At 41.1% G+C, this 144,179-nt stretch overlaps 5 protein-coding genes across 8 annotated transcripts; 2 read left to right on the top strand and 3 right to left on the bottom strand.

The window, feature by feature from the left end:
* Positions 1-68,903: 68,903 nt before the first annotated feature.
* On the bottom strand, positions 68,904-76,468 carry e2f3 (E2F transcription factor 3). 2 transcript variants are annotated; one of them, XM_056398837.1, is made up of 7 exons: positions 75,955-76,468; positions 74,359-74,469; positions 73,304-73,544; positions 72,977-73,108; positions 72,227-72,341; positions 71,930-72,116; positions 68,904-71,645 (listed from the first exon to the last, which is right to left on the bottom strand). In XM_056398837.1, the coding sequence occupies exons 2-7, from the start codon at positions 74,387-74,389 to the stop codon at positions 71,368-71,370; spliced, it is 984 nt and encodes a 327-aa protein (XP_056254812.1). In that variant the 5' UTR covers positions 74,390-74,469; positions 75,955-76,468; the 3' UTR covers positions 68,904-71,367. The 2 variants fall into 2 exon arrangements, with proteins under 2 accessions (XP_056254812.1, XP_056254811.1); XM_056398836.1 differs by lacking the exon at positions 75,955-76,468 and adding an exon at positions 74,882-75,920.
* A 149-nt stretch (positions 76,469-76,617) lies between these two features.
* On the bottom strand, positions 76,618-79,621 carry srfbp1 (serum response factor binding protein 1). The gene is made up of 3 exons (XM_056398833.1): positions 79,506-79,621; positions 78,556-79,011; positions 76,618-78,392 (listed from the first exon to the last, which is right to left on the bottom strand). Exons 2-3 carry the CDS (start codon positions 79,009-79,011, stop codon positions 77,130-77,132), a joined length of 1,719 nt encoding a protein of 572 aa, XP_056254808.1. The 5' UTR covers positions 79,506-79,621; the 3' UTR covers positions 76,618-77,129.
* A 44-nt stretch (positions 79,622-79,665) lies between these two features.
* On the top strand, positions 79,666-92,028 carry maco1a (macoilin 1a). The gene is made up of 11 exons (XM_056398832.1): positions 79,666-79,881; positions 80,899-81,040; positions 81,411-81,537; positions 81,711-81,834; positions 81,980-82,158; positions 83,563-84,106; positions 84,457-84,615; positions 86,456-86,638; positions 86,776-86,896; positions 87,023-87,197; positions 89,741-92,028. The coding sequence occupies exons 1-11, from the start codon at positions 79,802-79,804 to the stop codon at positions 89,941-89,943; spliced, it is 2,037 nt and encodes a 678-aa protein (XP_056254807.1). The 5' UTR covers positions 79,666-79,801; the 3' UTR covers positions 89,944-92,028.
* A 985-nt stretch (positions 92,029-93,013) lies between these two features.
* On the top strand, positions 93,014-107,949 carry ldlrap1a (low density lipoprotein receptor adaptor protein 1a). Of its 2 annotated transcripts, XM_056400255.1 has the most exons (10): positions 93,014-93,207; positions 99,083-99,225; positions 100,328-100,440; positions 100,587-100,701; positions 101,920-101,992; positions 102,253-102,348; positions 103,785-103,912; positions 104,810-104,844; positions 105,187-105,218; positions 106,957-107,949. In XM_056400255.1, the coding sequence occupies exons 1-10, from the start codon at positions 93,123-93,125 to the stop codon at positions 107,001-107,003; spliced, it is 867 nt and encodes a 288-aa protein (XP_056256230.1). In that variant the 5' UTR covers positions 93,014-93,122; the 3' UTR covers positions 107,004-107,949. The 2 variants fall into 2 exon arrangements, with proteins under 2 accessions (XP_056256230.1, XP_056256229.1); XM_056400254.1 differs by lacking the exon at positions 105,187-105,218 and having other exon boundaries at positions 93,022-93,207.
* Positions 107,950-112,995: 5,046 nt separating this feature from the next.
* Positions 112,996-137,567, bottom strand: fndc5b (fibronectin type III domain containing 5b). Of its 2 annotated transcripts, XM_056399181.1 has the most exons (6): positions 137,155-137,377; positions 133,737-133,855; positions 131,567-131,765; positions 126,466-126,555; positions 121,833-122,025; positions 112,996-120,874 (listed from the first exon to the last, which is right to left on the bottom strand). In XM_056399181.1, exons 1-5 carry the CDS (start codon positions 137,228-137,230, stop codon positions 121,886-121,888), a joined length of 624 nt encoding a protein of 207 aa, XP_056255156.1. In that variant the 5' UTR covers positions 137,231-137,377; the 3' UTR covers positions 112,996-120,874; positions 121,833-121,885. The 2 variants fall into 2 exon arrangements, with proteins under 2 accessions (XP_056255156.1, XP_056255155.1); XM_056399180.1 differs by lacking the exons at positions 112,996-120,874; positions 121,833-122,025; positions 126,466-126,555 and adding exons at positions 128,320-130,922; positions 137,470-137,567 and having other exon boundaries at positions 137,155-137,372.
* Between the last annotated feature and the right edge of the window lie 6,612 nt (positions 137,568-144,179).

The raw sequence follows: 144,179 nt of genomic DNA, 5'->3' as shown, positions 1-144,179 counted from the left end.
TGTTTCCAACGGGGAGGCTGTCGCCATGGTAACATAGCTTTTTGGCTTTGCTGGGTGATAACAAGGTGGAGATGTGCTTAAAGGGGGGGGGGGGGCGGGTTTGAGGGAAGATAGGAATGGGTGTGCACAGGGGGAGGGAGGGAAATAAACTCAAAATGCTGCTCCCAAAGTATTTTAAATCCCAGAGAGCCTCCGCCTCGGACAAAGGAGGAAATGCATGGAGGAATCGCGCGCACACACAAGTTTATAATGTTACATCTGTGAGGTCCTTACATTGAATTCTTTTATTCGCTAATGCCTTTAACCACACCATAACTGAATTCTGTTTTTGCCCCCCCCCGAGTATTAATAATGGTTAAACTGTATTGTTTGCTACAGGAGTTTTATACACCTTCAATGGAAGGTTGATTATATTCCAAGGCAATGATTTTCACTGCCTTGAGCTGCCACCACTGATGGATTCTTACTCTACAAATTTGTGACACAAAGCAAAAATAATTCACCTAGCAACAAGTCAATGCACGGTAAAAGATAAAATACTAATAATATGCTTGTTAATTTACACAAGCCTCGGGCTTGTTGATGATTCAGTCAGGTTCCATCACAGTGTTGATGTTATTGTGCTGAAAGATGAGCTTTTAATAAGTTTTGCTTTAAATGGTTTAATTGTACTCAGCAGTGTTATGGTGAACTACAGCTACTGAAAGTAATTCTCAGAAAAACCATTATGATGGCAAAAAACTAAAATGTAAAACAAAGATTGTTACCATAATTGTCAAGTTGATAATTAACCTTTTTGGTTTTTGTGTGTCAGTGCTAAAGCTGCAATGATCAATATAATATACCGACAATGGAAACAATCACTACATGTAAAGTTGAAGAAGGTGCTCATTGTGACTAATCCAGAGAATTATAACCCCACTGAGAATTTTAGCATCTTTCAGCTCATTGTTTCCATTTCACAACCTGCAACTTTGCTCGCTCACCATGGTCTCCGGTTTCCATCAACCCCTCCCCCATGACACAACTATACACATGAGCTGCTCAGTGGCAAATGGCAGACGTACAAAATGAGTGACCTGCTGGTGAACACAGAGGAGCAACTGAAGACGAGTTGAAGAGGGTCAGAAGACTGAATATTAAAAATAGAACTCTAATTGACATGTGATGTTGCACTGTTTCTGCAATCTGTAAAGATCTGTAAAAAGGCAACAGTTTAATCATGTTAGTTATATCAAATTTATAAAGCTATAATAAATCAAAAACATGATGTTTGGCCTGTTATGGACGTCTCCTCCAAAGTTGCCAAAACAGACAAATGCTGCTTTAACCATGTGATGTGTGTCACATTTAAACAAGTGCCCCTAGCCCATCCGTATTGTTACTGTTTCAAAAATAAAATCACTTTTCCCATAAAGCCAGTGACTTTTTGAGGATAAAATCTGACAGGTTTCTTCATGAACCAGAGAGGGCACAAAATATAAAACACTCAACACTAACTTACTCTTTCATTCGATCTTTACTATAAATTCAAGCCTTAACCCTAAACCAGCCCTGTGGAGACGTCTGGACAAATGCCCAGACGACCCACGTCTTTCTATCATTGTCAGGACATTTGGTCTTCATTATGATAAAACCACACACGCACATAGCTCATCTCCGATTGGAGGCAGATACCATCTCTGTCGTGTCTCAGTAATCAACTCATCAGCTCAGCAGCAGCAAGGCTACCAGTGAGCTCATGAACTCTGTCTCTCTCTCTCTCTCTCTCTTTCACACACACACACACACATGCCAGCTAATCAAGAGGGTGGCTGGGACAGCATCCATGAAAAGTGGGCGACAGGAAGTTACAGCCATGTCACAGGAAATAGGATGTGTCTTTTGCCGGGGCTGCAGTATCCCTGCGATTAGAGGGAGCAGATTGAGCTGTCTCTTTGCATTACACACACACACACACACATAGAAAACACATGTGCACAGACATAGACACACACATACACATATCCAGACAGACTGAAAAGGAAACAGACAGGAGATGGAGGTACGACATGAAGCCAAGCACGCATATGCACACACGCACGCACGCACGCACACACACACACACACACACACACACACACACACACACACACACACACACACACACACTCACACACACACACACACACACTCACACACACACACACACACACACACACACACACACACACACAACTACACAAATAAACATGTTGTCTCTTATTTTCATCAGTGGAGGGGACTTCCTCTTCTTAGTTTGTTTAGAGCAACATTGAAGGAAAAGGCTGGGAGAGAGTTGGTGAACATTTCCTTCTGTTATGACTATCACTGGTGCACACCAGCTGAGTGACACTGACACACACACACACACACACACACACACACACAGACACGTACACACATGGCTGATGCTGTAAAGTGACACACAGAAGTTGACATGACGTTGTGTGTGACATTTCTACAGTGTCTCCACTTATTCCCATGAACAGCAGCATTTACATCAGACTGCACCGTTGCCACTGTTTTTCTAAACCATGTTACTCCAAAGATCCAAAGAAAGACTTTTACTTCATTTTTCTGGAGGTGACTTTGTTAAGTAGGATTTTGACCTTTTGAGCTGAAACTGCGTGGGTAGCAAGCATTACACGTTTAATCACAAAAAGACAGATTTTCCGATAAATACATTTTTATTTTTCATCATTCTATTTTAAACTCATCCATTAATTGCTGACATTAAAAACTTTCATGCCACGTCTTTCATATTTTAGTGCTTTGTGAATGTTTGATATTCTTCCATATTGACTTTCCAAACTTGCACAAGCACCTACGCTCAAAGGAAACTCTGCATTGAAAACCTGAAAAATGTTCTTCTTCTGGCATACTTGTATGTCAAAAGACCAAAAATGTTGTGCAATAGAGTCACCTCAGGTTAAAATGAGTGCAGTAGCAATGAATCAGTAAATGATCGATCTGCATAATCATTCCAATATCTGGTTCTGGTTTGGATCCTGTTCCAGGTTGAGTCCAGTTTTTCTTCTTTTTCCTCTCGTCTTTGTAACGTATGAAGAGCAGCACTTCAGCTTTAGCATAACTTCAATTTTTTGCATCTTAGCCTCAGTTTGCACTGCCCGGAGCGAATCGGTGACTATTTGCACCGACTCCAGTCTGTCTATTGGCTTTATAGGCCGTCGTTCGCTGTCTGAACTCCACTTCAGACACACTCCTGGATCACGGGTGAAAAATGTTTTTGCAGTTCAATAAGACCAAAAAAGTGTTGAATCATCTCCAAAGAAACAATTTAGCCGATGTCCCGCCAGCTTTAGTCGTCAGTATCTCGTAGTTAAACCTTCTTTCATATCAATCTTATCAAGCTAATTCAAATGATCTGGATCAGGGCCTCAAAGGAGCGTTTTGGTATTGCTACATACCCAACGTTAGCATGGGCAGGTGTTTACTTATCTGTCTAGAAGAAACATTGTCAGTGCAGCATCAAACTTCATTCCTCTACTCGCCAAGAGCTGTCTCTACCATGTCTTTTCTTCTACTGAAGATGGCACACTAACCAGCCAGCCCCGGCCCGACTCACCGCAATCTCCAATCTGCGCTGCTCAGAGGGCGTATTATAACCTCTTGTGTTATGACCATGATGGTCAAAGCGACAATCACCGCACCACCTGCCCCCCAGCAAGAAAATACATTTGGCAGCAGAGAAAACTTATAAATATCCCCTTTAAATATTTGGATTAAGTTGTACATGTAAAAACAAGTTGTGCAATAGTGCACCACACCTGTCATTTCAATGTGACACATATTTAATCATCATATCTGCTGCTCATCGCATTTTCAGGTTCAGCTAAAGAAACTGACAAAGAAGGTGATTACAGATCTCATCTGAATCACTGAGTTTTAGTCGTTTAACTCTACCTAAATGGATTTTGAAAAAGATTCAAAAGGATTTTGATCCAATGAGCAGATTCAATACTGGATTAATATTTAATAAAATGGTATTGAACTCCAACCCTAATAATATCAAAGGTGGATGTCTCAGATTGACAAATCCACAAACCAATCTATCAGTCTATGCCTACCTCAAACACAAACAGCCATGATAGATATTCCCTTAAGAGGCATTTAATAGCATAAGCCGGAATCTGATTAGCATTTATCACATTAGTATGTCAAAGAGAGTACTGTGTAATCGTATAAAACAGAGTGAGAAGTAGGACAGTAGCTGCAGTAGGTGCTTCACATGAGGCTCCAGATCAGATGATGGTGTGAGATAGAAATCTCTGGCTCAGAAAAGGGGAAAGGATACAGGAATGTCAAGGTAACAATGTGCAAAGAGAGAGAGAGAGAGAGAGACAGGAAGACAGAGAGAAAGAGAGATGACAATGAGCGACCTAGAGAGAGAAAGTGATGTAGTGTTGGTGAGCAACGTCCTGTTGATGTCCTGCCACACTGCAGTGCTTTACCTCATCCACCTTATTTAGATTCAAAGCAGGCCTTTCCTGTGTCCCCAAGTGACCTCGACCCGCTCGTAATTATTACAAGATGTTTTCAAAGCAAAGAGTGTGAGAAAGAGACACAGACAAGTGGGAGCGATGACAAGACACACACAGAGATACAGTGTATGGTAATCTTTTGATGGAATATGATAATGTGATCTGATTTCCAGTCAGGTTTCAAGCAAAGGAATGTCTTCTTCACCTGCGGTTTGAGTCGATAACAGATCATATTGCGCCGCTTGCAGTGTTTGCGGTCTCGCACCAGACGCTGTTGTTTAAAGCGTATCAACAACACCCAGACAACATCCTTTGTTTGTATGTGTCACTGTTCACAGACAGAAGGCCTTCTGTCGCCTGCGTGCCGACTGATAAGGGCTTTCCAACGCAGCTACTAATACAGATATTTTGAGATTAAAGCCACTGATAGGTGACACTTTGATTCATCTGGTAAATCGTGTTAAGGAAGGAAAAATAGGTGCAGCTTATTGGCTGACTTCAGTCCGACAGGAATGTCCATCCCAACAGTGGTGAAAGACGTAAAACACAAAGCCATTCTTTAATAATTGACCGACATCATTCCGATACATTGACCGACCCAGTGATCAGTCCCCAACTCCACCACCGCCCTCATGTAATTAGCGTGGTGTTATGTGGCCGTAGCTGTCTGATAATGAAGAGAGCTTGTTACACGGTTGGAGGGACACTTAAGAGGTGCTAGGGCTTTCATTAGGCTTTGGTTACAGGGATTGTTAGCCATGCCGGCAGCTGTTAATTGGTACTCAGGAGCCTTAAGTCTATAGTGTAAAGCTACATGTGCACGTGTGGTGAGGTACGAGAGGTATTCAGGTTGAACTCATTGTCAAAAGGCGAAACAAGGTCACGGCCTTAGTTGTTCTTAGATTCATACAGCAGTAGGTCAGGGCTAAAAACATGTGTAGTACTGTTGTCTAGGGTTTTGTAATGATCTAATAAACCCCTATTTTAAATGCAGAAATAGCTTAGAATGTATGAATTAATATTTGAGAATCTAGATTTGCACACAGGCTGCTGTAGTTCACTATTATCATTGTTTAGGTTTCATGTGTGTTTATATGGTCTTTAGCTTACGAAGCAACATCAAACCATAGTGGTGGAAGGATCACTGTATAAACTATAACTGTAGCAAATGGATTGTGAACATGCCGCAGACTATTTTTTATCTTTTCTTTTTTTTTTTTTTAAACACGCACAGATTACAGATTGTGCCATAATCATCTATGCACATATTCAGAGTGACTCCCTGTTGCTATCAGTCAGGTGCATTCTCAGTTCTGGGAGGATGATGAATTGAGGGGTGAGAGGTTATGTCGTAGGCTTTCACAATAAAAAAAATAATAATAATGGCTGCTAATTAGGCTGATAAAAATTGTGCTGGTTTATGTTTAAAAAAAAAAGAAAAAAAACCTTTGCCTTTATTTTCATTTCTTTAAAAAAAAAAAAAAATTAATTCTCATGTTCATTTCACCTTCTGCCCGCCTGCATTTAATTCATTTTTCCTCTCGCCTGTATCTGTGAAATAAAAAAATACAATTACCTGTTATAATATTTGTGTACCCGAACCTGTGCAGGACTCTGGCCACACAGTCCTCTTGATTGTCCAAATCCGTTTGGTTGAAGGTTAATGGAAAAGTATAAAACTTTATATTTGAACGATTTAACTATTATTTATTGATTATATTCAATTATATTTCGATTTGTCTGTTAACTTTTTATACGTTTTTTCAGGTACTCTCATTATATCTGTACCTCTTCATTGAGACTTTTACCCCTCAGGCTTATCAATGTAATAGGTGCACACACACACACACACACACACACACACACACACACAAATGTACATATTTATGTCTATAAATGCAGACGTCTGGTGACCTAACATTTCTCCCTGTTTAGACAACTTAAGTGGATCACACTTCTGCACTTTAAATAAAAATAGTAAGTAAGTCATACTGAACACAGCACAGACATTCTGAAGCAGATGCACAGTGGAACACAAATAACTCTCACTCTCTCACACACACACACACACACACACACACACACACACAGTGACGGTTAATCCAATAAGCCATGGGAGATCAAGTCAGGCTCAGGGAAGCTGGGTTCACTTACCTAGCTTCTCTCTGTCAGTGCGGATGTTACCTAGAAATGTAATTCAGCACGTAATTCAGAGTCATGAGAGCAACCGGCCTAAAGATAGATCTACCACCCTGTTTTATTCTACTAGTCTTTTCTTTACTGGTCCAAGTATTGTAGGAGTGTAATACAACCCTGCATTAGAGGGGGCTTGACACTGATTATGTGTCCATTGTAGGCGTTGTTTCATTCATAAAATGTCCCATTACAAAGATTCACCCAAATGCAGTATTGCTTTGCCTAAACTAAATTCCATTATTCAGAAACTCATTGCTCATTATTCATCTCTTTGAGGGTCAGATGTACAGACACTTTCCTAACAAGCCTGGAGGAGAGTTCCAGTCAACGTTTAACACGAGACTCAACTTGAATGTGTCATAACTGTCACATGGCTGCAGGGTCCAAAACCATTCCGACAAAAACAGACCAGGAGCATTAAAAAAAATCAGACTTAAGACACTCCACTCAGTGGACACCGACTCACTGGATGGCTGCAAACTACACGGAAATGCCGGGGGAAAACTTACTGCAGCCTGCAAGAGTTGTGCAACGTGGGAGAAGATTAATTTTCCAGCATGACAGTGACCCCAAACATAAAGCCAAGGCTACACAGGAATGGCCTCAAAACAACAATGCTAATATCCTGGAGTGGAGTCCAGACCTCAATCTTGTAGCAACTTGAGAAAGCTAGAGCAGCTTCGCGGAGAGGAATGGGGAAAACTTTAGGGTCCAGATGTACAAAACCAATACACATGTATCTACACAGGCTCAAGGCTGTAATTGTTGCCTGAGGTTCCTACATAGTAATAAATATTGATTTGAAGGGGCTGAATACATTTGTAATCCGTCATCTTGTGTTTTACATTTATAAATGTACAGACTTTTTTCTATCATTGCCAGAAAACACACTTGGAAGCTTACTAGCACAATGAAACATTAAAAAAAAGTCTGAGAGAGATGAATTATTTTCACAGGCAATACCTATAGTGAAGGAGTGCACAGTTCCAGTGGTGGAAAATAACTAAGTACATTTACTCAAGTACTGTACTTAAAGCAGCTATAATTAATCTTTTCCTATTCAATCAATATTTTGATGCTCGCTGTGGAAAAGTAACAGCGAATCATCTAATACTGCATTTTCTCTCAGCTCTATGTAGAGTTTTAGTGTCTTTCACCTCATTGTTTCAGTTTTCTGACAAACAACTTTACTGTTTTGGTTCACTCTCCTCAGCCTCATTTCCAAGCACAGCAGGCAGCTGATTTCAGAAACAACCACACTGTTGAAGCTGAAAACGATGCCATGCGAGTGATGAGACCAGAGCTCATTTTCTGATTGTGCCCGAACAGGACAGGACTTTCTGCCCCTTAATGCAGCAATTCACAGACGGAAGTGAAACGACAGGTAAGGGAAGGGATAGTCAACAAGAGAGAGACAGACAGAGAGAGAGAGAGAGAGAGAGAGAGAAAGAGAGAGAGAGAGACGCAAACCATAAATAGCTGTTTCTACACGCCTCTCCCTGCTGATTTTGAGTGATTAAATTGAATGCTCTAATTGTTGTCCAGACACAGAGTTGGACTGGCCATCTGGAGCACAGGGAAAAATCCAATTTGGCCATTACATAGGGGGGTCGTTGGCTCACAAAATATCCCCAAAAGTCTTTACTGACCCTCTACATGCGCCTGTCATTCGGGGTGCACAGAGTGTGCTGCGTGCGTGTTCCGGGCTAAATACTTATTTTACTCCTGCTCAGTGCTTTTGTAGGTATTTGTAAATATGCAGATACACAACTTCTATCGTCTCTACAGTATCTTTTGTTTGATACAGCTTTGTGGTGACTGCACATCTCCACTTTCTTTTCCTCATTATACGCGCATGTTGTTATTGTGACAATAAATCATAAAACCTTCCTCTGGTTTCAAAACCCCTGAGATGTATGTAAATAAACTGTGAAACACAGGCAAAGTTATTCACAGCATAAAGAAAGACACACAATCAAAGACATGCAGGCATACATAATGTAATATAAATACATATGCACTAAGGCGGAGACAAACACACGCAAACACAGACACTGTTGTTCATGTAAAATGATGTAAATTTGCTGAGTGTGCAGACGAGCCTTGACCCAGTGTCTGTGACTCATAATGACTTCAAACACCAGTGCAAGTGCAGCGCCGCCAGGCATGCATAAAGAGGAGCACACACTCCCTCGGACACAAACATACAAATTCTGAGAGTTGATGCAGGGAAGATTGTGATAAGGGTTCGTGTGTTTGTACAGTTTCATCAGCCACTTAATCCCTATCGGTCAGAGAGCGAGAGAGAGAGTCTGATGAGAGAAATGAAAGATATAAAAATTAGAGACAGAGGGCTCACTGATGATATTAGCAGGAGCCTTATCGCACCAGGTTTTGTTTTGGACGCAAACAGTTTATCAGCACTAAACATTCAGGAAAAGGAGCAAGGCAGAGAAAAAACAGCCTTGGTCATCCTCCAGGGAGTTGCTCAGAGTGGATCCAGACTGTGCTCCTGCAAAGTGCGAGTGGAAACTATTTCTATTCCTCCCCCACTTCTATTCCTCCTCTCTCTCTCTCTCTCTCTCTCTCTTTCTCGCACACACATACAGTTCATTTAGTGTTTCTCACCCTGATTACCCTTTCCCTCCCTTGTTTTCTAGCCCCATCTCTCCCCTTCCATTCCCTATGTTTCACCTCAGTTCACCTCGAGCTCTGCCCTCCTTACCTAAAGTAAACTCTGATGTTGGAGGCACGAGGAGGAAAAGCAACAAGGGGAGAGAAGGAGTTAGAAGAGACAGGAGGAAGAAGGGAGGATAAGGCGGGGGGTGATGAAGGGGGATGAAAAATGGAGTAGGATGAAAGAAGGAGACAAGAGGGAGGAGGAGGAGGAGGAGAGAAGATGAGGGTAGCTGAGGTGGGATGATGTGAAGGGAGGAGGAGGAGGGAAGAGGAAGGGAGGGCGAAAAAAGGGAAACAGGGACAGTAGAGTTCAAATCAGTCCAGAGCAAAAGAAGAGAAAGGAAAATAAAAAAATATGATGCAGACAGAGATAAAGAAATGTTTACACAGAGATGCCACGGTCAAACAAGATTAATCAAGAGGCGCACACACACACACACACACACACACACACACACACACACACATACACATTGAGAAAGATACATCTAGTTTTTGTTGGTCTTATTCAATTGTGTTGAGATTTTTTTTCTTGATACTGTTCATCTAACATATAAACAAAGCAGGCTGAACAGAAAATTAAAAGAAAAAGAGAGAATGTACACACGGTCTACAGTCTACAGACAGGTATTTGTAAACAGACTCAATGTGGAGCTGCAGGGGCTTATCTAAAGTGGCTGTAACTAAGTTATTGAGAGGTGACCTGAGGACACTGTAGAAACGTGGCTCTCTCAGCTGCCGCAGAACCAAGCTGTTCTATATGCGGTAGACGCCTGTGGTAGACACTGCAGTATGGATGAGGAGCGGTGCCTCTGAACTCGATTCACCTCACATGCTCTTACCCTGGGAATGCATGACACAGATTTTTAACCCGATTGCGGCCACAACTATTTTATTATGACTGATTCTGACACCATGAGTCCATGGTTATTTTTGCTCAGTTGTGTTGTTTTGGATCATCACATGCCATTACTGCACATTTCCATCCAGTCGTCGGTGGAGTCAATTCTTGAGTTGGTGCCATTCAAGCATTGCAAAAGAAAAGGGTGCAACAAGATGACATCATTAAAAGAGCAGCAGTCGTTTGACTGTATGTCTGCATGTCAAAAAATGGGACATTTATGTTTGTTTGATCTATTAATTTCATTGCTCCACACAAATCTGATGTTTTCGTCTCTTCAGTGAACTAAAGGCTTCAGGTGCCATTGAAGTCACATGCTTTATGTACGTCATGATTTATTCACAGAGGCTGTTTCCATTTTGAGACTGTCCAATGAAAACAAGCCCATAGGTCGCCTGTGCAAGCAGCTTCTTCCAACCCACAGTTAGGCTTTATTATAGCTGCTGCAGTAATCATGATGGGAGCAAAGGAAGTTAGGTGACATACGTTGTGTCTCAATTTGCATTCTTCCATAATAACGCTTGCTATTTTAAGTGTGTACATGTGTTCATGTTGACAAGTACGGAAACATGCAGTGCACTACTTGAGTGTAAAATGATGGACACTTCCCACCCTCAACAGTCGCCATCTTGGCTACGTAGCAGAAGGGGAGGGATCAGCAATGTATTTTCAAACTTGTGAAAACAGACAGAGGACAGGTCATTAGTGCCGATGGTGGTGTAATTTCCAAAAGAAAGAGAAGATTTTGAGTTGTGAAAAGGAGTTAACAAAAAAAAAGGAAAAGGGAAAGTCAAGCTACACTTTTTTTCCCCTAATGTTTAGCACTTAAGATACATATTTAAGATACACATTACTCAAAAGCTCTCTGTTATGTAGTTATAACAGCCCTTAGTTTCCTTGAAATGAGAAAATAACATAGGACTATTATTAACGTCACAGACCTTTGCCAAATGTCATGTCTGTGTATTAAGTGCAGAGCAAAACTTGAGCCTGGACTTCTTCACAAAAACTTAACATAATGACTGGAAAGAACTAGCCTGTGCTATATATGATGTTGTCTCAATCAGCAGATGACAACATACACAGAGTAACACATTCCCACATCTGTGTAAACAGGAAACTAAAAGACAAAATATAGCAGCAGAGTGTTTCCTTGTTGCTTGGAAACATAAGGTGTTTATGTACAGGGTAAACAGACATGATACTTTTTAACTGGTGGCCTTAAGAGGTGCCAGTAAGCATAATTGTATTATTTTGGACAGAGCCAGGATTGCAGTTTCTCCTTCATGCTAAGTGTTTAACTGTTTCCTTGATTAAATATATCTTAGACTTGGGTTTATATGACGTTGGGAGTTTTTTTTAGTGTTTGTTCCTCAATGTCAACTCATACACAAGCAAGTTTACCATGTTCAAAAAGATGTGAAGTGTGTGTACACCCCCAAGAAGAAAGGTGAAAAATGTCCGTAGGAGTCGTTAACACCACTTTCACACACAAACCTTGTGTTTGACACATCATAATGAACAACGTGTTTAACTTGTGTCTGACCACTCGCACCTGACTGCCATCACGGGTTAATCACTGGTTGTTATCATTCACACAAGCCCAGCATTTACTGCTCCACACATATCAGTGTTAAACCACAAAACTTCACCAGGCCTTGCCAGATATATGAGTAAAAGAGAGTTGTTTCAGTTCATTAGAAATGGTCTCTGCAACATTTCTGAGGCAGATTCAACATGATGGTGCAGGCAAAATGTTCTGACTTTATAGGATTCCTTTTTCTTTATTTAGCCTCCTTATGAAATGTTGATGCAACAACTCACATTCCCGGGTACGTGAGCGGCGAAGAGTGGGGGTGGTGTGATTTGGCCTGCAGCGCTGAGTGGCTTTAATGAAAGTCACAGCGTCATCAGTGTTCTCTCTCGCTCCAAGAAATCCCTGCATCTCACAAGAACAACACATGCTAACAGCACATAAGGCAACTGTAGGGCAACTCCACTGTTATTATGATGCTGAGACAAAGAGTGGCTGGAAGAGGAAAAACTAAATGTAGACTTGGTGCATTTCCATTAACCAGGTTTAAAATGTAAACAAGGAAAGCCTATCGAATGTCCAGTGGCATGAGAAACATCTAAAAGGCTCCATCAGGAGTTCATTTGTTGGCCACATTTCATGCTTTTCAAAGACAAAGACAAAGAGGTTCACTTCGCAACGCACAGCAATGGTCACACAACCACAAACGAGTGCTTTATAAATGGGAGCAACAGATGGTGTGACATTTCTGGGAGGTTGCTGAGGACACATTTTACAGACATGGCAGCAAGTTCAAAGCCATTTTTGGACAATAGTGCAGTAGGAGTGAAGCTTTGCTATCCTATTTATTTGACAAATGTTTTTCCTCTATTGTTGATTGTAGGTATTTCTTCGACACCAACCACAAATGCCAGAAATATGCATGTAAAACTGAAATATATCAATAACTATTGGATGGATTGCAACAAAATTATGTTCATATTCCCCCGAGGATGACTCCTACTGACTTTTGTGATCTCCAGAATATAATTTTCACTGACACTAGCAGGTCAAACTCATCTCCTATACTGAAATATGTCAACATCTACTGGATGGATGGGGACAAAATGTTGTACAGACGTTCATGGTTCCTAGAGGATGTTTCCTAATGACTTTGGTGAATCTCAGACTTTTGCTCTTGCACCAACATGATATTCTCTGGCAGCAGGTCACATCAGCTGTCAATGACACACCTAAATCAAACTTGTTGTTGTCCGGTTTGTGTGCTCCCTTAAAGCCGGTGTCTGTACTCTGCCAAAGACTTGCGGAGGCAAAAGAGGCATCACTCTAATATAATTGCACAACCATGAGTGTTTTTGTAGTCCCAACAAATCCACCACAGCGGTATGCCTTCTCCGTAGCAGATCAGTTTCAGAGTCGCATTCTCCCAATTAAAGTTTTATTCGTATCATATCAATAATTAATTCTCATAAACTGAATATTTTTGAACCTCCAGTATTTGGAAAAAAGTAAATCATGAAAAATAAGGTGCCGGATTCAATAGGCTACAGCTGTTAATTCAGTGTGTCAGGTACATATTAAATCAATATTTAGGTAAATATACATATTAGATTGGACAATACTGAAGGACTATGTAGTAGAAATTTATATGGAGATAGGAATATGGACTCCTAGCATCTGTCATTTCCCTCTTTCTCTCTTATGCTCTCTACAGAATCTAAAAGCTTTTGAACCTACATTTTTTAAATCAAACGCACCCCTTTCTCATCTCTTCTTTTTTCTTCTGCAAAAACAGCAGTTTTTAAGTGCAGTACAGTAGAGCAGATAACTGTGTGTGTGTGTGTGTGTGTGTGTGTGTGTGTGTGTGTGTGTGTGTGGGCGTGGTCGCTACCGTCTCATACCCACATACCCCTTTCATATTCACACACTCAGCAGTCAGCCCCCCATGTGCCTGTCTGTCTGTCTGGAAAAAGGGCTGTTTCCACGGCGACTTGTCTCCATGACAACAGCCACCCCATCCTCATTTCCACTTCTGTTAAATCTCTTGCCTCCATAATCCACCCCCAATTCCTGACTCCAGTCTGTCAGCTCACCCCATTTACACCCCACCAAGCCCCATCATCTCTTTCTCTCTCTCCCTCTTTCACACTCTCTATGTCTCTCTCTCAATCCTCATGAGAGAAAGAGTGAGGGAGCTGAAGGGGGGACCACTCCCGACATTATCCTCTCTCTCTTGGACCCCTGAAAGTAATGAGAGTTGCCAGGAGCAACCAGAGGGGGCAGAGGTGGATAGCAGAGGGTAGAAAGATGGAGGTAGGGATGGGTGGCGGCTGCAATCCTCTGCACACCACTGTAACGGTGACCCTGTTTCCTTATCCTCTGAACAGCCTGGAAAAGGTGGGTTTTGTGCCAGAAACCACACACACACACACACACACACACACACACACACACACACACACACACACACACACACAACACACACACACACACACACACACACACACAGTGAGAGATGGCAGTGTGACTGTAGCTGCAGGGCATACATCTGGTGGAACTGTGGGCCAGTGGATACGTGTTGGAGAGGGGAAGATGAATCAGGTCGCACAACACCGCCTAATGATCTCAGAGGGAATGGGAGGTCGCAAATATCCTTCATGTCAGTGTCATTAACCTGGGGATTTGCTGTGTGTGCGTGTGTGTGTCTGTGTCTGTGTGTGTGTGGTGTGTGTGTGTGTGTGTGTGTCTGGGGAGGGGGTTACTGCAACTAATCATCAGGCTCAGGTGTGACACCCCACATCCCCACCCATCACTTACACACACAGGGAACCATGGGATTTTCCTCCCCTCAGCCAGATGATGAGATCAGATAGAGAGAAAGTAGGCCAAACAAACAGCCGTCGCTGCTGACTACCGTTACATCACAGAAAGAAAAAAAAACAACATAAAACACAGAGGCACATGCGTTCACATGCAAAAACATATCAGAGAGACAGGATGGGATATCCTGTTTTTGTTGTGCTTGCAAATGGAAATCACTGAAAAAGCTAACTTAAAGGGGAAGGAATAACAAATTAAGACAACTCTTTGGCTCTGAAAGCAACTTTCCATTAAGTCGTGAAAAGGGAGCATTTTTAAAAAGTTTCTCTTGACCGTCATCCTCTGCCATCCCAGTCCCCATCTGTCTGCTTCACATATTTTCATCCAAGGACAACAGAGTGTTTTCCAAGAAACAACAGAATGTGAGAGCGACCGAACAGGGAGTCATGGAAAGAACAACATTGGATTGTGCATTTAAACTATCAGGAATTATTAGCCTCGGGGAATGGCTGGCCTGTGTGTATGTGTGTGTGAAATGATTTTGCCTGCACATACTCAAGCGTGTGTTGAGCAATACTGAGTGCACATACTGAAGTGTGTGTTGATGTCTATGGCTGGATAGGCTGTTAGGGGGGCCTGGGGCAAAAATTTACTGTTGGGCTATCAATTAACACCCCCCCCCCCCCCCTCCCCCCACACAACCACACCATTTGTGCTTTTTGTACACAGCAGACTATAGAGGACAGCTTTATTGTGAGAGACTACCAGTCTGGTTACAGAGCTCTGAACTGCCCGCATCTCAAATTTTTCAGCAATTTAAAAAGGTCTGGTGTTCAGCTCATTGAAGTCAATGAGCCCTTTGTAGGCGGGATTAAGAATGGGGACGTCTTCCTTCTAAGGTAAAATAGCGACAGAAAAATTGCAATAAGGTAACAAGCTTGGATGAGATTTACTATGCCTTAATCCGTATATTGCTTTGGCCGATATAAAAGAAACCTTAAAAAGCAACTTAAAACCCTATTTTAGCTTGGACATACCTCCCACCACTCCAAGCCCTCCTCCAGCTTACCCAGTTAAAGCTGACACTCCCACCCAGCGTCACAGCTCTGTCAGACCATTAACTATACCGACACATTTTAATGCCAACATAACATCTAAAGAGACATCCAGAAGTCATGGAACTGTAGTTACATATGTATGTATGTATGTGTTGGGAGCAGGTGGTGGTGACTGCTGCTTGACAAGAGCTTCGGTCATTGTTGAGTTCACAAGACAAGAGGTTATAATACGCCCTCTGAGCAGTGCTATGTCTTCAGGGCAGAATTTATGACTACAGTGAGTCGCTATCAGAAAGTGACGAGACGGGCCGGGGCTAGCCGGTTAGCGTGCTAACTTCGGTAAAAGAAAAGACATGACAGAGATGAGAGTTAACACTGGCGTTGCTTTCTACAGCTGGAGACAGCTCTTGAGTAAAGGAATGAAGTTCAATGCTGAATAGCTCCTTTGACAGTGACTTCAGTCCCCAGACACAGGTTCAGAGCCATTTGACCTGCTAGCTTAACTTAATAAGACTTCAGCAGATGCAGCAGATGTGCAGGATGACTTAACAGGCAATGACTGGTAGGGATAATATCAGCAATTTAAACTACAAGCTAACAAGTGGTAGTAGTAACGGAGCATTGTGTTATCTCAGGTAGAGCACTGACGTCGGGTTTACAATTGCTGATTGGCATCAGTTGCTTCATGCATGCTTTAACATCAGTGGCTCATTCATTACCTGCTTAGCTATCAGCTGACTAATAACATCCATAGTCACGCAGGATCATATCTGATCATACACTCATGCCAGTTCACCCACCTCAACCTCCCCCATATATATGACTTTACTAAGATATAATATTCTGATCTTAGTTTTATTAGTTCAGTCCTATTATAATTCTCTATAGTGGACCGAGCTACAACAGAATGCATTTCACTGCCATTATTTGTGTGTTGCATTGAGTTTAGTTGATGTGTGGGCGACCAAGAGCAAGGCCTTAGTTGCTTTGTCATCTACTAGATGATGTCAATTCTTTGACATAACTGCCTCTGACTGAAACATGATAAAGAATCTGAAACTTGTTTTTGACACCCGACCCCTCTACAAGACAGGGCTGCAAGAGAAGTTCAAAATGCAGAACCTGCCTTAGTTGATATTATTCTTCAATCATACTGGGCCCTCGGGCGGTTACATGTTTTGCCCATTTAGTAATCCAGCCTTGGGTTACCTGTACATTGCTACATGCCTGGGAGACTATTGTTTGTCCTTGTATGCACGTGTTATGAATATACATGTGAGTGCAAACCCCAAAGTATATGTGTTGTGGGTCTATAACTTTTGAGTGCAGCTCCTCTGGTGTGTTTCTGTGCAGTGTGTTCTTTCCTGCACATTCCTGTGAACATCTATGTAAACTTGTGTGTGTGTGTGTGTGTGTGTGTGTGTATTCCCACCAGGTCACCTAAGGTAGCAGACAGAGCAGTCTGCAAGTGTCTGCGGTGTGAATCATCCTCAGGCCTGTTCTCTGTAATCTCTTCTGCTCATGTCCAGGCAATAGCTCTGTTTACATAATTACTTCCCTGAATGCATTAATGCCAGCCTCTTATTCCCATTCTGTGCAGTCATCCAGGCCCTTTCTCACCTCACGCTACCTACAGAGTCTGCTAATGATGGACTGAAGTTGCTTATTAATGCAACCAGGTATGATTATCATATGAATTAGCAATGAGAGGAATATGATTACAACACTTTGTCAACAACCCAGAGTTTTTGTAATGTGCATTTATGAAAATGATTAGCAATTTCTCACAGCACTTAACACTCACAAACTACCTCACACACACACACAAACTACCTCACACACACACACACACAAACTACCTCACACACACACACACACACACAAACTAACACACACACACACACACACACACACACAAACTACCTCACACACACACACACACACACACACAAACTACCTCACACACACACACACACACACACAAACTACCTCACACACACACACACACACACACACACACACACACACACACACACACACACACACACACACACACACACAATGAGCCTGCCCTTGTTCTGTCTGACTCGGCAGTGACAAAGTACCGGGCGGGAAGGGTTTAAGTTTCCTGTCTCTGAGGTTGGTGGCAGTGCTTCGCCAACATCCTGGAATTCACATGCACAGTGACAGATGTAAACAGTTTTGCATGCGCTTAACAGCTGGTCTCGTAACCCCTAGTGACTTGGCAGCTATAAAAACTTCAAAAGAGCAAACATACTTTGCTTTAAGCATGGCTCAAGTGCCGGTGGGTTGGTAGTTAAATTCCAGGCTGTTTGTGGAAGGGAAATTGCTGTTTTTTCCCCCCTTTATGTTCCCTTCTGATGCAGCGGTCACTGGCCAATCACAAACCAAGAGACAACAACGCCAGGGTGCTAGGGTGGGGGAGTGCAGAGCATGCTGGGAGGGAAATGAGGGGCATTGTGGGATGGATGTTCTGGCAGGGCGGAGAGTTGTACAGACCCTGTACCCTGCTGAGGAATCGTAGGTTAGGGATTAGGACTGATGGATGGGTGTTGAAGGAGGGGGGTTGGGGGAGCCCTGCTGAGCCAGAGAGAGGGAGGATAGAGGAAACAGCTGGGACAAGCGAGGTGGAGGTGGGGGAGGAAAGACAGGCTTGCCAGCATTTTGTTCGAACTTCCTGGAGAGGCAAACACAAACAAACAGCATCGGAGTGGGGAGCAAGGGAGGGAAAAGAGGAGAGAGGTGAGGTGGAGAGGCAAAGCATGATCTGATCCAGGAAAAACACTGAGAAAGTGAAAAAGAGGAGACAGACAACAGAGTAAGAGATACTTTTATGTAGATATGAGGACAAAAGTTGTCAAAAAAAAAGACTTCATGTTGGTTAAAAGTTCAGCTTGTATGGTCGAAAGCTCCAGAACAAGTGAGTAAATTGAGATGTTATGTGAAATGTCAAAGCAGTTGACTCATGGCCCACCCACACAGGTGTGGAACAGGTGTGTACAAAATGAGACTGACTGACATATGCCTCCCTCCAGTTGCTCTTGTTAAGACAGGACAACCTCTGCTTCTATCATTCTTACTGCTATGATGAGATCAGTGACCTCACACAGTTCCCAGCACAGAGTAGCACCCAACATCAACCTGAGCAGGTTTAATCAGTGAGGCTAACTGAGAACACCTGGTGCCAATACAAAACCCTTTTCCCCCAGTCAACAAATGAAGCCACACTTCTTAAATGTTACTGTAACTGTACAACACAAGCTGTTGTTATATGCAGGCACATTTTAGTCAGCACATAAAAAAAATACCCAGCCCTGAACCTGAAACATTCCCACATTAATATGAATCAACCTGTTTGAAGTAGAATCATAAAATGTCATAAAATAATGGACTTCAGCCACTAGTTCCCTAGGCTTAAATGGATCCATGGTGACATCTTTAAAGAGCTTAAGCTTATTAAGTTTACAATTATATAAAAATCAGATAATCGACAAATCCAGAAATTTGATAAGTTGGCTAATAGCTAATATTAGCCATTTCTGCCATATAAATGACATCAAGGTGGCACAGTGGTACAGTGGTTAGCACTGTTGCCTTACAGCAAGACGGTTCTGTTCAACCGTGGCCTTTAAGCGTTAAGTTTGCATGTGAGGTTAAAAGGTAACGCTAAATTGCCTGTTGGTTTGAATGTTATGAATATTTGTTTGTCTATATATGTCTATATGTCAACCCTGTGAGAGACTGGCGACAGGGTGTACCCACCCCACCCTCGCCTAACGTCAGCTGGGATTGGCAGCGGTATAGCTAATAGATGGATGGACGACATCAAAGGGGTAATCCAGTGATTTAATGTTGTTCTTCCATAAAGTAGGGAGACTCACAAGAGACAGATCAAAGATATTCTGACTTTTAATCGATAGTATGTGTCAAGCTCCAAAAACACTGGATGCTACATTTCCCATAAAGCAGCTGGATGATTATCTTCAACCTCCAGTTTATGATGCAGACTTTCTTTTGTTCCTTTAATTGATCAATCACCATAATTGCTTGTTGATAAAGTTTTTGTCAGTCTATGAGTTGATTAACCAAGTCATTATTTCTTCACTAGTACCTTTAAAGTATATATGAGGTGAATCACAACGGAGGCAAAGAGAGGAGGAAATGAAATATGAGGGATGACAGAGTCACAGGGGGTTGTGCGGGTCAGGGAGTTTGTTTAAGGCTGTGGTGGTGTTATAACACACAGAATCCTTTAATGTTAAACAGAGGCAGATTGAATTAGAAAGAATCAAGTTAGCACACTTCCTTTACCTCCTCCCTGCACATTAAGATCAACTAATAACCTCTGCTTCTCTGAAAACCAGCTCCTTCACAGAGGTCATGAAGCCTCAATTTACCTACTGTATTATCCACAAAAGTGCCAGTGGGAAGGTTTAGATGCGGCTGAATGCTTGTTTCCATCATGGTTTATTGTTTTGTTTTTTTTCCCTCCATGCTGATGAGGCTGCATTTTACTTGATTAACTCCCTCTCTCCTGGTTCTCATGTGTGTGCCGGTTCACTTGTGCAGATTAAACTCACATCGTGTCAACAGGGTTAGGCTGCATGCTTATATATTCATTTAACTACTAGCCACCGGCTGAATAACAGTGACTCATCCACAGATACCCTCCATCACTCCCTCCCTCTCGCACCAAAGCCAGACTGATCAGGCTAAATCCAAGACTCATCAGTTGGATGCCCCGGATTCATCCTCTAGGATAAATATATACAATGTGTTTAACGGCTTAAGAGGCATGTGTGCGCGTGTATACACACACAAACACACACACACACACACACAAACACACGCTCATGGCTGTCTGTGTATACATTTAGCAATGCTGGCTGGAGACAGTGAGAGATGGTAAACAAGGCAAAGAGAACAAACTGACCTCCATCCGTGCTTTCCCTTTCTGTCGTCCTCTTTTACTGCTCGTGCCCTGACCCCAATTAGTAATATAAAAGCCCATAAATCAGGTAAAACCACAGTGGCCCAGTACTGAAAAACAGTGTTCATACGATCGCAGGGCATTTGTTTAAGCTTGTATGGTAACATAAATGAGACTGCTTGTCTGACAGCAGTAGCTATATTAAGATATGACAGTTTTTGTCGGGAACAAATATAAATTATGGAGCACAAAGTCAGTCTGGCGTTGGGTTATGTCCATTTTCCTGGCTCCTATAGCACTGTATCAGTGTTAATGCTCTATTCCTGCTCTCCTATAGGCTTGTATTTGTGTTAAAGCTGAAGCCGAGACCCCCTGCTGCAAAACCTTATATCAGTGTTAAGATCCCCGACAGTCTTGTAAAACTTCTACAGAAAAATTGTGCAACACAACAGTTTAACACTATTAAAAGTCTCAGCAGCTGCACATTTTCTGACAGAGACACAAGATATATTACAGCTGTTTGGCAAATGCAAAATTAACTGCTCAGTGGTCCAGGGCCGTCACACGTTAGCAGCCAGGTGGTTTGTCAATCAGACCAGTGCTAAAAAGAAAATATTCTGAAGCTACAATTTTGACTTTAATCAGCATTGACACAATGCTAATTCAGCTGTGCATTTCCATCATAATTTCAATGCCAAAGAGAGAATGTGTTTGGAAGAGAAACATGATGCAGTAAACTATGACCTAAAATGTCAAAAACAATAGCTCATGACAAAATTACTCATATCATAAACTGTGTGTAACTGCATGTTTTTTAGATTTTAAAGCAGGTCTAGGTTCTATATTAATACTGTGAAAGTATCAAAGCGCTCAGTCCACAGAGCCTGTATTCAGAAACTGAGCCTTAAAACGAGCCGTCAGGACTTCTGTAACTTTGCGATGTCACAACTACACAGTCACTCTCAGCCGTGCCTCAAGCCCCGCCCACCTGTACCCACCATCCAGCCTTGCAGGATTTGGTTTCTCTGAGTGTTTACCTGAAATTTGCTATATTTTTATTTTTCGATCACTCAGAAAACAGTCAGCCAATGATCGTCTCACCGACCTGTTGTCGCTGGAGCCCCAGAGAGAAACCTCAGAGAGGAGATGTAAAACTACATTGAGATGGTTTTTGGTACTTAAAGCCACATATATGTTTTTCTTGTAGATATCAACACTTCAAATAGAACACAGGAAAAGTTTAAAATATGGGACCTTTAATAAAGCTGGTAACATATGCTAAGCCACAGAATTAACCTAAATCACCTGAGGGGTTCGCAAGGTTTTCACAGCAAGGCCCCACTTGATGAGATTTTCTAAGAATTTAGTTGAAGGATATGACTGACGAAGAAACTCAGCTCAGCTACTGAGAAATAACTCTGATAACTCAGTGTAACTGATAAAGCGGCCTTTAATCAAAACAGCTATGGAAGTCTTTTGGCTAGCTAACAACAGAAAGTAGAATTTAATCTTCTAAGAATTTTGTAAGTTATTTGAGTATTAAACAAAGCTAATTAGCTTGTTAGCATGACGACAAAGCAAAAAACATTTTTATTTTAAAATCTTAAACATACTATTGTGTCATTCGACACGAGCCACATCATTTGACTTAAACACACTGAAGCCGTCATTCAGACATATTGTTGGTGTAGCTGGGATGTGCCAGTCAGACGAGACACTTGATAAAAACCGATGCTTTTCTGGAGATAGGAAATAGGGAATGGTTTTGTCTCGATGTAGAAATGTGTTTTCTGATGGCAGTGTGTGCTGCCTTCAAGATTAGCCCTAGCATAAATCAGGAAACAAAATGTAATCTAATCAAGACCCTACATGGCCACAAACTTCCCACCATCCTTCCATAACCGCTGCTCTGCTCTGAATCAGATGCCCAGTCGATACATCCCATCAGGGAACTGGGGGCCATTTGTGGCCCTACAAAAAGCCCCGGCCTATTCTCAACAGGCATCAACAGCAGCAGGCCTGTTTGGAGCGAGACAGCGGCTATTGTCGTAGAACCACAGTAGAATAGACAGCCGATAATGACAGGGGAAATGGAACCAAGCACACTAAATGTCACACTCAGTCTCTGGGGCGTTGCACAATGCTTAGCCTGTTGGTGGACCTGTTTAGAGCCAAGACAGGCCGATACAGATGGAAAGAGAAAGAGGGAAATAAGGGAGGTAGATGGAAGGACGGAGAAAATAAGTGAGCAAGTGACTATGTGTATGTATGTGCGTGTCTGTATTGTCTGCGTGTGTGTGTCTCGCCTACTTCCATCTCCCAAATCTCTGCGTGCCTCTAATTCATAGTGACCTCTCCATTGTTAGGGAGCAGATGAGCTGGGTCCAGCGCCACACTGATTGAATGGAGTCCACCGGAGCTGTCTCTCTGTTTTCTACACTATTCCCCTGGCTGTCTCCCTTCATTCTCATCCCAGTGCATTGTTAGAGCAGAGGTGCCCGGGTAACACACACGCACTTGCACACATACATACATACTATATAGAGCCTAGGGCAAAGAAAAGGGGCAGTGAGAGGGGTCTCTCTTTATTGCTCTGATCAAAACATTCATCCATCCTCTCCGTCCCTCTCTCCCTCCCTCTATTACACTCTTCTTATTAAATCATTCCCCTCCTATTTCAGTTGGATTTATCCATGGGTATTACCTTGCCCCCAGACTGACTATGAAGCACACACCAGCACACACAGACTCACACACACACACACACACACGTCTCAACTTCAAGCAAATTTGCGCATATACTCCTTTTTTTCACCCTTTTTTCTTCTGGATCAATTAGATGGAAGTAGGAATGTGAAGAGGTTGTATGAAACAAGAGCTGACCTTGACACACGCTACACGACACAGTCAAATGAAACACACACATCTCACCGCTCTCCTCATACAGTAGGTCAGTCCATGCTGATGCAATCAGACCCAGCAAAGAGTTAGAAGGGGAAGCAGGAGACGATGGGAGGAGATTCTCAGCTTTTTTTTCTTCTTTTTTTTTTCTGAGGAAATGGGTCAGAGAACTAGAATTAGACTCCTCCGCGCTGCCACAGCTACTTGTCAGCGCTTCTGGATGTTTCTTGCAAATCGACAGGGTCTCTATTGTGAATGTCTTGGGGAAAGTTAAAATGAGAGCAAAGGATGAAGGAGGGAGCAGCGAGGGTGCTGAGGAGGCATAAAATAGTACTCGGGGGTCTCAGGCTTTGTGTTTGAGGAATTCAGTAATCCAATTACCCAGCAGAGAACATATACTACTTTAGGGTACAGCCTGCACACATGTTTGTGAACACACACACACCAACACACTTCAAAGACACTTGTTCCCAATGCAAGATAATAGTACACATGCTCCCTTTGCTGTTTTAAATGCATACATTATCCAAGTTCAAATGCAGACACAGAGACATAAGGAATTCAGTGTTTCATCCAAGGTCGTCTTGGATGGGGTCAAATGAGCCAATTAGTACTTTTCTAAGGGGATGATTGCTCCAACCAAAGAGGGCAATGAACAAATCTATGTAAACCGTACATGCACCAAGTACTACAAAATGATATGAAGTGGGAATGAGAACTGATGTTAGACAATCTATCTATAAATATCAAATCTAATCTCAACTAGAAATATCTATCTATATATTCATGTATTTTCCAATTACATTAAAGAAATCAGAACTCGAAATTATAGAATATTCTGCAGGAAAATAGAGTCAGAAAAAGTAGTTATTCCCATTTATTTCAACAATTATGCCTCTTAGTATCATAATTGGAAGTAAGAAGTCAATTGCAAAGAATTTCAAAGTTCATCTGTAGCTAAAAGCAGCAGTTAACTGTAGCTCTCATTTTGCAGCATGAGCTACATTCCTGTGACACAAAAGTTTACTTAATCCATAAAATTAATAATAATAAAGTGTGGTGATACTGATTGACGACAGCTATATATATATTAGTTTATTTAAGATAATAATGTGATACTGTTTACAGCTCAGTGTTACTTAAGACGCTGAGCTATTATTAGCTAATGTTGTGGTTAGCTAACTAACATTACTTAATCACTAAAAATAGTTGTAATATTTGGTGATCACAACTATTCATTTGTCTATTCATTGCAATAGCGACTAACTGCTGCTAAGTCACATCTCACAATTACAACCACATTATCCGACAGTCCCTAAATGTTGGCTGCATGAGATGCTAGTATTTTGTAAAATATGAAACTATGTAATAGTTTAAACAGACTAGCAGTCTGGTAACGCAAGATCATTTTTCTACCAGTACAACTCTTTCTCAACGGCGAAAACAACGCACTATATTTCCAAATATCAAAATGATACACGATGCATTCTAAATAAATCTTTGGCCAAGCATATATACACATTAGCTTTTAATTTACCAGACAACAGCTATAATTTAGATTTTCTAGTTTTTTTTTTTTAACTTCCACAATTAACAATAATTGATTACAGCTGACAAAATGTGGAAATGAGAAGGTTCGCAACAGCACTGTTTTCTATGGAGGACGACTGGGTTCAGGGAGGTCAAGGTGACTTGTCGTTTTATGTTTTCAGGAGGTCGCAATGGTGCTGCCTGGATCAAACCCTAGAAATTGCAAAATGATACAATGGCCATCACATTAGAAGACAAAGCACTCCATCTATCCAATAATCATCATTATATATCAGACCTAATCATCATTATTGACTGTCAGTAATTTGAGGTCAACATCATGTTATATAAACACACTGCCAACCTGACCAGATGCTCTATAGGCTGAAGCACAGCTGCTCACTGGGATTATCTCACTGCCCACACAGACACACACACACACACACACAGACACACACCTTGACCAACACATGCTGCTCTCAACTCAAATCACACACATGCAGAATTAACAGAGGTGTCCAATGTGAATAATCTTATCACACGGGACTGATCAGTATATAGTAGACGCATCTGTCACACCTAAATAAATCACACCCACACAATTTCCCTGAGTCATACACAGAGTGATATTGACTCTGTGTGTGTGTGCGTGTGTGTGTGTGTGCGTGTGCGTGTGTGCGTGCGTGCGTGCGCGCGCGCCCACGCGTAGAAAAGAAGGCGGTCAATAAAAAATGTCATTGATTGATCTCTTTAACATATGCTTCTGAATCACTAAGGACCAAACATATGCAGACACACACACAAAATATATACACAAGCAGATTTAAGAGTCAATAGGTTTTGACCGTATGATGAAATCAAACCATTTACTCTAATCCCGGCCTAGTCATCACATTACCGCTGATGAGGGCCTTGTTGTTTCTGTACATCCTCTAACGCCCGGGGACTCAGCTCAGTCTTTATCCATGTGCATGGCAGAATTATCCGCCACGTTTCCTAAGTGTTAGCCTACATTACAGCTACATACAGTTCTCTATAAAAAAATAAATAAAACAGGGATTGAGAAAATCCTCAGCCTATATGACTCAATCCTATACATCTCAGTCAAAAACATGCTGTGTTTGGTATGTGCAATTTGTATTAGCCGCAGTGTGTACTCATATAGGAGAAGCGGGGATTTGAAAAATGGTGGTATTGAAGAGGAATAAAGTAAAGCTTTTGTAATGAGAATGGGACAATAAATATAATTATAGTGATTTATTAGGACAGTTAAACTTTGATTATGGGGCTTTTGTGAAGCAATTCTCCTGAGAGTTGACAAAATCACACCATTTCATTAACTTGGAATGAGCATCCCGATCATTTCCTGGTGACTTGTCATTATGGGATGTTATGAAGTGGGACACAGCCCACTGACTCAGGATCGGGGGGGATATCTCATTGGACGGTGTCTGGTGAATGGGGTCATGGGATCTTTAACAGATGGTGCAGATGGGGGTACCTCAACCCCTCCCAAGACCAAGCCTGTGTACCCCCTGTGACTATTCTGTCATGGCTCTCGCCCCACTGATGCTGCAATCGCACTGCGCCCTAAAATAAAACCTTGATGAGAAGCATCATGGGATATCGATCCGGAGGGTTGACCATTTCATTACAGAGGAAACTGACAGAAGAAACTGTGAAGTAGTACTTCACTTTAATTATTTCCAAATGTCTGATTGGTTTTTCTCAGACAATAAAAGGAGGAGCAGAGGTTTATATAATCGTTTATCATGGAAGAATAGATAAGAACAACAGGGGCACAAATGTATGTGATGATTTGTCAACACAGCATTTTTCTCAGAGGAGTGTGTGCCAGCACAGGAAGTAGCACTTTGCACCTGCCATCTGACAGTAAACCTCACAGTAACAGTGGCTCTCAAGCTTTTAGCAATCGGCCAAAGTGAATCAATGCCCACTTTTGCACCGATGTGCACTGTTGCAGGTGTTCAGACACAAAACAGTAAACTTTGATACCAGATGACAAGTTTTATTTTCCCTTGACACACAATTTTACTTTTCTAATTATAGGAGTGAGCCTGGAGGCTGCAAATACTCATTACTTGACAGCTAAAACTCTGTTATTACCGTGATTAAAAAAAGAAACTGAACAATTTTGCAGATCGGGGATTCATATATTTTTCCACGTTCAATAAATCATCTCATGCTTGCTAAAAATCACGCTGTGACCCCCTCCAGTAATGTATTATTTGAAATGAGTAACAAGTCCAAAAGTGTTGGCAACAGAACGTAGTTAACAACTTCTAGTAGCAATTTCTGCAGGAATTAACTTGGCAGGTTGTTAATCATGCCGAAGACTGCATCTGGGCCTGCATGCAGAGTTAGAGAAAGATGTCACTTCGACTTCTTCTCCTCATTTTAAATCTTAGCAGCATCATCGGTCACAGTCCATCACCCCTTCTTTTGCTCCTGGTCATCAACTCAAACCCAAATACCCTCCCCCCACTAAGGTACCATCTGCTAGGGTTCAACCAGAATGAGCTTTTGAGGGCTGAAACCCACACTGAAGCTCTCAATGCTTCATACACACACACACACACACACACACACAAAACTACAAAAAAGTCCAAGTACTCATTGTAGATGACAATGTCAGCATAGGAAAACAATGCAGGCACCAAGAGGCAAAAAGTCTCAGGTTGTAAAGCGTTTCATCAATGTTTCCTCAGACAGCCTCCGGAGGTTAAGCTGAGACATCTCTAGAAATGGGGGGGGGGGGGGGGGGGGGGACACGTCATAATTCCATAATTCCATCTCACCATCTTCAAGAGATGGCGATCATGATCTCCTTTAGACATGTGACCTGGCAACAGTTGCTCGTCATCGGTAGAGCTGGCTCAGTTGTCATGACACAACCTTAGTTTGGAGCTGTGGGACATCTGTATATGATTCTATATGCTGTATACAGCTTTAAGGCACTTGTGAAACAATGCTATAAAGTGAGGATGTTTTGCAGCAGTAGTGCCATTAATAGTTTTTATTCATGAATTAACTCACACAGTTTTTCAAGGTACTTGGCATGAAGGTTGCTCGCAGCATATTGGAGAACTTGCTTCAGTTCTTCTCAGGATTTATTCCGTCTCAGTGTCTCCTGTCTCTGCATGTAATCCCAGACTGACTCCATGATGTTGAGATCAGGGCTCTGGGGGGCCACACCATCTGTTGCAGGACTCCTGGTTCTTTTTATCACTGAAGATAGTTGTGACTCCAGCTGTATATTTGAGGTTGTTGTCATGCCGCAGATTGGATTTTGGGATCCCTGATCGTATTGCCTGATGGATTAGAATCTTAACATCTAAAGTGCCCAAAACTTTTTGCACAGAACTTAAAGTTTTGTGTATTTTCATCAGGTTACATTTAATGACTTTAAACTTAATGACTGGTTCATGTCTGTGTAATTATTGCTCCGTTTAGTAAGATACATCCAGATGTTTAAAGCATTCGCAAGATCTCTCCTGAATAAATTGTCTCCTGTGTTTTCCTGGGGAAAATCCAGAATAAAGAGCATGATGCCAACTAAAAACTACAAAAAGAAAAATTTAAAATTAAACTAACAAACAAATGAAGCAGAGAAAATGTGTATTCCAGAACTGTTAACCTGTACCCTTCAAAATCAAAGTCTCAACTAAAGCCACATAATAATTTATAATGTAGTGTTCATAATTTAGTAAAAACACCCACAATGCTATATTACAATTACTATATTACAGCTGTTTGGTTAAAGCATATGATATACTGTATGTCAGTATATGCAGTTTGATGCTGAGTGAGAAACGCCATGCAGCCTCATTATTGCCAGTCCAAGTCAATTTGTGTTGTTGTTGGCTCTTAGTGGCTGCATCTGTGGAAACATAAATTAAATAAAATACATTATTTTTGGTCTTTGTCGATCTGTTTGAACTGCGTCACTTCCCACTGTTTCTGTGTGAAATGTCAGGAGGGATTCAACAACTGAGCACCATAACTCAGGGCAGTATGTAAAAATGCTAATTTCACCCATTCTTATCTGGACATCTGCTCAAAATGTGTCATTAGAATTCCATTCAAGTGCTTCACATAGACAAAAAAATGACTGTGGCACTGATCAATTTCCCAATAAATATGTGATCAATCAAACGACACCATATCAATCACATCAGAGGCACTGACATGCTGATAAATGATTTTTAATAAAGGACCAATACCAGCAGACTGATACTTTGGACCAAGACGAGCTTCCACCCTCTCCTCTCTCCTCCCCCCATCCGCCCACCCAACAATAATTTCCCCCCAATTCTAAAGCTCTGCTGCCCCCTTCCATCATCTCCACCCACCACTCCATCACTCTCCTCTCCAAATCCTTTCCTCTCTCTTCACCGGTGTCGCCCAAAGCTAAACCGTTATCATTGTCACCATCATCATCCTCATTTCAGACCCCTCCTCCCCTCCCACTCCCACTCCCACTTCTATCCTTAGTGGAAAATGTTGATCTGATTATGGCATTAGGTCTGCTCCAAACAAACAAGTGCAGCAGGAGGTTCTACATACTTTTTATTTTTTCATTAAGTAAAGTGCTCTTCAAAAGCAGAATGAATAACATTTGGAGGTTGCATAAGAACCTTACCAGGAAACATAACCTTGCTAACATCAAAAGTCCATGGACTTGATGATGATAAGTCACTAATCCTCTGTTTAGGTATGTGGCTTCAATCAGGTCACAGTGGTAAGAGTGTGTTTGTGTGTGTGTGTTATGCATCTGGCAGAATTTGAGTCATGGTGCTTGACCATGATGAATATTTACAGGAAAACGCACACAAACATATACACACAAACACACACACACACAAAAATACACACATACACAAACACTCATATCCAGAAACACAAACAGGTGTCCTGATCAAAACTTTCATTGCTTGCCAAATGTGAGCGGAAAAACAAAGCAGGAAAGAAAGGAAAAAAGAAAAAGACCTCAAACACAAACAACAAACGGCCAATGCTGTTTCTGTTATAATTTGGATTGGGGACAGATTAGTGGAATATTAGGATGGGATTAACTGGCCAGGTTAAGCTATTTGATCGTCAACTAAATATGGCTTAGGAGCCGCAGACGAGCTGATGTCACATGGAATTAATCCAGCCATTATTTTGGTATGATTTAGAAACTCTTTGGTAATCCACTCATGATTTTAACATGCTGTCAGACTGGTAGGGGCTGAGCAGAGCTCTGCGTTCATGTGTGTGTAAGTGATTGATGTCTGAACATGTGTGTAAATATCACTCTGAAAACAAGTGGCTCTATGTTGAATGTTTTAAGGTTTAGGTATGGTTATTGCACCCATAAATGGTTCACTATATAACCATTTTTAAGGGTTTCTTACACTGAACCCCATTCATTTGTTATAGCTTTTCCAGTGTGAGGATTTGCTGCTCTTTTCACAGTTTATTTGACGATTGTCTCCTCGTTAAAAAGTGTACGGTTGATGGGACCCTTTGTTATTCTACTGTTAATTGTGTGAGCAAATGGTGTTTGGGGTTAAATGGTTTTAAGCAGCATTAGTCAAATAAACCGTGTTTTAATAACTTTGAGTAGCTACATATGTAACACTGGAAAAATAAAACACATAGCTTGAAGTTTTGTTAGTTGGTAAGAATTAACGTTATCCAAGCTACTTTTTTCCCAAATGAAATATCTTTAATATCTATAAGTAATGTTACTTATGATGTTGGTAAAATGGGGTTTTTTTTTAAACTGAGGGACTTATGAACTGTCTCTACATTTCTATGACCAAATATTTAGCATACCTAAACCTAAAAACATTCAATATTCAGTAACCCACCTAGTTTCTATTTTATTTCAAGTGATAGTTAACATAAGTTAGTAGGTTTAAATAATTTGCAAGCTAACAATCATAACTAACATCTACTGATATATTTTATGTAAAAATAAGATATTGAACTTTTTTGTGGTAAAAGGTTCTCTACATTCAGAGCTGGGCCCCCGGGGACCCTGATGAACCTTTTTACGGCACAATTTTTAAGAGTGTATCTGTGTTTGCAGCTAGTTTAATCAAATATGTTTGTTTTGGGTGAGATTTAAGTCTTAATCCAGCTGTGATTTTAACACTCTGGTATGGAGTTGGAAGTGTGAATCAATACATTATATTTGTATGTGTGTGTGTGTGTGTGTGTGTGTGTGTGTGTTGGGGATGTACTGTGATTGTCTATCTGCATATGATTATGTGTAGCACACGCGTGAATGCGGTGTGCGCGTGTGGGAGGTTTGTGTGTGCTGTTTTTGTTTTTCTATATTCACATCTGTGTCAAAGCTCCCTGGACTCCTCCCTCCCCCTTCATGCAAACGCACACTCACAAACACACACACACACACACACACACACGTACACACACGTAAACACATTCACAGATACCAGCTCCAAGCTCCAAAATCCCCTGAAAGCTTTTGATCCTGCAGAAATGTGGAACTCCCCCTTTTCTCTCTCTCTCTCCCTCGTTCCCCTTCTCGCTTGTTCTAACACACACGTACACACACTCTCCCTCCCTCCTTCTCCTTCTCTTTCTTTTCTCCCTCCCTCTCCTTCTCCTGCTCTCTCAGAAGTGGGATTAAAAGTTGTTCACATCCACGTTGCTCCTGATTTGGGAATCTCTCCCCATTTCCAATATCAAAAAAAAAAAAAAAAAACTTTGACAGATCCAGAATCAGGGGGAAGAAGAGTAGTTAGGATACGGATGTGTGTGTGTGTATGTATAGGTGCTGCGATGCACTATAGGTGTCTGTGTGTTTGTGACAGCTGTCTCCTCTAACACCAGCATTCCCATCTTCAAAAGGGAGCCAGCAGGAGTGTGTGGGAATGCCGGGAGATCATCGTTTCCCTGATGTTCCCCAGAGGGATTCCTTCTGCATCCCGCTCCCACATCCCACCTTGCACAGATACGCCCGCAGATGTGCGTACGACATGCCAGGGTAAAGATGATGAAAGTGAGTGAGGGGTGACCTAAAAATGTCACCACAGGAAAACGGGGAGGAAAAAAACACAGTAATGTGTGCGAGACATAAAGAAAGACGTTGTGTATAAAGGAAGGAGCGGGTAAAAAAAATAAGAGCTAAATTTGATGCCATTAAAGTTTTCTTTCCCGCAAATTATCTTCCTGCTGTGCACATGGGACACATGTTCTCCCGCTCCACTCGCACACTCATACATAAATAACACTTTTGCCGGAGCGACTTTTTCTTTTGCTGACTTTACATTTAAATGAGAGAGGGGATTATCCTAATGTCTGACGCTTAGGGCACTACACACCCCTCTGCATGTGTGGGATGGGACCGCGGTGTTCATTACGTTGCCATGGTGACAGACGGCCAATGAAAGCACAGCGGGGTAAATCTCGAGTCAAAACATTTGACGCGTGCAGAGCGAGGCAAGGAGGGTGAAAGGTTTTTTTGGATTGCAAGTTCATTGGCAGTGTGTGTTCGAGTGTGTGTGTGCAAGATTGGGGCGGGGAGGAGTGTTCTATTAGGATGTTCACACACCACCCCACACACACGCACACACACAGGCTGATACACACAGCCAAGCCTTATCTCCACCTTACTTCCCCTCCTCTTCCTTCCATCTCCCTCTTTCCATTTCTTTTCTCTTCCTCTCTCGGGCAGAGAGATGGAGCAGAAAGTGGCGTGTAATTACATCCTAATCTTTGGCTGGTATCTGTTCTGCCACAGGGGCTGTTAGTACAGGGAGCTGTCAGGGACACACTAACACACAGACACACACACACACACAACACACACACACACACACACACACACACACACACACACAGACACACACCTCCAGAGATTTTGTCCAGAAGTCTGCACATTAAATCTGTGGTTAAATGGCTGTGTATCTGTGTATGTGATTCATTGCTTGACTGATGGAGGAAGACGCTCGAGGAGACAGATGGGCGACTGATTTTACCTCAGCATATATGTGTATATTTAGTTATATAATTGTACTTTTAACATAGACCAGCTTTGCCATATTTTCAGAGACTGATAAAGTCTCGTTCTGTTAAAGCACAGGCTTGTACAGGCGTGTTATCAGCCTATTTTATAAGTCATCAAGTGCATAGCTGCCTCTTATCTGGCCCAAGTTCTAAGTCTTCTTGAGTGATGGAGATCTCAGAGCCAAAAGAGGTCATACTGCAAGGCTATATATCTTCCACACAGACGAGCAAATGTAACCAGTCACTCACAAACACACACACAAGAAGGCAGCACAGCCAGGTCTCCGGGAGCACACAGCTAAAAATATCTCAATCCCCCAAGCCTGACGATATATGGATCTATAGCTGAGGAGTCCTGCATTATACATGCAAAGCTAATTTGCTGTGCAAAACACATGCAGCATGCAGTCAGTCACACAAACACACACATGCAAACATACACTTAACTCCGTTTAAAGTGCACTGAAGTTATTAAAAGTAGGCCAGGGCTTGGTGGGGCCACAGAGTATAAACAAGTCCTGATCAGTTTGGTTCCCTTCCAGTGGAAGGACTCTGAATTAAACATAACATAGACTGGATCTGTTTATGCAGGGGCCAGGCACAGACCTGAGGCTATGTTCAATCAATCTGGCTGCAAATTAAATCAAAGGGATCACTGTGAATATATGGTACTGCTGATTATACTGCCAGGTAAAATACCATGGGAGTGTCTTATCTGGAAATGCAGCGAGATGTCAACATGTGTAAGTTTGTAATTAGCATTCTGATGCAGCACTGACATTATGGTCAACATACTGCAAAGCTGAAAGAACAGGAAATCAACAGGCCTGAGGACAAACGCAGAGACTGATTATTTGATATTTGACTTGCTAGCTAATGTACCAACGTTTCTGTTATTTTTTAACTTCAGCTCAGTATGCAACGTACTGTGCTCTAAAGTGATTCATTAACACGTTCACCTCAGGAGTTAACACAGTGTAATTAAGGCAGGTCACAGCTTATCTTTTACACAACAGGATTCACTGCGAGCCACACCGTCACCCATCAGAACTTAGAAATACAAGTAAAGAGTTGAAAATTAAGTGTTGTTAAATCATTTTGGAGTTGAAACATTACATAAAGTGTCGAGGTGCTGTGGGAATAGAGTGTTTTCAAAATGCTTCAACACACTTAAACACCCTTTGGGGAAAGTCAAGTTATTGCTCTGACAAATAATTTGAAAGCACAGCTAAAAAAATAAGAGAAAAAATGACAGTTGACAACATTAAGAGAAGAAGGAACATATTCAGCCAAGAAACTGAAATATGGTCAGTATGAAATACTGTATGCTGATATTATAACAAGAACATTGGACTGCATTTGACCGGCTAATTTTACACTGATTTTGTTTAACTGACGACGAGAGGCTGTTTAGGTGGACGTGACTTTGACATATCACAGTAGGAAAATTAGCAGATGTAAATGATAAAATTAATGATGGATGAATTCAAATGATTTGCTTCAGTTTCAGTCCTGGTCCATGTTGGCTCACTTTCACACTGTCATGGCTGACTGGGACACTTGACGAGAACAGAGCCATGTTCATGTTATCAGTAACAACTTTCTTGTGATGTTTCAAATTCCCTGCAGTGAAAAGTGTCTATTTTCAGAAGATTTGTCCTATTTACTCTGTAAGAGCTTAACTACTAACAGTTTTACATCCAAATTGCAATTTGAGACAGAGCGCTATTTTTGAATTGCAAAAAAACAGAATTTTAATTAGGGAACAGCTTCTGTTATTAACAATGTCTTAACAAGCTGTGAGGTGAACTGTGACTGGCAAATTTACTCAGCTGTTGCTAATTAACATTAACTCCAGGAGTTGACCAAACTACTAAATTAAACACTCTGCTCTTATTTTGCTAATTTGCTGTCTGATGGTTTCTTCTAGAAAAGAATCAACACTTCAAATCATTAGTAGCTAACAGCAAGTTAGCTAGCTACATGCTCGTTTGCAGTAAATAGCAGATAGAACAGAACTTTCCAGTTAAAGTTGAATAAACACCTATTATTGCTTTAAGCTTATCAATGTAGCACATTTTTTACTATAATAATGTGGGGTTTTCAAGCCGCTTGTCCTGGTTGTGAAGGATTCATTAGCTTAAGCAGCAACAAAGTAGTTGCAGTGTGATTCAAGGTCATTAGCGAGGTGTTAAAACATTCAGTTACATTGTAACTTAGCAGCAGTACGTACAGTATAATCAGAAATGGACACAGCATTAACAGCTTTTTTTTTACCAGTCTAGAAGAAGCGTTGTGAGTTAATCATCAAACTCCTGTCTCTAACATGTCTTTTCTTCTACTCAAGTTAGCACACTAACCAGCTAGCCCTGACCCGTCTTCTCACTTTCTAATAGCGACTCACTGTAGCCTCAAATCCGCCCTGAAGACGTAGCGTTGCTCACAGGATGTTTTATAACCTCTTGTCTTGCAACAAAAATGCAAATGCAACAATAGCCAAAGCTCAATCACCACCTGCTCCCGGCAAGAAACCACGATCAGCAGCAGAGAAAACTTGAAAATAGCCACTTTAAAATGAGCTACTAATACAACTTACAACAGGCTAAAGAACTCAAACAACTGTACTTTAAGATAAGTTTGTGAATGTGATTGATACAAATTTATGTTCAGTACTATACAGTCCATAAAGTAGAGGCCAAGAGTTTCCTTTATAGGTGGTAACTGCAATATAAATTGTAATGTTGGTTGTCCTCACTTAGCCTTGAAAAAAGTTATTTTTCTTGTGTCCTGCAGTTTTCTTTATATGATGATCCTCTTCCACTCATTCTCATCTCGGCTCTGCATGATGTACAAAGAACAAGTCACCTTGCTATTGGTTTTCTTCTTATTTGCTTTTCATTGTGTCTGTGTGTCTAATTCAGTGTTGTTATAGCCAAAATACTACAGTGACACATTGACCTTAAGAATGAGGATTAGAACTCACAATAGCACATTAGTTTACATACAACCTGCCAAGTTCAGCACAGAGAAGAAAACCCTCTCAGACATACATAAACACAGACACTTAAGAGCAAACACAATTTTTACTGTACAACACACACACACACTGTTTCCCTCCTGGCTATAAAACTCTTTGGTTCAACGTGAGGTCACCTGGGCTAGATCATCGACCTCTTGATGAGTGTGTATCCTGAGCCGACCTTGGCTCTGTCCCCATGCTGGTTCTGTCTCTATGTGCTCTACACTGCCCTGGGCCTAGTCCTATCTGTCTGGAATGGCAATGAGCCCAGCTATTTTGAGCTTTGTTATGCATTTGCAGGCAGACCTATAGACCCCTGCTCTTTTTCAAACAGGCTTGGACATTATTCTGCACTAAAAGAGCCAGATACCTCAGGTGGGATGAAAGCGCTTTTTATCTACTGTAAAAATGGGTGAGGAAGTCAGAGCTTTAAAACTGCATTAGTGAGCGAGGGAGAAGAGAGAATGGTAAAGTGTGTTTTCACAGCGGCTGTTCCAGTGCAAGCAGGGCCAAGTGTTGATTAAACACACAGAAATACAGTGGGAATAAGAGACAGAAAAGATAAGAGGCTTCCAAATATAACAACGCACACACACACACTCATACACAAAACACTTCACACAAGGACATGAGTGGAGCAGACAATATCTACCTCAGCAGCGCTAACAGTAATTACAAATTATATCTATTTAACTCTCAGGGCCACAAAGAGTCTTTGTGGAGCCAACAAAGTTGAACCAGAATGCAGAGAGGAACAACAGGCAAGGCTGAGCACTCACTCACAACTTTATCCCAGCAAGGACACAGTATTTCCTTTCTAGACAGCAGTGATTTAAAAAAACAAACATGAATTCCATTTGACAATGAAGTCAAGAATACACAACAAGGCAGGGAACGCATAGAAAATACAAAATTTAGTGTCAGCGGCCGAGTGTTGACTGAAGGCAGAACAAGTTTTGGGTTTAATTTTATCTCGTAAATCCTTTAATTAATTCTTACAAACAGGAATCAAACATCAACCAGGCCATGATAATGTTCGCTCCTTCCATCGGGACAGTTCCAACAATGGCTGTCTGTGTTGTGCTGATAAATACTCTTTGCTTCTCATACATACACCCTTAACGTAAACCACGTGAGAGCGCCGGCGCTGACGCTCCTAGCTGCATTCCTACAGATGGCAGTACATTCCACACGAGTCACCCGGGGTCAGTGTGCACTCTGCGTTTCTCCGTGGCCCCGTGATGAATGGGGGAATTTAGCATAGCCTAGTTTATTTATTGTTCGTGCCCGTTTGGTACCATTCCTCGTGAATTGAAGTGACGTTCAAGTGTGAAAAAAAGCTGCAAAAAAACGGTGATAGGGGTGAAATAGGGTGAATTTCTTTTTTATATGGCTGTTGGCAGTTTTGGATGATACGTAGCGCAGCATCAAGCCATCTTGTCTCCACATCGTCACGTTGAAGGTAATGAGTTTAGACAATTTGTCATTTTACACGGGGGCAGCCGAAGCCTTAGAAAGGTTAGAGAAGAGCATTTTTGACTTAACAGTTTTTGGTGACAGTATTTGGCCTCAGTGGGTTAGGGTTAATCGAGGGAACTAAAATGAAGCCATAAATACTGCTGAGCTGCTCTTTGGCAAGGCAGATGTGACACTCATAAGATCTTGTGTTTTTCTTTTACATTAACCTTCAATTTACAGATTCTGCACAGAATGCGAGGTGAATCACAGCAAGTCACATGGATCCGTTATGTGAGATCAACAGGTCGTCCAGGTCACTCACTATATGTTGATCTAAGAATAAAAAGCCAAGCACAGATAAAAGACTAATTACTGTATGATCTTGACTTTATTAACTAATTGTTAACTAATTAACCCCCGTTCTGTGTATAGCATGATATAGCACCTAAACATCTGCCTGTCTCTTTCTGCCCAGCTTCTTTGTCCACATCATTGTGCGTTTCCTTAACATCTGATCATATTTGTTGCAGTAATAATTCAATAACACACCAACTGACCCACTTGTCATACACTGTACATAGTTTTTCAAAAGCAGACAAGGCGATCATCATGACACATAAACTCCTGCTTTTAAAAGATGCATGAGTTAAACAGAAGCAGCAATGATAGAAAACTGATACTAGTGTATGTTCTGTAAATAAGATCATCATAAGACTTTGGATGAAATTCACAAAGAGAATATGAATTTGACACAGTTCACAAACAACTAGACAATTCAAGCAAATATTATCAGTGCACTGGGAAAAGTCATGGGGCCGCAGTTAAAATTCAACTGACTTTATTCAAATGTACTCATGCAAAACGTAATGTAAACGGCTAAAGGTACGTATTACGTATTAATTATGTTTTGTGACTTCTCCATCCTTCGAGAACCGTTGCCTGGTGGAGGGTGGTGCACACAGTCAGTGAGTGTCTACACTGGATCAGCACAGGCTATTAAGGCAGATTTAATGTTGAGCCCAGCAATCACCAATGACAATTTTGATTAATTAATTTGGTTTGTCTCAAACTTAATGATTGATTACACTTATCTTGTCTCAATATCATATATTTAGATTAGAATTGAGTTCATTAACTCCTACTTGCTAATATGCCCAGTTTGAGTGAGCGGCTGTGGCTCCATGCAAATACACTGATTTCAATTTGACACAGTAAATATTGTGGGCATGCCACCACAATGCACCCCACAGTTAGTGTCTGCAAGATATAGTTCACATTCTCATCCTGTGTGAACAAAGGTTTGTGGTCTAACTGTTTAAATTTTAAGGAGAGCGCAATTCACATGTGAACTAGTCAGAAAAATGTAATGAACAAATGCATTTTGCTATTTCAATTGAACCACCACCATCATTCTGTAGATTCTCTTTAATGTAGCTGTTGTGCTAGTCCAGCTAACAGTCGACAGCTGTTTTCAGTGAGGCCCTGTGCCCTCCCCAAGAGTAGGGCTGGAAAATTAATTGAAAAAGTATCAAAACCAACATCCAATACTAGCTCATGTTCAGACCTAAGAGAACGTTGTGTCTTTCCTTTGGGCAAATTTTGGCTTCACTGAAGACGACACCAAACAAAAAGAAATCAAATGCAAACACTGCAGAAATTAATCGGGTGCACTAATTGTAATCAAGGTAAAAGTTTGAAATAATCGTGATATTGATCTGAAGTTATATCACCCAGCCCTATCCAAAAGCAGCAGTAATTATCGATTCACTTTAATTCCCTAGAGACCCCCCCCCCCCCCCCCCCGAGTTTGACAACTAACAAATAACAACACTGATTCATCACAGCTCATTGATGACATAATCTTAACAAATTGGTCCAGCCTATAACATTCAATATGTCGTGTGATACTGTAGACTTGTGGGAAAGTATATAATAATGATAATAATAAATTCATTTCTGAACCAGCAGCTACAGCACTACGTCAGAAACATTTCAACACAGTAGCGCTTTGGGACAGATCTGTACTCTCTTCAGCCCTGAAACATACGCACATGCATGCACGGACAGAAACAGATTATAAACTATCCAAACAAGGGGACTGCAAACCAGAAACTGCCTCTTAATCCCAGCAACACATTGAGATGAAAAACAGTGATAACAGCACTGAGACAAATAAAAGATTAATCTAATAAGTCGGACTCGCTTAGGCCACATACAGAGGACCACTGCTGTACAAACAGGCTGAGGTAATCGGGTCTGTTTGTGTGTGTGTGTGTGTGTGTGTCATGGCCTGACAGGCAGAGATGCCGTGCAGCACCAAAGCTGCCCTTACCATCTGGCCTTGGCAAAATGAACAGAGTGTTCCTCCACAGTCTCTCCCTCTCTCCCTCTCTCTCTCTCTCTCCCTCTCCCTCTCTCTCTCTCTTTCTTTCTCTCTCTCTCTCTCTCTCTCTCTCTCTCTCTCTGCCTCGACCATCCGCTGGGGGATTTGATACTCATCCACCCAGAGAGATTAAGCGTTTCCATATTCCAGTCATATTCCACGGGTTGTTTTGCTTTCTAAAAACGGTGTTTGTATGCCAACATGTTGGCTGGGTGGGTTAGAAGCTGGGCAGAAAGAGAGAGAGAGCATGACAGAGAGAGTGGTTGGGATTGGGGTATAAACCAGAAAGAGAGGGAGAGACAGAGGACAGGAAATGACATGAAAAAACATTTCAAATTTGAGTGTTGTGCCGAAAACCGCATGATGAAGGTGAAACAGTAAGCAGACTGTGGGTCATGTTGGTATAATGAGTGTTAAGGTGAATAAATATAGTATAAATGTACACCTTCACAACTCCACAGGATACCTGCAGGGAGCCTTAAGGGGTGTTGAGGGTGTGTGTGTGTTCGTGTGTGTTTTGTGCCTTGGGGGCTGAGGTTAGAGTGAGAGTTCACAAGTTCAGGGACTTCCAACACCGTGGAATAAATGTGAAAAAACACGCTTGTCCCTGGTGTACCTGCGAGGACTTTCCATTGGCTTGCATTCAGTCCTGATCTTGTGATCCAGACTAACCAAATCTTCAACTCCAAAGCCAAGTCATAACCCTAGAAAAATATTTTACAATAACAGTCTGCACTTTAAAGCATTTCACTCATCTTTGTATCCTTGAGAGGACATTTCAAAGAAAACAAAAAAAAAAACAAAAAACACATAAAACCTCAAATCACTTGACAGGAGTGTAAACCCACTGCGCTCTAAGAGGCTTTACCAGAAAAGATCACACTTTCATGTACACCCCCACCCTCACCCCTCCACCCACACCCCTCAATCTATTTTTTTCTATTTGCTTGTTTGCTCCCTCTGTCAAATTCAGAGAAACTGATGACAGGATTAAAGGGTGCAAAGTGAGGCCAAATGAGCTTTTGGTCAATCTCACTGGACTCAGTCCAGACGCTTCTGTACGACCTCTTTTTGTAAACTGTTTGACTCATAAAGACAACGCTGCTAAGCCATATGTGTTTCTACGCTATATGAAGACATCACATTAGAAGACGTACACTCATACAAACAGTGCACTCTGCTGGTGGTCTCCTGAGATGGCTGGGGTTAGCATTCACTCATACACCCCCACCCCCCCTTCCATGTGCTAAATAATTCAGGGAAGACAACAAGAATCACCCCATCTCAGGTCTTAACCCCCTACTGTGCCTCATCCCTCAGAAACCGACTTACACACTCACACACACACACACACACACACACACACACACACACACACACACACACACTGAACTGTATTCACGCTTTCCAGCAAAAGAGAACAAACCCATCCAAGGACACATAACACTACTAAATATTCCATTGTGTGGAATTGCATGTTTTCCTTTATTCAAAAGAAAGAGAGGAGTGCTCATTACTGAAAAGCATAATGATGATGAAAAACTGATTGGGAGGCATAAGGGAAAAGATATAATTACATCAAAGGCCTCAAAAACAGAAATCCACATTTAACACACAAACACACGAACGAAGAGCAGAAGTGTCGGGTCCTTCAGTGTTTGTTTCGATGCCCACAGAGTGCTTTTCTATGTTTCTGTAAACCTGCTGCATTTAATGATTATCTGCTAAAAACTGTAATAAGCAATATAAAACAAAGATTTTTTTTCTTTCTAATTAGAAATGTAACCTGTTTCACTTCAGGGTCAGGAGGGTATCCCAGAATGCAATGGTCAAAGGAGGCGGGAACAACCTGAGACGTAGCCAGTCAATGGCAAAAATGCTGTAGCATGAAATTTAATTAAAAATAACACATTTAAACTTGCATTAACTGATGTTTTGGCAACTTGCGATGCTGGCATGCTATTAGTAATTTGACACGGCGAACTTGTTAGTAAACATCAGCGTTTACTTGGATTCATGTTTTCAGCCATGCAGCCAATGGAAAATCTGTATTCTCCCTCTGAATTTGGTCTCCACCAACTCCTGAAGGAAAGCAACATCATCGAGAGCTGTGAGACTGAATCAAAAACTGTGAAATTGTGGGAAAGAAAACCAAAACAATGAGCTGAAAGACGACAAAAGCTCCTTGGAGCTCAGCAAAACTGCAGTCGGGAAATAATTCTCCGGATTTGTTCCTGCAAGTGGTTTGATAAAAGAGTATTGATTATAAGGTCAAGTTTTGGCTGATGTCCTGTAAACAGTATCACTTCCACGCTTATTTTGGTCAGTACTAATTACAATGCCATGTGTCCAGTTTCCATCAGTACATTTTATACAGTTACTACGATGCTTAAAAGCATCGCAACCGCATTGTTTCGAAAGGTATGTAGTCCCTGACTGACATTAACATTTCATTTCATTTAACATTTTTACAGACAACAGTTACACTGACAAAAACCAATCATGTAGATGTTGGTAGTTTTAACCTGCTAACTGCACCATCAATAACAAAACCAAGCAAAACAGAATATATTTAATCCTGCAACTATTTCCTGATGGTAGATCCGACAACTGCTGTATTTCAGAAGTAGACTCTGGTACCACAGAGCTACCATTCATTACTGTTATCCATCTCATTCTTTATAACATTAGATTGCTTATGTTAGACAATGACTTTGCCAAAACGGAGAAAAGATTAAATAAATTGTTGCCATTTGAGGCAAGTTAATATCAGCTGGCAACAGATGAATAGGAAGAAACTCTATTTAGGTTGAGGCTAATTAACAACAGTGAAATCTAAAAGATAAAGTTGTTTGTTCTAAACTACTTTATTTACGGGCTTTTACACACTGCTGCATCTCTGATTGTGTGTCACTTACGTTAAATTACCATTAAACAGCCAACTTCCTCAAAATTGCAAAAGTGATTGCGTTGTGTCTGTAGTTGTGCCAGACTTCATTTAACATTTAATATTTCTTATCTTAGCATCATGTCTGGAATGAGATCCATAACTCCTGGTGCTTTCTGTACACAGGTGGCTGATCCAAGTAGTCTCACTTGTGGCTGTGCATGTTTCTCTCTGTCACACAGACAGACACAGACACAGACACACAGACACACACACACACACACACACAGACACACACACAGACACACACAGACACACACAGACACACACAGACACACACACACACACACACACACACACACCACACACACACACACAGACACACACAGACACACACAGACACACACAGACACACACAGACACACACACACACACACACACACACACACACACAGTTTTACACCCAGTCTGTGATATCTCAGCCCACACCAGATGACCAACTGTTTGGCTGCCTCTTGTCGGCCAGCCTGTGGTTCAGAGATCACCACACGGCTTCCAGACATTAACATGACTCACCCTTCACTGCATTCATGTTCATGTGCAACCACATATAGAGTACATCCGTGCGCACACGCGCACACACGTACACACACACCTCATTACATTTGTCAGGATGAAGTCAGTCTATATTGCCTGAAGTAGGATAGATAAAGGAAAAAATGGTAAAAGTTGAACTGAAATAAGAAAAAGGAACCAGGAAGTAGATGATGAAAGGAGAAAAGTCTTGGTCCTGTGCTGACCTCAAAGAATTTTTTTTTTGTTTCCTCGTCTCATTTTCTAAACTTTCCATTCCTCTATAATGGTCAGTGGTGACAGGCAAATTTTGTTCATTTCTTATTTTCTCTTTTTTTTGAATGACGTTAAACAGTTTTCCTTTAGTTTCATCACATTATAGCTTTGTAGCTGTTTTTCATAAAAGGAAAAACAAATGCTGTGTAAATACTAGGACCTACTCTCGTAAAACAAAGGCGAATTAGCAGTCATTTCATAAAATGTAGATTTAATTTCCATTTCCTTTTACGGATCGCAGCTGCCAGAAGTGTTCTGCCTTTAGTTTGCTTGTTGGCTAGACAAGCGTTTGATTCACAGATGTAATCAAAGTGAACGTGAGGTATTGGTTGAAAGATTTCCTTTGGCAAAAAGAAAGCACAGAGTGTACATGCAGTGAACCTGAAGCTTCAGCAGGAACCAGATGCTTGTCTCATCTCGGCTCAGAAACATTCAGAATCCATGCATCAAAATGAAGCGCTGAGCGGAAATGCTCGCAGAATGTAAAACACCAACACTGTGTTATAGTGATGGCGCAGCTTTGCAGTGTAAATTCTGGTGTTTGATTCACACGTTGTTAATGACTGGAAGTCAGCAGAGCTTTTTTCTGCGATTACTGAAAATGACTAAGTGAACAAGAAAGGTTCAACAAAGCTGTTTTAAAAAAAAACTATATTTCTGTGTTGCATCTGTTTTAAAATGAACAATTACATCACAACAATTCTGATCGTATTAAGAGTGACCCTGACTGTCACTGAAGTCTGACTGTGGTGGAGAGACCTCAGAGAGTTGAAGGGCATGAAGACAGATGCGGCTGCTCTGGTTCTGCTTTACAGGTGGGTAACAGTTTAGCTGTGTTTCACAGACCCAATAGGTCAGTCTTGTTTTGTCCCGTTGGCTAATGTTTATGATGGCTAATCCCAACTGGTTAGTTAGCAAGAAACTCTCAGTGCTACATTTGTGTGTTCGGCAATGTTAAATTACTAACCCGCGGACATTTGGCTTACTTTCTAGTTTGCCAACATGTGTTATTGATATGATGTTAGCTACAGTAGCAGGAGAGCTGTGAGTATTGCTGTCTGCGGCTGGTGTGCTGGCTATGGGAAACCGTCTCATTCTCTCTGCGTGTTAGCTTTGCAGCAGCAATTTTAACACACAGTATTCGTTCATAAAACATGCAAAGGGTTCTAAGCCCTAAAAACACAAGTTTGCTGGATTTATTTGGTGGGATGCATAATTCAAAATGCTATGCCAGGTAACAATACCTTGTTAGCTTAGCTACAAACCTACAGTCCTCACTTCTGTCACTGTAGATTTGTTTAGATTGGATCAACAGTCTTCAGAGTCACAGTCAGTGCAGAATAACTTACACCACCTTATCATGCTACTTAGAAAAATGTTAGCAAGCGACACTAAAGCCACACACTACAATCCAAGTATAACTGTACGTACTAATATTTTCATCATCTCATTTGGTGAAGGCTCACCCACATAAACCTCTCTGACATGACACAATCTCTTTTAATCATGTTTTACTCGTCTTTGTACTTTCACTCTTTGTTCTTCAACAAGCTGATCACACAGAAACTTCACAAAAATGAAGCTCTTATTAAAAGAAGCAACAAACTGTTAATAGTAGTATGAAATTTCTTGTCAAGAAACTCTCGTTCAGATCAGTTCACCACTACGATCACAAATGTGACACTTGACAGAAACGTCTAGAGAAATTGATTTGTTTTTGTGCTGCCAGTTGTTTCACATAGTGTCAAAGTATCAAAAAACACTGGTTTTACTAATGAATACTTCAAACAAAGGTGTTACTCTGGTTTCAGCACAGGTTGGTTAAAAAATGTCTTAAAACATTAAAAATGTTTGTATTTGTATGATGGACAAAACAACAACTGAAAAGTCTCAGAGACAGACTGTTTGCAGTGGATGAGGAAGCAGAGGAGATGGACAGAGGCCCGACATAAAGAAGGAAAGCATACACACTCGCATACACACATGTCCGAGGAATTTTGCGAAGTTAAATTGAGGGTGATTGTAATCTCGGCGTAGACTTGTCTTTGTCCCTAAGCTCTGTCTAAATATTGAAGTAGATCGTGGTGAAAAGAGCCGACTATCCAGAGGATTCAACCCAATCTGCATATTCATCACAATTAATTAGGATTCCTCTCTCCGCCATCATTTTTTATCTTTCCTGCTTTATTTCTCGAGAGGCAACTACAAGACAATGCTGGGGCAGTGATCGGAATCAGTTATTAGGGGGGGGGGGGGCAGATGCATGCAGACGTGCGCACACGCACGCACGCACACACACACACACACACACACACACACACACACACACACACACACACATCCTCTTCCTGCCGCATCTCAGACTTGAGAATGATTCTGTCTGCATCAGATATGATGATGAGTGTGTTACAGAGTGTACTCATCTGCATTCACTGATGATACAAACTTCCAGTGCTTTCTCTCACTTTGTCTTTTCTTTCCTTTGTCTGGCCCGACTGTTCATCGCACTTCTGCTGGAGTGACTGAGAGCGGCTATTGTCTGGTGAGGCATACAAACGAACTCTCGCTCAACAGCCTTCTCGCAAGGCTAACTCTTTTAATTGCTCAAAGAAAGGGAGAAGAGGCGAGAGATGGCATGAATCCTTGGGGTGAGAAAGTAGCGAAAGTTAAGTTTTATGTAGTCAGTGTTGCGCACTGAGGGAACGAAAAGTAACATGTTCAAATGCATTTATTTGCACAGTAATATTCCAGTTATGATCAGGTTATTGACATATCCTTGGCTTTTGAAAGACTTAAATATGCTAGAAACTGTGGCATGTAAACACCTTATCCAGGTTTCTGATTAATCTTTGCCAAGTGTGGAGGTGGTTCCTCAATTGAGTTACAATAGTAGTTTTTTTAATTATTATTTTTATTTACAATTTTTCAATCCGGAAGGTTCAAGTTCGCAGCAATTATGTGAACACTTCTGGCCCGAAACAAGCTTGGTGTTTCAGAATAAAAGCACCAGTGGTACCCTGCTTTATTTACCTTAGCAGTACTTTATTAAACTTTATTATAATAATACTTAATTTCACTTAATTTACCTTAACTAGAGCATTACTTTATTTAACCCCAATAAACAGGTAGAAGACTAATATATTCGCCTATGTCTGACTGACCTATTAAGTCCTATTCCTAATGACAGAGACAATGGGTTTGTAGCCAGGTTAAGATGCTGCCGATATAAAACTCAAGACTGACGGACGTGATGTGCATCGTTTTTGGAAATATGAGTTATCTGAAGCCGTTCACCTTCTTCCAGTCTAACGTAAGCTAACCACCTCCTCGCTGCTCATACGTAGTGTAGAGACATGAGACAGGTATCAATCTTCTGATCTAACTCTGCAAAGAAAGCAAATATACATCTTTCCCAAAATATCAAATGATTACTTTAAGCCTTTAGCCTTTTTAGCAACAGCAGAAAGTAAAAAAAACATGAAAAATCTTTCCAACTTTGAACATATTTTAGTTAGACTTACAAAGAAAAGCTAACATGGTGTGAGAAACAAGAATGTTACAAGCGGCACCATCTTGAGTAACAGGCAGCAGCGTAGTTTATTGGAAATGTGGTCTTGATTTTAAAGAAACGCTTGTGTTAACAAAGTTATTGTTGGGAAGAAGAGACAACTAATCAGCCACAGCAATGCGATTATCTATGTGCTGCAATTCTGTAAATGTGAAAAACATTTAAAGGGTCTTGCTGGAAGAGACATTCTTGTTTCTGAATACCGGGTTGGTGATGACTTTGCCATCTGGCATCCAAGGGTGATGAAAGTGTTGAGATATCAGACAAAAATAAGGGGAAAAAAAAGGAAAGAGTGTGAGACAGATGACAGAAGTTGTCCATTAAGCGAGCAGAGCGGTCCTGGTGTGAATATTGCATTTCCATGTTTACTGCAATTACAGGCCTGTTCACTGGTTCACCTCCTACAGAGAGTAAAAATGGAAGAGAGAGGCACTCCTGTGGGACGATGAGAATATCGCCCACCCAGTCAGGTATATGAAATATGGACACAAGGCGCACACATACACACAAGGCGCACACATACACACACACACACAAACGCACACTTTCTTGAGTTTAACGCCACTGCTGTCACATCCCCAGCATCTCGCCGGTTAGAGTGATCCTAATCTGTGTCTGTGTACTGCAGGGAACTAAAAAGTCACTTTGTCTAATGTCATCTTGAAATTTCTCTCTAAGGTGATGGAAAAATTTGCCACTGAGACCAGGACACTCAAAAATCAGCATTTTCCCCCTTGAATCAAGCGAAATTATTTTGATTATGAGTGGGAAAAATAATAAAGGTGAAGAAAATGAAATCTCTACTACTACAAAAACAGAATTTCAGATTCCAGCCTGTTGTCAGCGTGTGTGTTCATCAGATTCAGCAGACAGTCTAGCAAGGCTGACTCCCACACAAACATTGCGTGCAGAGGGTCGGCGGAGGAGAACATGATCAACATTTTTGATGCCACTGAAGAAGCGAGAAAGTTGTGGACGTGGATATGTAAGACACAACTTAAGTAAAGTCTATTTATAAAGCACCTTTCACAGATAAGAAATCACAAGGTGCTTTACAACATAAAAAAGTAGAAAAGTTCAAGATGAAGAAATAAGACAATAAAAAGCAATACAATAAATAAAAAGCATTAAAATAAAATGGAGGAGGTATTCGGACACACTAACCAAAGCCTGTCTGAATAAAAATGTTCTCAGCTGCTTCAAGAAGACGTCGCAGGAGGGGAGAACAGGGCGTGCGAAAGGAGACAAGAAGGGTAAAAGGTCAGTCAGTTGACAACTTTGAACCACAGGACAAAATAAATAACATCTCTGTTGCTGCTAATCTCACCTAATGATGTCCCTTCAGGCTGACATCCATTGAGCCAACTTTACTGTCATTATAACACTGTATTTCCCCCTTCGCTTTTGTGTAACAGAATAACAGCATCTGTTTTCCCCCCACACCTGCACACGGCGATGTTTATTTCTCATTACCACCATGGACACAGAGTATGACTTCAGATTCCATGGAAACACAAAGGCTCTGTGATATAATTACACTTCTGTTGCCTGTAGTTCAACATCCTTATCTTCATTTAAGAGTTGCTGCATATTAAGTCCAGATTAAAATCAAGGGCGTTTTGCTCTCCAACTTTAGACCGAGCTATCTGAAGAGCTGAGGGTGTTAAATGTGTACCATCATTTCAGATTAAGCCTCCGACTCATTTTTATACAGTAGCTTTCATGTAATTATCTTTTTAATTATCTTTGACCTTGCTTTCACGGCTGATTCTTTACTTTTATAAATCTTACTTTGCTGTCACTGACTTTCTGCTGTTGCTTTTTCAAGGTACTGTTCATTAGCCTAGAAAAACATTGTGCAGCTGTGAAATTTGCTGTGTTAATGTTACTGGTGTTGTTTTTGTGGCTGTGTCTTAATAAGGAATTGGGCCAACTCTCTGACTGGCTTCACTGCTCCTTGTGATAGATTCTACAAGTCTCTGAAACACTACTGGAGGGATCAAACGAGACTAAAGAACCTAGAAAAACAACAGCATCAGTTGTTTCAACAAATGCCTGGAAACAACATATGTTTACGTTGAGGTGACAAAGACCTCTGGCAGCCGTAAGAATTATGAATGAGGCTCGTTGTGACCAAAGAATGAAGTAGTGCAGCATTGTTATACAGCCACAGAGGCAGCAGAGAGAGGAGCTGCGTGGGTTGGATGGGTCAAACTAAACGTCAGGCGCTGTGACACCGTATGTTACGTAGCGATGGGGAAACCTGGTTTAATGGAGTGCAGGTGGCATGTGAGGCTGTAGTTATGACACTGAATCCCTATCAGCTGGTAAGAGGCGAAGGGGAGATGCTGTGATGAACTTAATTTGATCTCTGTAGAGCTTGTAAGCGTTGGCATAGAAACCGCAGTACCATTTCTACTTGGATTCAACCACAAAAGCCATGTGAAATACATGGGCTGCACTGCACTTTATAGCCTTTTTGTCTTGTCTCATCGACCACTCTAAGCGCTTTACAATGATCCCCCACATTCACACACACAGCACTTTCCTTCCAATCATGCACATCCACACACCGATGATACACCAGGTTCAGTATCGTGCCCAAGAACACTTTGAAATGCGGACAAGAGGAGCCGGGAATCAAACCGCTGACCTTTCGATAACTAGGCGGCCCGCTCTCCTCCGGAGCCACACACCGCCCCTCATTGGTCAAGATCATTGATGACGCTGCTTGTACACGTGGTATTTTGTTTACTTGCTTCACAGAGTCGGCGATTCAGTTCAGAGATTTTGTGTGCTAAGGGTTGGAAATGTCGTCAAACCTTAACCAACAACTTATTTTAACTCAAACATGATCTGTCCCCAAGTTGTTTTTTTGTGCCCAAACCTAACCAAACCCTGACCACAGCAGTGTGAGATCAGAACATTTTATTTCTATTTTTGCAACGGTTTTGGAAGCCACAGAAAAACGACACTGTCCTGCTGACGATACACTTATTGTTTAATTGGAAGGTCTTGCTGGATCACCAACATTCTTTCTTGGTGCATGGATGATTGTTGTGAGAGTGCTGTGTAACTCATGGTTACGTAATCTTCTCTGAGTGTTCAGTTCAGTTCAGATCCCTGATGACTGAAGGCCAGAGCATATGATTTATATTATTTTCATACTTGCACAAAGGCAAGTGCATCCTTGGTTTCCTCACTTATTTCAGGTTTTTCCTTTGATTTGCCACTTGTCTCCACACAATACTAGGTGTGAAATTATCTGCTGGACAACTGGATGAATATCTGGATACCTCAGACATCCAGCTACAGCCGCTCACTGTCCACATGCTCAAGTAAAGGATGTTTGACATCACATGTCAAAAGGAAAACGTTTGCTTTTCATGTAATTACCCCTCAGGTCTAAAAGCAGAATGTGAAGCAACAAAGTCCTAATAGTCCAGTCACAACAACACAGGCGGATGTGGCAAACTCTGAGTAGTTGTTACTGTAAAATGTTTTGAGTTTGACATGACCAAAGCTGAAACCACACTTTGCCACTGGGAGCAACAAACAGGGCTTGTGCTGCGGTGATGTAGCCTGAGCCCGACCCAAGGGTGGAAGTAATAAATTTCAATTACTCTCCTCATCTGCGACCAACTGGGCTTTTTTTCTGTACTTGCAGTTTGTAATTTTGCTTCTAGGTATGTTTTGACCAAAGTATTTTTCTTTGCCACATTTCAAATTGCTTGCAGGCTCTTCACACACGTCACTTACTGGCCAGCTGCAATCATATGAAATCGGTTGTGCTGATTCCAGTTTATGTTGTTTATCTGGTTCATTTTGAGGATTTTACTGAAGATCAGCTACTTGAAACTCTGCCCTCTTTGTCCTTGTTGTGTTGTTTGGTGAAGATCAACTACACGTTCCCAAAGTGGCATCTTTTCCTTGACTAAATTGCCATGTTTTGAGATTGATAACAATACACCTTTGTGTATGTCAGTGGCGGCTGCTGGTCTTATAAGGAGGGGAAGCTCATTTTCGGCCTACATCATAAAATGTGTCCGTTTATTTATATATGTAAATTCGCAGAGTGACAGAAGAGAGTCGCCAAACACAACGCTAGTCGTTTTTAACAAAGACAAAGTCACTGAAGATCAGTAACGTCTCCAGATCAACTCCGAACAACGAAATGAAAAACTTGAAAACTGCTCCGGTGGATGCTTATACTTCAAGATCGCTGATTCGCTTATTTCGCTGTCAATCAAAAAGGGACTCAGCCTCAGACAGATCATCCAATCATCATGCAGAAGCCGAGCGTCCGGGCCAGCCCACTGCCCCCTAGACCCCCAGAGACGCTGAGCGTCCGAAGGGCGGGACAAAGCCCAGCATTTATCCAATTACCGTCTAGTTTCTCTGCAGTGGAACAACCCACTCTCTGCTTCCCCATTGAAGTCAGGAGACGCTCGGCATCTACACTGTGTAAATGAATGAATGAGAAGAAGTCGTGTCGGTTACCTGTGATAAGTAGCTGATTCTGAACAACAGATGAACGTGTTCTAGCGCATATTTAGTCAATGAAATGTACACACAACAGCACATATTTGACCACTTATTTTGTTGACATTTTAGGGGAAGCTGAACTTCCCTTGCAGTCTTAGAGCAATCGCCACTGGTGTATGTCCTGAAGGCTGTTCAAGTGTCCTCACCCGACAGAAAAGCAAGTAATCTTTAAACGAGAGTCAAAACATAAAAAACATTTTCACACTGAACAATATCTATTTTCTGAGATGAGCACATTTAAAGGGGGGCTCCACAGATTTGCGGTCTGTTCACGGGTCTTGGTACTGCTGCATTCATGAAAAAACCTGTGCGAAGCCCTTTGTGTCTCCAGAGGCAGCTGTGAGAAGTCTGTGTTTACCCCCAAAGGATAAAGTAGCTTGTCGTCCTTTGATTGGACGATATATTTAATTAAGTGCTAATGCTATGACCTTTAAGTTGTTGATATGTACTTGTACATTCAAGTTCAGATTTATTTATTTGTGGCTTGGATAATGGATCATAAATTAATCACAAACTGTCATACACATTTGTAAATCTTGATTTTCTGGAGGTGATGAGGTGTCACCGATATTGAGCTTTACCTCTCTCCATGCTTGTGGAGTTTAGATGAGCTCACCAGACCTCTGGAGCCCATTCTTCATCTCTGCTTGAGGCAAGCAGCATTAGCCACTACTAGCATAACACACCCTAATGTCCGACCAAACTCTGTGGCTGAGTTGCATTGTGGTTAATGTGGGCGCCAGATTTTAAGAAGGACAAAGGAGGCAGAGAATAAAATATATACCCTTAATTTTATGAGAGTGCAATGATAAATCAGTGGAGTACTCTTGTGAGTATATTTTTTATTCCTACATCCCACTCTGGTACAATCTGAGGTCAATAACTTCAGTTCTAATCAAGTAATCTTTCACCCAGGCATCAAATTTACAGGAGTGGGACATTTTGGAAGTGCTGCCGTTGCGCTTTCCACCCCTGCACACCAAATAGCACTTGGATGGCTCCAGCTTCACAGTGTGCTTCCAGTAAAGGAACTGGTGGTACCAGCCGCTTTCCAGTTCACACACACACACGCACGCACGCACGCACGCACACACACACACACACACACACACACACACACAGTGTCAAACCACAACACACTCACGTTGCCAGGAAGGGGTCAAATTAATGGCTGACTTTGCAGCTCTCGGGCAGACGCTCAAATACACAAATACACACTTGCAGTCACACACACGCGTGCGCATAGAACCATTTCCATTCCACTTCTCCCCCTTCTCCGCCCTTCCGCTCACTGCCACCCTCTGCTTTTTTTCTCGTTCTCTCTCTAATTTGCATAATATACTCTCTCCTTGTGAAGCTCTGTGTGCGCACAGGCACACAGACACACAGACACACACACACACACAGCACTGACAGATGGCACCACTGGCTTCAGACACAGTGCAGAGCGGGAATGTGAGGGGAATGAAGGGAAGAGGAGAATGTTCTGGTAAAATAAACACATACACACACACACACACGCAATAATACCATAATTATCCTGGGCACTGGCCTTGGCACTAACCTGGGGAAAACCCTGATGTGCCAACTCACTGCACCCGATGACCTACCAAAACCAGCAGGGGAGGGACACACTCACACATGCACACACATACACCCATGCACAGGCTTATTTATGCAAAGACATGCATGCATACACAAAGTAAGTCAAGAAGAAAGGAAATCTTGTGTACACAGACAAAATAAACCCATCCGCCTCGCCCATGCCTCTTAATCAATCTCTTTCCTTTTCTCTCAACGCTCGTTCTATCGGTTCTTTGTTTGACGGCGTGGTGATGGTGGTTAGAGAGTGTCTGCGTTGTCGAGCTGAGTTATCCTCGTAAAGCTCTGGGCCTGATTATCCTGCGATGACTCATCCAGGGAGAGAGAGAGAGAGGTGAACTTAGTGCACAAGAACCCAACAACCAGGCCACTGGTTACATAGCTATAAACAGAGAGAGAGGAGAGAGAGAGAGAGAGAGGGAGAGAGGGAGAGAGAGAGAGAGAGAGAGGGAGAGAGAGAGAGAGAGAGAGAGAGAGAGAGAGAGAGAGAGAGAGAGAGAGAGAGAGCTAAGAGAACTGGGCCTTGAAAGGCATCAAACAGTGCAATCCCCAGCTCAGGCATGTGAGAGCTGAACTAGAATGAGGACAAATCACACACATGTTTTCATCACAGCAGCCAAACAAAAACAATAAAGCAGACAGCCATCTATCATTTAACCTGCTTCTTTTCAGCTTGTTTATCATAGCCGCACAAGATGGGCTCACTGGCTATTGACTGCCGGCGTGCCCGATGTGACTCTCACCAAGTGGTACATGTCAGGTCATATAATTAAGTTGCTAATGTAGTCGGTAATCACAGACAGAGGAAAATAACAAAAACAACAGGCTGTTGCGGAAAGATCTGCAGCCGGCAGGCTTTGTTGATGCCGCAAGAGCCGGAGTCGTCGGTATAAAGTTGCATAACATCTCCCACACTGCGCTGAGGGGGGCATGACATTTAGAATCGGTCAGACGGGGGGTCCGGAGGGGCGACAAACACATGTTGACATGCACACACATACCGTCACACACACAGTTCTGTACACACTTTTTAAAGTTCCTATAATTGATTCTATGATCAGCCACACACACACACACACACACACATATATATATATATATATATATATATATTTTCATTATGTGTGTCTGCATCAGTGGTAGTGACATTGAGATCACATAAGTCCTGTAAGTGTCTGGGTATGCAACTGGATGACAAGCTGTGTGTGTGTGTGTGTGTGTGTGTGCATCTGTGTACAGCGTGCATGTGGGTAGAGGGGTCTTAATTAAGAGTACTTAATTAAGTCTTAATTAATACATACACGTATGTACACATATGGGCTATGACCCAATAAACTTGGAAAATGGCTCCAGCAGATTTCAATGCAGTGGCTGATCGGTGCACTTGCAGTATTTATAACATTTATGGAGAATTTCCACCTTTGCACACATTCTATTTCCCATTCAAGCTCTCAGACGTCTATACTCTTGCACTTTAGTGCAGACTTTATAGCTTGAGTGGGTTTTATCTACACTTCCTACTTATGCATACAGCACATTCACAGCATTCATAGCATATATTCATAAACATATGCAAACACCCACAAGAATGTGAAACCATTTTCAACAGTCCAAGTCCCATATATTTAATTTTGAATATGTGGCGCATTTACAAACTTAAATGCTGTAACATAAATTTTTAAGTATTTTCACTTGATGAGGTTCTTATGTTTTTACTCAAATATAATTTCCCCTAGGAGCACATGCACTTCTGCTCAACTTATATTTTACCAAAGTAATATGTGCTCTATTTGAGCTGAATATTTCAGAACGCCTTCCACTTATGCACATGAACACACACATACACACACTCATATCTGTTGAGCCTGATGGAACAGGACTGGGCGGCGTTCTCACAGCACTAACTGTCACCACAGTGAGAGGTCAAACAGAAACAGTAACACAGCTTATATAAGTCACAATAACAGGAGCAGGGGGGAGAGAGGGCAAGAGAGGTGGGTGTGGGTGTGTGTGTGTGTGTGTGTGTGTGTGTGTGTGTGTGTGTGTGTGTGTGAGAATGTGGAGAGATTCTCAAAGTAACAGCTGATTTTTGAGTTCTGTTTTCCTCAATAATAACTGATAGTTAATTCATCTTTTATCGTCAAAAAGACTGAATTACTTATTTAAAACATGTGCATCTCTCTCCCATGAATGTAACTGAGGTTTGAAGCCAAAACTGAAATTTGAATTCTTTTCATTTTGTTGTAAGGAAATGCAGACATTGTGACACTGCAGTTAAACTGACAATGATATAGTAAGTATAAGTATTTGTGGGAACAGCATCTACATATCAGCTCCAAGCCTCTGGTACGCAGTAAGCACTGGCTGTCATTTGAGGGTTGGCATCCTTTTTCATGATGAACTACTGGCATTGGCCTGTGTAGCCTATGGATACTGATACAAGACGTTTGTTCTCCTTTTCCAACAAGCCCACATAGCATCGGTTATGTTTCCATAATATTCAACATTTGGAGAGACCTGTCGTGCTGTTAAGTTTATAAAGTAGAAGCTAGTTAGTTAACTGGATTCCAGTTTGATGTTACACTTTGCTTTTTATGTTTTTCATCACCTGCTGCGTTATTGTCAGCTCCCACAAGATCATCTGGGACAAACACAGTAAAACAAAGGAGGGGGCCTGGCGGCAGTTAGCTGTCTCTCTTTCATAGCTCCTGCTGCGGTGATAGCGAGTGACCATGCTGTCCAAACTCTCAACAGCGGGTAGTCCCCCTCACCACAGAACTTAATAAATAGAACTAACATTTTATCAGGGGTATAGCAGTGTGAATACCCACCTCTGTGCAGGGGGATTTACCAAAAAGCTACCTTCAAATATCCACAGATACATATCAGTGCACGTCTTGCAGTGCAGGCAATCGAGTTGCAGTCTGTCATGTAGTTTAGCCTTTAGGGCACAAAGTAAGTAGCCCTGTGAAAAAGCAGTGGTCTTGAGTGGAGCACTGTCTAAAGGACAAATTTGGGGAACAGATATTCCCCCTATTGCTGTCATTCGATAACCTGCGAGTTTCATAACTCACACGACTACACGATGAAGCAAACACGAGCCAGGGCACCTTTTAACTTTGTCAACAAGTGAAAGCTGTCTGACAACAATTACACAAATGACTGCTACAAGCCAGAGGGAGAATCCACAGTATACCCACCTACCAAGTCACCACTACTGCAGTTGATAATTACCATTTTGATCTAATATGTATACAAGTCAAATCAAGTACCGAGGATATAAATAACAATTTCTTTGCAATGAATTCTAATAGAATATCAATAACATTAAAATACTGAAATAAATCAACCCAGAGAAAATGTCCCTTTTCACCACCTATCATATAAGCTTGTAAATTAATGAGGGAAATCAATCAGCAGATTAAGTGTCTTCATAAATCACCTTCTTTCCTGCATTTAAAAAAACAACTGCAAAAAAGAGGAAAAAAATCCTTATTGGTAACATAAAATTATTTTTATTGTTACAATACTTATCACTACAAAAAGAAATTAAGCCATTGACTGAAAAGGCAGGACATACAGGATCATTCAAAATCACAGCCTCATGACTGAAGCCCAGATTTGGGTCGCAGGCAAGGTGTTATGAAAGTATAAAAAAAAAAGAATAGAGAACAGAATAAAGAAAGAGAATCTGGTGAAGTCCAAGACTGATTCAAGGAGACAGTTTACAGGGGAGGGGTAGAGGGTGTAACGTCACATCACAAGAGGACAGAAGGCCAACAGAGGGAGAGCGAGGAAGAGGTGTGGTGGAGAGAGAGAAAGAGGGCGGGAGATTTTCTATAAGCAGAAGCTAAAGAGGTCAGACTGCTAGTTTCTGGGTCAGAGCGCATTAATCAAGCAGGCGCGGTGAGCCGTTGTCCTCGGCCCTGTGGCGAAGCAGCAATGTGGACAGGCTTCTACCAACTGTGACCACACATTAGGCACTTACTGCAAGCCATACAGACACTGCTCAGGGCGTCAACACATAAAGTTGCCCTTTATTCTAATCCACAGCATATAGGGGCATACACAAACCCACATCTAAAGAAGCCAGCAGCCAGCGCAGCGGAGGGGTGTGTGTGCTGACTGGCACGAATGTTAACCTTAACTCTCATCAGTAATGGTCCCAGGATCCAGCTGAAGGCATAAACATTGGGAGGTAACACATACAGGACATGGTATGGAATGAGACGAGAGTGATTTGCAAGTCAGTAAGTTGTCAGCAGGGCATACCACATGAAGTAGTTTATTTTCATGTCACATTCCTGCGGTTGTTTGGCCTGCGACTAGTCTGAGAATCATGCTGGAACTTTGCCATTCACTCTTTGGTGGTAAAATTTAGCCCAGCTCCTGCTAATGCTCAGTGGATGACAGTCACGCAAGGACAAACGACATGTTGAAGGTTCTTATCAAATCATCCCATTTAACATGAAACAAAGTGGTGTTGAAGGTTTAAAGGGATATTCATGAAATTTTGGAAAACCAAAGCTCTGGTTGACTTCTTTAAAACTGACTTGGAATTATGGTTCTCTAAAGACACACAAACATCTTTGTGAGTCAATGCAGAGAAGTATATTAACGGTAATCTTAGGTCCTAGAGGTTTGATGCCTACGCCTACTGAATCTCAACACCACCTGATATTCATAATAACCTCATGAATTTATAATGTGGAGGTTTTTATACGTTCCTGGATAAGCAGGGAATTGCTGCTTCTGCAACAATGAAGTTAAAAGAACTACTGCCTTGTGTGATGATCTGCCAGGAGGGGCTTCTTTTCCACCTGTGTGTGTGTGTGTGTGCTAATCTGTCTCTGTTTAGGCACTCCGGATCGTTCTGTTCCACTTTCACCCCTGTGTTTCGGTATTTTTTTTTAATGGGTTACAGACGCTTGTCTATTCTAAATAGTGCATTTTAATCTTGTCGATTAAAGGTTAATGGTCGGTTAATGAGCATTGGCTATCGGTCAGAGAAAAAATTCAAAATGAGCATCCCTACTCCAAACCAGACCTGTAAAGGTTCAGATCCAGCCTTTAAGCAGCATGACAAATCTATGGATGGGAATCGAGAACCAGATACAGCTGGGAACCAATTTCAAATAGACCAAAACATCAGAATCACGTGCCTCCAAGTAAAAACACTTTTCTACGCCAACATGTGCTTCAACTCCAGGAATGCCATGTATTTGAGCTTCTACGCTTCTCCCCAACCAAGCAGCACATCCGTTACCGACAGTAACTGTCCTGTGTTATAATAACATTAATACCACGCAGGCAAACCGAAACCCTCAATGAGGATGTGCAAATATTCTCTCATTTCATAGATGATGACATACTGTTGCTACAGCTACCTCTCGGGCTACAGCCAGTTCGACTCGCCCAGCCAGCACTGAGGGAACACAATGAGCGAGGAAAGGGTGAACGAGTGTCACTGTGCAGCCACAAAATTTGTAGTGGAAGGTTTGCACTCTTTTCCCCGACAGTAGAATTTCGGGGGATTACCTGCTTTCCTAGAGGTTAGTTATGTGTCAGACGGTCTACATCTTAAGGCGGACATAGTTTATTTCTTCTGGATATCTGGATTTTATATATAAATAGATATTCAAAAAAAGTACAGTATGCATTTCTCTGAGATGGAGGCGAAAATGACATCAGAATTTTAATGTTGCATGTTGATATTCTCTTTTAATTACTTAAGTATTTCATTCACATCATCTGTAAGGAGAGAGTCTAACAAACCACCTGATCCCTGCCTGGTACCATGTTGAAAAGGACAACCTGTGCAGGCCTACTTTTTTTTCCCCGACACAGAAAATTGATTAGGAACCGTTAAGGGAATCTGTAAAGAATCTGATCAATAAGCAGAATCGATAATGCCATTGGTATCAATGCAACCTTATGAATTCCCACCTATACACACATATATCACCAGACCATTGTGATAGAAACTCTTTGAATTTTGATGATGCTCCATTACCAGGGTAGGTCTAATGTGTAATCAGTATACACTCATACCATGATGGCCACTGTGGTGCGTACTCAATAAATGTGGATACCGACGTTGAAAAGAGTTGATATTAGATTTAATAGTAATGAGTCCAGTTTTTACTTAAAATGGTATTTCAATTAGCAGAGTTTACTGAACAATTCCAAATTCCATTCCCAATTCCTAGCTTTTTCTGGAGCTTTCATCTATGTCTTCATCAGAGGATGGTGTTTTTTATCACTTGCCATGGAGATGGATCTATTGACATGCAAGCATTTTTAGGACATCTTACATGTGTCGGCGTATAGGTTCATTCATCAAGTTCATGCATCAAGTTTATTTTTGATCTTGGAAACATTGGAGGAACCAAACACTCCCAACTTAAGGTTCACTTACGAGCTTATTGGCTGATGGAGTCTGCTTAGCTGTCAAGGAGATGGATGTGTTGAGATGTGAATTTCTTAGAATTTGGCACCAACATTCACTTGGACTCAAGGATTACCTGATTAGATTTTGGCGGTCAAAGGTCAAAGGTCAAGTTCATGGCAACATCACAAAACACATTTTTCGTCCGATTTGGCGCCAACATTCACTTCATCACAAAGATAAACTGATTAGATTTTGGTGGGCAAAGGTCAAAGTTCAAGGTAATGGTGGTAAAAGTCACTGTGACCTCACAAAACGATTACACATTTTGACATAAATGTCTAATAGGATAAAATTATGAAGTGATGACAATTTATATTTTTATGTCAACTTCCCTGTGACATCAGTTCTGCAAAAAAGCTTCTGGTCATTATTCAATGCTGCAACTCAGGAAGGGAAGATAGTGACCATGTTACCTGCAACATGACTGGTTGGCTATAATTCGAGTAGCTATAATTCTCTCTTTATATATACATGGTAATGTGAGTTTTTACATTCAAGTACTGTTTACTACTCATTTAATGTGATTAATCCAAAATGTCAATAGCACACTTGCCTTTTGACTACTTCTGAATGACTGTCATTAATTTGCCATCACTGCTAGGCTAAATGTTACAGATGTTTGAATAGCAACTACTAAAGAACTGAACATGTCACTTTCACCTCATCCATAAATAAAGCTCTGAGTAAACAGCCAAAATATGACTTGGAAAATGGAGGAATAATCTTTCAAGGACAACATAGTCCCAACCGAACTGAAAGCAGCCATTAGACAAAAGAGACAAGAGAGAGCAAGAGAAAAAGGCAAATATCTTTCCAATTATCAGCTCTGGAGCATGTTCTTAAGAGCGAGCTGAAAGGACAGGTTATTAAGCTTTAATGCATCACAGCATAGGAACCATTCAAGGCCTTCTCCCTCATTAGACCTACCACCAGCCACACTGTGTGCGTGTGTGTGTATGTAGGCGCACGCATGCAAGTACGCACAGCTAAGCACCTCACACACTACTAAACACTTAAACACTGGTAATGAGAGTGTGAGTGCTGGCTAGTCCGCTTACAGACAGAATAATTGCAGATTTAGCCAACAAGGGCATTTTCATTCCTGTGTATAAATGGGATTAGTGCACATACAGAAAACAGGAGTCACATTTTCCTAATAAAACCACTCAACAGGAGCGAAAATGTTGTTGGAACCATGCCCAACGAGTGTATACAATATGTATGAAAGCATTTGATAAATCCTTGAGCAAAAGAGAAAAACACATTCAATCACATTTTTCTGGTTGTAACATTCTTTTGATGAAAAAAACAGTGGTAAAACTGGAGGTAATGGATTGTAGAAAAACACTACAGTTCAACAATTCCTCATGGAATTTGGGCCTGATTTCTGACTTCCAATCCTTGCCTTTTTTCTTTTCCAAGCAAACAAACGGCATGATGAAATTTCTGTGGATGATATATTGCCCAGGTTGATGTCTGTGTATTAGTTTGTAGTGTGGGTTGGTTCCACAAACAAAGCCAGAATTGATTCTCCTTATTGAAATCCACCACATAATATCTGAGGGATCCATCTGCCCATAAAGCTCTGTTGCCCTCTATAAATAAAGGGATCAGGAAAATACGGTGGAAGTGGAGAGTGGAGGAGGGAAGAGGAGAAACTAGAGTCTCTATGGGAAAGGAGGCAGTGATCAACCTGGGGAGGATGCAGAACCTAAATGATTTGGCCTGCGTGCGAGGCCACTTGGTGTGCTGGGACTTTCACACAGCCAGCCACTGCCATATGAACACATTAACAGGGCAAAACACCGTCTAACATCCAGTCCAAGTTCCGAGGATCAATGAAGAAGTATTGGCTGTGGAGCGTCTGCTCAGTCAGCCACTAACTCTCCTTCTGTCCATTCCTGCATCGAGTGATCATCACCATGTGTGCACACTGTTGCCCCGAGTCTGATGAGGATGATTTTCCATAGATGGGATGATTAATGTGCCTGCTCTAAGATCCTGAGTGAGATTGATGCTGCCCGCTACCCCCTCCATGCCTAATCTTTCATCCTTACAGTAAATATGACACAATGTCCATATGCACGCGAAAACAGCCTGATTACAAACAGCTTGCAAGCCCTCGTCCCTTTTAATGATTACATCCAAAGGCACTCTCTCAGTCAAATGGCTGTTTCCCTTAATGAAATTAGCTGATCGCACTATCTGCCTCCTCTGAGCGTGAGGTAAGGAGTTTCCACGGGGGTCACTCGGCTAAGTAACCCTCGTTAAGCAACTCTGATGCAAATGAGATGCAAATCTGGCTAAAACGGAACACTGGTTAATTTGGCCTCCTGACATTGCAAACAGTCACAGGGGGATCTAATGCAAATTACATGCAAATGACAACTGACGGTCTTTGTCTCGGTTGGCTAAAGGGTAGGAGCCTATGGGTTCGGGTTCACAACTGGTTTTGTCTATGCAAATATTTGACGTATCCATGTGGAACTAAAGAAAGTAAATACCCACTGGAGAGCGAGGTGGAGTGGCAGAGGACGTTCACAACAGGTCAGGAAGCTGTCATCACAACAGCTGAAGCATTATACACCCACACCGCACGGCCCGGCGCAAGAGACGGAAAAATAGAAACCTCAAACCAGAGAACATGAGGGAAGTAGACATTACATTCCAACCTCTCCACATGTACCAAAGCCAGGACCCAGCTGTGTGTGATCCAGCCAACTCCTACATCATCTGGAGCCATGCCTCACATATTCACCCCTGAGATCCAACCCTACAGTATAAAGCCGACATATAAATATGGCAATCTTTTAGTTGTATTAACACTTGACAGAGGGTGTATTTAAAGCAAAAGCCCCCTGTGAAGAGGTCAAATCTTTGTACAGACAAGCCCCTAAAGACTATGTGACAGAGGAAAATCACTTCCTCTAATGCTCAGTCCATACACCGACCTACAGTATGGATTCCTGCAGACAGGAGCAGTTAATTGATCCCTCTCCAATCCTCTCTCAACCATCTACAGAGGTGGAAAGTAAGTACTGGCAAATGCTAGTATGCACCTTTTTAGATGAGATACTGCTTTTTTGTACATTCAAATTCTGCACTAAACCCACTCAAAATAACTAGGCATTTTATTCTAAAATGTATGTTTTCAATTTCAAATGCTGCCTTTTTTTTATATCCACACTTTAACAGCAAATATGTAACAACAGGTCAACAGGATGTCCCAATCCAAATACACCTACAAACGCTGAGGCTCTCAACTGACTAAACGTGGAAGACACAAGTGTATCTTTTGCAGGTTTAAGTTGCTCAAAGCCCTTTGCAGAATAAAATCAGTGAACTGCTTCTGTGAGGCTCAGGGACAGAATATGCAGTGGTGTGATGTCGACTCCACTGTAAACTATCTCCTTTGTGGAGGAGGTGTATGAGCCTTCAATTCACTGAAGGCCACCCCTTTCAGCGGTGCAGCTAGAATGAGAAGAATGAGATGTGAATGTAACCTTAGATAAATTGCACTGGAATGAAGTTTATTAATGTGTGTACTAAAAAGGAAAAACCCACCAACACTGCCCCGATGTGACCTGAACTGTGTCTACAGAGTGTGAGAAGTAGGAAGACTTGCTTCGAGAAGAAGATACTCAAGAAAAAAGGAAATATTCTTTTCAAAGTTCTTTCAGAACCACGTATTTGACCATGTACATCGAAGGTTCTGACTTTCACTTGGAGTGGTTTGTTTCTATAGTTGATTATTTGTGGACTTTATATGTCTCAAGGCCCAATCACACCAGTATTTAAAATGATGAAAGATAGCAGCAAAACCAATTCACTTCAATGGAATCGCTACTGTCAGTGGAGGTGCTCACTGCTCAATTGTTAAGTTCAACTTTGGTGAACATAACGCAATGTTGCACCGTTGAACGAGGGCAAACCATCTCGACACTGCTGACCTTTGAAGGGACAGAGAGCCAGAGGGTCCAAAATGGAGAATGCTATTGTAGCGAATCAGCTGTGTCAACATCCACTTTTATTTGACCTTCCTCTGCCAGAGAATTAACTGCTCTAAAAAAGAGGCATAGTCTGCAGACAGTTATGAGACAAGAGCCGATGGCACAAGTATGCCTCCTAAATGAACTGTGTGACCTTATCGTCCCCTTCTTAACACTTTAGCACCGTCTATTTAAAAAAGACGCACAGATCCACTTTCAGGTGTGAGTGGTCCTTTAAAGAGCAACATTTTTTTTCAATTGTTTTTTTTTTTGACATTTTGTCCCAATTAGAGAGTCTGACAGGAAAGAGGGGCAGGAAACATGCAGAGAGAGCAAGGAGACTTACAAGCAACAAAGGTTCTCAGCTGGAAACAGTATGCGCCCTAGACCACCAGACCACAGGAACGCCCCACTTTAAGAGCAACTTTAACAGCCTGTTTTAGCTCTAACAATTCTCTTTTACATATTCAAAAACGGCATGCAAAACCAGAAACCCCACGATCACCCCACAGTGACACTCCCTCACAGCCCTGACAGATTGTTGCTCCAGCGTCCCGCCATATTTCCCTGTCTACTTGCTTCAGACACATTTTCATTGCGGATTACGCTCGTCTGAAGGAACAGAGGAACTCAAGTTTTAATTAGTACAGCTGTCTACACCAGCCATGTAGCAGATCACATTTAACTTGCGTTTAACTGCAACCCAAAGCAGTAACAGTGACTCTAGTTCCTCTGAGGCCCCCAACTTCACAGATGGCCAAGATGTTGCCCAGAACTGTGCTTTTGAGCTTGGTAACGATAGTGACGCCTCAGCAGATGCAGCCGTGGAGAGTGAAAGGACAGGGGGTCTGAGTGGTAGGCACCAAGAGGAGTAGATTCATCAACTACATGTGCAGACAAAGAGTTGGGTGAAAAACGTGCAGTCAGAGAGAGGTGAAGTGATAATCATTCAAATGGGGCACGCACTTTCTAACAGTGTCATTCATGGTGTTGAATTACATATGCAAAGTGATGGAAATAGATAAGTGATGAATTTTTTTTTTTTAAAAAAGATTTCGAGAGAGCAGTTCAAACCCTGCAGAGTTTCTCACCTCCACACAGGTGAAGGTGCTGAAAAGGTGTGTGGTGATGTGTGTGGGTTTCAGACACTGTTCGATGATCCAAAAAGAACTTTCATGTGAATCATCCTTAGTTCAATACTGTAAAGCAGCAGCTCACCACTCCCCTGTCTCTGTGAAACTGCATCTCCTGACAGAGCACTGCCCAGAGTTCATTTCTGTTTAATCTGTTTTGATATAAGCTTGCTGCCAAGATTGCGGAGAATATAACTTTACATTGTACTTCAGTAATATGGAGCACAAAGCAATGTCACCTATTTTGTTTGTTTGTTTGTTTGTTTGAGGGTGGCATTTCTCAATCTTTTTCTGGAAAAAAGCCAAGAATTGCAATTAAGACAGAAGAATAGCAACAGAATCAATTAATAGTGTAAGAAAGAATGTGCATTTAATTTACTAACTCAAAAATTCTCTAATCTGCAACTTAAGACATGAGAAAAATGAAACTGGTGAAGCAATTCTTCATCCCAGTGCATCAGCGCTCATAAAGCCACAGGTTTGCTCTGAGATATCTCATGTTGATTCTGCAGTTACTTCTTTATAAATACAGGTAGAGGTGCCTGCAGGTGCTTTTCTGCATGTACCATCATGGTCATCATCTTCTTCGCCTTCTATGTATCCAGAGGCCATCTTAGTCAGACTGCACAGCAAACAAGTGCACCTTTCACTTTAGTAGACTCTGTGCACCATGAGCTGCGGGTGATGAATCAAACTACTCCTGTCCTGCTCTCTCACTATTCATTTCATTCATAAACCCAAAATATTGCAAAGGCAGCCGATTGGCTCGGAGGGCGCTACGCAAAAAGACGGCGTGCTCGCAGTAGCCAATGACTGACGAGTAGTACACTCTCTCCCTCTCTCTCTCTCTCGCTATCATGCTCCCTCTTTAACCCTCTCTCATTTTTGTTCTCTCTCTCTCTAGGTCGCTCTCTCTCTTTCACTCACTCCCTGCCTTGGTGCATTACAGCAGTCAAAACAGCCTGACTGAAGAGAGCGCAGTGTAGAAACAAGTGCTATATTTTGGAGAGATAGGACAGCTAGAGAAGACCATCATCCTACACTTTAAGAGTAGATCTCACTTGCTCCGAGTCACTCCCAAACCCCCCCGAAGGACCGAGTCTTACGTGGCGACTTAGTCCTATCTCGCCCTTTAAACTCTGCCATCTGCGTATTTTGTTTTGCACTTTAAAACGTCCTAGGTGACAGGGCAAAGCACTCTAAAAATGAAACTTCATTGACCGATTGATCGGCTGATTGACAGCTATATTGGCTGATCTTTAACTGAGCCCCCTTGAGACGAGAGGGGGCTGACGTCAGGCCTCATTCAATATCACCCGATTCAATATTCACTTTGTTTTTTCTTTCCATGTGCAAATCTTTGTGGCACTGAGAGGACAAATAAACAACAGAAACGCACATGAATCAATAATAGCAGTGATCCAGTGACTCTCCATGAACTCAAAGTGAGTGTGCCACTGTTTATGGGGAACTGGGTTGACGGGGTTTAAGTGGAGTTTTCAGGTACAACACTGCCATCTATGGACAGGTCTGGATGCTGAAGACTACAAATAGATTACATCATCATGTTGAGGGTACTGATGTGTTTTTCTAAGATGCTATGGCTCAGACAAAGAGAGGCAGGGACGGAGACAGTTTCTAAATTGGATCGAAATAAGAGAAAGTTTCGAAGAGGTGTATGTGCACACATACAGAAAAAGGGGCAATCCTCCAAACAATGACTACCGTCCATGAACAAACCTTTTCTAAAAATCATAAAAATGTACTAATCTTCTCTTTAATGTTGTGTCAGATGTTTGTTGATGTTTGTATATGTATATTTTTATGTACTTAAGCAAATTGTAGTAGCCAAACAATTTTTCACCTCATTTGCGAGAACTAGGATGCTGAACAACAAGCCCAGCTAACAACAAAGCTCGCCCCCAATGTCTTGTTTTACGTCTTTGTCGATGGCCCTCAGGACTCCAGTCAGCTCAGCGAGTGTCAATAAGACCTAGTTTGAAACGCCCCCCCCCCCAAACAGGCCTGTTTTCAATTGTAGATAAAAAGATATCCAAATGCTTATAAAAGCATTTTTCATTCAGCACGTTGGCCTGAATTTCAAATTTGAAGGGTAATTAATAAGCTGTAATACACGTAGTTCATGCCTGAAACCCAGCATGGGCGGACTGGTGCAACTTCACTTGAATGAAGGAAAAAAACTATCACACCACCACATCAGTAAGCGTCTGTCCTGCTGAAGTGATGATGATGATGATGATGATTTACACTGTGGCCCTAACAGCACAAGGTCATGTTTTGTAGTTAAAATACAATCTTCATCATTTCATACAACCACTTTTTTTCTCCAAGTTCCTTTTAGAGTGACCAAAAAGGTTTTCTACAGCTTTCTCCTCTTATTTGAATATGTTTCGGATTTCACACAGAGCTGAAACATCTCACCTGTGGATTAGACCTGAGATCATTTCCACTGGGTGCCAAATTCTTAAAAGTCAATTCCTAGCAAGAGATGTGTAACACTTTGTCACAAAGTTTCGAAACATCACAACCTAGTGTGCGAGTGTCAATGATTCTGTGGGATCACACTGCCTCCTAGTGCCTCCACATATACTGCACTGGAGTCGTCTGGATTACACTGCAGGTAAGATGAGGTTGGCATGATGTAGAAAACTCTGAGATGTTAACAGACAGTTTACTGATGTAGTACAGGATAGTGGCCTGAGTGAACACTAAACTGAGCACATAACACATTGACTGCAACAAGGCTCGCTGTAATATCCAGTCAAATCAAATGCTTTAGATGCATTCATCTAACTGTTCTTCTGCAACTGTATGAATTTGAAAAAGATTTAGCATCAATTAGTGACTTCCTTGCAATTAAACTGTATCATGATTCATTGGATAACTTAATTAAAACCATATTTCCAGTTGTTTTAAGATTACTATATGGTGGTTAACCAATGTAAAGTTAATCATAATCATTTACAATTATCAAAGTATGAAACTATGAAAAGATTTTTTTCTCCAAGGTGTCAAAACTGTCACCATTCATTTAACAACAACTAACTGGATGCTGATTAGAGTTATTATAATGACTAACAGAGTCTTTATAATGACTTGTTAGACGGCCAACAAAACTGACTAATGAGATTAATCAAGTCAATTAATCAATTCATTGATGCAATTATACACTTGATTGGTAGAGTTAAAAGTTTCCAACTAATGATATTAGAAGAAGGAATTAATTATTTTATCGCTGCTCTTCAGACTAAGAAATTTCCCAATTTGAGTGACATTTGTCACAATACTCCTATTAAATAAAACAAAAAGCACAAGAAACCCCACAATCCTAGATGATAGGACACAGCCAATCAAAGCTGCTGAAACAATGCTGGATAAACTTTGTTACCATACACATTTTATTCATTTAAAAACAAACAAACAGCTTAATGTAGAAGGTATCTGTACCTCAAAGAGATGAAGCAGGGTCAGTGATAACTGGTCCATCAGTATTTCAATCCTGAGGTCAGTGTAGCACGGTCAAATAAGACATTAATACTGCGATGTGAGAGCAGTGGAAAATCTAGCTTAATGTAAAAAATATGTAGATAAACACTCACACCGCATCTGTAACTTCACAACGCCTTAGACAAGTGAGAACATAAATCTTTGAGGGATTATTCATGATTTCCCAAATGGATTAAAAGCAAGTCATTACCTCAAAAACTTGAACATATAAAAACTATAAAATGCCTTTGTGGGTAATTGGTAAAAAAGAAGAAGAAGAAGAAGAAGAATGATTTGCATGGATTTACAAGTCAGAGAAATGATCAAAGCACTATGGGAGTGAGCAACAGTAAGTGAACATGTAACGATATAATCGGGCATATCTCCATTTATTTTAGTTTGACACAGTAACTGAGAAACTGAGTTACATAAAAGCCATTTAGCCGTCAAGGTCTTCTAGGTACAAACATAGATAACGGCATGACTTTGGTGCATAGTACTAGTGACACGGACTGGTTGTAAAATGAGGAAAAATCCAAGGTTAAAAAATACATCATAACAAGTCTACAGTGGAGCATTGTATGTCAATGATCAAAACTGTCATGTATTGGTTTTCATAGTAATATTACTCCGAGCTATGTATAGTTCACAACCTCCATCTGTCTGGACAGACTACTCTGGTGTGCGGTTAAAAGAAAAGACCATAGTGGAGCAGAGGAAGCTATTCTTCAACCAGCTTTGATTTCAACAGCTGTTAGCACTTTAATGCGTCATAGTTGGTTAGATCTTACTAATGCTGATGACTGCAAACATGGCAGTAGGGTACCACCTAACAATTATTTTCATTATGGATTAATTTTTTTAACAAAATCTTCATTATTTTTAGAAGCTGGAACCAGCAAATATTTGACATTTTTGCTTAAATAAATAAAAAATAGATTAAAAAAAAATCAAGTTTCAAATTCATTTTCTGTTCATGATTTCAGCTCTACACCTCAGGTGTGGCTGTGTATGAACTTGGTTTTAATGATAGATACTAAGAAAAGCAACCTTGTCATTTCTGACAATTCATTAATAAAAGCTTTTCTGACACTGACTATACCCTAGTATTTTAGATTCTGTCCAAACTCTACACAGCACTCAATCTTCTGCCAACATAAGAGATGCTCGAGCAGACATGTGAGGGTTCAGTATCGAAATGAGTCGCTCCATTCATCAACAGGAGCCTTTTCACTCTCCAAGGTTGATGGCAGGCAGCCGGTTACATTTCCACACCCTTATTATACCTACCTAATTTGACACCATGAGAGCTGTATTCACCTGACATGAATTCTAACACTTTATATTTCTCTGCAATCAGGTTTTACTATGGAAAAGCTAAAGGTTTCTCAAGCGAGTCAATGCCTCTGGTGGTTCCTTGTGTCATCATTAGACAATTTCATGCCTCCAAACAGCAAAAAAGGTGAAGACAGGCTGCACTGAAACCTGAGCTAATCACTTGATGAGATGTTTGACATCAGTGAATTGAAGAGGTGTAAGATTTTTCACTGATAGGAGTGTCGCAACAACGTTCTGGACAAAGCACTGCTATCAGTTCGGAAACTTGAAAGGAATAAAATCAACCTTTGGGAAACATCATAAACATTTTGAGTGAATCAGCCTTTAATATAGAAAATTGCACCTCTAGTAGAATTTCCTAGAGTCCTGAGAAAACTATGAAGCCAAAAGTCAGACAGAGACTGAGCTATGCTGTAATTTCACTTGCACACCAGACAGAAACACACCAAACCAATACCAAATATATGAAATCTGGTGTCAGCAATGACTTTACTGATCCTCATTAGTACAGTTTGTTAGTGTCATAAAATTCAGTGTATCCAATACCGGTTACATTATTCATGCCGAGCCACCAACTCAGTTTTTAGTGCTACAGCAATCGTGCACATCATGTTATCTTAGATAAAAAATATTCCAATGCTGTGAGGTATACAGATTTTTAATCCGGGATCTCTGGCATCAGATTGGCGCTAGGTATCTGCAGATACCCTGAGTTGAGGTATGATGAGAAAAGAACAGATCAGTGATCCCTAAGTTGAGGAAGCACAAGGCATGTGGGTTCATTTCCATATCAGTGCAAAGTGATGAGGGACCAACCCTCTGAAATGAGGCACAGATGTGATTTTGTGTTAGCATCTTCAGTGGCTGAGTAACGATGGCACTCAGACACAAAACCAGGAGTTAGCAAAAAAACCACAGCATTATTAAACATACAGTTGTAGTGTGCACAAACACCATCCACAGTTGTGCCTTTGCCAGAAGTCCAACATAAGCAGCAAAGTCTCCGGGGTGGTTTTGGGCCAGCTTTAAATGCAGAAAACATCAGCTAAACAGTGTTTAAATCTTCCAAATATGTTGTGAAAGTTCCTTTGTGTTCACGATACAAACTATGACCAATGGTGTCTTTCAAGACCATCACCTCAGGGCAAACACTGGTGGGTCAAAAATAACTCCTGTGCTCTGACAGCACAGGTTGGACTTCAAAAAGAACAGATTAAAGCTCTGAAACAAAGTGTTTCGTCTGACCACATGAAAATCAGGCCATGTCCAAAATACTGAAGTATATGGTCATTCCAACAACCTGCCAATGTGATATTTTGGGGTTACATCCTCCTTCAGACACCCGTGTGTCAGTAAATCCCAGTCACATTGTCCAAGATAGGTAAATGGAATTCTATTAAAAAGCAGCGCTTCGTTCTTTTATTTGAAATCCCCATGATATCCTGTTTGTGTGATAATATCCATTCCCTCCTAAATGATAGAATTTCCAAAATGGCTGTTCAGAGGGGGGGCATATCCAGGGGCAATTGGTCCAGGTCAACAGAGAAGAGGTCAGTGATGCCCTCATCCTCAGCCAGGCTCAGGAGATAGTCCTCCCCATCAAGAGAGACAGCCAGGGGTGGAGTGAGGGTGACAAAGCTCTGTTGGTCTTCAGAGGAGGGTTGGAGGGAGGTGGGAATGGGTGAGACGGGGGTAACAGTAACTGGTGATGAATGTTGTGTTGGATCAGACCGCAGGGTGTAGATAGTATTGATTCCAGAAGTATTGTTAGCATCGTCTAGAAAGGTAATGGGAGTGTGGATAAGGAGACATGGGGTAAGGAGTGTGGATAAGGAGACATGGGGTGGGGAAGAAACATGAGCAATGAAGGTTCAAAAACCCAAAGAAAAATTGAGCCAGCAATCTAACAGTAGGCTTGGAAATAAGTACATTATCTTATAAGGTTCCTGTATGTATCCAACGCTCATGGATAGTTGCCACATTCTCTGTGGCAATAAAATACCCCTTTACATTAGTAGCCCGTCTGAAACAGACCATGGGACTTTAAAGTGTACGACTCACCTTTGACAGACACTTGCACGAAGGACGAGTAAGGCGAGAGGGGGACGGAGTCTTTCCCATTGGCAGGCGAGTTTAAGTGGCTATCATTGGCCACAGAGGCATCTGTGGCTTCCATAGGGATGGGATCATCAGAGCAGACGAACACCTCAATGGGTCCCTGGGTGCTGCTGAGGTGGACTTGGAGGCTCTAAACATAGGGCGAGTAGACAGCTGTTCAGAGATGATTTAAGAAAATGACTAACAGTAAAAACTTCTAGAAAGCAGTTTCTTGAGAGGCTGCTGTGTAGAGAGAGGTACCTCCTCTGGATGTGGGACCTCCAGTTTTGTCTCGGCAGGAGCTTTGATCACAATCACAGTCTGTTCTCTCAGACTGGGAATCCTCTGAACATCCTCATATGTCAAATAGGCAAATGTTCAATCCAAAAAGTCAAGGACAATAATCACCCGGGTGTTTGTGTACAGACAGGGATACACTCAATGACTTATTCCAACTACCAGTCTGTCTTTAACAGGCTGTCTAACATTAGAAATAACAAAACAGGATTGTTTGAGTATACAAAAAAATGCAATAGATTCATTTGTTTTATATCCACCACTTCTTTACACTGTGCAGAATGAAGCTAGAATGCTCAGTGGAAATGGGGGGCCTTGTAGAGCCAAAATGATTAGTCAATTATTGGATTAGTTAAGCAACAGGAAAACAATCGGCAACTATTTTGTGATCTTTTTAGAAGTGGTTCACAAATTAAAAACTTGTAATCTGATGTGGTATCGAAGAGATGAGGTGTGCAAGAGAATATTAAATTAGACTCTGCACGTGTAAAAACAGATGAGGGTTTGTATTTATCATTGCAGATGTGCATGTTTGATACATACACAGAAAAATGTCTGATCTGCTAACTGGAAGAATGGTGGACTGATCAAAGGCTTCACAAACACAACATGGCTAGTAATGGAAATCTTTCTTTTCCAACACCATCTACTACCCAAAAGATAAAATTGTGGCTTCCAACATGATACAGCAAATAAATTTACAGAAAAGGATATCTCTGACTGTGATGGTCCTCACACATCTGGTGAATCTGCCGTATACAGGTTTGGATCAGCTCGTCCAGCTTCTTCTCCTCCTCAATGAGAACGCTCAGCTCTGGACCTTTCTGTACATTCACTTGACCACCCCTGTGCACAAACAATCAAGCAGCAATACAGAATAAACACCAAACGTCACTGTGAAATTTGATTTTATATATACACATTGAATCATTAGAATATATATTAACCAAGACAAAAAAATCATAATGTGCATATATGCATTGTACGACAAGCTCCTTTCCGAAACACACACGCCATCTACTACGATCCACTCATACTTACAACCATTCAATGTTGTTTTTAGACTTCTTTTTCACCAGGTGAATCCCTTCAAGGACGTTGGTGACATCGTAGACACGCCTCTTAGGGGCATTGAGCTCGTGAGCGACCAAGTTTAGGTCCAACACCCCATCAGAGGAGCGGTTCACCAGCTCTGCAAACCTCCGTGTCAGGAAGCCGAGTGAGGTTTCATACCGTGCCTTCTCAAGTGGGGAAGAGTATGGCATGGGAATTTGGGCAGGAGCTGGAAACATGGATAAGAATTTAGGATAGAATTTCTGATTATTTCTTTTTACATTATTTAAAGCTGTTGTTATATGTGATATTGTGGTGCGCTTATTAAGACTACAACTCTTCAAGCCATTTTTCTCTTGCCACTTCCTCTATAATGCAATATAAACGTAACCAAGGTGGTTTCAAATTTTAACACTATATAACATTAGACATTATTTTGAGATCATAAATTCTGTTTTTTCATTTTAAACTGGATAGTGTGAGTGAGAATGTGGTGTAGTTTTGTGTAGTTTAGTTCTGTTCTATAGAATTAAGGAGAAGTTATGAAAATGAATAGCAGTCCATCAAAGTGGCCAGTGTTTCTCTTGTAATACTACTCAGAACAGGAGTGAGAAAGAAATTAATGTATAGAGAAACTAAAGGTCACGTGATGAACAAAGTCAGGTTCCCCGCAAAAAGAGAGCAAAGTAAACTTACAGACTACAAGTAATTGAAAACCAATGACAAAAGTGGAGCTGGATAGTGGTGAACATAAAGAATCAAGTGAACTTTGAGCTGCTGGATTCAGTGCTAGAACACATATCAGCACACCAGGATATTAAATCAACATGTTCTTGCGATATGCAGGAAACACCACTTATGGTCTGGTCTTGTGCCATATATTTGCTGTTTGGTTATGCCATAATTTGACAGTAAAAAAAATTAAAAAAAAACGCAGAGGTACATGCTGGTTTGTGGCAAGTTCTACCACTTCTCTTGCCAAGCAATGGTACATTAGTCTACTGAGAATCCACAATACAAGTCATTATGGTACAAAGTCTTACCGTTTTCTCCTGTGTGGGAAAGAGATGCCATTGACTTATTGGCTTTGATGGTCCTGCCACCATCCTGAAGGTCCTGGGGGTCGCTGACTTCCAGCTCCAGCCTTCTCTTTGCTTGAGAGAAAGACATTGCACATCTTGTTAAAAGCAAGTCCATTCCTAAATATATCTAAAATGCTTCGTATTTCAGTGTCACGCGACTAAAGCTTTTTGATTGCAACCATCTAATGGAATCCTGCAGCTCAAAGGAAAGCAAGTTGGAGTAAACTTGCTATAAATCCATTGCATTCACTTGTGACTTCATTTGCATTTAATAAGAAAAGAAGTGTCCTTACGTTAAATATTGCTTCAAGTTACTATTAAGTTTGTCATTACCTGAGGGTCGGAAAAGCTAGCTTCCCTCTCCAATATGTTTAGCTAGTTGGGGCAACATCTCCCCATCCCCCTCCCATGCTGACCCAAGGCCTAAACAGTAGTTTGCTTCTGGCAGCAATGAACACATTACAACTTACGGTCATCTCCTTACCTGTGTTTCCCCACGGAAAAAGGTAAAACTTAATTGTTTAAGTGCGCTGTGCACTCGTAAACTAAAGTGCGCTGAAGTATGTCCCGACAAGGCGCGGTATGATACTTCAGCCCAAGATAAAACACACGTAAAGTTACCGGAAATACACAAATGTAACCGAAGCTTCAAGAATCCACCTTCAAAATAAAAGCATGTCATACATTAGTGACACAATCATAGCTATAGCATTAAAATCAGACACAGTACAATTAACTATAGTGACCAGTGCTATAATGTGTCTTTAAACATTGACACATACGTTTCCCTGGTCTGATGGTGACAGGTTGACACCTCTTACCACTGCTATAGCTTCTTGTTTTATTTTAGGGAGCAGTTTGATATTTTTTACTGGCCAAATAAGTAACTAAGACATTTTCCCAACAAAAACGCATTAAATCACACATTATGGTGGTTACCAAATCACGGTTATTATTTATAACAAATGTTATATGCGCTTATTTATGTGTAAAGTTAACTGAAACTAGTTTTTTTTTTTTTTTTTTTTAACTTTCCAAAGCATTAAACTGCAATTGCTGTTTAAGCAAAGGCAGGAGCGTACTTTATTCCTACTCAGTTTGTTACTTTTTACCGTTTACTTTTATTTTGATAAAGGGTTTTAGGGTTTCCGGTGCTTTGGCGGGTAACCTTTCCGTGCCTGGAGCAGCAGCTGATTTCAGCTGCATTTCGAGTGAGGTGCTAATGTCACTGAACCCTCTTGAACTAGGCTAATTTAACCAATTAAACGCAGATACCTAATGCCAAACACTGAACAAAAAATAACCCTATCAGGAGAGATAGATGGTAAAACGAATACGTACAAATGTGTTACAGCCAAAGTGGCTATGCAGCACGGATGGCGTTATGTGTAAATAAACATTCACGTCAACCTAACATTAGCTAATTACAGACAGTAAAGGGTCCTGAGCTTGCGACAACCTGGTACATCACCTTCTATGTCCTTCGTAAGTTTTCAAGTCGGCATGTTAAATACAAAATTTTGCCTCTAGTTAATACATTGACTCCTTCACGCTTACGTTTCTGCCTTGTCCCTGTAGTTGAGGGTCCACACGAACCGGACTTCTCGTAGTCAGACCAAACGCAAGACGGTAAAAGGGCTGAGGGTCCGTGTGGTCGAGCTACTCTCGGAACATCACGCGTGATTATCGTCAGAGCCCTCCGGGTCGGCTCCTATTACTTATTTTATAACTTATCGTTTTTTACCGCTCGCACAATATCTAGCGAGTCGTGGCCCTCTCCATATGATTGAACCCATCTCCAATTAATCATACACATACACATCAATTTGTGACAGAGAAAAACCACTGTCCAGATCAACAGGATGTGCTACGCACTAGACCAGATTCCCCGGCACAGTTTTGAATCTGATTTGCATGTAAACTGCTATTGGCCAGCACTCTACGTAGAACCGTGTACGTCTGACGCAGCTACAGCCAACCAATGGCCGTAGAGCTCTGTAACAAGGTGGGTTATTTTTTTTAAATTAACAGTAGAATGTTATTATGATACTTCATGTGCTGCATTGCTGTTCTCAAATGTTTAAAATTACATTTTCTGTGATGTAATTAATATATGAACATATGCTGGGAATGAATATAAGGCAACAAATGACAATATATTCACTACCTGTAACTATAAACTTTATATTTTTATAACACAAATAGTGAGGAAATGCCAGAAACAAGAGTAATCATTTGGTTTATGGTCTTCCTGCCATGGATACTCATGTGTATCACCATACATCAGTTTCATATAATGTGTACACTAACTACCATGATAAGAAGACATGGTTTATGTCATATTAGTGGAACTGTGCCAGTCAAAGAACTGTGTACAAGTTAAAACTTTCATTAAAAAAAAACATCACACATCACTGCTTTCAATTTTTAGCGCAATTATATAGCACATCCTTACAAATGACTTGTTCCTCAATCCGTGGTAAAAATACAGGTAAACATACAGCATAGCAAATCAAAATATTTAACAACAAACTTCTATTGATGTTTTATAAAGAAATATCATGTCTTTTTAGTCACAGGGATAACACAACGGTTTACACCCTTTAAAACACTGTCACAGAACATAAGTGACAAGCTTTACATCTAACTAATACACCAGACAGAATGGATCACCAAAAAGAAATGTGAGTCACTCAACCCAGTATGTGCAATTACAAGCAAACAAAGTAGGATCAGTCGTCATCATCAAACTTGATTTTCTTACCCTGGAAGGCCAGGATTTGTCCTTGCTGCTCCTTTCTTTTTTTACTGGCCTCCCAGGATGGATGCAATGCCTGCTGTGTTGCCTGCTGGGAAAAGGCACCTCCACCTGTGTGAACCTTTTGCCTCATAACATCACCTCCACCTCGTCCTCGTCCCCTCCCTCTGCCTTCAGGGCAGGGCTTGCTGTACTTGGGCCCTGAATTTCTTTCTGTTCCTGTAACATGCTTCTGGAACTTGGATTGTTTACTAAAATCTCTGTTTAAACCGCTGCCACCCATTGGTTTCTTTTGGTCCCTAAATTTATCCCCACCTCTCCCTCTGCCTGCACCTCCACCTCTACTCTGCTTAGACCCAGAGAGGGAAGTACAGAAAACAGACTGAAGCGAGGTGGCTTTAGACTTCAGCCTGGACTCCAGCTCATCAAGCTCTCTCTGGACTTTGTCTGTAGCTTTCAGCTTATCTGCAGATTCCCCTTTCACTTCAGGCCCCTTATCCACCTTTCTCTCCCCTTCTATGCTATTTGGCTTCTTCTTTTTGAATTTGCTCACTTTTCCTACAAAGAAGTCGTCATCGCTCTGCTCTGACTGGGACGACTGCTTATGGAAACGTTCCTCTGTGCTGTCATCAAAGTATTCTTTCTCTTCCTCATCCGATGGCTCTAAATCACTCTCTTCCTCATCTTGCTCTTTCTGAAGCACTGCAGGGGTGAGTTTCTTTCCCGCATCTTTACTTTGATGTTCATTTTTCACAATGTTCTTTACTTCACTACTTTTTGTTGGTGCTGTTGTTACACTCTTAGACGCTGGTATTTCTTTCTTTTGAACATCAGCCACATCTGAATGAACTGCTTTACTTGTGTCCTTTTCAGGTTTAGCTAAAGTTGCATCTTTAGCGTCTTTGAGGATACAGTCTCCTTCCTCATCGTCCGACATTTCCTTAAGCTGCACTGCAATGTCCTCTTCTTCTTTCTCACTCTTTCTTTCTTCCCTTTTGTCTGGTAACTGACGGTTTACCTTTCCAGTTTTATTTTGCATCGTTTCCTTTCCTCCCTGCTTTCCACCCTTCATCCTCTCCTCTTTGAAGGCTTCAACAGCAGCTCTGATGTTCTCGATCTTCTTGTTAAACTGAGGGTGGGTGGCGATGCGTGCTATGGCCCGATCAGAAATAGTAGACTTGGGATTTTTACACACCTGTTCAAAATTGAGATTCTTCTGCAAGGCTGTCTTGGTGACCTGGCAAAGGCAAAATCAGTTATCCATTTAGACATTTTAACAAATGTTTCCCCATATTAAAAGCAGTGAGTGTTTTTTCCACTCATTCAAGTTTGTTCTGATAATATTGAGGAATAATGTATTCCAAAAATAATGACAAATCAGAAGTTATTATGAAACCTACCAGGTCTGGTGAGAGCACCTTCAAGGCATGGATCTCCTCTAGCAGTCTAGCAGCTCTTCTCTGACTCCTCTCAATTTCCATTTCTTTCCCCTTCTTCTTCTTCAGGGCACCAATCTGTCGTGTCAGCTTCCTGATGATCAAAGCTCTCACCCTCTTCACCTCCTTCCTCATCTTCACCACCTCATTGTTGAGGTTCAGGACACCAACCTGCTCTTTAGGTTGAGCAGGCAGAGGAATATTTTTCTCAGTTTTATCTGTGGCCTCCTCTTCCTTTTCTTTATCATCTCTACTTTGCTTTTCTTCATCATCTTCCTCCCTTTCTTCTTCATCATCATCTTTGTCTCCCTCTTCCGCTTCTTCTTCTTCTAGCTCCTCTTCTGCGATCTCTTCCTCCACCCTCCCTTTTTCCTCAGCAGATGACAACAGTTTCTCCATCTTGTCCTTATTATGTATCATCTGTTTAAACATATAGCCATCTTAGGTCAATAACTGTTCTCACGTGCCGTCATTAGCAACAACCAAAGTGTAAAATTTAAAGAAAATATATACACTCATACACACACCCGAGTGAAAAAGTATCATGTTTTACATGACCCAGACTACATGTCACATGTGCGTGTGAATATATATTTGTCTTTAATGTCATTAATTCTCACCAAAATACATTTGTATTACACCAGAGTGCTTTATCGAAATTATACGTAATTTTATAATGTGATGTCGCAGTTGAATAAGCTTGAGAGAAAATACTTTCTGTCAAGGGAGCAACAATATGGTTAAACATCTGACCAAGGCTGCCAAAACAAACGTGGTTGAGTAAGCATGGATAAGTTTTACCACGTATCGTTACGTGTAAATAGGTTTATTTTACGTACAATTGGTGTTAAAATAATAATCCGCCGCACATAAAGTAAAATAATATAACTGTAACCAATTATTTTGACACTTACCGTCCAGAATTGAACACTAAAACTTTAAAATTAAGAGAAACGTCTCAACTCGTTGGGAGCCGCCATGTTTGGTACGCCACTGACGGCGGCGTGACGTCAGTAAACGGTAAGAGGACGCAGCGTGTCGTGAAAAGGGGAGGGCCTTCCGCGGTCTGTTTTTATTTATTTCTTTGTTTCATGTGCATAAAACAACAACAATGGTGGATAATTGAAGAAGTGTGAACATAAGGATGAGCGAATGACATTTACAGTTACCGTTACCAGACCGATATCACAAGTGAATCAACAGGGGGAGGATGAAGCGGCGCAATGCGGACTGCAGCAAACTCCGACGGCCGTTAAAACGGAACCGAATCACCGAGGGTATATATAGCAGGTACAAAAAAGGGGCTGGAGGGACGTTATTGTATAACAATGGCGCCTCTCTGCATATGTCAAGACAGGGATGCCAGCTTCTGTTACATTCATATTTGAGCATGCCGTTGTCTTGAGCTACATATGCAGCTAAATGGACATGACCGCATATTGACAAAATTATAGGCCTAACGTTACTTGTATGGCATCTCGTATGAGAATTTGTTCCGAGCTAGGTAGTTAAATTCACATTCTGGCTAAATTCAGTTGAACGGTGGAAGTGAGACTCTGTGTGCATTCAGTATGACTCATTCTGCTCATTCCGCTTATTGTAAATGTTTTCAGCTAAGGAAAATAAATAGCATGGACTTATGAGAAAAATTATGTTCTAGCTTGAAATGACAACAGCAATGTCAGGGGCGCTCGTTTCGAAGTCTGTAGTGATGCCGACGGCGGGGCTCTCACCTGTGCTTTGTTTGGCAGAGGTCTCGATTTTACCACGCCAGTGAAACAATAGCCGCCAAACCAGTCAGGTCTAACTGGACCACGTGAAGCGCACATATCATTTGAGTAGGTTGGATATGAAAATAGAATGCCTTTTCTTATAGATTGACTGATGGCAAGCCAGATAAAAAACAGCTGTTCTATAAGTAACATGTCTAGACATGACAGTCCATACATACACTGTCGACCTCTCTCTAACCCTCTCTCACTCAGTGTGGATGTCTCTCATGAGACATTATCTATTCCAGTTTCTTTGATAACAGAAACTCATTATTGGACTTATTGGGAATATGTAGATTTGGATACAGCTTCACTGTTGAATTGGTCTTTATCTTCCTTCAAACCTTGTATGAACTTGAGATAACACTGCAAGTCACACTGCAAATGTGATTCTTATAAACACTAGACTGTTGTCTAAACCTGATGTTATGATACCATCTATAAGTCTTGTCTAGTAGCTCCTCTCTGTCACCTTCTAATGTCTCTCTTTCATATTTTCCCCCATATTTTCTCTCTCTCTTGTCTTCTCCCACAGTACATTCCTGTACCTGAAATTCCTCGTAGTGTGGGTGTTAGTTCTGCTGGCTGACTTTGTGCTGGAGTTCAGGTTCGAGTACCTGTGGCCCTTTTGGCTTTTCATTCGAAGTGTCTACGACTCCTTCAGATATCAGGGACTGGTAAGAGCTTGTGTGCATGACCCTACATCCACCCCCTTTCCACCAAACATTAATTTGCATGTGATTATTCAGGCTTGAGGTGGTCTGGAGCACATTTGAACTGATAAACAACAGAGGTTAAATGCTATGCAGCTCCAGTCCACACAGTAAAACAAAAAAAACCTATTTCCTGTAAAAGGATGTAGCAAAGAAACACTCATATGAAATATGGGACACAGGTAGCAAAGTCAAATGTGCATAATAATGGTATTGGCGAGCAAGCAAATTATCAAGTTTTTTGCAGTACACATGTTAATGTGTGTGCACATGCTTTTATCTTAGTGCACATGTGTATGTTCATGGAATATTTATTCTTTTCTTCTACACCTAGGCATTCTCTGTCTTCTTTGTATGTGTGGCGTTTACATCAGACATCATCTGCCTCCTTTTCATCCCCGTCCAATGGCTGTTTTTTGCTGCCAGCACCTACGTATGGGTCCAGTATGTCTGGCACACAGGTTAGTCCAAGTTTTCTTTAGATTCTGTTTTATCTCTTCCAGCCAAACGGCCACTTTCACCCCAAAGACTCTGTGCACAAGAAATTCATAGCTGCCAAGTTTCTTCAGCGCGAGACCTGAAAGGGCTGGTTTTTTTTTAACTTCTTTTCTCCTCTTTTTCTACTCCCATGCAGAAAGAGGAGTCTGTCTACCCACTGTATCGCTGTGGATCCTGTTTGTGTATATTGAAGCTGCCATACGGTTCAAAGATCTGAAGAACTTTCATGTAGACCTGTGTCGACCGTTTGCTGCTCACTGGTAAATGTCATAGTGTAGTCTTTTGTCCTTTTTCCAGCAATGCCCATGAGAGATGGAGGAAAAAAAACATATATATTTATATATATTTATTGCCTAAAAATATGAGGAAACTTTATCAAAAGCTGTGTTTCTCTTCACCTCCCAGTATCGGCTATCCAGTGGTGACTCTGGGCTTCGGCTTTAAGAGCTATGTGAGCTATAAGATGCGACTGAGGAAACAGAAGGAAGTGCAAAAGGAGAATGAATTCTACATGCAGCTTCTACAGCAGGCTTTACCACCAGAGCAACAGATGCTGCAGAGACAAGAGAGAGAGGCAGAGGAGGGTAAGACACACACACAAACACCCAGGAATCACAACATTTATTACTGTTCTTATAGCATATTTAACACTGCAAATATTCTGCAGACTGGAGAAGCAGTAATGACTAGAAATGATCATACCAAAAGCAAAGATACTCATAGACAAGGATTTACTGGGTTAATTAATCAACTGAGTGGACACATTTATCCAGAGCCACACAATCTGTTTTCTCAGCATTGACATTGTGTGACATTTGTTTTTATTTGTAAAATATTTTATAGCTAAGTTTTCCAAAATAATTAATCATTTTAAGGGTGTATTCTCACTCCTGTAGTTGAGTTCATTTGGTCCAAACCAAAAGAAGAAAATCTACTTTGTGGCCTTTTGTGTTCACATTTGCATTTACAAATGAATCAAGAGCTGTAAACATGAAGTCAGTCATCTGGACTGATATGTAAATATTGATTAGACAGTTAAAGCAACTGTCACCCTGCATCATCAAAATGTAGAAATGAAACTGCATTGACTTGTAGTGAGACATGCTGCACTTTACCATTCATGTGTTTATTTATCTTCTCAGGTGTTTACGATTAGTCGAGACTGCAAATAGGCTTCATTTGCCTTTAGACAGGAATGTTATGAGGTTGTTGTTGGTTTGTTGCTGCTACTTTTTTTTAATTGAAGAACTGCAACTAGTTATTATTTTCTCAATTAATCATTTAGTCTATGAAATGTTACAAAAATAGTGAAACGTTGCCTTTCACCATTGCCCAGAAGCCATGGGGTTGTTACCATTTGTTATTCTGTACAGTCCAAAATCTAGAAATATTCTACTTCCTGTTATGTACAGTGTAACAAAGAAATCAGGAAATGGTGAAAAAAAACATTTTGGCATTTTAGCTTAACTGACTCAATTAATCAGTTATCAAAATAGATTACACAGTTCACAGCAGTTGGATTTTATGGTAGTTTATTGTTAGATCATAAATCATATACACAAACCTGTGGTTGTCACTTTAAGCCAGACTCCCAGTTTCATGCAGTCTCAATCCAGTTGTTTAGTTTTACCTGAGTTGGATTGAAAGCTTCCACACAAGCCTTTAACAAATAAAATCAAACAAGTAAAGATGCCAGTGATCATTTCAGCCAAACAACCAACAGGTTAGGTGTCAAGGCACCCTGAAATAAGTTTTTGTGTACATTTTGTAGTTAATATACAGTAGGAAAGTGTTCCTGGCTCAGTCTGTTGTCATGAGGCTGTTCCTGTATTTTGTCTGGGATTTTCTGTGTTTTGTACCAGTCACAAAGGCCATGGTTCAGTCTCTGTTTATGGTCAAATATGTTTCCACTTGGCTTTGGAATTTTGTTAATTCTGTCCAGTATGTTTTCGTTCACTAATGCTACTAATGTGCTCGCTCTCTTCCAGCTGCTTTAGCTAAAGGGATCTCAGAGGTAGAACCTTCAGTAATATCCCAAAACGGAGCACCGCCTGGAAAGAAAAGCACCTCAGTCCCGTTACCAGAACTGGAGTACCGGGAAAAAGGGAAGGACAGTGCTGCGAAAGAGCGTGAGGGCAAAAAACAAAACACAATTGGAATCAATAACAACAGTATTATACATGCACTGGACTCCAAACTACAGGAGACAGAGTATATTGAGAACTACGTCGGGGCAAAGAGACTGAACAACGACCTGGCAGGAGAAAACACACATGCCGACACCAATACACACTCTACTTCAAAAGAGGAAATGGGGGGTGCGGGGAAGAACTATAAAAATGCCAGCGGAGGCGGGGGCAGCATTTCCAATTCATCTCCACGGAATCACAGTTCTACAAACGGCAGCGTGCCGCCGGGTTCCTCGACCAGTAAGAATGAGAAGAAGCAGAAGGGGGCAGGGAAGGGTCAGAAGGATCCGGTGGAGAACTGCATTCCAAACAACCAGCTGGGCAAGCCAGATGCTCTAGTGCGGTAAGACTCACACTGACATACTGTTAACACCCATCCTCACTGTACCCATCCTTACTGTTCATCTTGTTGCTGGTGCTTAGAGTTGTTGACGCACTTCATAGTCAACATTTGCAACCATCCAACAACATTTTCATTGTGCTTTTAGTTTCTGTTTTACATAATTGACCCTTTATTGAAGGATACTAGTCCATACAATTTTGCTAAGTCCTCATCACCTTCCACACAGTAATGAAATACTTGTTTTTCTATGTGGAATAGTTAAAGGAGACATGTTTGCCTCTGTTGCTGTGGCTTCGTTTGGCTTTGGCCAGTCAGTGTTATCATGGCCCTCTCTTCTTCTTGCCTTAAAGGCTGGAACAGGATGTGAAACGACTGAAGGCAGATCTTCAGGCCAACAGGCAGTTGGAATCGGAGCTGCGGAGTCAGCTTTCCTCTCTGAGCAGCCAGGACCGCAGCCTCCGCTCTGAACTGGGCCAGCTCCGCCAGGACAACGAGCTGCTACAGAACAAGTAGGTGCATGTACAGTCTGCTCACTGAGTATACTTACCAGAACTCTCACTACAATGAATGTGGTTTTCTTTGAGATCCTGCCGCACATAACGAAAAGACTGGACATCATTCTTTGAAAATAACAAAGGGCCACGTAGGTTTAGGAAGCTACAGTAGCTGGTTAGTGAAGGGCCATGTGACGGTCCGTGATGTAGGGCTGGGCAATCTTCTCCTTAGGTCCTCCTATAATCATGGTGCTGTGTTAATTACAGACCGAAAGTCCAAAGCTATATATCAAATTAAAAAGCAAACAATCTGAAATGAAATTTAAGAATTGTCTACAACATAATCAGATCTGTAGGAATATTCAGTACTTACAGAAAATGTTCTTAAATGACTCTTTGCAGACAGTTATGTTTCCAGTCTCATTCAGAGGGAAGTACTTTACTGTCAGATCCCTCATTTTGTGAGTGGCATCCTGTTTCTTGTGGAATAAAGCACTTGGTTTAGCTTAACTGGTTAGACAGTGTGACAGACGCCTGACAAACCTGTCCTGAGTTGTGTTTACAAGCAATGGAGGGAACTTTTCCCTGACCAATATAACATGCTTTTTCTGGTTGATTTGTCGACACCTGTAGTTACTGGTGGTGACGGCAAATGTAGTTTGATAGTACAGCTCACTGAATTCTGGAGCAGCAAAACAAACAATTGTTGTTTTAATAAAAAAAAAAACTCAGGCTTTTTCCGTCCTTCTCTGAGCAACAATGATCTGATTTTATGCTGCACACATTGTGAGTCTGCAAACAGCAGCACACAGTGAAAGGAGTTGGTTACCTGGCTGAGAAGTTGGAGGTGTGCAGCCTGTCACCTGCAGCTCTTCATCAAACAGCTCACTGTAGTTTCTCCTTCTTGTTCCATTACTCCCTGAAATATTTAAAACTGATCTGCTGTCAAAATATACTGAAAATAATTGCATCAGCTTCTGTTCAAGAAGAGCGCTGACGTTTTCTGCTGTAAAGCCATCGACTGTATGTGTGAAACACAAACTTGCAATCCCTTGACAATAGACATTACAGGGGGGTCAAGTGCTGTTTAATTTTGTGTTCGACTGTCAGAGGCACAAATGATACCCACTGGCAAAACTATGAACACTGGTATTATAAAGGCATTAAACTGGAAATTGGACTGTTTAGATGAAAGTTGGGTAACAGAGACGCCAGTGATTTATAATTGCACTCCTGTGAAGTTCAGGAATTTACAAGCAACTGATTTAATACATAGTATTCAAAATTGAAGCAGTAAAAGCCAAGAAACTGCAACCTTTAGTTTTTAGTATGGGTCAAGCTACAAAGCCAGATCCTACATTTCCCAGAATGCAACTGTCCAACTCAAAGTTCTCAGGCTGTCTGTTAAAAATCTGTAGTCTCTGAGCAAAAAATGACCCTGATGAGGGGCGTTTTTTTCTCAGACATTAGAAAGTGTTTCCATGGGGTCCGTGTGACCTGTGTGTTTAGAATGATACCCCTTTGAAATATGAACAACTAACTGACACGAATGAGCTTACATATTTCACTATAGCATAAAAATCCTGTATTGTACCAAAACAAGGTCAGTTGGAGACACTGTCTGGGCGACATGGATGTCTGCACCAAGTTTTGTACCATCCAGTAGATGTTGAGATATTCCACATAATAAGTGCAAACTTTGACCAGCTGGTGGCACTAGAGATAGATTTTGGGGATCATCTAAGTAATATGATGGCAACAACCAGGTTCAAAAGTTCAAAAGTACTCAACATTTCATTTTCCATGTTCCTCTAATGATCCAACCTGCTCGACTATTTCCTTCCTCACACTTCAGGCTCCACAGTGCCGTCCAGGCCAAGCAGAAGGACAAGCAGACCATCTCACAGCTGGAGAAGAGGCTAAAGGCCGAGCAGGAGGCTCGGGCCCTGGCTGAGAAACAGCTGGCTGAGGAGAGGAAGAGGAAGAAGATGGAGGAGGCCACTGCTGCCAGAGCTGTAGCATTAGCCGCTGCCACAAGGTACTAATTAGAGGATTATTAGGAAGTTTACCTCTGAACCAAGGAGATCAGAGAGTGTCAGTACATGAGCAAAAGATCAGCCCTTGTTCACTCTGTCTGTTGACTCTTGGACCTTTCCGCCTTCTTCTGTTCAACAGAGTGGAGTCCACAGACTCTCTTCGAGTTCGTATCAGGGAGCTGGAGACGGAGTGCAAGAAGCTCAGCATGGACATGAAACTTAAGGAGGAGCAGATTAGGGATCTGGAGGGCAAGTGTCAGGTAAAACTGAATATCACAACTACTATTTTATTAACATAATGCTTCAGGTCAGCAAATCTTTACTCACTAGGTCAGTAAAGAGATTCAGTAAATGCTGTGAATGTAATGATATGCTGTCATGTTCAGGAGCTGCGGAAGTATAAAGAGAATGAGAAGGACACAGAGGTGTTGATGTCAGCACTGTCAGCCATGCAGGAGAAGACCCAGCACCTGGAGAACAGCCTCAGCGCTGAGACCAGGATCAAACTGGACCTCTTCTCTGCACTGGGGGATGCCAAGAGGCAGCTGGAGATAGCACAAGGTAGACACTGACTGTGGGGCAATGATATACTTATGTCATTGTCAGTCACTTTCAATACATCATTGTTCTCCATATTAAATAGATGCATGAGAATCTAGCATCTTTTGTTCAAAACTCTAGACTGGATGTCTAAATGTAGCCTAACACAAAAATGACCAGAGTTTTGTTAAAGAAGAAACATGTGAGGGATTTGCAGCCCACATTCTCGTATGGTCAAGATAGCAGTGTTTCCCTTACACTGTTTTATTTGTGGCTGCCCAGCACAATATCAACACTGTGCACCACATATTGATTTTCTATTTTTTTTTTTTTTTTTTTTTCTATTTCAAATGGCCAGAATTTTATTTCACTGTAGAGCTAAGTGCAGCACGTTGATTTGCTCAGCCCCTCCCTGCCCTGCTCTCTCTCACAAACACATGGGCGACGGACCCCTCCTCTCCGTGCACACTCTGAATCAAAACATGATCATGCCCTCTGAAGCTGAATGTTTGCTACTTCAGTTTACATGAATATTGAAGAGGCACAGAGTTAGTTCGGACCAGAGGGATTAGTAAAACAGAGTACCTACACACTTCAGAAAAACACAGTCTGAACAGTGTGATTAGCCATCCAGTTAATTTGTTTTAGAATATTTCCAGGCGTCAAGCAGTGATACTGTGGCAGCTGAGGGTGAGGAAGAGAGAGCTGTAGTTACTGAAGAGAGAGGTGTAGGAGAGGAGGACAGTAGCCAACATGCTGCTGTGGGAGAGCCAAAAGCAACAGGTGAGACTGACAGCAAGCACAGCGATAGATTTAGGTTAGCATCAACCTTTAAAATATACATAGCTATTAGACAATTAAATATGAAATTACCAAAAGTGAACAACGTAGCAGTGACTAAAACCAGACCAAACCGCTAAACCTACATTTGTAACCTAATCCCTCTGTGTACAAATATCTGACCTTGTACTGTAACCTAATGCCTAATGTTATTTACTGTTTTACTGAAAATAGAATCAGCAAAACATAGCCATTACCACTCCCCCAATTACAACACTGTTTCTAACTATTTTACAACTTGCCTGCAACATCATTCAGTGTTTTTTCTAATCTATTCAACATTCTGGTTGCTTTCTGTGCCATAGCCCCATGGCATCTATACAATTGTCAATATAAAAACAAAACAAAAGCTGTGGAAATATAAAATGTTAATAATAAGAACTCCAGGTAAAACAAACTTGTACTTGTGTCCAACAGGTAAATTCAAGCGAGCTAGAGAGTGAACAAAGAGAGGGAGTGGCAGTAGTGATTACAAGAGAGCAGGGTCTGTGCAGATAAATACACCACCACATACTTGTAGTGGGTCATAAGTGATGACTGACAGGGATTACTGTTGTATCGGTCTTCCCTCTTATTCCCAAATAAGAGGGTCTCCTGCTTTTCTTTGTCGTGTATGATTGTAAACTCAATATTTTGGGGTATTTGGACTTTATGTCGAACAAAACAAGACATTTGAAGACGTCACATTCGGCTTTGCAAAGTTTGTATTTGCATATTTCATAGACGTAATCAAAAATAATAATTGTCAGATTAACAGACAGTGAAAATAATTGTGAGTTACAGTGGGGTATTGTAGTGTTTTGCTCATAATGTTGAGATCACAGCGGCAGGTGTTAGTAATAACATTAATGATGGCTCTGTCCTCGTCTATTGACCCAGTCAGTCATGACAGTGTGACAGTGAGCTATGTCACACAATACCAGGACCCTGGAAATGAAGCAGGTAAAATTGAATTTAGGCATCATTATTAATTTTATTAATTATGCTTGTACTTTTCCAACTGTGACATTATAAACAGGTTTCAGTGAGAAAGACATATTGGCTGTATATCAGGTTATAGCACGAGGTCTTTTACATGGCAGACATTTGAACTTGTCATAGCAGGAAAAGCACAGGTGAAACCAATCTCCCTAACGACACCTCAGTTATATTAGGTGTCTCATTGAGCCATGACAGTGAGTTGTTGTTAATGTTATTAATTACACCTGTGTGTTCTCTTCTGTATGTCAGACATGTGCTATCAAGAAGCTCCATTATGGCAGGGCAGTGTAGCAGTCAGTTAATATTAATACTACACTGTCCTCATTAGCTTGAAAAAGAGTGACACTGACATGCTGAAAAACATGAGATACTGGGCTTTGAAATGGAATAAATGACCGGCTAACCTAAGGGTGAGCAACATAGGAGACAGAGGTAGGTAGTAGGTAGCTGTCTCTTTAATATTTCTGGGTGTATTAGCCCATTGGAGGCAATACTGCAGTTCTCTGATCTGATTTATTTGTTTGTTTGTTTTTTTATGAGTTTTATCTTGATGTGATGAAGTACTTTGATTTGACAGGGTTTTAATGAACAATTCCTCAATACATTTTCTATAAAAAGTACCATTAATCATGATAAAGCAACACCTCTACAGCTGTCAAGGATTCAGTTTGAAAGGGCACAAATGTCCCCTCTCCTCTTAATGCTGTGGTAATAACATCTACATTTTCCTCTGTCTCATCCAGGCCAGATCCACCACAGAGAGCAGGAGATCGCAGAGCTGAAGCAGAAGATAGCAGAGGTGATGGCGGTGATGCCGAGCCTGTCCTACTCGTCAGACGGCAGCAACCTCAGCCCCGTCACCCCGCACTACTCCTCCAAGTTCATGGACAATAGTCCCTCCTCCCTGGACCCCAACGCCTCAGTCTACCAGCCCCTCAAAAAGTGACTCTGACACCTACACTGCTCGTCAGACAGAACTTTTTTTCTCTTTCTTTATTTCAGTGAAGCTCTCAGTTCTGGTTTATGTTTTTTTGAGTTTACCAGCCCCTGACAGTTTTGCACTCAGACACACACATGCACGCACACACACACGCACGCACACACACACGCACACACACACGCACACAGTGCACACAACCCCTCCATACATATATGTACTTGGGTCCTTTTTTTGGTTCTATTATTAGAACTGTTATTTTGAAGGGGTTGTGTACAGTAGGATTTTTTGTTGTTGCTGTTGAGTTTTGGGATTTAGCCATTAGACAGCGGGATCTGTTTGAAGGGGGAGAAAGGAACACACAATTTGTTGGCCAAACGTCTACTTAAGAGCCATGATGCATCACTTCATGTCAGTCTTCTTTTGGTGTACAGTATAAATCCCCCCCACAGCCATATTTTCTTCTATAGTTAACTGACACCCAGACTTTTAATTTAAAAAAAACAAAAAACTATTGGCTTTCATGACGGTTTATATGAAGGCAGAAGATGTGTTTTCTGTTCAGATGTGAATTTGAAACTCACCTGTAAAGTAAAGCCCCTGTGAGAGATACATGAATGTAAAACTATTCATGTTTTGATATCGCCATTAACTTAAATCAGTGATGATTTGTTTTGTAATGTTTCCGTTCAGTTTCGACGATGTACATTTCTTCTAAAATAGTGATATTGAGCAGGTAAACGTTTGCTGTGTTCCTCGGATATTACAAATACAATTTGTTCCCTTAATGCTGGAACAGTGGATTCTCCAGGATTATCAGTAAGTGGATGAAGCAGATGTAGTTTTGTCCTTTAAAAAAAAAAAAATGCTACTGATATATTCGACCTGGCACTGCCAAAAATGTTACATTATTGTTCACCTGTTTGCTGGAGACACCTTTTCCCCTCCCTCTGGACCAAATTAGAACCTGTTAGGCCATATTGTTCACTGGATTTAATGATGTCGAGGTAACCAGTGGTTACCATTATTTGCAGATTTTACAGTGCCTTGCAGTTCCTCTTTTTCAGATGCAGAAACCACATACTTTGCAATCCTGGGATCTAAAAAGCATCAACCTTCAAAACCCTCTCTTTGTCTCTCTCAGGCTCCGACTCGCCTGGTTCTCATTTGTTCGAGTCAAAGATTTCTCACAGCCTGAACATTTCAATTCAGTATTCAAAGGCTAAAACAATTAAGTGTCACCTCAGACACGTCCAATCGTTTCGCAGCTAATTGACCTCAATATTACAGATTTTAAATGGAAGACATAACTCTGGACATGGCACAGTACATGTCATTTCATAGTGACACAGTCTTGGTATGCCAGACACCAACCATACTGATTGTCTGTTATCATGCCGTAGAGTTGGCATTTAGTTGTTTACAACAATGTACATTAACTTACTGAGGAATGTTTTCTTTTGTTATCTCATTTCAGTTCTGAAGTGCCAAGTGTTGATGTTGGGTTTCCATCCATACTTTGATCGATGTAGCTAGCATAATGTTTGCAGAAGAGTGCTGTTATTTTTTGTCATTTAGAACATATTCGGATGGTGTTGTGTTTACAAGGTTCTGGGCTGATCATGACGACGCAGCAGGTGGTCAGTTGAACTGATTGTGTTATTCACACATTTATTTATTTGTTACAGAATTTTTATTGACAGGCACCTCCTTGATATTTCCCATCATATTGAGTTGATTTCCTATATTTTCTACCAGGAAGGATTCAGTGAATGTGTTGTGTTGGGAAAAGGTTACCCCTGAACCATTTGACCATGTTGTGCTGTCATGTTGCCTACCTGGGGAAAAAAAAAAGTATTTCTTGTGGATCGCTCTGGCGTTGTGAATTGAGTTCTCAAGTTGCTTTTAGAAGTTTGTGTAGAAGGAAGAGAAGGTTTAAAAAAAAAAAAAAAAAAAGTGCTTTGTTTTATCTTTTCATTGTTCCACCATGTTTATTTTCTTTACTCAAAGTGATGGTGGCTGTGTCTCACTTTTTGCTTTGACCATCACTATTAAAGAAAGTCTTGCTGGTGGCAATGCAAGCTGTTCAGTCTCTGTGTGTGTCACCATCTTTGTGTCAAGTTTTACTTTTTCTGGTTCGACCAAGGGGCCGAACTTTTTACCCAGAAGTGACCAAGAGATGGTGACGTTTGGTACGTGGAAACTGGGATGACAAAACAACAAAACATATTCTAACTGACTTTCTTTCTTTTTTTTTATTATTATTTAATTTTGTTCATTTTACAACAAACAAGTTACAATGCTATATTGAGATGTCGCAATGCCAGCAGTTCACAAAAGGTATTTAGTTTGTAAACAAACTTTTCTATTTTAATTTTCAGATTTTCTCAAGTCTCATTGTTAGTACAAAATATAGGAGCAAGATTCACTCATTTACTTTTGTGTTTGGAAACACTGAAGCCACAGAGCTGCTATGTAGGTTTTGTGTCTGTGATGCAATGGACTGACATATATGTTAGGTCAATATTTTCAGCTGCTCAATTCCAGGAAGATAACACCTTACAAGCCCTGTTTACAAAAGAGGTATGGTATCAGAATACAAACATACATTCATACAAATTAAAATCAGAAAATACTTTTCTCTCCTTAAGTTGATCATAGCACTTTCATGGCAAACACAACCTCTACAACCATTTTGCATTTCATGTGTAAGGAAATTTCTGAAATAACCCACAAAAAGGACTGAAACACATGCTACTAACAAGCTGATATAATTACAGTTTTAAAACACTCTTTGAGCAGTTATTTTTCAAAAAATAAAAGTTAAACTTTGAAGTAACATAATGTCTCATATGTGTATAAAAAGAAACCCATCTTTAAGTTGTGATAAAACACCTATACTAATATGATATATCATCATTATTATATTTTTTAAATGAAGTAACGGTGCATTTCTATTGTATATGTATGTCTTGAATAAGTATTTTCTCACATGAATGTATATAATCGTACTCGACAGCTCACGAGATCTAACGTCCCATGTGACCCAAACGCAGCATTACTTATTTCTGACTGCACTGGAAGGCACCACAAGTCCATCCTCCCCATCAGCAGTCTGGTCAACAACATTTCTCCTGGAGGACTCACCAGCGAACTTCACCGACTCTCTGTACTTTAGAACACCCGACATGGATGCCCTCAAGTCGGCTGGGCGAGCTATCATCCGGAGCCCGAGCATGGCGAAGCAGTCGTGGACCTCCGGCAGACACAGAAGTAAGAAATAACTTGAGAGAAAAACGTGGTGTTTATTTTTTTTAAAGCAACACATTCCAGTGTCGGCGTGCTAAAGTTTTGCTTACCGCTGTGCCCGTTTTACCTTAATTAACACGGATAGTCAATAAATACTATATTGGTTAGCTAACTTTACCAAAGCTTCTTGTTTCAAAAGCGAAAACATGGAAAATGTTACGTCGCCGACAAAGATGAAGTTTGACTTTTTTTTTTTTTTTTACTTACTTTTGTTAAGAAGCGACTTTCCTCGTATTTGTTTCTATTTTGGGCGAAATTAGTTTCTGTTTTATTCTGTAAGGGCAACAAGTGTGTTTGTTTGCAGTGCGGTTTATTATGTTCCAAGCAAAATTCCGGAAATAAATGTTATTTTTCAACTTAGCAGAATAAAGTAAACCACAGAGCCAACAAAACGTGACTCATGCCATTAAGGGAAATAGTCTTATTTGAAATGTTTGTTTTATTTTAAGAAACGATTAAGATTACAAGAATAATATTTTCAACAGGTTTTCCTCATGTGGCCCATTAAAGCAGTATTTTGGATTTGTGGATAATCCCAGTCCTCAGAACACCCTCCTCTCTCCACTAACACCACCAAAGGGAAGTGCAGAGGTCAGGATCAAAACTAGAACTTACAGTGAGTTTTGTGTCTTGCTCAAGAGCCCTTCAGCAGGACAGGAGCTTGCCCACACTGCAACATTAACATGAAACGCTTTTGAGGCCACTCCGGCGCCCATTGTCGCACTCAAGGGCCACTTTGTAAGCTAAATCTCACTTGATCCTGACCGGGTGGCAGAGGGAGCCTGAAAGCTCCCCTGCCTGTATCCAAGAGGACACGTCAGGAATGCTGCAGGTCAGTCGGTGCACGGCCCCTGTTGGCTGGAGCTCAAGCTGGCCTATTTTAAATTCCATCAGAATGGCCTTTATAAAAGCATATAGGGCTAGTAGAAAATGCAGGGTGGGCTACATAAATATCCCACATTAGTGCATGTAACTTCAGGAGCGTACCTGGAAAATTAGTAATGCCTCAGGAATTTGAGAAGCACTCTAACATGCCAGCATATAACTGTGTTAATGGATGAGGGTCAGATTTTAATGTAGTTACTTCTGCACGGTTATCAGCGGCTGCAGTTACATCGGCCAACCTGATTGCTGATTGTAATCCATCCAACTGACTGTTCTCTCAAAAATATTTACAGTTAATGACGGGTAAATAGAGTTGATAGGCTTTATATTGCGTCATGTTTAAATGCTACGTAAAGGGCAGCTGCACCTTCCCTTTTTATAATGAAGCAGCACTTTACCAGAATGTACTGCTGCTGTGTTTATCAAACAGAGAGTAAGGCATGCGAAATAAGTACAAATCTTAAAATAAAACAGGGCTTTTTGTGTATTGTATGAGTTCCAAACCTGTTTTTTAAATGCATAAAATTTCCTTCAGAATGAGCCACTCTATCTCGAATGAGGTGTTTTGCATGAGGCAATCTGACTTTAACTGGGCTCTTGCTCTGATTATTAGTGGAATTACGAGCTCCTTGTGAATGCAGCTAGTGACCCACTTGTTATAAAAGTAGTATATTGTAGTATAGATTACAGGGTCTTCTCTGGGCTGCAGGGCACACATTCCTCACCATCGTTGACCCATATCGCCCGTGCCCGACTTCCAGCCCTGACTCCGGCCTTCGTGACCAAGTCGGGTATGACAGGTGAATGCAGCAGGACAGAAAACCAACAGTACTGTGGCACCTGAGGAAAAGGAGAGCCTTGTAGGTACACATATTGCAGTAGTGGGGCTCTATATGTTATCTGTGTGCATACTGTGGGATTGCATTGAGGACAGACCTATTCAACCACATGAGGGCTGCCCCATTTTTAAATGGCAGTGGCCTCCTCGCTACCCGCTCTTATTGCCCTGGCTTGGTCGCCCTAGACGACCTACGCCGGCATACTGCCAGCGCCAAGGACCGACCGGAGGGTGCTTGTCTGCAGCAAACAGCCTCTTTCCAGGGACCTCCTCAAATGGAAGTGTGTGACTGTGCCCCCACAATGACGCGCAGTAAGGTGAATCGCTGCCAGAATTGGAATAGTTCTTCCCTGTTATGAAGGAGTTATTTCACCAAAGCGTGGGACTTGCTCTCAGTTTATCTTTTCTCCTTCAGTGAGGAGCTTGCTCATGGGCGAGGCTTTTTCCCCTTTCTGTTTGCACTGTTGTGTTTCTGCAATTGTTGTCAGACTTCCCCTTTACTCCACTGGCAGCGAGAAACCAGTTGAATTTGACTTTGCGCCTGCATCTCACCTGGCGTGACATGGCTCGCCTCTAGTCTGGCGTGCACTGTGGGCACAGATACGGGAAGATGTGTGATGGGGGGGTCCCAGAGTGATTTATGTTTCCTTGTGGTGTTGAGATGTATGTATAGGTTTACCAGTTGGTTCCTGCCTGTTGAGCAAGTCAGGAGCTCTCTCAAAACTGAAGAGAGAACTCGCAAAGTCTTCAAGACTGATTTTAATTTGTTTTCGTAAAATACAAAAAAATAAAAATAAAAACACAAATGGTTCAATACTTTTCCAGTTGCAATGAGAATGCAGAAGAACCAGGGAATTTCTGAGGGGGGAAAAAAATGAACCTATCTCACCTGATTTGACAACACTTCTTTAAGGATCCATATTCTCTTATGTCCAGTGAATCGGGTCTGTTTATTTGGTCCATACAGTCTAACGGCAGATGAGTGAACTTCGGGCTAAATGCCTCTGAAATGTTTGTTTAACTTCTTAACATCAGAGCAACTCATGTTATCACTTATGTGTTTACATTTTTCTTCAACAGCAGGAACCCTCACATCAGCTCAGATGAACTTGGATTCCTTGAAACCTGAATATTTTTTTGGGGGGGGGCTGTGTGGACGTAGATCAGTGGAACTAAAAGAAAAGTCAAATGGTGGCAGAAGTTATGTTGTAAAAAAAAAAAAAAAAAAAAAGTTATTTGGCTTCGAGTCCTGTTGTGGGCCTAAGTTGTAGAAGTGCGGTTGGTGGTTTCCACAGTGACTCAGTGTTTGGTGCTGACACACAAATCAGCCAGGACGTGAATTGCCTGTCAGTTGGGTGCTTTTGGGTCAGCACGTTTGTTGTCAAAGTGTTCAACAAAGGCTTTCTTTTTTACACTTTGATGCATGAAACGGATACTCATCCATCAGTGTTGAGTTTGATGGATGAGATGACTAAAGAGACTAAGTGTTGTCTTATCTTGTGTTTGAATATTCCTTTTTGTGTTTTTCCTGCTGTCATCGAAGACACTTCCACTTACTCCGCCATTAGAAAACTCATGATTTTTTTTTTTTTACACTCAAAAATTAATCTCTTAACACAGATGGTGGGGTCGGCATGTATTCGCAGCAGAGTCACCTGGGTTTAATTGGTCTCAGTTCACACGTGCACACAGCTGTTACCTGTCATGTGTCGCTGTTGCTGACCTTTGATCCCAAAGCTCTCCACATTCCCTGGCTGAGTGGTGCCTGGTACCTGCACTGTTACTTTTCTTTTTCTTTTTTCTCAGGATACACAAAACTGAAAACTGATTCTGGCACTCAGAAGGGGGTTTTTGTCCTGACCACATTGTGAGAACATGCAATGAAACCTGCTTCAGTTCAAACCTTCTGGGTTGGAATGGAAAGTTTTGTTGTCCCATGATTAGTAGTGGTGAAGCACTGGCATACAATACTTGGGATTTGGGGAATTTTGTTATGGTTCATGGTTCAAGCTAAAAACTTTTTTTTTTGCAATTATCAGCCACTTGGTCAAAATATGTTGTTTCCTTTTTTTTCCAAAAACTTGTATTATTTGAAATCTTTTTTTGTGTGTCTGTGTGGCAGAGAATTTCAGTTCAACAATGGGTGCACGTAATTATCCTTCACACTAACAAGGGCTCTGCCAAATCACCACTTACAGCCATAGTGAAACCCATGGGCAGACATTATTTATAGCCTGAGCCAAAAACACATCACAGGTTGTTTCAAACAATCCCTGGATCTGCTGCTCTGGTCTTATAAATTGGTAAGTGACCAAGACACAGGAGTTCTAGCTCCCACAACTACTCACTGGAGCGTTTTTTAATCATTTCTCCTCCCCAAAAAGAAAAAGGGCACAGAAGAAAATCTTATATGTATTTAAGTTTTAGCGTTGTGGTGCCTTAGATGGCAATGTGAGTTGTTTGGTTGGTGTATAGTAACTTTAGTTCAGAGTGAAATATCTGAGCAACTAATGGATGAATCGCTATGAACATTTGAGCAGACATTCATGGTCCCCAGAGAATGAATCCTGACTGACTTTTTATCTGGTGTCACCATGAGGTTCATGTTGGTGGTTTTAAATGAAATGTCTTTAATTGATTGTCATGAAACCTGGTACAGATTTATTTGTCCAGCACTTAAGACTATGTCCACATACCTGTAAAAACTAACAACATTCCCATCAGCCTCAGCTGCACTTTACTTTTAGCACAAATTACCAAACGTTAGCATGTTAACACGTTAATGTAAGATGCCAAACATGGTCAACATTATACCTGCTAAACATCAGCATGTTATCAGCTTTGTCACTGTGAGCATTTTGCTAACATTAGCAATAAGTTCAAAGCACCACTGTGTCCAAGTACAGCCTCACAGAGCTGCTAACATGGCTGTAGACTCTCATTCTGATGCGCCTGTCCTTCAAGCCTTTGACAGCTGAGTGCAAAGGACGTCTTGTATGTTTTAAACTGGAATTCAAGAGTATGAAATATCCCAAAATTATTCAAAACACAGTTTTAAACATCAAATTATTTTAATGGAGGGTTCTTGGGAAACATTGAAAAGTTCTTGGCATGAAAATTGTCATATTTAAGTAGAGTAACATCCAGCCCTTAAAATAACCATCTTTTTCCGGCTTCAGTCCAACAATGCCTCTATCAACCTTTAAAAAACCTCCATGTCAGTCTAACTTGACAAACCACAGCCCCCCTTCATTTATAGTGTGTGTTCACATGTGTGTGTGTGAACATGTGTCTGCATGAGTATGTGGTATGCGCTACATCCCAGAGGAGCAAAATGCTAGGAGGATGAATTTCTAGGTAATGGTGATGTTTTTTTCCGCTCTTGCCTTCTCTTACTCTTCTCCCCTCCTTTTTATTCTCTGAGGAAATCTCTGTAAACACAGCCACGGGGTCAGGGCCAGACAGCACCGCTCGAAAATGATAAGAAAGCTGCACGGAGGTAGCAGCTGTTCTTTCAGCAGTAACAGTTTTGACACTCCTCATTCTTTGCCAGTGAACATATTCGGCGTGCTATCTTTTTAATTTTTCTGTAGAGGTTAACACAAAAGTTGAGACAGTGGAGCACTTTCAGAGGGACGCCTGTGGCCTAGTTTTGGGGGAGATTAGTTGTGTTACTTTCAGAAGAGAAAACCACACTTTCCTCTTATCACGGTTTGTCAGAGTCCATGTATCTTTGCTCCAGACTCTTTGCCTTTTTATTGTCAAGTGCTATAAGTTGTTTGGGAGTTGAAATATTTACTTTACATCGACAGTACCTCTGACCTAGATACCCTGTTTTGCCTTTCCACTTCAGGGAACAAGCAGATGAAATGGCTCAACTTTAAGTTCAACATGGGCTGTTTACATTTCCTCTGATTTGTGTTTTTCTGAAGTCCCTTGAACGTTCTCACGACTCATGTTAATTTTGGAACATGAAATGGAGAGAAAAGCAAATCTGAGCATCTGTGAAATATTTGATGTTTTTAACTTGATGAATGAGGACAGGATGTTTCCTGGTGATCAATGTATTGACCCACTTTTTCCTTAAAATGTGCTTCTCTCGCTCTCTCTCTGTAGAGCTTCCAGAGAACTGGACTGACACACGGGAGACCATCTTAGAGGGCATGACCTTTAACCTTCGTCACCTTGGCATGACACTAGTGGACCAGCCCAGGGGAGAGGACCTGTCAGCTGCTGCTGTGAAGAGGATTGTCGCCACGGTGAGAGCTGGTTTAACAAGCACAATGTCGTTGTTTTTTTTTTTTCTCTCAAAGAACTTTTTATTGAATTTTGAACAAATGGACAGAGTGGAACTTTTTGTTTGAGTTATAAACTGAATAGCAGATCTTTTCAAGACTTAGGTTGTTTACTGTCTTTATAAAGATTATTGCTGCGTTGATGTCGCGTACGAAGCATGTTGCCATTGTTGCTTGAATCGGTTTCTTCCCCATAATGACCATGTAGTTTAAAAAGTGATACGGAGGTTTTAAAGAGGTTTAATAAGCCTGAGTTTGTGAATATTTGTTTCTCACTCATGGATGACTATGTAACCTTTTAGTTAAAGTAAAACCGCAGAATTAGGACTGCAGGGTTTTTCACTGACATTGTCACACTTGTAAAAACATCTCATATCACTTAGACACGGTAGGTTTTGATCAGTGTGAAAGTGAAATCTGGGTTATTCATGAATAACCTACAGATTTCATACATTTCTACACCGCTTTGAGTACTTCTGTGTAAATATTGGATGAAAAATGGCTTCACAGCTGCTGTGTGTGCTCTGTTTGCATGGTCCAACACACCAAAGATGGGTTCATAGTCAGTGTAAGGGGTTTGCAGAAGTCCCGCCGTAGCTACACATGGCGTAGGTTGCGACTAAGAGCTGAGTGTTGCATTCACCCATTGATAGCACCACAGCAATGGTAAACCCATGTATTTTACATCTTACATGATCATTCATTCATTAATACAGAGCTGTGATTATGGTGAGCAAAAACGTTTACAGTGGAAATGACTTTGCCAGATGTGCCACTGAAAAGGAGAAAACAACTGATTCTTTCTTCAACTCATGTTGTCGTCACTGTCGACAGTGTCTGCTGCCGTCTGTGGGAGAAAACACAGGCAGCTCAATTTAACCAGTCGCACTTGGTATCTCTAGAGCTGCTGTAGCTCCAGCAAGTACATATATGTATATATTTGTTAGCACCAGGCAGCTACATGTGAGGGCTCTGTTGCTGCACTATAACAACCTTAATGCAGAGCTACATATCAAGCCTTACATGCTGTCGAGCAAACTTCTCTTTACCATTGTCCCTCTAACAGGCCAAAGCCAGTGGGAAGAAGCCTCAGAAAGTTGCTCTGAAAGTTTCCCCTCAGGGAATCGTGCTGTACGACAGCTTGAACAATAAACTCCTGGAGAACGTCTCCATATACAGGTATGTGCACAGCAGTATCTGTGGTATTTAACTGTGTTAAGCTGTTAGTGAGAATAATGCTGTGTAGCTGTTCTGGCATGTGACTTACTTATCCCGCTGAAATACCCCGTATGTTGTTTGTCTAACCTGTGACCTCTGGCCTGCAGAATATCCTACTGCACAGTGGACAAACTGCATGATAAGGTGTTTGCTTATATCACTCAAAACACCCTCAACGGGACCCTGGAGTGCCACGCCTACCTCTGCCCCAAGAGGAAAGTGGTGAGTTGCTTGACCACGGTATCAGTGTTTTTATGTTTAATTTATGAATGGTTGAATAAAGAGGCAGCACAGTGATTTTAAATTCAGCCAACATCAGCAGTTTCCAAGTCAGAGTTCAGTGTACCTTTCTCTGTAGTTTGAGTGGGTTTAGAATTAAAAATCAAAACTTGCTGTAGTTTCAACGACCTGAGTTGGACGCCATAGTGTGTTTGTATGAAACTGTGACTCCCAGCAGGGCCCTCTTCAAGCTGCTAATGAATGAACATCATAGACACCATTTTCTCTGTAACATTGCTCCTCTTCCTCCATCCTTCAGAGGAAACCCTAGAAGTCAAGCTCCTCGAGCCTTCTGTCGTCTTCCTGTGTGTTGAAATACAGAAGGGCACTCTTCCTCTCATCTTACCTGCAACCACAATTATCCCTTTTTCTCTCAGGATAACATGATGATACTCAACTTCCTCAATACTTGAATCCCTCTCATTAGGGGTATGGAGATAGTGCTGATGACCTATTTCTGTCCTCTGCTGTAGCAGCACTGACAACTTTGATATCACTATTGAAAATAACTTTTTCAGTTTCATTCTGATGTCTGCTTTTTGATTCAAAATGCATTCAAGTTCAGTTTTTCTTTTTTTTATACAATATTACAACATTTAGGCAGAATGACTATAACCTGTATGATAACATCCTCATTAGCTGTCTTGCACTGACAAGCATAAGCCAGCTTCATGGCTTACTAATGTAGCAACAGCAGCTGACAGCGCTATTCTGACGAGGGAGAAAATGATATGCAAGTTTATTTACTATGAGTAAATTTACTCACTAGAGCTGCCCGACTGACTGACTGCCTCACAAATAAACATAAAATAAGTTTTTCCAACGGGCTGCAGTTCTTGCCACTCAGTTACATTGCTGCTGATTCTGCTCTGCGTTCTGGGGTTACTGTATTCTTTGGTGGACAAACTATGCAAAAGTGAAAACTGATGAAACCGGCCCAGTGAGGAATCAGCCAGCTAGAAATTTCACTCTCACAACAACAGGATCAGTTCACAGAATGAAAGTGTCTCATCTCTAATGATCTCCAAGAGTTATTCTGACATAAAACAGGAGTCAGTCAGTCTATACTCAGCTGAGTTTCAGTGTTGATGGTTGGTGAATGTGAATGCACTCTTTCCAGTAATGGTCTGCAACAAAGTGAATTTCTCTCCTGTTGTCCAGGCTCAGGCAGTGGCTTTGACAGTGGCCCAGGCCTTCACAGTAGCTTTTGAACTCTGGCAAGTGGCAAAAGAAGGTAGGCACCTCACCCTCCAAGTCCTGGAAATGACAGACACACGCGCGCACACACACACACACACACACACACACACAATGTCCAACTACCCCCCCACACACGGACTCTGTCCATGGAAGAGTTGTTTCATCAGTGTCTGAGACTACTAGTGTTTGTACTGAATCGACTCTGACACTCCAAGGACGTTGATATCTGCTGCACAGTTGCAGTAAACAGGTCTTAACCTGCTTGTGTCATGTCTCCTTGCATCTCTTTTCTAGAGAAAGGGAAAAGGGTGAAGTCTGGTTCAGCCGGAGAAGGCAGCAGTAGTTCCCGTTCGGAGAGATCCAACAGCTTGGGGAGCCTGAAAGGGACAGGTAAAAACAAACGTCTGCGGCCAGGCTGAGTGAGGCGGCACTCATGGTGCTTTGAATGCATGCTAACATGCTCACAATGACTTATATTTACCATGTTCGCCATGTTAGTTCAACATGTTAAATTGCTAATGTTTGCTAATTAGCACTAAACACAGATTACAGCTGAGGTTGACGGGAATTTCGTCAGTTTTGAAGGCGTTTGGTCGAAGTATTGTACAAATTAACATTTTGACCTGGTGATGGCTCTTGATGAAAGGTCAACAATTACTATTCATTCTTGGGGTAACATAGATGAGTATACCACGGAAATCCATCCAATAGTTGTTGAGGTATTTCAATAAAATCCAAAAATGTCAACCTCATGCTGGCATTAGAGGAAAGGTCAGGGGATCACCTTCATCATTACATTTTATCCTCATGGGACCGCGAACGTCTGCAGCAAAATTCATGGCAATCCATCCAAGATATTTCACTCTGAACCCTAAATGTCAACCTTATGTTGGCACGATATGAAAAGTAAGGTGATCACCAAAGTCAGGAGGATTTATCCTCTGGAGATCATGAATTTCTTCAGAGCTTCATGACATTCAGTAGGGCAATGTCACTAGCTAGCAAGCATGCAAGCAGATTCAACATCATGAAATGAATTCACACATCAGAAACGTCATCCTCACCACTCTTAATGCAGTTCTCAAAACAGTTCAGGCATTTCCCGTAACACTGACTCTACCTGTGCCAGAGCCACTAAAACAGTAAAAACATTGTACATAAAGTCAGCAGTTTGCTTTCAAATGAAGGGCATTGTACTTACTCCAACCGACAGTATGTGGCTTCTCTCTCATACATATTTGACGAAGGTTTTTACGTTGATTTGATTGAAAACACAAATGCATTGCAGGACAGTATAAAGGTGAATGAGAAGTCTGTAATTGTGACTGATGAACAAACAGACTGTGAATCGTGAGAGTCAGATAAAAAAATGCAGCACCACAATGACAAAACATCTTTTAGTAGTGAATTACACAAAATGCTAAATGCAGAACTGTTTTAGAGAACTGCATCAAGATTTCTGAGAAAGATACTTGTGATGTTGTGTGAATCGCCTCGAAGCGAAAGAGAAAAAACGTAAATGTTCCAAGATGTTAACTTGCTGCTTATCTTAATGTTAGTGTTGAGTTCATGGTTCAGCTGAGGAGAGATGTTTTAACAGAAAATAAACCTTTTCATTTAGGTGTGGACACGGCCTTTCTCCTCGTCATTTCGTCCCTCATTAGTGTTAACGATCTGTGAACAGCTGATATGTAACGAACGCTGAAGCTTCACTGGACCGTTAGCATGGCTGTAGACCGTTACTGATTTTACGTTCAGTACTATAGATGGATCACCCGTGTGTGGTAAAACAGAGATTGATTGCCCCTCCCCCTCTTCACATATAGATGCTGCCACACACAACCTGTTGGACATTGAGGACGGCGTGAATGTTGCAGTGGAGACCAATGGGAATACAGAAGAGGATCAGCTAGACAACCACCGGCCCTCTGAGACCAATAACAACCCCGCCTGGGTAAGACTCTCCTCTTCTTCGGCCCATCGGACTTAACGTGATGCAAACTGGTTAGAAATGTTGTCCGATGTTCGCCAGTGCTGCAGAATGTCGCCATATAACACGACATTAAAACCCAGAGGGAGCAAGGGGGCTAGAGTTTGCTGAGTCCGGCAACTGCACCGACGGGGTATCACCTCTGTGACAACCGCACTTGGCCCTGATTGGCTGAAGTTTTCGCTGACACGCATGACGTCGTCTATGTTTTTATTCTAAGAACTTCAGACCTTTTTATATCTCTCTCCCGGGGGGAAGCAGTTTATTTGATCTCCTCCTTCTAGCAGCTCATTTCTTACATGTGAACATCATCACTATGGTTTTCATTTCCAAGCAGAAAGCTGTAAAAACAGTTTAGTTCAAAAGTTTGTTTTTGTAAAAGAAGTAATGACGTTGTAGGTCATATTTTTATCCTTAAGATTTCTCTTCTTTTCACCCTCCTGGCAACATGGTGGCTCTTGTTTTTTTTTTGCCCGACTTGGGCAACTGGCTTTTTAAACTCCACCCCTGCAGTCACCGGCAGTTCATGTTGACCATCAAGTCAGTCAGAGTCGAAAACGAACGCAGCTCTTGCTCTGAGCTCTGTGTTGCAGCTGTGATGATGGCAATTCTCTCTCATCTCTCAAGTCTCCTTTAAACTGATATCTTGATATTCATTTTCCATTTGAAATTGTGAGTCCAGTCCGATGTCTGTAGGTCATGTAAGTATCCTAAACAATGAGATGAAATATCTTACATTAGTTTAAAAATATATAGCATAAGAAAACTTTCATTTAAACGTCTTGAATCAAAACGTAAGTCTGTTTGTAAATGTTAATACTTTGTTTGCTGTGTATTAAGTCAAGGTTCTTTTTCTCCCAGGAATTAGAGGATGGTTTGGATGAAGCCTTCTCCAGGTGAGACATTTCTCTTTATAGATGTGCTATCAAGTGAAATGAATCCCAGTTGATTCCCTTTACTGCTTGTTTGTTATAAAAAAAAAAAAAATACCCCATCATCAAAATCTGCCCTCTCAAATCCTTCAGTATACTGTAGTTCATTCTGGTATCGCTTTGCTTTACACTGCCACTTACTGATGATTTATAAGTACTGCAGAAAAGAAATCTTCCAACCTCAGTCGAGGATGAATGAAGCGATGATCTGACGAGAAGTGATACAATCAATCCATGACATATAGTTTTGGTCGACAGCTGAGCTTTTAAAACTGTCCTCAATCTACTGTGTGTTTGTGTCTCCAGCTGTGCTCTGGATAGCTATGGTTCATTTCCAGGTAAAGTTCAGTACCACTGTCAAGCCTCGTTTAGTGTAGTAGTCCTAATTACTAACCTTAACCTTAATCCATTCCATTCAATCATCACCAAACCCAATAACACAGTTTACAGCTCAGTAATGTTAGTCAATAGTGTGAAATAGCTTCCTGTGTCCTTTATTTACCCCCAGATGGAGTAATTGTTGACTGGGCTCAGAAAGGGAAACTGATTTAAAAGTATTGAATTTAAGTCAAAGTGAAAAATGTCATCTTCTGTAAGATCTCATCATCACCAAAAATTGCTTTTTTTCTTCCCGATAGCCCTGCTAATATATATAGTCTGTGTGTGTCTCAGTGGACCGCAGCAGAGGGATCTGTTGAGCAGTTATTGTGTTTGTGGTCACTGGGGTAAAAGTGGAGCAGTGGGTCACTTGAACTCCGTTACAGATCACACCATTTATCCTGTGGTTCAAATGGGCTTAATGTCTTGAAGTTATCCCATTGACTTTCACCCAGACTTTGTTTACATCATTATCTTGGAGAGAAAAGGCTGTTTGCAGCCAAACAGAGGAAACACAAATTAGAACAGACTGAGGTTTTAGTTATATAAACAGATCTGGGAGGCTGAGCCGCTGTGGAGGCAGCATTTAAATCGCTAGTTGACCCTAAACCTCAGAGGAAGGAGCTGAGGAGCGACAGCTACTCTGGCTACGTGACATGAGCCTGAAGTTCACTGAAAAAAGATGTTTGACATCTAAGGTCATGAATTCTGGTTTATGATTTTATTTTTATTTCTTTGACTCAGCTTCAGTTAGCTGGTAAGATAAGTACAGCCTCCCTGGTTATTGTTTGTTTAAATACACATTACGAACAGACTCTCAGACCTGTTTATTATGAGTCCTCATGCGGCAGAAATCTACTTCATCTTATCAAATCTCAGTCTGTGGTTTCTGTGTTTTAATTAGCCTTACTAGAGGTTTTTGTCATTTGTCATTTGTCAGGTCATATTCATTCTACTGTAAGTAAAACGTGGGTGATGTTCTATATATGTATGAAAAGACCTAAACCAGCATGATCCTGATCCCGTCCAGAATTGTTTATGCAGCCAAAGCCTGATCTTATTTCTCTGAGCCTCAGAGCTCATGTGTTGTATAAAACTATCAACTCAATGAGTCGCACTGATGTTTCTTTCATTATGATGAATGTGGATGCTGTGGTTTTTGTTTTGAGTCAATACACCACATAAAACTTTGTCCACGAGCCATCAGGATGGTGAACTTTGACCTCTGTATATCTTCAGCCATGTCTCACACATTATCTCCAGAGAATCCCTTCCACTGTCCTGCACATTAAACATTTGCTCTCGAGACATTTTTTCACTGTACAAACCTTTCAATCCTTGATTCTTACTTACTACAGTTTTGAAACTGTATCAGTGTGGCTGAAAATGTTCCCCAACAAATGCACAATTTAAAAAAACTACAGTGCCCAGATGTTCTGGGAAATTACTGAGACTTTAAAGTATAAAACTTTAGATTTGTGGTCTGTTTTTAAAGATTTTCTCTTTGAGTAGGAGCTGAGTGCTCAACTCAGAAAGTACTGAGACGGACTAACTTGTTGGTTTTGGTGTTTTCATGGGATTTATTGACAGAAGAAAATAGAATAATACCAGCTTCATCATTCAAGGATTAAAATTATTTTTAAAAGGGAAAAAGAGGTGTTTTTCTTCTTTTAATCATTTTCTCCTCTATCTCCTTAGACTGGCAGTGTCGCGTAGTAACCCCCAGGTCCTGGACATTGGGGTGACGCCCCAAGACTGGCTCACTGAACCCAACTGGGACAGCACCAATGGAAACACTCCACACGGCCTCAGCCCATTCGGGGACGATATCTTCGGCTTCTGATCAACACAAACACAGCAGAGAGAGAGAGAGAGAGAGAACAACAACTAAGGGGAGGAGGGGTGTCCTTGTGTCTTCCTATGAATGAACAAGGCACCACTGTCACTGTGTATTTAAGATGAGGATGCAGTAAATCCATAAGGGAATAAGTGTAGAACTGTGAGATTACATTTGGCCACTTCACCTTGTTGTTGCCTTCTTCACATGGACAATTCTTCCCTTCTTTGTGGAAACGGCACGGGCTGCCGCCCCTGCACACCAAAGCAATAATATCTTCTTTTGAGGTTACTGAGTCTGTCCTGTTAATACACTGCAAACATCCTTACAAACATGTGTATGTACGTTCACCAAGTCATGTACGTTAGCATTTGTTGTCTTTTTGTTTACTTAAAATCTTCTGTTTCTGTAGTTTTGGGATCATAATCAGTGTTTTGTATATGTGTTTAGTTATAATTTATAGTTTTATAATTTTTTTTTTTTATGGTTGAAGACAAGAGCAGGATTTAATTCAGACTGATGTGCAGACTATCAACAGGCCTTAATACCAGCAGGACAATCAGCGACGCTACATCTTTCAGTTGTTAATGTACAGTATCAGTGGATTTAGTTCATGTGAGGATTTGGCCTCTCACCACCTTGGATGCAAATTTAAGATTGTTTTACTTCTATAATAATCTGAAAATCACTCTAGTTGTTGTATTTATATGAAATCTACAGGTGGCTCATTCAAGACGGTTTGTTACAGGTGTTGAATGAAGCCCAGATGTGCTCACATTCCAGTGTGGCCATATCAATGTACATTTTAATCAATCAGTATTGTATAGAATTAAAATATATTCATTCCAAAAAAATTGATTGTTTTGGTATATTTAATGTAATTTATTTACAAAACTAGAACACTCTTGGTTTGATTGGTGGTTGGCAACCAGCTTGCAGGTGCATTACTGCCACCTAGCAGACTGGAGTGTGGAGCATTAGATTGGCAGGAAAAAAAAAAAAGCTAAATTCTCTCTATTTATCCTGTTTCCTTGAGATACCTAATTCTGACCTAGATCTGGACCTGCACTGAATTGAACAAAGTCATAAATGTTAAATAACCGTTTCGGATTTCTTTACGTCAAGACCCATTTCCTGAGAAACTGCTGAAAGTGTCGAAAAATGACGGAACATCCCACAGGAAAAGAAAATAAGAGATCTCTAAAGTGTTTCATGTATTTCTCCCAGACAACTGATCTGAGAGAAACCAAAATGAGACTATAGCTTATTTCTCCTGTCTGTTTTTTCTCCAGGAGAAATCTCAAATTAGTCTCCTAAGTTTAAAATTAGGTTTCATCAAGCTCTGAAATAATTCTCAGATTTGTTCAACTCTTGTGACTCTTTTTGATCTCAAGCAGAGAAATCGGAGAGCTCTCTCTATGAACTCAATTTATTCTCATTCCAGCCTTTAGTTTCACAAATTCATACGTGTCACACTAAACTCAGATAGAGCAAACAAAGAGGTTTGTTCTGCTTGCCCACAACTGATTGGGAATAAATTTCCAATGAGCACTGGAATTATTATAGGGTCTTGTGATTTTTCTAGCTATTCATCAATTTATTAATTTGATTAATGTTACTTAATCTGTTACTTTTACTGAAATAATAAAGCGTACTGTTGAAAGTGGGGTCACATGGCTGCTGGGCTGAAGAGCAGCAGGAGAAAAGGTGTGCTTGTTCTTTGTCCTGTGTACTGAGCTCAGTTTCTCAACTTTTGTTGACATGGTAATTTGTTTTGTTTGTTTGTTTTTAGGAATGAAGCTTATCTGGAGTCAAAGTGAATACATGCATCAAACGGAAATGGAGTGGTCCTCTGGCATTTGTTGTTACTGCGAGGATCTGCCCAACTGTTTCACGAAGCCCCAAAACACCTGCTGTTTGATCCTGCATCCGTTTCCCAGTAGGTATCTATCAGTCTCCACCCTGTAGCCACAGATACAGTGTTAGTGCATACATGTGTATTCTCTGTTTCTTCCACTTACATCAAGTTTTGTCTTAATTCAACTTGTGACGAATGTTTTTTATTTGTTTATTTGGTCCGTTCTGTTTGATTCCTCAGTTCCCTGGGTATGAAATAACATACTGTATTCTTCCTGACGATGTAGTCCTGAGGGGATGAAGGTGCAGTTTGTTTATAGCTGCACTAGGGGGCAGCCCTGTACTAACAATGAAGTGAAGCCCACACAGTACAACTCTCTGCGCTTTGAGCCTTTAGCAGCGCCTGATGCTGGTCACATCTTCAGCTCTGAACCAAGGCAGCCATTTGTATTCCTTATTGCCAGACAATGATGTTACAACGTGCCTAATTCTGCCTAATAAACCGTCCTCTTCCTGCCTCGTACTAAATTCAAATTGAAAGTGTAGGCCATTATGTGTAAGTGTATTAGCTCTGAGAGGTTGTCAGAGGGAGGAAAAACCAAACAATGCTCTGTGTCAGACTGATCTGTAAACCACCAGCGAGAGGACATGATGGCAGGGGAGGAGGACACGCTAGACTTCAGCTGCCACGCACACGTTCCCTGCCACGTTCTTTATTCGACCCGTGTGAGTGAACAGAACTCTAGAGGGCTGAAAGTCACGCGGTCTCCCTCCCTTTCTCTCTCTAACAGGCTCTGGTTCAGTGAAGCGGGGGCTTTTTTACAATTCGTCCCGACAAGCTTACTTAACCACCTGCATTATTTAACAGTCTTTCCTCAAAGGGAGCTCTAACTCTCGCTCTAAGTTTGATGAAAGCATGCACACTGAGAAACAGCCAGGCAAACGTCTCGTCTCTGTCAGAGAGGGGACAAATACTGTAGGCACATACGCTTAAATTGCTAAAGACTCCAAGTGAGTTTTGGGCATCAAGGTCAAGTGAATCAGGATGGATAAAAGCAGCAAAATATCTTACAGCAAACTCTGTGTAGCTAGTTTTCCCTTTTGAGTTGGTATATTTTTATTGACAGACACACAATAAGATGAATATTACATTTCTCACACCATTGAAAACCTGAGAAAAGGAAGTACTTATCTTGAATTCAGGCACCTTCAGCGTGGCTTTTATCATCTGGCCTGTTTAAAGTCTTTTATAAGCCTAAGTACATTACCTATTGAAAATACAGAGAATAAATAACCTCGGAGAATGTTCCAGCAGCGTTCCCTCTCATCTTGTTGAGCCCAAGGCAGAGGGACAGAAAATGAAACCTGAAATCTATGTATGTACAAAGGAAGAATTTGACAGTCTCGGAAATAAGCTTATTTGCTTCCTCGCCAAGAGTAAGACAATAAAAGCAAGACTATTTGTATCTGTCCATTAAATGTGAAGCCGCAGCCAGGAGATGTTAGCTTAGCTTAGCACTATGTCTGTAAACAATGGGGAAACAGTTAGCCTGAGTCCATCCAAAGGTTTAAAAAAATAAATACATATATTTGCACACTATTTTTTTTTTTTTAAAGAAAACAGAAAGCAAAGCTGAGCACTGAGCACAGCAGTAACTACAGAAATTTTACTGCAGGGCTGTGGGTACAGTTTGAATTTACTGACAGCACAACATACCAAGCATATTGACATTAGCTGTAAGCTAGCTAACAATGTACACACTGACCCTGTGCATTGAAGTATGGGTGTGTTTGTGAGAGCCTCTGACTGAACTCAGAAGAGTCTCCATCCATTCCCTCTTTTTTTCCCAGGCCAAGAAATTGTCTAGCACATAACCCAAAACCACAACTTGTTGACACTAGTCAGCTTTCGAGGTGTTAATGTGTATTTTGTGACTTAGGACTGAGACAGACTAGTTGTTTCCCTATTTCCAGTATGTGTGTTAAGCTAGGTTAAACATGTCTTAACCCAAAGTGTGCAGACAGATAAACCGTTGTATATAATGAGATCAATATATAACTCCTATTTCCCCCTAGCTGTTTCCAGTCTTTATGCTAAGCTAAGCTAGTCATTTCAAGCTCCAGCTTAAACTGAATGGACAGTTAAAAGACTGGTGTCAATCTTCGCATCGCACTCTTGGCAAGAAAGTGAAGGAAGCATGTTTCCTAAAATGTCAAATTTTAGGCAATAATTCGCTTCAACTTGGCCATTTTGTAGCTAACAAGATCTAACAACACGCACTTAGGCCCCACTGTGCACAGAGGAAACCCTGTTCATTGTAAACATAAAGCCCACAGGCAGAAAGTGGCATGGACAGAAGTTTCTGGCTTTCACTGTTCAGCAAAATCTCATGGGTAAACAAACAGTTGCAGGGGTTGAAGAGGGTATACAGGGGATATGTCATGTCCACACATGATTGCACAAACAATGTCACTGGTGTGTGCTCAGTGTTATTGTAAAGCTGAGACAAGCACTGCAGCAAAACTGGCTCAGCTTCAAATAAACATTTAAGCAGACTAATCCATAGCTTTAGCTTCACAGAAGATTAATCTACGGTGGCTGCAATCGATGCCACTGTTAATTCACATATCTAATAAATTTTGTGCATAATGTGACCTGCCAGCGGTAATGTATTGGAGCAGTTGGGTGGAGAAATGGTGACATTAATTTTGCATTGTTCCTCCATCTGGATATTCAGATAACAGCACTGAGTGCAGAGAGAGAGAGAGAGGCAGAGATCAAGGGGACTATAAAGACTTGGAAAAGGAATGGAGCTAAGTTTAAAGGCCTATTGATGGAGAGGGATGATTGTTTGTCCCTCTATGTGCATGTGTCTTTATTTCCTTGTCTTCATTCTTGACGTCCACGTGACATCAGACTCTCACCAACTAAACTTCCTGCCATCCAAGGCTAGAAACAAGAACAGAAGTGTTTGGCTCATTAGGCTCCATCAGCCTCTTCTGACAATCTACTGAGTCATCATCTGCCACCACTGTTTACCCCATTCATTATGAAGCAGGTATCACCATTTTATTTGACATAACACCATTAGCTCATGTGTGTATGTGGGCCTAAGTGTGTGAACACCTGCGGTTGTGCACTCTCTGGAGCCCCAGTCTAATTTATGTTTTCGGTTCCACAAGATGCCCAGGATGGGTGGGAGTGACTGTGTGTGTGTGTGTGTGTGTGTGTGTGTGTGTGTGTGTGTGTGTGTGTGTGTGTGTGTGTGTGTGTGTGTGTGTGTGTGTGTGTGTGTGTGTGTGTGTGTGTGTTTGAGGTTGTTATATTGATGCACGGCGCCTGCTGATCCAGCCTCATAAACCAGCCTTGAGTGCGAAGGCCTGGACCACATCCATCGCAATCTAACCTTGTCACGCCGCATATGCTTGAGGCCACCTTTGGCCACCCACACCCTTCATTAGCATTCAGAGAGATAGCATCCGCTCTCACCAAACAACAAAGTGATATAGGTGTAGGCTGATACGTGGGGCCAGTTTCAGTCTTTGATTAAAATCAAATATGGACCAGCAGCAACTGTGTGCAAACTGGCTTGGGAACATGCAAGACGAAATCACAATATCATCTTTAGAAGTGTTAGTGACATATTTCTTAACTTTGGACAGAGCCAGCAGTAGCTAGCTGTTTCCAACTTCCAGACTTTATGCTAAGCTAAACGAATTTCCTCCTTTCTTGAGTAACTTCAGGGTATGACAAATATTCCTGAATAAATGTTTGTTTTTTTTAATTAAATCATTAAAAACTAATTTGACAAACAGCAACTGTGGGCACATGGTTCTTGCATAGACTAACTGGTTGGTATTGGGGGCACCTGCTAATATATTAGGAACCTACCATGTGTATTCTGCTGTGTGCACTGTACACGACGGACAAAGTGAGCAAGAGTGTTTGAGTTTCTGCATCTCCTAATGGTCTAAACACTTTTAAGAACATATTAGCATCTCTTTTGCCAAATGAACGTACAGTAAACACCAGGACACATAAATGGTGCATTGAAAATATTTTATTTCTTTTCTGTGTTAATACATAATTAGACATTTATATTTTCATAGAAATAGTATATATATAAACTACCGGTCAAAGGTTTTTAGAACACCTCAATTGTTCCAGCTGTTATTTAAATTTACATAATTCAATGTTTCTGAAATTAAAGCGTAGAACAAATAAACAATTTTAAACATATATATAAAATCTGTTTATATATATATAAACAGATTTTAAAAACAAGGAATCATGGGATCTTCTTGTTGAACTAAACTGAATCTAAATTTGTGACTCATCCAGCAGCTGAACTCACTGTGATGCTCTTTCTCCAATGGCAAACGAATATAGTTGCAGAAGTTCTTCCTTAGTTACTTATCTTTCTGATATCAACATAGGACAATACTTTACTACAGGAAGTAGTACAGTATTGTCCTAATAATGCATCAGACCCTTCCAACACTGCCTTTGTACAAACAGAGGGACTGTAAGTAATCAACACAAAGTGAGGACATCTGTAGGAACTGTTTGCATTAACTGCTACAGGAAAACTGTAAGTGAACCGATTTCTTAACTTTCAACAAAAACTGGAAAAATGAAGGTGTTCTAAAAAAACCTTTAACTGTTAGTGTATATACCATGGATCTGAACGATAGCAGAGTCATGCTAGCCCTCATGAACAGGTTTTATCCCATGAACATCAAAATGGACAACACAGACATGATTGTACATAAAACACCGACTCCATTATTCTGCTGTAAATCCATGCTTCTTGGTTATTTGCTTCGACATAAAGTACAAATATATGCCATAAGTAAACAGTCCCATTCTTTACTATGTGCGGGACCTTAGGGTAATAATTCAAGATTCTCAATAGTCACTTGTCTGGTCATCTACATTACAGCCAAACCAGTGGGAATGAATGGGATGGCTTTGACTAGAAGGTGGCCTTGTGTCGGCACGGGAAGATTATGCAACCAGAAGTTTGGTTTAAGGCTGGGGTTACTGAGAAGCTCATGGTGTTGTAGTGGAACAAACTGCACTATTGGAATATTTCTTATATCAAGATTACTTAAATCTTATTGAGGGCTTTAAAACATTCATACAAACATCTTACTCTGGAGCGAGAATGAACAAGCACTTGTTAACTTGAAAAATCCAAGCGTGTTAAGAACCTAAAAAATTATGTTTCATTTTCCTGCAGCAAATATCATTTGCTGCCAGAATCAGCATGCACACAATGTGGAGCAATGATTGATAATTGATCAGATATTATATGGCCATTTTGTAGTGCTTTAAGAACCTGTATGGTTTCCAAATTATTCATTTCATATTTGCTCCAATGTTGAATCCTAAACCTTCGTGACCAGACTTTGCCACCCGACTGACACCCCTGTTAACATTCAAATATCTCACCGTACTGGAATGAACTTGGAGCTTTGACACTGCAAACCCCACTGGGTGTCATGATCTCTCTCCCTCTGAGTCTGTCACTCCCAGCTTTATTTATTATCTGACTCATCCTCCCTTCCTTCCTTCCCTCTCTCTCTCGCGCTCTCTCTCTCGCTCTCTGTGTCTGTCTTTAGGTCTGTGTTGGTCTCAGGCTCCATATTCACACATGCCTCATTTGACGTTCACCTTGAGCAGCTGTTGAGTCGCCTCCTGCAGCCTCAGATAGACAGAGACAGAGCTGTCTGGGCCAGACCTGCCTTCTGCTGCTTCCCCCAAATGTTTCAGTTTGGACTGCAGCCAGCCGGAGAATGGACTTGGTGCATGAGTGAGTGTTTAAGTGTGTGTGTTTCTGTGTGTGTGTGTGTGTGTTTACGTGTGTATGTGTGCTCCAGTGTAGGTAACTTTAGGTTCAGTGCTATTACAGTTACAAAGCACATTTGCACTTTTATCACCCACTTTATCAGATTTATAATCAGTGATTCAGATCATGTTTACCCCCCATGCTCCCAGTTCAATGAGAAATTTAGAAAAAAAAAAATTCATTTGATCAATCACAATCACAATGAGAGAAAAAAGTTATTCTGATTACCGAAGGCAAGAGAGGATGCAGCCACTAACGTTGACCAGCATAATGAAATGAAATAGTTAAATCCGTCAGGTAAAAATATTGCTCTGTTTCACCTCAGATCATCATCAAAACAAAGATGTGCTCATGTTAGCTGATTTTATTGTCTCGTTTTATTGTATGTGTGTGTGTGTGTGTGTGTGTGTGTGCCCTAAGAGAAAAGGAGCGAGTGACGTGAAGTCCTGCCAACAACATCACTTTCAGCAAGTACTGTAAGCAAAGGGAAACTACGTGCCTCATTCACATCTGCCTGAATCTGACAGTAAACCAGCAGATTCCCCACATTTGTCGACTGTTTCTTTAAAATGCAAACACTGTAATAAGTGCTCGATCAGAACTAGCTCTCCTTGAAGGCGGAGTGAACAGCCAGCCTTCACAGAGAGGCTGCAGACAACATAGCGACGCACCTTTTCAGACGGTCTCCCCTTGAAGACTGCTGCACTCGGTTGTTCACGTGAAAGGTGACAGAAATAGGTGTTTGAGGAATGAAAGAAGAGAGACTCTCTCCTCTGCACCGCTGGCCAATTACTGTGTGAAGTAGGTCTGAATGTCAGATCAGTCTGTTTCGGGGAGTTACCCTCCGAATCTGACGTGGGAAAGGTGTGTGGGGGGTTTTTTATTCCAAAGCTATCCGACCGTCTGACAAACAGTTCTGACAGCGTATACTGGCCCCTTCAGAAAACAGAAGCAGGCTACTTTAAATTACTGCTATAAATAATCAAGTTGAAGAATGGAAAGGAGAGTGTATGTAGGCCTTTAATGAGTGTTTTCATGCCAACGTCTGTGCAACGAGAATTCTTCTTCTCTTCTCCTTTTTGGGACAGAAAGAGAAGAAACACAGTGACGACAAAGCGGGAAAAGGGGAGTGGAGTCTTTTCCACTTCCTCAGATGCAACCAGCAAAACTTCCCTTGAAAAAGTTTGAAATTCAAATTTCCACTGTCTATCTTGTTGGACCCTCTTTTTCTTTAATTCGGCTGTGTTCAACCATGATGCCCCACTTCTGTCATCACTTCTAAAGTGTCATATGCTTCAAAAATAATTCTCGAGTCTACTCTTTTAGTCTCTTTGTTTGTGTGCAGGTGAAAAACACTTTCTTTGACTTTCTCGCTTGTCAGGTGGTTCCTGTCTACGACCAGCTTGAGTTAAGAGACCACCACAACACTGGAGTCATTATTCATTCTACGCTGTCTTACTTTTAATCTCTCTTCTTTCAAGACACACTTGTTTTACATCCTTTTTTATGGTTTGAGAGGCTGGTGCTGCCTGAATGAATTTGGATTTTTTTTTACCTTCATCCTACGTTAAAAATAATTTACCGCCGAGTGAAAAACAGAGTTTCATTACTGTCTGTGACTGAAAGTTTAGAGAATGATTCACCTGTGACCACACCCACCCCCAGTGATGTCACAGTGTCTTGCAGTACACCTGTACATCACTGCAGCAAGGTTAAAGCACCAAAGGTCAGCAGGGATGGACATTTTCAGGACGTGTTATGTTACCGTTCATTTCATTATTGCTTTTTTTCTATTATCATGTAACTTTCATCAGGAGCTTTTGTTATGTTTTGTGTTTGTTTGTATCACATGATTTCTCGGTCAGTTTTGGTCATTTTTTTTGGCAGCTAAAAATACTTGATGGTAGCAGGTAATGTCAACTGTAGATAGCAAGCTAAACGTCATCCCTATGAGTTGGTGAAAAATGCTGTCTCTGACTTCTTAATGTTTCCCGCTGACTCGGTTTAAAACGAGAACTCTTGAATATGCACATAAGCGCAATAACATGATATCGTGCTAACAGGCTGAGGCTAAAGCTACATCTCCCACCAAAAAACAGCTGATGATTCACGTAGAAAGCATAGAAATAAAAATACAGTAATCTTGTATTGCAGTGTAGAGCTCCTAGGATTAAGTAGTATTATGTAATACAAGTATAATAAGGACAAAATGCAAGACTACATAACTCTGTCGCTGCTTAGCGTCTGTACTTCCGTTCGTATTTTTGAACAGTACGTTTTCACTCTTAACGTTGCAGGAGAAAATTTCCCCTGGATCTAATAAAGAACAGGACACAGCCACTAACATTAACCTAAACTCTCATCCAGGACCAGCTACACCACAGTGCAGAAATACTACACAGCTAATGTGCTTGTCCTGAACAGGCTTTTTTTTTTTTTTTTTTTTTTACATCTGTAACCCCACAAAATAATGTAGCCAAGCAAATTAATCACATGCTCCTTGGCCGTGGAAGCAACGCTTGGTTACTTCTGGTAGTAAGCTGGACATGCTAACATTTGCATCTTATATTATATTAGATAATCACACAGTGTAATCCATTATACACACTTTTCCTCTTGGAGCCACCCACCATCCTCGTTAACTGCGTAGCAGTATTCATCGTAAGGTGTCGTAAGAGTATCGCTCTCATGACACTTTGATACCACATGTGCTTTTTTTAAAATGTTATAGTTCTTCTTTTCTTTACCTATGTCTCCTTTTCCTCTGAGCTCTCCTCTTTCATTGATTCCTCCATTCTGTTCCTCCCTCCCTCCCTCTATTTCGCCTCACTTGTTTACCAGGTAAAGTGTCCAACCCAGCCAGTCTGAGACGAAAAGGTGATAAATGAGCAGAGGAGCGAGGGATAGGCAGTGGGCCGGGGCTGAATGAGAGAGAGAGGAGAGCTGATGCGGATAGAGAGAAGGTGGCTAACGGGAGTCTGAGAGTGGATATAATGAGAAACAGGGGAGAGGGAAGCTGGAGGAGGGGTGGGAGGGGGAGAGAGGAGAAGACTGGTGAAGGGGAGAAACGAGGAAGGGTGGCGTGATATATGAGAAAGAGAGCATTGCGACGGAGGGATAGAAAGTGAGGGGAAAGTCATAAATGGGAGAATGACGGCGGATGAGGGTGGCTGGAGATAGAGAAGGAAAGAGGGAGGCTGATAAAGGAAGGAGAGAGGGTGAAAGATGGATGGCAGGGCGAGGGATCGCTGTTCTCGCAGAACTGATGATTGAGATGAGAAAGTAATGGCTGTCTCTGTCAGCACGGCATTTAAATACGCAAGGCAGTATTTAAATCCAGCATGTGTGAGCGTGTCTGTGTCTGTGTGTGTGTGTGTATGTGTATGTGTGTGTGCGTGTGGAGCTGATTAGCAGTCATCTCAACCAGCCAGACATTCAGACATTCACTCATTATCTCCTAATATGGCTGCAACTCTGCTGAGTTCAGCTCTGCAGCGTTTTCCTGACTTTTTAGTGAACTCAACTGGCGAGTGTTGGTATCCAGAGGCTGGGGTCCAATATATTTGTAATTATGTGGATAACACATCATAATTGAACAGGAAGCCCCTAAGAAGATAATGAAGCTTTATCTTTAGCAGGATAACTCTGATGGCCCTTTGCTCCTTCTCATAAAACCCTTGATGAAGTGGTAACTGAATAAGTGAGAAGGTTATGAATATGTAGACTATGATTTCTCCTTTAATGGTAGGATGTCCGGGTGTGCTTTAGAACTAGGGCTGCAAATAATAATGATTTTCCTCGTTGATTCGTCTATTCATTTAGTTTTGCATTAAAGAATTAGACTGTCATAATTTCATATTTTTTCTTTTTTGTCAATAAATCCCATGATAATACCAAAACCAACAATGTGGTAGTCTGTCTCTCAGTACTTTCTGACTTCCCTAGCCTGTCTGTGGCACTCATCTCAAGCCCAGTTGTTGCTGAGTAATTTACTGGAAACAGCTTCAACTGTAGTCTGTATTGTAGTTCACCGATTTTGTTAATGATTGATAAAAATAAAATCTTTTTTTCTGGGTCAGAGGTAGGGGCTTTGATTTTCTTTTTATTTTTGGCTTCTGAGGGGAGACATGAAAAAGATAGAAAACCACTGTCATTAACTTCCATTAAATGTCAGTTAAAGATATGTTTATGAAACAAAGACGCAGGCAAATCTGAAATGCTGAGCCTTCTAAAGCTTTAACCAACAAATGTTGGACCTTTTTAAATGATGCTTGACCCACCCCCGTCTTCTGGATGGTGCACCTACATAAAAACAAACAGGCTGTTTTTTATTGTTACACCTAGTTATAAATGTAGACATTACATTTATTATACTGTCGGACTGCCAAACTGCTTTAAAGGTGGAACACACCATATTTTTCAAATTTGAGTCGTATACTGTGCTGTGCACTGTACCTGAACAACTGGCCGTTCTTTTTAAAAATGAGCACAATGACATAAGACGCCAATACAAACATATCATACATGTTCCTGGTATTAGCAGACTGTGAAGGTTCTACATAATGCTGGCAGTTTGGATGATCACATCTTAAATGTATTTACACCTAGATATAATGCATTTTCTCTCTATTCCACGATGGTTGTAAGTGCTTAGGATGCATGTTAATGACCTTGCAAAAAAGGGGGTCTGACTGAATATGGTTTGCATTTCAAAACAGGATTCAGCCACGCAGCTGAATGGATCAGCTGTGCAGCTTTACAGCCTGGCATCTCTGCTGGTCTTCAGCCAAACCGTAGCGGAAACTCAGCCAAACTTTGCCCTGTATATACATTTCATTAGGAATGATGCCCCTGCATATCTCCATCCTTATTCCCTGCACATCCTGCAGCAGACCACAGACACCATATGGCGCTGAGTATGCGTGACGAACAATAAACCTTAATACGAACCTAAATCAGTTTTTTTTTCAGCCATGCCAGTTTTTTTTATTTTTTTTTTTTATAAAGTTTGACACTAATGTTAATTTCTGGATTTCAAACCTGAAAGTTGCTGTAAAATTATGATTTGAAGTCAGACACCACTTTACTTTAATGAGAGATTGCCTTGTCAATCCTTGAACTTTGTCTCAATCATGGCTGTATTCAGACACGAGCATGAGCACAGCAATTCATATGAGCGAAATATGGGGCGCTGAAAAACACAAAAAAGATCTTGTACCCGCACTGACAAGGGCCTTAAGGTTCCAGTTCAGAGAGGAAATAGAAAAACAGATGCATCACTTAACTGATGACACAAAGAGAGAGAGAAAGGCGGCAGACAAGACTCAATGTACAATATGTGTAACCCGGTATCAAAACAATACTGTAATCAAGACCGGGATTGTGAGAGCTCAAACAATCACAATAGGAGGAGCACCAAACGGCAATGTGCTTATTAGAGAGACGCTGACACGGGGAGAGAGATGAGCTGCTACACAGAGGGCTGCAGTTACGACAGAAAGGAGGTGATGACAGATGGACAGATAGAAAAAGAGAAAGTCCTTGGTTTTAAAACAGAGCTTAGCTTGTTTTGTTGTGTGCTGACTGATACCTGGACCTAAAGGACCAGCTGTTCCTGTGAGGCAGACTACATTTCTGCCATATCTCTGACCAGTGATACAAACCTGAAGTTCGAAAAAAAAGAAAATCACTCAGACGTTCATGTTTGATGATCCACTCCTGGGATTTGATGCCACTGATGAAGAGTTAACCAGAACGTATGAATCAAGCAATTCTCGTCAAGAAGAAACAACAAACAATCCCCTCTGGTGCTTTGACCGGCAGCCATTTTATGTCTCGTGTCTATGTGTCCACACAAAGTCCGGCTACAGTCCAGTTTTGGTCAACAACAAAAGTGAAAATGGTTTCGTCCTCTTCTGTTTGACCGTCGGCAGCCTGTGATTCTACAAGTTCAGATTGGTGTCCGTTGTATTTCAAGAGTTCTTCATTGTGTCAAGCAGAGTTTCTGTGATGGTTAATCTGTTCTTCAGTATGATGGTGTCTGAGAATGGCTTTCTGTTGGTCTCAGGGTCTGGAAGACACAGAGTTACTGTACTTGATGAGAGGCAAAGGAGAGTGACAGTTCAGGACAGGACTGGAAGCAAAGAGTCTCGCTAGGTCAGAGGTCTATAACGATGGTGTTTGTTTTGTTATGTGTAAAAATTGATTCCCCCCCCCCCCCCTCATTTTTAATAGACTCTTCACAAAGCCCTGATCCCCATACCTACTGTAGCTACACCTGTCAAACTTTCCATTGGTTTACAATGATAACGTTGGCAGATTTACCCCTTGAAATTATTTGCAATATTTGAAACAATGGGTCTGTGATTTCATACAGAGGTAGACAAAAGCAGGGTTTCTCATTTCTGCTGGCGGAAATGAGCAGATTATATCAGATAGCTAGTTAAATCTGCATCTCTGCGTTGTCTGAAAACTCTCTTGTTCACTTATTAATGTTTCCAGCTGACTCATTATAAAAGAAGAAGCCTGCGAATGGCTTTTAAGTATACACTTGACATTACATTCTCTTGACATACATGATATATTGCTAAAAGGCAGAGGCTGAAGAGAAATGGAAGTCCTTGTCCTTGCAGTAATCTCGACTCTCCCACTTTTCAGCCACCTGACTCCTGAATCAGCTTTTAGTATTTATAGCATCCGATTTCCACTCGTTTCCTGTCAGATTGTCTATTGTGCTCTTCACACTGTAGCTTTCCAGCCTCTCTTGTCTGTTTTTGACTAGCTGCCCGTTTTAGCTCTTTGCTTGCTTCCCTCTGCCTGGTTAATCTGCCCGCCCGTTTGTCCTTGCCTGCTTCTGCCTGCAGAGTGAACTCTTTTGAACTTTCACCAGAGTCTGAGTTGTGCTATTGAGTCCTCTCTAAACCTGAGCCGTGACAGCAAATGATCGATTGGAAAAAATGTCACACATACAACAATTATAGAACAATTAGTATGAGGTATTAAGTCAGTAAAGACTTCCTGTTCCTCACCTGTCCTGAGGTTCAAGGGGTTGGTTATTGCAGAAGGCGATGCAGGGCTGGTCTTAGACGTTGGTGCGCAGCAGCCCCCCCTGTGGGTGCTCAGGAGTACTGCACTCTGAGGAGTTCTTGGCTTTGTCCTTGTTGTTGTTGGGCTCATTGTCTTTAATGATGTCATACTGACGACAAAACAGGGCAATCACCCCTAAAGAAAGAAAGACATGGAAATTATTTTTGTTAGAGTGAAAACAGCTGATGAAATTACTTTTTCATTTAGTTTTTCTTTGCTCTCCATCATGGTGAGGTCAGAGGTCAATCAGGACATTTCAGTGGGAATATTTCTGAATGTCACGTCACGTCACGGTTGATTTAGGTGTTTTATTAGCTCTCTGTATCGTCAGACAATTAATTATAGTCAAAGCACATCACTTGAAGTTGAACTAAAGTAACGGTTCGTCTTTTTGAGGACAGAAGGCAGTCTTAATGCTAAGCTAGGCTAACTGCTTACTATTGTTAGCCTCATTTTTACCATACAAATACAAATATGAGTGCTGTCAATCTTCTATTCATTCAAGGATTGGATTGGAGTGTAAGTTGGTTACATGGAAGGCTGTTAGTTCTGTGCTGCTTGCATTTATCATATATTTTCAAATGTAGATTTGCTTATATCTTATATTGACTATTGCACCTTTTACGATGGGCAAAAAACCCGCAGACATCTGGCCTTTGTTGTTAATGTGAAAGGGTACGATCGGCATTCACTCCCAGGTCAAATGACTCGGGTAATCACGGGTATTTTTCGACTCCGGCTGCAATCATCAGTGATGTAAACCAGACACCTAACGCTAATTTTTTCCCCTTTTTCTGTGCTGTGACAAACACTGTAAACAGACCTATCACCCGCCCAGCACGGTGCTGTTAAACCAGAAACACAGCGGCTACACCCTCCGCTGAGAGTGTGCTGCGCTCGGGGCTGCGCTCAATAAGTTAAAAAAACACACAATCACCAACCAAAGAGTCTCTGACACTTACAGGAGCACCAACCCACGGATGACACGTGTTGGGTCCATGTTACCAGTCTGCAGGACAGCTAACAGCTCACTGTTTGAATCTGTGTGTGTGTGTGTGTGTGTGTGTGTGTGTGTATGTGTGTGTGTGTGTGTGTGTGTGTGTGTGTCCCCTCAGTCCGAACAGAAAGGCAAACTGTTCTGGCGATGTGAAAGGAATCAATCCACATTTAACCCAGGTTTCAAAAACCTGCTTACACGCACTAACTGTGGTTTAAAAAGGGTATATCATTTATTTTAACATAACCCTGCTGATAAGGGCCGACTCAGCAGCTATCCTCTGATGCGTCAATAAAGCAGACAGATTTCAACTGAGAGAAAGAGAGACATGGATACGGTGAAATGTGCGGTTGTAGATATGAACTTGATGTTGAGATAGCCATGTGAAGCCCGCCTTCAGTGGAAAAGATTAAAAATATGGCAGAGAGGAGAGACAGATGCGAAGAGAGATAGAGAACGAGCACGAAAAAAGGAGAAAGAGAATAATTCATGACGGTGGAGGAGTGTGTGGAGGGTTGAATCTGGCCTGATCGGGCTTCAGTCTCAGCTGTTCTGCTTATGTCAGCCCCTGCTCATATGATCGCTGCAATACCAAAGGGCTTGATGGGATATCTCACTGTGATATCCCCGCAGCATGCCCCATAGGCCCAATTAAAAGCTGAAAAACACAATTCGCCTCCTTCACTTTCTGTTTTTTTTCCCACCATCCTGCTCTCCTTTTTTTCTTTTCTTGAGACACAATTGCTCAGTTCCCCCCCCCAGCTCCCTCTCCAACTCCCTTTGAATCTCCCTGTCTCTCGCTCAGCCTCGTGTCCTCTCATGGGTAATTGGTGAGGGAGAGCTTGCCTTTTGCTGTTCCTATATGCCATATACAGTATTTGGGCCATATTTATATCTCATTACACTTGGTAAAGTGGGTTAGAGAGGAGTATTTATAGCTGTGTGCAGCTGTAAAACAGTGATGAGATGCACAAACAGATATCTGCAACAAAGAGCTAATGACTGGGAGGGTTAAATAAGACGCATCCATATTCTTTCAGCTTGAAAAACTATTGTACAGATGCAACGACTTTGTATGTGATGATGAAAAAGTGACCTAGTCATTTTCTACACTCCGGCTATGTGAAGTGTGGTTGCCCATAAATTATTCCATCAGTGTAAAAGTAATTTTAAACAGAAAGCCAAGTTCTCCCTCTGTAACCGAGCAGCAGTTTCTATGATTGAGTAGCAGCAAGTGACCGACGCCGTGTTTTTTGTTGACATCAATATGTTGTCATTATAATGTGTGAGTCAGAGTTTCTGCAGCTGGGAAGAAGTAAAAGTGAAAGCTGTCAGATATTTCTGAAGGGTAGGCAAAATTTCCCTTTGACGCATATATTGGTGTTTAATCTGTACAAGGTTTAAAGGTTTAGAAAAGTTTTAAAAAGGTTTAAGAGTTTGAAGATTGGAGCATAGTTTGTACATGAGCCAGCATGTGCAGTCAGCCTCGCCGTCTAACTCGGTTAGCAGCATAATCTGTCGGTCTTAGTCAATCTTTTTCCTTGCTATGGTTCAGACAAGCTGCTGCTCGGTTGCCCTGAAATAGCGAGTAGACCTGTTGATTAGCTGATTAATGTGAATCAGGAGACGGATATTTGTGATTGTGAGGACGACATTAGGAAACTGGACCACCATGGGGAGCTGCTTCTCTCATGCTGGTGTGCTGCTGTGGACCGTTGCCACTGTTTCTTCTGCTCACTGCTGGACGTCCATTGCTCCGATTCCCTTCATCTACCCCTCTGAGTATTCCCACGAAACTTGCATGTGGCTTTTGGTTTATTGCTTGTGCCATTACAGTTTCCATGGCTTCTACATGTTTTATTTAAATTTTGGTTTAAGTTGCAGAGTGAGAGTGTGGGCCCCCTAAGGACTCCTAATTAGAGGTAACAGAAAAGTTAAAAGACACTTTAAGTTATAGAGAGGTTATGGAGGATTAATAAATAACAGTATACTTATTGTGTTATATGTCATCATGGGTAATTCATGTTTTGGTAATGACCGTATTGAAGGGTTTATAGACTTGAGACACCAGAGAGAAAGAAACTTATTATTCTTATATCTTATTGGAGGCACTGCCAGTAAATTTTAGTTGCAGAACAAGAGAGCAAAGGTTGTAAGAATAGAAATCAGTAGAGGAAGTATTAGTAGAAGTAGAAGTATTAGCGCCATTAAATTTCAAACTGTACCCAAGGGCCCATCCATTGTGCTAATACGCCGAGCAGATTCACTTAATTTCATATATCTACATGGGAAGGGTGTTACAGTGGTTTTTTGGGAGTAAACGAGGCACTGACTTTACTGATAGACTTCGCTATTCCAGGTTACTCTAATTAATTACATTTAATCAGTGTGAGGTCAACAGAAACTCAAGTGACTCATACCTGCCAACACTTGGATTTGTTCCCGGAGTCTCCTGTATTTCAAGCTAATCTCCCAGCAACGTCCCCTTTTGTAGTTTCTCTCACCAAAACTCCCGTATTTTGCTCGGCCCTCAACATTTATTTTAAATAATAAAAATAAATACTAAATAAATAAATATTTGTAAGGTCTTATATTTCCCTTGGATATTTTAAAGCTTTATTAACTAATGCTTTTTTTTTTTTTTATGACTCTTGTAATTGTTTTTCTTAATTTCTTGTTTCTTAGTTCCTTGTATTATGTAACTGAGCCGTCTTTGTTTTTCTTGACTGTGTTGTTGTGATTGTTTTTTGTTCTCAGGTCTCTCTTGGAAAAGCGATCTTAATCTCAAAGAGACTTCCTGATTAAATAAAGATTAAAAAAAAGAAATTAGAGCCCACCACATAAGCTCACATAAAATACAATGTGCATATTTCATAAGTTAGTTCAAGTTTATTTTTTTATAACTTGAAAGGATTGTTGATTTAGGTCCATGACAGACACGTTGAATTTCATTTACCAACCTGTTTTCCATGAGAACATCAGACCACTCTTAGTTTGACGTTAACAGGCTCTACAACATACGACAACCTCTGTGTTTGGTATGGATAAGGAATTTATGTTTATGTATCTATTTATTTATTATATTTCATGTATCTTATGTTCAAGTGTGAGTGTGTTTGATCAGTTTAAAGGTAAAGTGCGACCTCAGACCCTGAAATGATGTTTGTTATGATTAAAACACATCTCCAACAGAAAAAAAAACAACTCAAACTTACTTCAAAAAATTTTTTTTCTTTTACTAAAACACATCTCTGTCCATTTTGACAAGTTACTATAATAGCTTCTTGCCTCTTGACACAGTTTATTTTCCATTTCCATAGCTGCTTTTTGTTGATGGGTGTACAGAATGGAAACCTGGATTTGATGTGTTGTCATCAACCAAAATGCACGCTGGCGAGCCTTACATAATTTCAAAAGCACTGCAGGGCAAAAAATAGTCACCGCAGAGAGATGACACCACCACCAGTGTGTGTGTGTCTCTTAATAGGACCTCAGTCTGAGAGCTTATTTGCCCTGAAGAAAGTGGATTCCTATAAGATCTGCAGTGATAAATGTGCAATGCTGAAGCCGAGTATTACCTGCCCACATGATGAGCACCACTACAATGATGATGAGTTCTCCGGCCCTCAGCTGGGCGGCCTGACCAAACTCCTCCATCGTTACCTCGTCTGCAGAGAGAACACACACATATACACACACACACACACACACAGAGTCAACAAAGTGCCACTGAGTACACTGCGATTCATTGTCCCAGAGAGCAAATGTGAAATTGCCATCACTCCGGAAAGTCTGCAGGGGAAGATAAAGGAATCAAACGAGGCGACAGGAGAACAGAGAGGCCGCCTGGTGTAAATTCTGCACTCTGGTCAGTGTAATTAAAGCTAAGTGAGAGCAGAGGTCCGCAGAGACGGAGAGGGACGGATCCTTAACCCTCCGTCACTCACTGTGTTTCTCTGACAGGACTCTGGCAGCAACACCAATCACAGGGTTAAAGGTTTCAATACAATCCACTGCAAACCCTTGCTCTCAGCAGGCCTCACGCTAACCCCATTTCCCATGGTGTTCCCAAGTGTCTCACTCCTCCAGCCACAGCTGCCTCCCCCTGTATAACATCTAAAGGGTTGAACAAACAGAACTGAGACATCACTGTCACTGATTTGACTGTGCTTGCATTTTGAGGTGATGTGAATACTCTCAGAGGAAGGGTTGACCACACACTGGTAAAAGGGGGTCGGGCTTCACTAATCACTTAAGCATTACACACATTCTTTTATTTTGAAATACGATCAATTACATGTAGATGTGAACTACAGGGAGGGTTGAGTTTTCCCTAAGCTCGGTCTCCTCAGTTTTTCTTGTCAGAGTCTGGATGAATCAGGGGCAATGCTGCTCCTCTGGTCCAACTTGCTCTCAGGTCTCCTGTTGCCATGGTGATCCCTCTGTGCTGAAGCTGAGGCCTCAAGCTTGACAGAGGGGAGCTTATACTCTAATAAATTGGTAATAGCAGATTACATGTCTCTGTTGTAAAGCCAGAGCTCTGATTTTTTTTTCATGAAGTCAGCAGACCAGGTAAATGCTTACCTTTGCAAGTGCTGTGTATATGTAGGAGCATGTGTCGCCATCTTGCATTATTCAGCTTGTATTCTACCTTATATACATTCTTAAGTTGATTCTTAAATTGATTATTTTAATTATGAATTCATTTGCAGTTTTTTAATTTTTTTCTATAGTAAAATATCAGAAGATAAATAGAAAATAGAAAGAAAAAATGTTTTGCAGGATCTAAGGTGACGCCTTTTAATTTTAATGTTTATTGTAGATCCTCATATTGGAGAAGCTGGACCTGGGAAATACTTTTACTTTTACTTTACTTTTACGACTATATTGATTAAAGGTCCCATATTTTACACTTTTCAGGTTTTATTTGAAGTGTTGACATGCACAAGAAGATATATTTGTGGTTTTAAGAACCAAAAACCATCTCAGTGTAGTTTTACATCTCCTCTCTATGGCTTCTCTCTGGAGCTCTGGTAACAGCCAATCAGAGGAGAGGCTCTGAGCTCTATAGCAGAAATATAGCAGATTTCAGGTAAAGACTGGGCAGTGACTGCTTCGTTGTGACATCACAAAGTTACAGAAGTCCTGACGGCTCATTTTAAGGCTCTTGTTCTGAATAAGGATTGTGTGCATTTGATATGTTCATTTGACACTTTCACAGTACTAAAATAGAACCTAGACCTGCTTTAGAATTAAACAAGACATGGAAATCTCACTTATACAATATGGGACCTTTAAAACCTTTACATGATTTGCAGTAATCTGACTTCCACAGGAACCTAAATTGTGTGATAGTCCAGTTATTACCTGCGTCAGTCGATAAGAAACACGACACTAGTGACATACAATAATGGAAAGAACACATAGGGAATTGGTGTTTATCATTTGGTGCATCATGGGTTTACAAAACATCTTCATAATAGGTGCAGGTATACATTACATTACATTACATTACATTACACGCATTACATTGCTTTCAGTCCACCTTGTGACCTTTGAACCATGTGTGCAGAATCAAAATAGCAATAAAAAACACACCAAGCTGCATTTATACAAAAGAGCGGTTTGAACGGCTGCCAGACAAAGCAGCTCTGTAAATCAGGTTACAAGTTATTCCCTAATAAAAGTCAGATAAGCTTGTTACAGTGTTTACTGTTCACGGCAGCTGCAATAATCAAAGCAGCTTTAATCAGGTTGCAATCAAATTATCAGATCCTTGTATCTTCTTGTCTACGCTGTGTGTGAATGTGTGTGAATGTGTGTAACTGCGAATGTTGCTGCATGGCGCTCGGTGGACTGTCAGTGATGAATTAAAGGTCGAAACAGTTCCGACAGTGAGCAGTGCTCTGTAATATTTTACCGCCGTTAAGGATTGATTTAGAAAAACTGCAGATTTTGCATCTCCCTGTGTAACGTAATGACCGATAATAAAACCTTATACCTCAACACTTGCCACCAAAAGATTTCACACCGTAATGAAAACTTCAGTGCACTCAGGACTTTTGCCATCGGCGGGAAGAAAGATGAACAGACGAACAGACAGACGGAAACACAGACAGGATGTGTGTTGTGTTGCATTGCGCCTGCAGATACTAAATGGTGTCAGGCTGATTAATACCCGCTTAGAAGGGGAGGAAGGCAGTAATGGCTGAGAGATTTAATCAGGACAGCTAATGAAAGCTTCCACTAACACAGACACACACACACACACACACACACACACACACACACACAATTTGCACCCAGGGAACTTCCATCAAAGTCGTGGCAAACAAAACGAGTCAGCCCCCTCAACATCAAGACAAAGTGTGCGCCTAAACGCCAAAGTCATGTGACCTCACATACACAAAATTTAACTATGGTAACAAATATTTTTCTGTAATACTAAGTCTTAAAATCTTAAAAAAAAATTATTTTTAATTAAAATTAAAGACAACAGTCAAAAGTGTTAAATAGTTTTACTATTATTTTATTTATTTTTTTTTTTTTAAATCAAGTGTCTCCATCTTTAGTTCTTTCAAGAAGTTAAAAAAATGTTTTGTATGTATATGTATATATTTTGACATCTATATTCTGTTATGTGTTTGTTCCTATAAAGTATGTGATTGTGTGTGTGTGTGTGTGTGTGTGTGTGTGTGTCTGCATGGTTATGAATAGGATGTTGCCTTAGGTTTTTCCCCGTGTTCTATTGTTTCCTTCCCTTGTCCAGGGACTGCAGGAAGAAATTAGCTAGTAGCTAAATCTGGTACAAAGTATCTCTCCTTCTTTTTAGATTAATGTATTTTGTATTTTGGTCCCTGATATAAAGAAATTTAATTAAAAAAAACCCATTTCTAATCACTGTGGCATTTTTGCACTTGTCAATCAAACTCTGTGTCCTGGGCTGTAACTACTTCTCTAGTGACATTTAATTTGTGACTTCTTTTTTGTCGTCTGCTCAGTTGTAGCATCTGTCAACGCCTGAGTTAAACATCAAACTTATAAACTGAACATTCATTGAATCACTATAGTTTGTTTAACTGCTTTTAAAACAGTGTTTTAAAAACGAAAACGATAACTGTCCAGATGACTGTTTCAGCTCCATATTAATCTCCACTATCACACCTGAAAACACATTTCACATGAACATTCACGTACACTGGGAATGTGTTGTCTACTCTGCAGTAGATTAGCTGCAGAAAATACTGCAGATGAGGAACAGCAAAGACAGTTGTAGTGTTACAATGCAGAATTTAAGTGGACAACAGCTGCTAGCAAACAACAACAAGGTCAGTAACGCTTGTGAATTGCATCACCGCTCTAGTCGTGACCAACAAGACAGGGAGCGAACCTGTGTCTACATCCTCATTCCAAAGATCTCTGTCCACACTGCAATGCAACCCTGGAGTGGAACACAAACGGGGTCTGCAGCGCTTTCTAAAGTCTCCGTTTTAGGGGCTGCAAAACTCCAAGAGTAGTGTGGATGCCAGGCGTAATGCGTTTTAAAACCAAAAACCTAGTGTGGACGCAGCAGAAATCTGGCAGCTACAGTTTCATCAAGTCCGCTGGCAAAAATTAACGGTCTGGTAGAAATGGGAAGCCTGCTTCTGTATATCTGCCTGATATCAAGGACCCATATTGTGTCAGGAATAACTAAGATGCACATGTGCTGTGAAAGAATGGAGAGTTTAGACATTCATTTACAAATGAAAATTTACCTGGATTGTGGCTTCAATACTGCAAAAGTAACTTGTTAAGATGTACAGTGCATATCTGGCTTGAACACTCACAGGGACTACAACAAGCTCCCACATGAGGGTGTTTCTAGGGAATACACTGTTCCCTAATATCCCCACTCTCCTCCTCTTATCAACTTGCTGCTGATGAGCGTTTAGCGTTTGCTGTGTCCCTCTGAAGCAGCCGCTCTTGGCAGCGTAACTGGGTCGGACGTGATAAAATTGGAAGTACTGCAAGCCGTTCCAGATAACAGCATCCTCTGCATTTGAGAATGAGAACAATACATTGTATGGGATGTGGGTCTCACAAAGATGGTGAATGCGCTGTTTTCTTTGTATTCAACTATCACATAACCTTGTTCTTTGTCGTGATAAAAAATACACCGAACATTAGTCCTCTGCTGTGTTATTGTTTCTGTTCAAAAGCTGCTTTTTGAAATCTCTGTACGCACGTACCTGCATGTGTAGATGTGTGCGTAGGTTTGTGTGTGTCAGCAAGGGGGGAAAAAAAAAGATGTTTGTTTACTCTTATACTTACATTTGTGTGTTCTTGCATATAATGAATTTTAATGGTCGACCCATACGAGTGTGTTTGCAGCAGAAGTAAAATCTCATTACGTGTGTGTAACATTCATCTTTTCCAGCTTTTGATGATGATTTTCACCGTACAATGTCTGTGTGGTTGAAAAGTAACATATGACTTGATCACAGTGGTTAGACATCTCAGAAAAGGCCTCCAGTAATAGTGAAGAGAGAAACGGCTAAAACGAGCTGCTAATTACGCTCCAGTGTTCCAATAAGTAAGTACAAAAAATAGGTTTACACCCAGACTTTACAAACAAAGTAAACGCCGATAAATTCCCAGATTGTCAGATAAACTGTTTTTAAAAAATGAGTCCCTCACCTGGACTCTTTGACGCCATCTTCTCCGACTCTTTGGGCGTTCGGAAGAGGACGGGCTGACTGGGTGGGCTGCTGCCTCCCATGCTAATGCTCTGAACGTGGACGATGTACTCGGTGTCTTCATCCAGATCCCACAGTGCACAGGAGCGCGTGGTGGTGTTCACCTCCTGGATGAACCTCAGCATGCGAACATCCTTCTTCTTCAGACGGGGGGGGGGGGGGGGCGACGAGCAGGAGAAGAGAGAACAGGGTCAGTGTAATGTGATACTTCATTGATCCCTGCGGGGAAATTCTTTGTATTTTGGCAGCACCTCAGCAGAGAACTCACAGGTCAGGGTTAAACTGACACATCGGGTCACTGTCTGATATTTTTAAACCATACATTATAGTGGGTTTTGCCAAGAAGAAAATTCTGGGGCAACCACTTACTATTTGCGATTTCTTTGACGTAAAAATAGGCACAAACAACAATATCTGCCATGAAAACCCTGTATCACCTGAACTGAAGTCACAGGCTCAGCTTTACCTTGCTCCCTCAAGGCAAAACAAAAGAGCGTTTCTACTTGTTAGCAGAAATGTACTGAGTGCATGTTTTTAGCAAATGCAGATTTCTGGTGGCAAAGTCAGATTTTCCTGCTGATGATCCCTCGTGTGAAAACTCTGCCCTCTGGTTCGGGTTGATGTGGTGCAAATGCGTGCAATGTTTTTTTTTTTTCCAGAAATGTAATTAAGCTTAAAGAAGAGCGCTTCTCTGACCATGTGCGCTCTGCTTGAAATGTACATTATTATCCAGCTAAGACTGTTTGCTCAGGTCAATTGGTTCCTGTTAGATCAAGGGCAAGTCTCCTCAGGGGCGCTTTTATTTACCAGGCAATTAAAGTTGAGAATTTCTTAACCTATTAAAACACATTGACAAAATGTACAGTTGAAAAGCATCTACAACTACTTGGCTACAAAAATTTGACTTTGTCTATTTATGTAAATCAGCGAGTGTGTGACACTGTGGGCCCTCCCACTAACAAAAAAGCCCCCCTGCCCCATTTTGATGGGACATTCTGAGCTTTAATAACGTCAAAAAATATTAATGGATGTTGTCACTCCTGCTGTTTTTCTTTACTTATACACTCACTGAGCACTTTATTAGGAACACCACTGGGTATACTGGGTACTTCCTTCTTTTGCTCTCAAAACAGCCTCTCTCAGTTCTTTGTGGCATTGTTTCCACAAGACGCTGGAAACTTTCCTCTGAGATTCTGCTCCATGTTGTTGTGATTGCGTCACATCATTTCTGCAGATGCACATTCATGCTGCCAATCTCCTGTTCTACCACATCACAATACTGTTTCTATTGCACTGCTGTTGCATGATTGGCTGATTGGATAGTTGCATCAATAAGCAGGTGTACAGGGGTTCCTAATAAAGTGCTTGATTAGTGTATTTGAGTGGTACTGGAACTACAATTACCACAATGCTTTTGAGGATGTAAACAGGAAATATAACATTTCAGTGGATTCAGGAAGTTGTGCTGTGGACCACCCTGGTTTTTCAGCCTATATTTATTTACATTTTGGCAGATTATTATTATTATTATTATTATTATTAAGTCAAATCAGCTATTAACAGTTCCTGTTTGCAATGTACCCATGGATGTAAAGAGAATATCACTGGATTACTTTGATGTTGAAGAAAACTGATGTAATGTGATGATTCTCAGGTGAGTCCTGGAGTTATGAGGAGTGTTTTTTTTAATGATTTCTAAGCAGATTTATAAACATTCATTTGTTGTAGATGTAAAAAATGATGATATTCTCAGAGGCCACGCTGAACCTAAAACTATTTGTTAAGATTGGACTGAGTAATGAGTCCAAGAGGGGGTGAGATTTTTAATGCGAATTACAGCTTAGGGTTTTAAGGTTCCTTAATTGTCTCCATAAACTGTGTGCCATGCCACAGTTGCTAAGGTGAGCCAATCAGCACGCCAAACCACAGTAACTAAATACCTCTTATTTTTAGATTCACCGTCAGGCATCGTCCTTTTCACCTCAAGTGTCTTTGGCTCATATCTCGCTCCCCGCAGTTTGAGAAACTCTGATCTGTCCAAACTTGTCACCTTCTCTCTCTCTCTCCCTGCACACACTCGCGTGAAGGACATGACATACACGGACGTATACCTGTTGGGTGATGGCGAATCCGATGACGGGGTCCCCCTCCAAGATTTCCCATGTGACCACGGCGGAGTTGACCTCAAGCTCCCTGATGGTCACATTGAGCGGAGCTGACAGCAGGGTGTCTGACACACACACACACACACACACGTACACACACACACACACACACATGCACACACACATAATCACCATGGCCACAGGAAACAAATAAGAAGAGGCAGGTCATGAATATTTTGTCTTTAAGTCTTGTAATACACACAACAGATGCTCCTGTGTCGACCTGAACACACATCTTGCCCTCTCCATCACTCTCTCTCTTTGAACTCTCTTGCTCTCTCGCCCCGCCTTCCCTAAGATCTTCTCTTATTCTCCCACAAATTAATCTTCTTCCTTTCATTAATACCAGGCCTAATTAACCACACACAAATCTCTTGGTGTTTCCCTTGAAAAGGCGTTCTTTCTCATCTGTCTTTGTCGTGATGTTTCTCTCTCTCCCTCTCTCTCTCTCTCTCTTACACACACACACACACACACACACACACAAACACACACTTTCTTCCCATCTTTACCTTTTTCTCTCAGGAGTGAGTCCTGTCTCCCACGCACATCTCATTAAAGTGTGACTCATGAGGATGTATTTCCTCTGTCATGCTGACAATTGATGTTAATGTTTGGGATAAAAATCTCACACCCCAGAATGCAATGCACTTGTTTGTCAGGAGATTAACTATGATGGATTAAATTACATTCTCGCTTAAGTTTCTTCCCTCATTACCTGTTAAGGGAGCACAGAGTTTCATTGGTGTGTGTGTGTGTGTGTGTGTGCGTGCGTGTGTGTGTGAGTAGGCATGTGTGTGTTCTAGTACAGTGTCAAGGTCTGACTCTGACGTCGTTTTTACAAGTCAGACTCATGGGAAATACAGACCTGGCTCTGATCGCAGAAGACCTTGACAAGACACACACACACACACACACACACACGGAGGATTAGCACTGAAACGTACATTTATCTATTCTCTGCTATAAATACTCCCAATGGACAAGCACATATTTCAGTTTATTTAAATTAGTTTCTCCCCTAACACAACTTTTATTCCACCAGGGGAATGCTGGGAAAGAAAATGTAAAATTTGCATCTTGGTAAATGCTAAAACGTAGTGTAACAGTAAAACAAAAAGAGAAGGGTCATAAAGTCAAAAAAGAATTTAGAACAATTGAAAACAAATCGTAAACTATGTAAAAGTGCCTCTGCTGCTTAATAGCCCAACACCTTTGTCCACAATTTTTCCACCTGGACTGTCAAATTCAAAGAACCTAAGTCTGGACATTACTTTAAGATGGTTTGGTGTCATTATCCGCTCGGTGCAGCTTGCTAGTTTCATCCATTTTGTGCCAACAAAGCAAAACAATCGCTACAACGCCTAGCTTACTAAGAATGACAGTAGTTTTTTACCAAAGTCCTGCTGTTCTTATAAGCTATGAATTTCTACATTATACATTTGTCTTACTTTTGTTCAAATGGTATTTCAAATTTCGAATAAAAAGAGACCGAATCTATCTGAGGTTTGTTAGCATTAGCTCACGTTAGCCACCATGACTACTGCTCATGCGAGACCAAGTGAGGCTGTAGCTGCAAAAAGCCCGAGTGTCGAGTTGAGCAAGGCAGCATTTCATTTCTTATGAAAGATAATGCTATTACGTCCTTCAAAAGTCGCCAAGCCGCGCTTTAACGCTGCTCTTATGTTCACCCTCGTCTCCAGCCGTGACCTTTCCCACTCCATTTAAAAGTGTGTGTGTCTGTGTGATACGATTACAGTACAGTGCTCTTTCTCTCCCTCTCTGTTTACCCGCCAGATTACCAGCAGAGATTGCAGTCTGTCACTTATAGCAAATTAGATTGTCACATTGTCTCACATCTCTGCAAATATTGAACCTCCAGTCGGAGACTTGTTCGGAGAGTCAAATGAGAGCGGACTCTCCTTTTCTCTTTGTTCTCTCCTTGTCTGCTCAATGCGAACACAATCCTCAGAGCACAGCAGAGAAAACTGGAGTGTTACATGGTGCTGGTGAAATACTTTTTTTTTTTTTTTTTTGGTGGGCGACAAACTCTCTCAGTGGCTCCCAAAGGCTCTGTGTGTGTTTGCTGATGCAGAGTAGATGTGTGGTGTTTGTTCAAGTACGTGTGTGATACATAACTATGACTCCCTGTTTGACTAGCTGTTTTTTCCGCTGTTTATCTTCCAGCGCTCACACATACACACACACATACACAACCACACGCACACACACACATACACAAACAATAAAATAGCAGAGAGGGATTCCCATCCATTCTTAAGCTGTTTGCTGCCAAAAATGCCAAAAGCTGGCTGCAGAATTACAAAACTCCCTCTTAACGCTACATTCATCTCCAGCCTCAGGAAGCCAAATATCAAATCTCTAGAGGCTGAGATAAATCCCACATGATCATATCACCAAGATTTGGGCTTTTCAAAGGACTATCTGTCATCTCTCAGCTTATCATCCAGATCCAATGTAACAACATTAAGATCCTGCGCCTGAGATGAACATTCTTGTGGACTATAAACCGCTGCAGGTTAAAAATATGCAATATCATGAAAGATAGATGAGGTACTATATCCAACATGCATGATATATGATTAGAAGCTATGCTGGGCACGGGGCTTAGAATAGGAATAACTCTTCTTTTTTTTTAATCTCATTTCATAGCCCTTCAGGACATCAGTGGATGGCGAAGCTGAAGTTTCAAAGCAGGGCTGCACACTTTAAGGATGCAACTAAAGATTATTTTCTCAATTAGTCAATGCTGAAAAATGTCAGTAAATACTGGAAATCGACATCAACATATTTTTCCAGAGGCCAAGGTGACATCATACATCTTGTTTGGTCCACTTACTTGGTCTTTGATTGACTTTTAAAATTTTATTTTCTTAAATTATGTGCACATTTTTCCAGTGTATTTCCCTTAGAAATTGACAGCTTTCTTGAACCAATCACACAGTACAACAAAGATGATCCTTCTTTCAAAATAGAAATATACTCCAAACTATAGGGAGAAAAACTTGGCTTATAAAGCCCTAAGTCTTGATACAGTAGGAGACTAAATTGTGTCAGCCATGTTTGGCATTACAAAGCTTATTGTTTCTACCTGGCTGATGCAAATGTTGATGCTGATGCACGCAAAAAATACCGGCACATGCAAACACATCCATAACAATGTGTCATGTCAGGTGGCTTTCCAAAGGGACCTGCTACTCTGTAATAGACTACATGCATCACATTAGACAGCTGTGGTCCAAACACACTGATACTACACAGCAGCATGTGTTTGATCAGCTAGTGCATCATCATCACCTTGTTTACTCGTGATAATCCCTCTTCAACCTGTGGTAAAACTCACCGGCGTTAACGGAGGACACCGAGAGGAAGCCCAGCAGGAGCAGCAGCACCGCCGCAGACAAGCCTGGTTTTGCCATCCTCCTGCTTCTTCTAGCGGAGCTTCACATCCTGCGCAGCCCATTTATAACATCCCATTTAACGGGTGGGAGTGAGCATCCCGGTCGGTGCCGGAAAGGGGACTTGTTGTCCCGGAGACTAAGGCTCACCTGAACTTGGACGCTGCAGCAGAGGCGCAACAACAGTCAGAGGAGGGAGGGAGGGAGGGAGGGAGGTAGGGAAGTGAAGGGGAGGGGAGGGGAGGGGAGCTGTTCTATACCGTGTGCGGGATGTCGGTGCCGCTGGAGCCACAGCGACGGCCCTCAGACTTTCAGTCCCGCTGCTGGTGACGGAGCGGCGGCGTGGAGAGGCTTTTACTACGCGCGGAGGTGAGCAGAGCGTAAAAGGAGTGCGCAAGTGCTGCAGAGTGCAACGTGCAGCCACAGCTAATGACTCTCTCTCTCGCTCTCTCTCTCTCTCTCTCTCTCTCGCTCTCTCTCTCTCTCTCTCTCTCACACACACACACACACACACACACACACACACACCTGCAGCAATCCTTACCCACTTAGAGAAATATTGGCCAAACCATATATATATATATATATATACTTAAGTGGTGTTAATAGTGCTCATATGATTAGTCGATTAATTGATTAGTTGTTTGACAGACATTTTGACAAATTGATAAATGATAACTGATTCTAGATTCCTCAACATGAGGATTTGCTGCTCCTCTCTCTTTTATTAAAGCATATCTGTAGGTTTTGGATTGTTGGTCTGACAAGTTGTGATGGACATTTTCACAGTTTCCTGTTTTTATAACAATTAATTTTTAATAAAGAGAAAAACAACAGATTAATTGATACTTAAAATGAAAATCAGTGTATAAGCCCTAGACATGAAAGCTGTGGTGTTTAGCTATGTCATAGCCTTACCTGACTATGTTGGCCAAGTTGATGAATTTACAACACAAAAATAACGTGACAAGAAGTACTTTCAGTCTTCAGTCCACTTTAAGTCATGTTATGTCCAGTGGTTACAAAACCAAGTGAAAGTGGAGTGTGCGTTAAGAGAAACTCTCCACTTGTGATAGTGGATCATTTAAAAGGACACTTTAAATGTGTCATGAAGGTCAGTTTACTTGGCATAAGAGGTACCATGTTGTATAATGTCCTCTGTGGCTCTGGAGCTGTATAAAGTCCCAGAAAGTAACTCATCAGAGACTACAAATCTCTTTTTTGTCCTTTAAGTTTGTCTCTCATGTTCCTCAACTTCATGCAAATTGCTTTTGAAATCATAAACAGATCTTTTTTTTAATACATTTTGCCATGAACAAATGTGTGGACCCATCACTGGTCAGAGATATGAGTGAGTATAATTAGTATTCATCTGGCTGAGACATGTATAAAATATGGATATTAGGACATAAATATACGTGTAGAATGTAAATGAGATGATAAACACAGGTGACTTTCATTTCAGCACTATAAAATGTCTGGCCAATAAAATCATGCATGTGAATTAACAATGCCTGGGCTATTACCAGGATTATCTCTGGATAAATTTCATGGAGTCTTACTTTTCAAATAAATTTGGTGGAGAATTTAGCACCAGATGATTTCATGTTTGTCACAGAAAAAGGATGAATGAACTCAATTTCCCCTCAGTGAAACTGACATCCAAGTCCTCCTCACACATGGATTTAATTTCTACCAAGGAATCATCTTGGATTGACTGGATTAGTTCATAGAGCTGAGATTTTTTCTTTTAGGGAGAGGGAGTGGCAGATGGTGTAGGTCGGTTGGGGATTCAGGGTTTACATTGCCGGAAAAACTATGATCCTGCAGGTATCAGAAAAAGTGAACAATTTCTGCAAACTGCTGCTACAATCAGACTTTGTTTTGTGGTAATACTACATAAGAATATGCGTCTTTACATTTTAGTAAAGTGAAATGATTGCACAGCACCACAGCAAAGCCCCGCAGCAGAATACACACAGATCAGCCATAATATTAAAACCGGTAACTGGTTTTAATGTTGTGGAATCATTTTCTAGCACATTTCCTTCAGCACACTGTCTGGCCTTGACCAACATATTAAATCAAGACAGTGAAATCTCCTTGAGTCTGGAATGTAAGCAGGAAGCATGATTCCTTATGTATATGTACAAAGCAGTGGTCCACTTACTGTTCCCTATACTATGTGGTCGATAAAGAGAAAAACAAGGGTGCACCCACCATAAACAGGAAACTAGTCCTGTGTCTGGTCTATAATTAAAACACAGGGGTCATATTTGGAATAGAAGGACCTATGGGTCCCACAGCTGGTCAATAAAATGAAATGAAAAGTGTTTTATATCTGATCCAAATAGGGAAATGTGGATTCTATATGGTCTATTAAAAGGACATAGAAGCAATATACGCTGTCCAGTCAAAGAGGGAAGAGGGGTCCTACAGCGCATGGGCACGTTATCAAGGATGAATTAGGGCCACTGTTTCTCCTGCAGTGTGGAAGAATGACGCTTATTGCTGTCACATATAAGGACCCAGGGACAAGACTTGGCCATAGATTACACGGATCGATACGCGATTAACATTCCTAACAGGGGCCTCTTAATGTCTCTTTCATTTCAATGAGAAGAGGCACAATTGCCACTCTCCGTGTCCCTCCTCCGCCTCTCTGCTCTTCACTGTCTTTGGCTGAAGGTTACGAGAATGATTTTAGACGACAACAGTCATATCTCTTTGCTCTGCCACTGACAGTTTTATCACTCAAGTTAGGTTCAGATGAGCAAAATCTCCTCTGGTGACCTCTGGATTCAACGGATCCGGCACACAAAAATGACTTTGCCTTTTCACCTATTGCAGGGCTCATCTGTTATTTTCATGGACCATGATGCTGAGAGATTTATTTTGGGGAACTTCCTTTAGAGGTTAATGCATTTGGATGCAATGATAAGAAAGTTTATGCAGATTTGATGTGGGTGTTAGGGAATGAAAGAATATCTTAACTACTGAAGAGGTGAGAGAGATTGTTGTTTGACCTCCACACAAACACTCACTCACTCTAACAACAACACTACATTATTCCTACAGTGTGGCTATGGTAACCAGCAGTAAGTTTATAAAAAACCTAGCTGAGTGTTTTTAATCTTATATTGTATGTCTGTTATCATAGAGAGCTTCTGGGTAATGTACATCCATCCGGTGGCCATATTTACCGGATGGATGTACCCGGGATGTTTTCCCAAAAGTCCTGAATCTTCTATGAAGTTTAGTATAACATTATTTATATTTATAACTTCAACTTGGTCTCATTTCCTCTCAGTCTCTCTGACTGGACCGGCAAATCAATGGAGCTCTATTAGTACTGTACTGGGGAAATAGCCATTTGTATTATTATTTCTTTTCTTTTTTATTTTCTCACAGTTTTGAGGGAAAATGAGTAAGAGAGCACGGGGACAGGACAGGACAATCTACGGACCAGGAGAGGAAGCAGGAATAGAAAGGCTGAAGAAAGTTAAGAGAAGAAGAGAGGAGAAAAATGTGTGATGAAGAATCAGGAAGAGAGAGGTGGAGAACAGGTGAGAAGAAGACAGAGGAGGAAGTCTGGATTTGAAGAGTGAAGAGGAGAGTAGAAAGGGAGGAGTGAAAGAGAAAGGGAGGAAAAGAATGAAGGAGGAAAGGGGAAATGAGATGTGAAATCTTGTCCAGGTGAAAAGAAAGAGGGATGGGTATGGAGGTATATTTTGTCTCAATATTATTATTATAAACTGATTGACAATCAGTGAGGAGGCTAAATGTGTGGTCTGTAAACATTAAACACCTTCCACAAATACAAAAAATACATTTGTAAACTCACAAAAATATGTTGCAAATATAAAAACGGATCTACAAACAAATTTCACAAATAAAAACATATCTGTGAATACAGTCAATCAATTTACATATAAATGAAAAGCATTAGTGAATATCTTTCTAATATTTACAACTTTCAAATAAACATTTTTGAATCAATTTTCTTTTCTCTACACTTGTGGATTTGGTTTTCACCATGTGTTTATGGTCTGAATTGCTGGTTTGAAGTTTTCTTCAATACAACATGATGTTCATTTTTCAAATTGTGGTCCTATGGTAGGCGGTGTAGGCGGTGTAGGCGGTGTAGGTGGCCGTGCATAGCAAAGATTCTCTATACAGTTTTTCTTGTTATTACAGCCTATTGCTGCACAAAGCTCAGGCATTTTTAAAACTAACTTATGGATTACTTGTCCCTCTTTGATTTACCAATAACACCTGGTTTTATGTTGCTTCCCTTTTCCCCTAGCTGGGTCGTAACATAAAGACTGCCAACATATGGTGACTGGGAAGCCAGTGCCATGACTTCATATACGGATGCCAGAAACCAACATGGCCAGAGTGAACTGAAACCTGGTTCTGTGAGCAGTCCACGTAGCAGTAAGTGAAATACTCGGGGAGTAAAATTTCCCGGGTTGTTGTATCTTCTTTGCTTGAAGAAATCAACTGACGTTAGTCCCACAGCATCTGGGGTTTTACTTTCTCAGCAAAGTGGTTCCTCAAAGGGTTTATATCTCGATGCTTCATGTGAACAGTGCAACATCTCGTGGCCAGAATGCAAAATGAGTAAATAAATACAAATAAAAAAATTATTAAAATAAAATTGTATTTTATATTCCAAGCATAGATTTATATACTGTAAAAGCAAATCAAAATGTTTTGTATGCATCAAATGTGTCAATATCAGTCAAGTTAAGCTCAATGTCTTTGTTTTAACTTAAGTGTCAAAACTAAGTTAGTTTGCAATGTGGGCAAAGAACATGTAGCTTTACTTTTAAATGTCAGCTTTGGTGGTTGTGCTGTAAAGGTGCACTATAAGATCTGGCCAGAACTTTAGTTTAAAAAGTTCAAAACACTTTCAACAGTGTGTGAAGGAGCCACAGTGACGATGTCATGATCAAGACCTCCATCTGTTTTATCTCAGTTATCTACTGAAACGAGCATGGTCACCAGCCAACACCGATCTGTCTCGTGTTGTAATACCACTTTGTGACACTAGACGCTGTGTGAGTCAGTGGCGCGTCAAGTCTGCCCTCAGTCCCACGAAGAAGCAGAGCTTGAAGTTACCATCACAGAAACAAAAATGGCTAAACCTCCTAGAAGACGATATTTATCTGCATCCAGAAGGACCGCTCCCGACAAGAAACCACGTTTAACAGCAAAGAAAAGAAGCAACACGAGTAAATCTCGGTGTGGCTTTCCACCGCTGGAGACGGCTCCTGAGAGTGAAGAGATGCGGTTTGATGCCGAGCTCGCAACTTTCCTGTTAGCCTGGTGAGTAGCATCCATGTTAGCTCTTTCGCTAAAAGTATAATCAGTGCAACGACTGACAAACCGACCAACATTTCGGGTGGTGATATTGACGTTGTCGACAGACGTTTTAGCGGTTACTAGAATTGTGTCTGTTGCTCTCGGCTGTTGTACAGCTAGTTACGTCAGTAACTTTAGACTCATTTTGTAACTGATGACTGTAACTTGAGATTGTATGGACCGAGTGAATACACGTCGATCGGTTCACCATGTTGTAACCACTTTACATTACTGTTAGGAGATCGGGCATGATTGAAAGTGTACAAGGTCTTTACATTTCTCAGGAGATTTCAGCATCCCTCTGTCTTTATCAGGACCTGAGCCAGTACAGATGCAATAAGTAGGTTAGTTAGCTAGTTAGTTAGCAGTGTAGCAGTGGACATAAAGTGTTTGTGCTCTTTAGGCTGTTTGTCAGTGAATAAATGCTACGACTCCTCAAGACCCAAGTTCCTGTGCTTCCCAACAAATATACTGAAGCTTACCGTAGAATTGACATTTTTCCTCCATACTGCACATTTGATATGTTTACTGTCAGTTAAGAAAAATAATCCTAAAACTTTTTCTGACCGGAAGGAGAAAGGTGAAGATGTCCAGGCAGCGAGGAGCAAGAGAGAGACAGAAAATAATGAAACAGGACAGGCGCTGAAATTAAGAGAGATTTGCTGCTACTGCTGTCATGAAAAGGTATGTTTCTGTCTGGTCCATATTGGATGGCTGCTTGGCTCTGCCTCCCTATATGTTAAAGTCAGCGCATGGCACTTTATGTACATGAAATAATAAAGTGCTGCAACCGACAATGAAATGATTATATAATAGACTCATTAAATAATATTAATTAATAATATAATAAACCACTTAATAAACAACATAAATTAATACAGTAAACTTATAATTAAAAAACCCAAATCAACTAAGGTTACACTATTATTAATATGAAAATAGTGGTTAGAGAAGCTTTAAGTCCTAAATAAAAAATAATCAAAATAAAACTAAATCTGTTAAAAATGTAGGTATTTAATTCTTTACATGAATTAAAGAAAACAAATACTATCTCCTGAGTTTTTGTAAAATATCAGAGTTGTGTAAATTATTTAGTTCTGCACAAAGAAAAAACTTAAAAAATAAATGATAAAATACGGCTTAAAGTTCAATTTCAGATATAATAAAAACAATGAAACTTTTTTCCATGCCAAATGCCAAATCCGATGCAAAGCAAAACTGCAACAATGTCCTTAGATTCTTTTTATGTCCCACTTTAACCTGGAAACTAAAAACATAATTTAGTCATTCATCTGATCAGTTTTGTGTCTCAGTAATAAAGTTTGTTGCGCATTGTCGCATGTTCACATTAACGATAATTGCTTCAAATGATTATCCTGCTGGCTTGTGAACAAAGCTTTAAAAGAGCTGACTCATTTCTTTCTCTTTACTCAAGATAGAGACATTAACCTCAAATTGGAGTAATAAATCACAATATTACTCCAATATTCCTAATTATAGTGAGTTTGCGGCACTTACTGTGAGTTTGTAGTGACCACTTATTGTACTTGATGGGTTGTTTTCCACTGGGTGTAGAGAGTGTTGCAGGAAGCATTTGGCCTAA

This window comes from Seriola aureovittata, chromosome 16 (genome assembly GCF_021018895.1).
Source record: "Seriola aureovittata isolate HTS-2021-v1 ecotype China chromosome 16, ASM2101889v1, whole genome shotgun sequence".
In the NCBI taxonomy this organism is placed as follows: Eukaryota; Metazoa; Chordata; class Actinopteri; order Carangiformes; family Carangidae; genus Seriola; species Seriola aureovittata.
This window is presented reverse-complemented; position numbering and strand designations above follow the sequence as displayed.

Coding starts and splice junctions, on each gene's coding strand:
- maco1a (XM_056398832.1), top strand. CDS start 79,802: ATGAAGCGGCGCAATGCGGACTGCAGCAAACTCCGACGGCCGTTAAAA. Junction 81,041..81,410: donor CCTTCAGATATCAGGGACTG/GTAAGAGCTTGT, acceptor TTCTACACCTAG/GCATTCTCTGTCTTCTTTGT. Junction 81,538..81,710: donor CCAGTATGTCTGGCACACAG/GTTAGTCCAAGT, acceptor ACTCCCATGCAG/AAAGAGGAGTCTGTCTACCC.
- e2f3 (XM_056398837.1), bottom strand. CDS start 74,389: ATGGCATCTCTTTCCCACACAGGAGAAAACG. Junction 73,109..73,303: donor AAAAACAACATTGAATGGTT/GTAAGTATGAGT, acceptor GTTTGTGCACAG/GGGTGGTCAAGTGAATGTAC. Junction 72,342..72,976: donor GAGGACCATCACAGTCAGAG/ATATCCTTTTCT, acceptor TTTGGATTGAAC/ATTTGCCTATTTGACATATG.
- ldlrap1a (XM_056400254.1), top strand. CDS start 93,123: ATGGATGCCCTCAAGTCGGCTGGGCGAGCTATCATCCGGAGCCCGAGC. Junction 100,441..100,586: donor GAGAACGTCTCCATATACAG/GTATGTGCACAG, acceptor TCTGGCCTGCAG/AATATCCTACTGCACAGTGG. Junction 103,913..104,809: donor CCAATAACAACCCCGCCTGG/GTAAGACTCTCC, acceptor TTTTTCTCCCAG/GAATTAGAGGATGGTTTGGA.
- srfbp1 (XM_056398833.1), bottom strand. CDS start 79,011: ATGATACATAATAAGGACAAGATGGAGAAACTGTTGTCATCTGCTGAG. Junction 78,393..78,555: donor AGGTGCTCTCACCAGACCTG/GTAGGTTTCATA, acceptor TGCCTTTGCCAG/GTCACCAAGACAGCCTTGCA.
- fndc5b (XM_056399180.1), bottom strand. CDS start 137,230: ATGGCAAAACCAGGCTTGTCTGCGGCGGTGCTGCTGCTCCTGCTGGGC. Junction 133,856..137,154: donor GGTGTCCTCCGTTAACGCCG/GTGAGTTTTACC, acceptor TGTGTGTGTCAG/ACACCCTGCTGTCAGCTCCG. Junction 131,766..133,736: donor GATTCGCCATCACCCAACAG/GTATACGTCCGT, acceptor CCCCGTCTGAAG/AAGAAGGATGTTCGCATGCT.